This window comes from Paramormyrops kingsleyae, chromosome 17, assembly GCF_048594095.1.
Source record: "Paramormyrops kingsleyae isolate MSU_618 chromosome 17, PKINGS_0.4, whole genome shotgun sequence".
NCBI lineage: Eukaryota > Metazoa > Chordata > Actinopteri > Osteoglossiformes > Mormyridae > Paramormyrops > Paramormyrops kingsleyae.
In genome coordinates, this window is record NC_132813.1 from 5,880,873 (window position 1) to 6,003,115 (window position 122,243).

Consider the following 122,243-nt stretch of genomic DNA (forward strand, 5'->3'; position numbering starts at 1 on the left):
AATAAGGAATAGCTAAAGGTGTGCACCCAGACAAATTTAGTTTAAAAAATCCATGCAATATTCTGAAAAAAAAGTCAATGCTTTTAGTTCAGAACAAGCTGCCTGAAAGTGGCCCCCAAGTCAGGTACCTCTACAGCCGACTCCGAGGCGATTATCATACCATCAGGCAAGAGACCAAATTTAATGTCAGGCCTTCACTGGTGTTATAATGAAAAGACAGATGTCAGAATTCAGTGCGAGTGGAGTTCCCAGAAATGGTCGATAGGACTCATTGCATGCAGAGTTAATCCCATAAAAAAACGAAATGTTAACTTCGTGCAGGCCTAGCCCAGGAGCAAGTGTGTGATATCATTCTCCTAACGACATTCTCAAATCCTATGCTTGGGCAGCCTTTCTGTACCCACAATGCTCTGCTGGCACCGGGGGCGGGGTAGTACAATAACACCGGCGGATGCCATGTCAGGGTACGCTCGCTGTGAGAAATAAGGGTGAACTTTCGATGGGGTTCCGTGATCCTCTGGTTATAGCACGTGCTCAGGTGGCGCTCGAGTACGAACAGACTAGAGGGACGCGCAAGTAAAAGCAGCGGATGGAGCATCAGAGCCGGACGATTCGCTCGGTGTCATTAAAACTAGAATTTCGAAGGACGGTGATCAGGCGGGTTAAAGGAGAAGTAACCGACGGTCCGGCAGACACAAATATCTCCTGTTGATTCACGTAAGCCTCCCTTTTCCCGATCCTCTCCCAATTACACAGGACAATGTTTTGGTAACGAAAGAATATCCACCCTCTCACCACAATAAATCACCTGTAGGAAACATGACATTTGTAGTGGCCCAGTTACCCTCTGCTTGGCTACCAGGACTGGGCAGAGCCCCCACATCTAACAGTGCGGAGTTGGTCTGTATTTATAATCGTACGTTTATATTTATATACGTCTTTGAAACTTGAAAGATTTGTGCCTGCAGAGAGTCAAAATATTTGTTAGATTCCTAGACATTTGTTTCCCTGACACTTTGAACCGGCTTTAGTTTGATCTCTTCAAAAAATGTGACCGATTTATTTCAAACGATGTTAGTTAATTGGACCTTCCACGCCCGGGCGGCAAATCCTTATTAACTTGCAACCAATATGACCGAATACCAGCATTCCTTTACAACTAACGAATTCAGGCAAATGTTCTCTGTATTTAAGATTATGAGATAATTTTGTTATGTATGACGAAAAAACTGTAACGTGGTAATATCTAATATTATACTTAAAGTCGTTTATTACTGCAAAATGATGTAAAACTATATTTGCGAATGCAGATTAACTGCAAATATGATAAAACACTACAGCTCTCACGGTATTTTTTTTTCTAAGGTGATTACCCATAACCGCGGTTATCACACGTAGCTAGTATATGCGCATCCTACAAATAAGGGATAAACACTTAATTATTAGGCCGAAAAGGCAAACCAATAATTGTCCAGATGATAAAGTAAACCTTTTAATATATTCAAGATTAGTTTACCTCAATCTAACTTTTAACTAATAAAAAAGTAGCCTACGGAGAGATGAAAAGTAATTAAAAATAAGTCTGATCTGATATTCTTTTAAAATATGGATATAGGTTACTTGGTACAATAAATATATTATTCGTGTCGCACTTGTATATGAAATCCAAATGCGAATTTGCACGAATGAAGAAAAAAAAAACAATATATAAAGTTAGAAAATAACAAAGTTATCATTAATGATTCGAGAAGGCAAAGAATTAACTTCTACATTTCCGGTAAGCCGTCGAGTGTTTTGAGCGCAATTCTGTATCCTGGATCTCCGTGTCCGGCGAGGGTCTTTGAAAAAAAGATGTTCAAACTGTTATCGCTGTTATTCTCTGATAGAATAAATCACGTCACGTCACAATGCGTTTCGAATATCCAGCTAAGAAAAGAAATTACAAGAGGGAGATACGAATATTAAGGGAATCACCAGGTTAAATAAAAATATTAAAAACAGAAGCTATAGCACAATTAAGGCTGAGTTACAGGGATAGGTAGTAAATACTATGCAACAAAATGTTAATGGCTAAATATAGTGGCTAAGTGTTCGATTACATTTCACCTTTACTAAAAGTAAATACGTCAGTTGTAATTTCGTTAAAGGTAGGCTATCAGGCGACAGTTTTGCGCGGTTATTGAGTTCTTAGTTCCTATTTTTGTTGCTCTACTCGTACTAGATTAACAACACATTAATGGTAAATGTGTTAAATTATTTGTCATACATTGGTCATAAAATAACTGCCATTCCCATATGATTTAAACTTTAGCATTAACTTCACAAAAATGAAAGTTTCTTAATAACGGCAGTGCTGATTAAAAATATTTTCATTCGACAATAAGACTTTGGTGAACAAACGTAAAATAAACGCTTTAAATATATATTTTGGTAAAAATAAACTAAATGTTAATTTATTAAGAGAACGCACGTATACAACTAGAAAAGACTATTAAATTCAAAATAAATATGCGGAATGTGCATTTTATTGTTTATTACATAACATGCTTTTGTTATTTATTCTGCATTTTAGTGCATTAGAGATGTAAGCAGAAAACCTTTAATGTAGAACATTACAGAAGGTGTTTTAAGTACGAGCGATTAGCTGTTAAAATATTATTGTAATTTACAGAAGGTGTATGAGATAAACCTAACATAGTTACAGAAATTATCACAAAGTTCATTACCATGCTTTCATTTGAAACAATATTAGGACCTCAAGGATCTTGAATTAAAAAACATTTGTCAATATTAGCACATTCAGAGACGCGTCATGTTATAAGCGATTTAAGGAAGCACGTAGTGTCCGTTAAGCAGCAGCCTCCCTTCAAAAAGCGCACATTAACTTCATTCTGCTCCTGGTCCTAATTTCTAAACCACGTGACGGTGGGAGTGAGTGAAGTTTAAATTCCCTTTAAGAAACCAAGCTCTATTCAGCCCCTATAAAAAATTCAACCATTTTATAGCACCATCTTATATGCCACTGCAAGGTGCTGCCTCTTGTGTTGGAGGAACCCCAAGAAGGGCCAGGTTCTTTGGGGAACAAGGGGGTTACCGACCCAAAAGGGGCTCTATCCTGCAGTCCACTGAAGGTAAGGCCGCCTGCGTTCAATCACGTGTGCTTAGTCCGTATGTGATTCTCGTTGACGGGTTTTCATACACATTTAAACTTGGAGCCAGGTTTGTCGTACCTGCTTTATTAAAATGCGTACGTAACGAACGAGCTTAAGAGTAAATTGCGCTTTTATTTGAGTGAGAACAAGTAGGCCTTGCAAAAAAAAAACGCTTGTAAGCTTACCGGAATGTTTCAGAATGCGCATTGTTGCACAATAATATCACGTAAACTTTTGATTTAGTCACCAGATATTACCAGATAATGCAGCGAACCTTTACGAAAATTATTTTTTTATTGTACGCACTTACAGATTTAAAGATAAACGGGCGCCACGTATTTAACAAAGCATACTAATGGTGAAATGATACATCATGTAAATCAAAAATATTATTGTTTTTTTTTATTTCTTAAATTCGTCAGTCGCAGTAAGGTGATGCATAAGGGATTATAAGATTCTATTACGACGAAATTTAAAAAAAACTTTAATGAAGTAGGCCTATATAACCCGATAATATAGGCAAACTGTTGAAAGTGTACAATAAGTTAAATAATAAGCACTAGGCAACACAAATGCATTCTCTAGCTATACCAGCTTTTTTATTTATATATATATATAATTCTATATATATATTCTGCAATATAATCCTTTAAGCTTTCAGCCAGTCGTCATGGTTACATGCTTAAAGTACTCCACTGTTCGGTTTAACTGATATTGAACCGGTTATTAAATGAACAAATAGTGACAGATTTTTGATTTTGAGCTATATTACCAAAAGTGTGAAAATAAAATATGCGGTAAACGTGAAAATATATTTTTATATACATATGTAACTGACAATATATTAAGTTACTCCTACCATTTAGTCAGACAATATTAAAGCAAATGTCTCAATGGCGTTAAAATCACAGAAAAATAAACAAGGTACCGTGTATTGTTAAATGGCTTTTTAGAAGGATGTCAGAGGGGCCAGGAGGTTAGGCTTTTGTTTTTCTGTGTCAGTTGGGAAAAAATGTTGGCCAAGGTGTTTAGAGGAAGAATACGTGTCCATTTAGGGCCGCCCTTGGCACCTTTTGGCTGGTCACCCCATCTCATCGACAATGCAAAGAACCGCAACGCCACATACACCTGAGCCGTTATTCTGTCTGGGGAAAAGGTTCAGAAGATGACGAATGACCAGGAGGACCCGTTTGCTCATTACCATCCGCATCATGATACGTCACCAACCCTGCAACTTCAAGGGCTGATTTATGGGTCTTTCCAGGACAATATTTCTTTGAAATCCCAATCTTTAGCATTTTACAAAGAAAACGTGCATTAACAGAGGTGCCCAGGTGAGCAGTCAGCTGATCCTCTGGGACAGACACTAATCATTCTTTGGGGACCTCGGTTACATTCACATTCACGAAGTGACTTAGATTTGGCTCGGTTCCCAGGTCCAAGCTTCTCAGGTATTATAGTAGGCTACTTTTTGTTGGTCACAGTCCGCTATTTCATCGTATGTAAAAAAAAAAAAACGGAAATGGAATGTTTTTGGGCAAAGCGTCGAACGCGAATCGATCAGAACAACACGCCAGAAACACCAGGTCTATCTGTATAGCGTATAATCTTTCTGATGGGGGAGGAGATGGAGTTGAGTGTGTGTCATGGGGGCGATTAATACGAGCGTTCGCGAGAGATAAATATCCGCTGGTGACGAGATTATATGACTTTTTGAGGGGCTGCGCACTGAGCAGCGGAGGTGTCATGGTCCAGGGCAGCGTCATCGCTGCGGTGGGAGAAGGGGGGGAGGGTCGGCGGAGGGGCCCAAATAATTCACTGTGGTGTTTTAACAAATCAAAGGGTCGAGCTGGAACGTTTTTTTCTGATTCCAAGAAAACATCACGTCCAGACTTTCCCTTTGCTCAAATCGTGTGGCGGACTCACGGTACAGATCAGACGTGTCGCGGCGCGCCATCGCAGGATTTCATGCTGTAGGTTCGATCTAAGGAGACTTTCTTTCATAATAAAGTCGCAGATCCTACAAATAGGGCTGATCAACATTAAGATGCTGAGCAACACGCCCACGCTGTAGCGGCATGACGGGAAAGTAACGGTACACTGCCGTTACATCTCTGGGATCAACCAATTGCCGTTTGGACAGAGATGGAGGACTTCAGCACCTATATTTTATGAGGTAAAATTATGACATTACATGGTATTGAGTTTTATTATTAAATGAACGGAAATCCGGCTTTTCACCGACCGAGGCAACTTAGTGTTAATGCGCTTAAAAGATCACTTTCACTATCATGCAGGTTATTATCAATTTAACGTGTAAACAAGCTTTGCAAAAATAGGAAATCTTTTTCCTTAAGCGCATGTGGCATGCAAAGAAATATGTCAAACTATATTTATCGCAGCGGTGATTAACGTTTGCAAAGAACAAGTTTATAATTAAATAGTGTTATATGCCATTTGGTGTGATGTTATCAGATACTTATTACCAATGTCAGTGTGTGTTTTACATTGAAATGTAGACGCCGCTGCGTGTAACTAGGCCCGTGTTGGCGTCAAATTCGGCGTTTCCAGTCAGAACCCAGTCAAAAATGTGCCACGATGACAGCAATCACATGCTGTTATATCAGGAGTAGCACCAGAGTAGAAAGGTTAAGTATAATCACGATTCATATTATAATTTAATAAATACTTAACTACATAACTTTTCCTCTGACAGCCGTTTTGCATTAGGCCGCAATTTGTCCTCATTTTACGCTTAAATCAATTTAGTATTTCGCTGCAGTTGCATTTAATTTCCAAGGTGAGTTTTAAAATTATGCTATTTTAAATGAATGGATAAACCTATAACCCGCGTACAACTTGTAAGGTCCACACTTTGAATGTGATTTAATTTTTGCTTACTTTTAGGGTTAGGGTTGCTGAATGAAACGAAACTTGCAACATTACGAAAAACAGCTGTCGTAATATTATAATATTATTTTTTAAAACTGTTTTTTGCAATATTGAGTATGTTGCATAATTTTTCAGTTTTTTATTCTACAGGCATTAGGCCTCGGTGAATATTCTGTTTGACGCGGGCGTTTTCTTTATTATCTTTCAAATGATTTTAAAAGAAGAAATTTAAAGGACATATTTTTAAAATGTGTTCTGTTTTAATGAACAATGTGTAACATATTTTGGACGAGCAAAATAAATGTTAATGTGTCATCTGTGAAATTCTCCCTAACAGGCCGATTATCTTGCTCATCACCTACAACGCAATGACGCTGTTCAGATCTACGGCCTAAACGTTACCTGCGAGTTACACAGTAGCAATTAACCATGTTATAACATTATCAAAAAATCAGTAATAAAAAGTTAAACATTTTTATGTCATTAATATTCATTTGGTTGTCTTTAATCTCCCATAATTTAGGAAGATGAAACAAATTATTTAAAAAAAAAAAAACTAACCCTGATTAGTTTAAATACTAGAACTCGTGGCCATAAGTGGAAATTAGCGGGAGAACATTTTAAAACAAATTTGAGGAAGCACTTCTTTACACAGCGTGTAGTTATAGTATGGAATAGTCTTCCTGCTAGTGTAGTGGAAGCTAAAACCCCGAGTTCCTTTAAATCAGAGCTAGATAAGATTTTAACAACTCTGAGCTATTAGTTAAGTTCTCCCCAAACGAGCTTGATGGGCCGAATTTTTTATGTTCTTATGTTCTAACCCGTTGTGCCAAGAGGTTTCTATGACATCAAGAAGTTCCGCTTGTTTATTCAAAAACAATATTACAAATGAAATACTTAACATTTTGCTGCTTGAAATATTACAGAATACCTCCACATAATCTGCTGTTGGCTGATCAGTGAATTCGCCTGAAATAAATACATGCATTAATACATACGAGTTCCTTGTAGTAAAGTCCCATTTTAACTGCATTTTAGCTGCATATCAGTTTAAAGCATGATGGAATAGCTGACATCATCCTGACAGTCCTCTGCACACACACACGGGCTGGTGGTTTGGGGTAGGCCATTCGTTTCACTGCAAGACAGCACCCTGAAATGCTTGCGCTTCCTGTATCTCACACCAGATACGAACCTGGGTGCGCATGAGCTTCCACGACGTGGGGGTTGGCGGGTGCCGCATACTTCAGCATCACACCACAGGTCCGCACAAAATGGCAGCCGCGTTTGCCAATGTGAGGCAGCGGTTTTAACGGCATCTGCCAAAAATTCGTTTCTGTCACACACTGAGCAGGGATGAAATAATGGGGTGGGCGTTGATTTCCCAGTCAGTCGAATCAACGTCTGTGATCTAGTTTTTTCCAAACCAAGGAAAACAAAAAAAAAAAGTGAATAAATACTGAAAGGCATATCTGAAGGCCAGGAAAGCGAAGTGACTTTCTGGCTGCGGGAATCGGATCGGGACAGCGGCTGCTACATTTTTCTTAGCATTTTGCAGTTTTGTTGACGGTGGCGGCGGTGGTGACGGCTCCCGCACTGGTGCGAGCGTCGCACGGCGTCTGCCCCGGATAGCTTAGCGGATTATGTGTCTGGAGTGACACTGATATAAACACGGTGCAAGCTCCCCCCGCTTAGCTAAACACTGCGAGCAAAAGGTACATTTTCACTGTAAAATAGCCCACGGCTGTCAGGCCTTATCTTTATTAGCTTTCGCTAAGGTCTGCATGAGTTTACACGGGTCCTCGGCTCGGGCCTTTCATCTTAAGAGTGTGCGCTCACATCGCTTACATGCATGAGATTAGGGGGGAAAAATTAACATAAACTTCAAATGAATTGTTCACCGTTTAAACTGGGAGGAGTGAGGCCGGTAGGTTTTGTGGTGCTGGGGGCCAGGGGCGCACAAGACTCTCCTATTTTTTTGAAGCTGCGTTTGCTCTTTACTGTTTGTCTCCGTGCAATGGAGAGTGATGAAGACATGGCCGTAAGGGTGACCTTTACAAATGGGATCCCTGCCTCGTAACGCAGCTACATAAAGTCTGGGGTGCCACGATGTTACAAGTATAAATATTTAACCAAACAATCCCTCAGAATAAATGGATCTCGACCTGTTCTTAAAACCGAGGTCTTTAAGTGCCCCTAAGAAGTTTCCCACGGCAGTGTGCAAGAAAAAAAATCAGATTTAGCTGTGAAATTGCCAGAATAAGAAGGACTGAATCACCGGTGATCCTCTGTGAAGCCTGCGCAGGCTGCGTCGGGCCTATGGTGAAATGCTGTGCAAGGCGATTCTCTTTTTCACGAATATTCAGGCACATCTGATAGGTTTGCACGAGGATTTTCGATCTCTTTTTAGCCCCCGTCATCTTAGCCGGTTTGAATTCTTTCACATATACACACATTACCAGACGCATACACCTCTCTTCTTTGTGTCTTCTGTGTCCATCTACATTCTGTAGAAGCAAAGACTATACAGGAGAAACTTTTAGTTACTTTTTTAGTTTTTGATTTCGGCAGCTATATCTTTGGGAAATGATCGATATCACCTGAAACGTTGGCACACTATGTATTCATTTGCTGAATGAATACAACAAAAAAAATGTGCATTTGATTATCTGAGGGGTTTATTAAATTACAGGGCAAGAGTGACTACGCTAATGGTGTTAGCCTACTAAGATATTTTTCAAACAGAGCCATTGGTCGAACGGCCTGCCAGTCAAATGCAGGTCTTCACATCTTGCAAGTTGATTGGTCGATAAGTAACTGGGCTCCTGCCACAATCATGGAGTACTGAACATGCGTTGGCTGTCCTGTTCTCGCTCGATTAGCCGTATCAGGCATGATGAAACATCTGAGGCAGGATGCCCAAAACGGCAGCGAGCAGAGATCGCTGAAGAAAGACGCTCGGGATGAGTGATCAGCCCAGGGTTTTTGATAAGGACGGCCATTTATGTCATAAGCATATAAAATGATAAATCACAGAACATTCCACGTTAGAAGACAGGATTATAGACGAATGTACATAATACACGGCCTTCTGCAATCCTTCTCCCTCCTGCTTACATTGAGGACCATTAAGAAACTAAAAACAGCCAGCGGCTATTTGCAATATTTCACCTTTTTGTGTATAATAAATCAAGCTCTTTTATAGATGGGAAAGATAACAACTTTTAGTCAGATTAATATTTGCTATCGTTGCCATGATTCCATTACCAATTTGTGATCCTTACCGAATGCATGAAACAGTATATCTGCTTTTTTAAAAAAAAAATGTAATCAAAAAGAACCAATGATGTCAAAAAACTTAGAAGTAGAAAAAGTAACAGATATGTATGTATGCTTTACAACACAGCTAAACTTTTTTTACTACAAGTATAATATAGTTTATTTTTTTTACGGACTTCACAAGCTTTTTTTTAATTAAAAAAAGTACACACATATATATATATAATTGTTCATAAAGTTTAATCATGAGTGTCTGAAGAATTATAGCAGTCTCCCTGACATTCACTGTTGATCAGAAATGTAATATTTAGAAATGACTGCATCAGAAACTGACAATAAATGTTGCTCACAAAATTGAGTTGCTATTGATTTTTACTAACATAAAGCAATGTACTAGTTATAATTAAAATTTGAAGGTGGCGGAAGGTTACAGTTATCCTGATAAATAGTTGTAATGTGTATAGTAATAAACGTCAAAATATGTACGTATAAAAAAAATGATGTACCCCTGACCTGAAAAGTACTTATTCTTTAATGAAGTGCAAGTATTCCTCAGACTAATGCTAACAGACAATTATTGTCACGGTATTATATTAATGGCTGAATACGGGAGCATTTCAGAGGGTCGGCGGTGGAGGCTGACCCAATCTCATCCCCGTTTAGGGTGACCTTTTACAGAGATGCTCCAGGAGAAGGTGTTGCCTGTGACTGACGAGGGTGCGACTGCGGCCGCCCCCGCTGCACTTCCGGAGCTTGTTCGCGAGCCGCAGCCCCCGCCGCACATGGGACTGCCCTCAGCCGGCGTCGATCAGCACCACGGGGACGCCGACCAGGTAGGCCGAGGGCAGAGTAGTCCTCAGAACGGCTCTAATCTCCATACACACTGTACTTCTGGCCCAGAAGGGGCACCCGGTTTATTTAGGGTTCAGTACAACCTGCTTCCCTGTTCTAATCAGTGGGGATACAGATTCCTATCTGGGATGTTGTGCCGTATCGTAACATTTGTTTTAATATTATTTACTTCTATTGAAAAAGCATAAATAAAGACTTGTACAGAACGGCCAATCAAACAACACAGACTGTGATCAAAGAATGAAGCATACATTTAACGTCAAGCTACAAACTGTAATGCACTTATTCCTATGGTTATTTTTTTAGTCGATTAGAGATATTCTCCTTTTATCTGGAAAACCTTATAAAGCTTAACTGCGCTTGCCTTCCGAGCACATGTTCGTTATGAGGATAATTAGAGATCAGTTAACGTCACACATTGGTTCCATGTGCAGCTCATGTGGGCCGTTTCAGCTTTTCATCGTGTTGATTTTTTTTTGAGGGGGATGGGGCGGCACAAATACTGGGAACGAGGCAGCATCCTGCGGCTCTCTGCTAACTGTGGTACACTTCTCCAGAACATCGAGAACATCAAGGTGTTCCTTCATGAACGGGAGCTTTGGAAGAAGTTCCACGAGGCAGGAACGGAGATGATCATCACCAAGGCGGGCAGGTGAGCCGTCCATGGCAGAAGGCGCCTTGCCACCAATTACGAGCTCAGCGGATTTCAGGCTGGTGTTATGCAAAATACAGACGCTCCCCGGGTCACGATGCCCCATGTTACGATATTTTCACTTAACGATGGGTACATGTTTTTCAGTTTCAGTACATAATTCAATAAATTACATGAGATGTTCAACACTTTATTATAAAATAGGCTTTGTGTTAATGATTTTGCCCAACTGTAGGCTAATGTAAGCTAGGCTAGGCTAGGCTATGATGTTTGATAGGTTAGGTGTACAGATACAGAGGCTGTAGCAGGTTGACCGTAGAAGGTCCAAGTTTTGCCATCGTTAGTGTTTACACCTAGAAGCAGAAAAGGTGGATCTCCCATTTCTCTGTCATTACATCCCTGTTGCCTCAAAAATATTTATGAATAAGATGAGAACCAGCACAGGTGCAGCCAAACCAGAATTCCTACGCTAGGGACTTTTTTATTGAACATACTGCTCATAGCGTAAGATTTAATGCACACAGGGATTAGATACGGCACCCGAGACATTAACCAGAGGTCAAGCAGAGCTTCTTTTGCCGTCCTGAGGCCTCATCCCTTTAAATATTCCCACTGGAAACACAGAAGGCCACCGCAGTGCCCCTTTACTGCTCTGACATCATGCGAGATGGGCCGTCATCCCCCTGTAGGGGTGCGCACAAGATCCAATAACTGCTTTCAGGCCCTCAGGAACAGTCTGCACCACATCAGGCCTGAGGACGAGGGCTAAACTGACCTGAGGGCAGCAGAATGGCTGCTGGGTCTCAACGTTCTATTCAAGCTCTTCTGGGTGCTTGGTTACATTCACTTCAGCATCAGTGCATACAGCGAATGCAAGATTATATCAGGACCACATTGGCATTGACATTAGAAGCCTTTACAATAATATTATAATAAAACAATTATAATAAGGCACTTGGAACATATTAAGTAGCTATAAAGAAATAAAACGATCCTTATTAATACAAGCAAATAAACAGTGAAGAATTTCTAACCCGACCGTTTATCTCAGCATGAGACAACGTATCAATTACCTGACAGTTACTATATCAACTGCAAATAGCTACCACTGAACCATGCGGTGCACGGCGGAAAAGAGAGACATGTAAATGGATGGTATCAAAACAAATTATAGCGCGTCGCTGAAACGGAAATATGCCAGCTGTCATAACAGAGTAATGTGATCGAGCTTCACTCGCCGCATGCAGAGGCAGGGGCCTGGCAGTGGTTTGCGGTCTGTGGCCCCAAGGTGCCGACTGCGCTGCGAAGTCGAGTAAGTAATGCGTAAATATCGGAAGCCACAAGCCTCTCCAACACATGCATTTAACCAAAACGGAGACTTGGTAAGAGTCAGACATGTACAATATAATGCAAATAACATAGCAACTGTATTAGTACGTTAATATAATTTGATGGAAATTCTTTAAAATACGAAAGTGCCAAAGTCTTTGAAATATTAGTATAAATAGAATAAAACAAAATTAAATACATGTAGAAATATAGAGAAATAATGACAGTTTAATTATTAATAAAATATGAAAATATAAAACAACCTTGTTCCTCTCTTTGGTGCTGTTGAACCGTGAAAAAATTATCTGACTCATCAACAATCATAATGCTCATTATAACATTGAAAAAGCATGAATATTGACATGGAACATTCAGCAGCCACTTTATTAGGTACACCAGCTGGCCAAAGAAAAAACAGCCAATCATGTAGCTGCAACATAACACGCTTTCCCACCGAAGTTTAGGAACCTAATTACTGGTTCCAAGTCCCTGGTTCCATCTTGACCAGGAACTTTTGTAGCTTCTGGCCACTTTCATGTGTTGTTTTCTCATCGCACAACAGGAACTGTGACCTTTATGCTGAACAAGCATGTGAGACACAAAAAGCTTGTAGGATTAACTTCATACGAAATTTCTTAAAAAACTACATTGGCCAAAACAATGGAGGATGAACAAGTCGTTTTGTTAGTTATCGGGGGGATCGATTGCAATAAAAAAGGGACAGAGCCTTTTATTTTATTTGTATTTTATTTATACGACCCGAGACACGTTTATAATTCATTACTAAATCTGGCCAGCAGATCGATCTTTTGTTTGTCACGGAATAAAAACGTTGTAACGTTATTCTTCTGGCAAGTATCATTCCCAGCATCGGCGATATTAGATAATGGTATATGGGTTTTCGATTGTATTATCCAACACAGAAATATGGAGACACAAGCACAAATGTATTTATTAATGCATTAAATGTAATTGAGATACAAAAATTATTCATCTCAATTTTCGCTTCACTACTTCTATCTCTTTTCCCCGCAATTTTGGTGACTTTCAAGTTAGCGCCAGTGCTTATGGTCAACCACTCAGCAAGTTATCACTGTAAGCCAGGGCGATTCACATCACGGTCCTCAAGGGCCGAGCACTGCTGTTTTTCCGGCCTTCTTTTAGCTGTGAGCCAGGTGTGAAGCCCCTCTGGCCAATCAGAATCCGTAATCATTAAACTAACTGCGAGAACTGGAAACAGGGCGATGGATGTGGAATCGAGCTCCAGATTTGAATATGGGGGCTGTAAGCTGTCAAACAAAAAAGTACTTAGTCTGGCGTAAAAAAATAAAATAAAAAAAAAATTCCGAAACTACCACCTTGGAACTACAATCGGGCCAGATTTCTGTGGTAGGAACGTGACAAAAGTTCATGGTTCTGGAGGAAAAGTGAATGCGGTTGGAAAGTGTTTCGTGGCAATTCTGTGGCTGAAAACTCCTCGTTAATGAGAGAGGTCAGAGGAGAAGAGCCAGCCTCATTAAAGCCGACAGGAAGGCCACGAGTGCGAAAATAACAGGTCAACAGAACAGTGGTGTGCAGAACGGCTTCTCTGAAGGCACAACCCACCTACCCTTGAAGGGCTCTGTGAGCTAAATGTACCTAATAAAGTGGCCACTCAACATATAATAATTACTGAACAGTAGTTTTGTGCTGCGAAGAATTTCAAAACTGGTAATAGGAATCATATGTATTATAAGAATAACAGTGCACAGGCCGCCAGGCAATATCCTGAATTGTGTGAGCAGCACATGGGCCAAGTTCATTCTGCCTCAGTGTGGTGAAATGAGCCTTATTATTGGTCTAAGTGTGGAGACATGGAAGGTTACCAGAAAAAAACAGGTAAGAAAATGTTCAAAACTAATGCTAATGAGTGACAAAATGAAGATAAAGGTAAAAACAGTCTTATGGAAAGTTTGTTACCTTTGTTTATAGGAGAGTAACCAGGACAAAAAAAACAAAGCGTATGTTTTCATGCACTTTTTAACAAACAGGAGTATTCAAAAGGCAAACATGTCATCTTGAGGCTTTAGCCCAGGAGGGACACACATTAAAAACCTGAGTGGCGTATCTGTTTATGTCTGCAGAGTAAACCAGACGGACATTAGCCTTTTACTGTCCCGGGAAGTGGTGGGTCTCTTATTCAGCTGGAGAGAAAACAATACGTCTTACGCATTGTGATCCCGTCAGACTGCCTGAGAAGACGAGCAGATCTGCATAAATTGCATCTTTCTCACTACCTTAACTAATTACCTTTGTGCATCATTGAGATTGTTGTAAATTGCCATTAAATGTAATGGATAATTTGGGCTCATTTGTTGCATTTACCAGACGACATCATGACATCATGTTCAATAAGAAAGGGTGGATTTCAGTGGTCCAGTGATACGTACAAATAAACGGGCAGTACCAAGGGTCACTGGGGCGGGGGGGTTCTCTGCAGCTAGCTACATTCTATTCAGTTGTGGGAGAACTTCAGTTGAACTTACCCAGCTTGTTTTTGCGAGACCCTGAGACCCCTAATCCCACTCTTCAGAGTTGGCGGTGCTTTCCTCTGCGACTGGTTCTGGGGGTTGCTGGTCAGGGGGGGGGGGGGGCCTGATAAGAGGAACACGGCGCCCCGGACCAGCGGTGCCTCGTGGACCCCGGGCCGCTCCATCATCCGGCCGCTGCCTTTTGATCTTGCGTCGCTGGTGTTTCCCAGAGACAGGATGAGTCACCGGGAGTCCAGCCGTGTCGAGGAGCTAAGAGAAACAGCTGGCGAGGCATGCACCGACATGATATACTGCAGCCCCGGCCCGTCCCCGTGCCTCATTCCTGCCCTTTGTCTCACACACGTGAGCACACGTGCAAGCGCACGCAATGCACACTTAACATGTGACTGCGGCACGCTGCTCGTCAGAGACTGGACCTGGAGCAGGACGTCCCGCATCAGCCAGCATACGTCAGATTTTATGATTTTGGATTATATTAAGGATAATTTAATGGCACTTTCCTTTTGAGCTTTTAAGCACCCCGTTCTTGAGTTGCTTTCGGGGAATGGGACGGGAGCCCCTTGATCCTCCTGAGCTGCACACGAGGCATCAATAAGAGGCGCCGGGCCCATAGCCCAGAGCCCGGGAGATGTATCGGCAAGGACCCCCCATTTAACACCTCATGTGATCTATCTTAGCCACACCCCGAGGCGAGATGTGACATTCAGAGGAGCTTAAGGTGTCACCGACAAGGGGACGCCATCCTCGCTGCCCAGCCGGGCGAGATTGCTCGACAGAGATCATCGGAGTCCATCATCTCCGACTGCTCGACACTTTTAGCTGAAATGCTTCCAACAGCAGCTCCCCAGGGATTTACTTAAGTGTTACTGCGAGAGGCAGATCCTGCATCAGGCCTTGGCAAAGGACTTAATATTGACTTTGACAAGAGAATCTTTAAACATATCCCTGTAGCACTGGGACTGTGTGTTGCCCGCAAACAGGGAAACAAGCCGACCATCGTTGTATTTTTACTGCCGGAATTTCATTCGTGTTACATTGTGGTGTAACACCAGCATAGGAATGATGGCTGATGGGGGGGGGAGGGCAACCTGCATTCCACTCCTTAGCCTCGTTCGGTGAGCTGGTGAGTAGGACAGAGTGGCTGTGAGTCTGGTTGAAGATGTGGCCTCCGCAGTAACTCCCTTTGGAATGAATGTGCGGAGCCGGGAATGATGATGTGAGTGTGTTTCATACCTTTCGGGGGGGAAGGAGAGCGAGAGATACAGAGGGAGGGAGAGAGAGGGGGATTTAAGTCCCCAGCCCCCAGATCTCTCCTCTTCTCTTCTCTTAAAGGGTATTAGATGTAACGTGATCCTGGGTTTGCCTCACGTGTGCCTGGAAGGTACGGAACTTTGAAGGCGCTCGTTCAAAAGTGTGTGCAGAGAACAAGGCAGGAACCCTGACACCCAGAGAGCCTTCAGCACGTTTAGGAGAAGCTTCCACTGGTCCAACCTGCTGCCAGGGGCGGGGGAAGGGGGGAAGGGTGGGGGGGGGCAAGAGGTATGAACCGCTGCCATATTTGAGCACCCATTAAAAAGCACTTAACGTTTATTAGGGTGCATTTTGCTTAAGCAACTCTCTCTGACGTAGATGGGATTGGGGGAGGGGGCATCCCAGGAAAGGCCAGAGAATGTAACTGTTTGATGGGTTTACGGCCGCGTCAGGCATATTAAGGCGTCCTGTCCGTCATCTTGGCTTCGTCTCACGCAGAGTGTCCCGCGGCGGCCCCGGGATGGCGCGGTTTCAGTGAGATCTGACCCATCCGGAGGAATGCCGTCCAATCCCCAGAAATCCCATATAGGCATAAATTATCACCGTGAGATGCAAGCCAGGTCCGCGGCATTCGAGAGCGGGTTCGAGCGTGCCAGTGAGCGGGCCGCCTTTGGGCAAGCAGAGTGTGTTTGTGCTTAGTTTGGGTGGGGTGGGTTGGGGGGGGGGGGGCACCCTCTCTGGCCGTAAATGGGTTCGAGGAGCAGCTTACTCATGCTCCTTCGTGGGACGCCTAATCCCACGGCCAGGCGGGTTACTGCAGCCTAGCAGCTCTTAGTCGGCGCCACAGCTGTCTCAGCGTGGTGACAGGGACACCTTAAGGGCTGCTGAAAGCCTGTAAGCAGCTCTGATCCACGCCCGCCCTGGGTGCACGGTGCCCACAAAGACACTCCGGTCCAATCCGATTTCCGTTAAGCCGTTTGCTGGAGCAGCGTTTGCTCCGAGGCAGAGGTCGCGCTAATGAGCAGCGCGTTCCATCACGCACATCGCAATGCAGCGGACGGGCTCATGCAGACGTGTGGTCTCGCGTCGTTGGCACGGAGAGCATGTTTGCGGAACACTTCTTGCAACATAAATTGTTGCATAAACGCACAAAAAAATCCACCATTGGAACTCTGAAACCTGGGGAAATTAGCGAGTTTTTTTTTTTTGTTCCAGTTCAGCTATGAAATTAAATTAAGGTAATAAAGTAACGGTACACAGGGTAAATAACAGTAATTGCCTCTGGCGGCCCAGTTAAGCCACATCTATACATGTTCATCCTGTGCTCTTTCCAGGAGGATGTTCCCCAGCTACAAGGCAAAGGTGACAGGGATGAACCCCAAAACCAAGTACATCCTCCTTGTGGACATCGTCCCCGCTGACGACCACCGCTACAAGTTCTGCGACAACAAGTGGTGAGACGCCAGTCCGCTTCGCATCGCCGTGGCCACCGAGTGCCTCTCAGCTTTCATCCCGGTTTCTCTAAGGCCAATCGGTGCACCACGTGTAGCTCAACCACCTCCAGAAATGCCCAATAAGCTTCGAGGTTGAATGAACCCCCCCACTTCCCCCCCACTTCCTTATATGGATGGCAAGGCAGATGGAAACCATCTTAAACCAAATATAATTTTTTTTAAATATAAGGAGTGAGATTAAAGGAAAAAAAGTGAAAATCAGAAGTGAAAACTTTGCAATTCTTGTGGGCAATAGCAAAATTAATGTTGAATCGGCATATATAAAAGAGGGAATTCAAGACAATGAGATACGTTTGAGTTTTGCAGATATAGAAGGAGATGGCATAAATCAAGAGCATAGCAACGTTTAAGTAAAACTAAGTAATCTTGCATGGAGGGTTTGACTATTACCGGTCACTGGTAAGCCCTTAGTTACTGCTGGGTAGTATTAGGAAGAGCCCAACCACCATGACCTGGGGGGGGTTCATCTGGTGGGGGTAGTAGCACAGAGATGAGGAAATAAATGGCTGCACCCAGAAGTAATGGAAAGAAACCAGCAAGAAAACAAGTACAATAAGTACAGCTGAGCCAAAGAAATCTCCATGAAATGCACTTCTGCCAATGAGAACTGACATTTTACGGCCAGATTTTTTAAGTCTGTGGGATGGCCTGGAATTCGAGCTCTTGCCAGCGTTGGTTCTGGAGCTCTTCAGACGCACCTCGGAAGCACGCAATTAACAGTGATGTTACGGTCAAAGCAGCCACCCCGTATTCCCAAAATGTCACCGCAGGGCCCGTGCTCTCGGCTGTCATTAAACGGTTCATGTGTTCCGTGTGACGCTGCGTTCGGGACTGAAGCCTTTATGCTCCTATCCTGTGGCTGTGTGGCGAGCGGTCGGCGCCCCTGGTGGCCAGATCAGGTCAGTGCAGCATGTGACCCAGGAAATGCTTGTGTTTTGCCTGCAGGATGGTGGCTGGCAAGGCGGAGCCGGCTATGCCGGGCCGACTGTACGTGCACCCCGACTCCCCGGCCACGGGGGCCCACTGGATGCGGCAGCTGGTCTCCTTTCAGAAGCTGAAACTCACCAACAATCACCTGGACCCCTTTGGACATGTGAGTCTGCAGATGGGCACAGGACACAGGCATATACCCGCCCCCCCCATAGAGAAAAACACCATCCTGAACACATTATCCAGGGCTGCCAACTTCGGTCAGTTGGCTGGGGCGACATTTTCAATTCGAGGCTGCACACGCGTTTACATGTAGGTAACAGTTTTATTACACTGTACATAGTCTGTCGGGTTTGCAAACTGCCCCAATTCTAGGCTTTTAATGGAATAATATAGATTTGCTGTAAGATTTCTTGCGTGAGTGTAAGAATCTAAAAGCATGTCACGGCCTGATGCGTGAGAGTTGGCAACCCTGCATTATCAAACACAGACCCATACACACAGGGCCCATAAGCACACAGTGATGCAAAAATGGAACACCAACATGATTTCACCCTCAGGGGGGGACACTGGTTACTTGGATGTCAGTGTAGCCCTAGTCTTGTAGGGCTGGATCTGTAAATGAGAGGGGGGGTGTAGCATGAGCAACATGCTAACAAGCTAAGCTTAAGGTGGAGGTACTAAAACAGCCACAGTCACCGGAGCAGCCTGCAACTAAGCATCCGGAACCACTGAGAACCATAGATCTTCCATCTTATATACGTTTAATGTCGCTAAGCCCTTTAGGATAGAAATGTCACACCGTAGGAGTGAGACAATGCTCTGTTGCGGTCGCATCCCTTAATGGGATGAGATCAGCTTGACTCGTTAACAGAAACTGCTGGGGCCGGACGACTGGCCATGTTTGAAAAGCGTCTAGCATGTCGCTCGCCGCCGACTGAGGTCTCCCGTCGGTCAGCCAGACGCTGGGATTGCAGCTGTGCCTGGAAGGAGAGCACCCAAAAGGCACAACCCAGAAGAGCAACCTGGGATGATCAGAGGCTTTCCCCGCTAACACACTTAACAAAGAGGAAGGGAGAATCCGAGACAGCGCTGCTTAAAAACAGCTGTTTCCGAAAGGACAATACATGGATTTCAGAAGGCTGAGCTCACCGTAACTGCCTGATGGGGGAGTGGTTAAATAAAGACCAAAAAGACAAGCCATCCGCATCAGACAGGGCGGTAGGGAAGGGGGAGGTGGCGCAGGAGCCAAACTGAGCCCTGCCGAGCCAAGGGGGAGGGGGAGGGGGGGCACTGGGATTGCCTGTCTGAAGACATCCCATCAGAGGCCAGCTCATTAGGTTCATAACCTCTCAGATCAGCGCCGGGTCGGGCTGCCAGGATTAGTGGAGCGCCTGGGAAGTGATAAGGCCTGTAATGAGGGCAGAGGGATGCCAGCGAGCCCAGCTGACGCCAGTACCGACCCACTGGCGGGGCGCTGGGTCGACAGCGCCAGCGGTAGCTACACCACAGTAATCCAACGGGACCAGATTGCCTCCATGGGGGTACTGACCAGACAGGAGCCTGGAGGTCTTAAGCAGGGGGGCATGGTATTGGAAAGGGGGGCGTGGCTTCTCACATTCTACGCATTCCTGACAGGAGAAAGCCACACCCATCTGCATGATTAATATGCCCCCTGAAGTAGCGACAGCAGCCCCCGTGTGTCTCCTCTGCCTTGCCGCATGGAGCACGTTCCCCAGCTCCACCTCCGCTGCGGGGTCCGTTCCCCTACTGTCCTGAACAGCTACCCTGCAGGGGCTTCATTTCCCAGTTGGCAGGAAACTGTGGCGCAGATTCTAGAAATACATGGCAAACAGCCTGGACGTGTTAGGAGTCCATTCCAGAGGAATCAGAGGAGACCACCTGCCTGGGGACCTTCACCGATCTAAATGGCCCGTTGATCAATACCTGGAGCCACGATGTAAATCGGCTTCAGACATCAGGGCTGCCGTAAACGTCACAAGGCATTATCCCAGACGGCAGGCAGCCAACCAGAACCTGTTCAGGTGTCTCCAGCTGCTCCCCGCCCTCCACCTCACCCCTTCCCCCCCCAGACCCCCTGCCTCCCCTCTCCGCCTGAGTACACTGGCATCGATAGTCGACGCTGGTTTTAACCTCGCGCTGCCCTCGGTGCCCCGCTGCTCCCGCCCCCTCGCTGGCGGCAGATCCGGCAGTGCCACCCCCCCACCCACCCTGTGAGTCTCCATGGGTCTAGAGTGTGAGCAGTGGTGGGGGGTGGAGGCTTTGATGCTCATTGCCCCTGACAGAGCTGGGCTCAGAGTGACCCCACCCTAATGCCTCACTGAGCACGGACCTGCCGTCCCAGGATGTGTGGGAATCTGGCTGGACCCACACAGAGCACTGCATGGACCAGCAGGTCCAGTGCGCCACAGCAGGCCACTAGGGAACCAATAGAGGGACAACATCACGATAAATATCAGCAGAGGAAATAAATGGGGAAACACAGTCTACCCTCTGAAACACACTGTCAATGTATCGCATTAGTCACAAAGCTATCAGCTTCTTCAGGTTAACAAAATGTGTGGATGAAATTAGTGGATACCTAACGAGTCAAAATCAAGGCTAAATGATTGATGCTCAAGGGATTCCGATACCATGGCCATTCATAGAAGTTATTTTGCTATTCATTACCATTTATTTAATAATTATGTTATTATGAACTAAAGAAAGCAGGCCAAAATCATCAACCTGACTTCTGTATCTCATACCCTCAGATAATCCTCAACTCCATGCACAAGTACCAGCCCAGGCTGCATATTGTCAAGGCCGACGAAAACAACGGCTTCGGCTCTAAAAACACAGCCTACTGCACCCATGTCTTCCCAGAAACGCTCTTCATATCTGTGACATCCTACCAGAATCACAAGGTGGGTTTCCCCCGAGAAGCTGTCTCTGATTGGGCCCACAGAGGCCCCCAGGGAATAGCTACAATTCCGCTGACCCTTTCCGAAAGCGCCGTCGGCCAGGAGCGTGAACCTCGTCGCTCATGGCTTCCTTCACAGATCACGCAGCTGAAGATCGAGAACAACCCCTTTGCGAAAGGGTTCCGGGGCAGCGACGAGGGGGACCTGCGCATGTCCCGTCAGCAGGGGTGCGTATGAGATACCCCTCTCGCCCACAGAGACCTGGGGCTGCCACAGTAAGCCCTAACTGGGTCCTAACCTGCTCCCTCCCTCCAAAAACAGCAAAGACTACCACCCCGTGATCTCCAAGAACATCGTGCGGCAGAGACTGGTGACCTCACACGCCCATCTGACCGGAAAGCTCAGCGCGGGGCTACTGCCGGGACACTCGCAGGTCCTGCCTCACTACCAGTACGAAAGCGGCGTTTCCTTAGCCAACCCCGACCCCCCGGAGACCCTCGCCAGCCCCTTCCCGCCCGGCAGGGACACTGGGCTGCTCTACCACTGCTTCAAACACAGAGGTATCACCCTCTCCCCTGTTTTTCTCACGCACTGGTTTCTTCACAGGATATTTAGCAAGACCACTTTTGCTGTTTGTTCAACATTTTTTTTTTCTTAAAGCTGTAAGTCTTTAATCTTTAAATTGTACAATCAGACAGTAAACTGAGGTAAAAACAATTATATACAAAGTAATTCCATTAAACGCTCCAGGATCCTGACTCTGACCAGGGTAAGTGGTTGCATGCAAATTAACTGAATGACCATAAGTAAATCATGGACTTCTGAACTATTGTTCTTTGCAAATTCCATCTTCAATTTTAGATAACACCAGGCACCTGGAGCTAGGGTGCAAGCGTCCATACCTGGACACAGCGCCCTCAGCTGTATCGGAGGAGCACTACTTCTGTTCTCCACCTTCCTACGAGCCCCCTCTGCTGTCTCACCCCTACTGCGGGGAGGTGCTGGGATCCCGGGAGGCTTGCATGTACGGAGGAGAGGAAGGCGAGGCGGGTGTTGCTGGGGGAGGAGCCAGTGCAGACGGCCTACCTCCCCCTTCCCTAAACTGCAGCATGTGGCCCTACTCGCGGTACGGAGTGCAGGCGGTGGAGGCCGTGTCCTACCAGCCCTTTGCTACACACTTCTCGAGTAGCGGCTCTGCCACATCCACCGTCATGCCCCACCACACCGTGCAGCGCCCGCCGCCCACTCCGGCCGACCATGCCCTCTACGGGCCCCCTGCTGCACAGAGGGGCCTGCCACCAGCACCCTTATCTACCTCTTCCTCCTCCTCATCTTCACCTGCTCACGGTGCGAGGAACAGAGCGCTGCACCCTTCCGTCTACCCCAGGAAGCCGGGGTCCCCCCCGAGGCCCCATCCACACAGGGACTTCTCAGCATTCCATCCCCAAAGCCCCCAGCCGCTGAGGGACGCCCCATACCAGTACCAGATGGGGTTGAGCAATGCTGGGGCCCACTGGACTGACAGTTAGTGTTGGGTATATGATGTAATGCCACATTGTCATCTTTCCCGCTAGCAGCGAAGCTTTCACCTCATTTACCTCTCTCTAAAAAAAGGAGACACTGAACGCAGAGTAAACCCGTGCAGCTTTGCCTATCTCACGGGGCTGCACACTGTGGTAAAGCTTAAGCAGAACAAACAGAAAAGACTTTCTGGCTGAACTCGAGCGACACGTGTCCCTCAAGGCCTCATTGTTTTTGTTTGGGCACATTTGTTTTGTTGAGCGCATCTGTAGGATTTCATAAAACGCTGGTCCTGAACTTCCTCATCCGTATATAGAAATGATGGTGGTTGACAGATGTTTTAATCTTACGACCGGTGCCAGTCGCCCAGTGAGAGGACGGGGCTTTCCTTGTTGATGTGCGATAACACATAAAATATGAACGTAAGCCGTACTTGCAGTTGAACTCTTTGGGATTATTTATTTCGTCCTTGTGTGTGCGTAACCCAACTGTGTGTCCAAGGGAGAGCAATCAAGTGACCACCTAGAAGCAGTAACAGTACAGATGAGTCTCTGTATACGTACCAGTGACAGTAAAGAAACACTCAGTAAATGACACCATAAAAGGGAAACACTCTTTGTCACCAGTGTTAAAAATTAGTGTAAAAAATCCCAGAGTGAAACTAAACACTAACAGGTTAAAAATAACTTGTATCCGACACCCCCACCTTAATATTAAACATTTTACAGGAAGGCAACAGAAAGTATATGAACTATAAATGGTTATATTTCCATTAACCTTTGTGCCAAACAGTGTGTCATCAGTGACACACTCGCAGAGTGAGTGTGTCTTCCTGTTTGTGTGAGGTGTTCACCAAGGCCCCTAAAGTGGTTTATTTGGTTTCAGGGAAAATAGCACAGCACAGGGAAAATAGAGTCAACCCACTAAGTACATAGTGATGAAACAAATACCACAGACAGTGACGAGGGACGGAAACGCTACAGGAGCTTTGACTTAGATTACGCAGTATCAGAAAGCCTTTTTCGGTTTTTGGACTAATTCGCCAATTCCAGAGGTAGATAGTTCAGGCCCAGAAAGTAAAAATTGGGACAAAGATTTTGTTTGAACTAACCAGTTGAATACTCTGTAACTATGACTCTTTATTCTCAACTGGTTGGTTCAAACAAAACCTTTGTCCCTATTTTTACTTTCTGGAACTGAACTATCCACCTCTGGTCATAACATGTGCAACTATAAACAGCCGATATTTGTCCCCATAGTCCTTTATACGGGAAATAACAACTATCGAGTGCATCTGTGAACTAATTAGATAGTGACGAACGTTTTGGTGCAGACCACCGACCCACCTCAGGCGATTTGTGCCGGGAGAATAAGGTACTCATCCAAGCTCGATTACCTCAGACAGCATCTTTAACGGCAGAACAAACTTCCCCTGCATCCAGATGTGGGCTTAAGTTGCACCATAAAACCTAGGGAAGAACAGAATGGAGAACAACCCTAATCCCAAACCAAAAGGACTTGGTGGGAAGGGGGAGAAAAAAAATCCTTATTTCAAACACATGTAAAACGGTTCCAAAAGGCATAAAGCCATATGGCAAACAGGGAGTGGAATGGGGATCGTTCTCCCCAAGCTTGCGGTCTGTTGTACTTGTTAGGATAAGGGGGGGGTTCATCGGTACCCTCATTTTTTTTCCAAGTGTACAATTATTTTTCTTCTTTAAATTTTACAGTCTTTTTGCACTGCTCCTAAATAAAATGTATTTTTATGCCTATAATTGTTGTTTCTTTTAGAGACATTTTGCTCCCACAGGATAGTCAGCCATGTGCCTATTTTTCCCTCACCTCATGTTTTCACTGTGATATGATGTTAAACATTTAAAATACATACTTAAATATTGACGCACTAAACAAAGGCAGCACACACTGATGCGTATCTGAGTTTAGATGCTCTGTTGGGCAGGGCTGTTCAATGCTGATTCTTGAAGGTAAACCATAGTGGTTCAATTGAGGTCATGATTGGTAGAATCAGGTGGTTTGGTATCTAGCTAGAGTACAGAGGTTCTGGTGGAGGGCCTTCACAGGCCAGGGGCCTGTTTTACCACTTGGGATTGGGAATGATTCAGCTTCACTATCGGCTGAAGGGCATAAAGTTTCCGTGTTCCCAGTACCAGAGATCCAACTCTTGCATTGGGTTTCCTAACTCAAACTGAATCCAGTCTAACTCTCTTGTATTCTGGGTCACACAGGGGTAAGTGCAATTGATGGCATTTTTGTTGGCCAAAACAGAGAAATCACAGCCCCTGTGAAGTGAGCAGAAGGAAGAGAAAGGTTGGGGCACAAGGACCACGACCGGGAGAAGATGAATTTGACCCTTATTTAAAATTAACTAGATGATATCACTGAAAATCTCCACGTGACTGTTCTTGTCCGATTTGAAGCAAAACTTTCATGAATGGGTTCCTTTTGAGTCAAGGGCACTAGAGTTTGAGAACAGCAGTATGTGTGTTTTGCATTTATGCTGCCGCTTCTCCTCGGCATGCAGAGTCATCAGAGCTCTGAGTTATTGGGAAAGCTTTGCCCTGGATCTCGTCAGCACCCCTTCCTCCTGCCAGTGCTGCCTGACGGGACTCCTCGTCTATTGGAAGCAGGCCCGCTCCAGCAAATCAAATGGCAAGAGCTCCTTGACAGTCAATTGAAGAGGCACAGGCATAGATGGTCAAACTGTAGTATGACGTCTCCTGGTGCACCTTCAGGAAGCATCAAGGAAACGCATTTGATCAATTGAAGACTCATCCCTGCGCTGACAAGGAAGGTGTTGACAACTTGGGTGAAAATTACTTCCATTGATGGTCTGTCTGTTCTTGAAAGAGCATTTTAGAATATGGTACTAGTATGGTTGAATGCACATATTATGCTGAATGTTCAGCTTGATCAACTAATCGAAACCTTGAACTTTTAGGAATATCATGGGTTTTCACATCACATTCCCAGCTTTTCTGGATGCTTTGGGTCTTTCCTGACTATATCCCCCCCCAGTTCCCAATGAAAACTATTTTTAGAGATTACTGTTAGTCATGGGAGAAATTAAGCTTCAAAATACACAGCAGGTGGAATCAACACATGTTGTAAATTCCTTTAATTCACTTGCCGTTGGTTCCGTCACTGGTTCCCACAGGGTTAAACCAGGCAGTGACTGACACTGCATGGCAGTCCTAAGCAATGCATGTTTTGGAGCCTCATACCCATCAATAAAATGCAATTAGCCTCAGGAAATGCCGGGCAATTCACTATCTATTAAGCAAGCTCAGGACAGAACCTCTCTCGGGCCACATGTGTTTAGGAAGATAAACCTGTATAATATGACCTTCCTGAAATTTTACTCCTAAAGGGATACAGTGACACAGCCGCTGTTAAGGTCCTTCTGCAACACTTGCCTATCATTCCGAAGAGATATTTAACCATCACATATATATAATGCAGCATAAACAGAAGCACCATATCATTATCACAGCTGTATCGTGCATAAAGCGAGGTCACAAGTTAAAGCACATAAAGAACAAACGACCATAAAAACAGTCATAAAGGCTATTTTGCAACAACAGCAGAGATGTCAAGGATTACGGCTGACCAAACACAGGAAGCGAGCAGGCAGTACGCCGCAGTGCAGGATGTCCCTTATCGATCGCCGTACCAGCCTGGACTTAGCAGTGTGGACACGAGGGCAAGACTGGACTGCAGCTGGGACCCACCGAATCTGCAAAAGGGAATGAAAGTCGGGGAGTGGGCTTTAGATATTAAAAAGCTTCAGAAAGCTTTTTAAACAAATGAGAGCTACTTGGCATGAGTGACTGACTCCACTGAGAGACTGAGCTGAAAAACACGATCCGATTCCGTAACAAAACCCTCAGATGCCCACTAAAACAGCAGGTGTTTGGGAAGGGGGCCCATAAATATTAATTTATTAAACGTTTTAGGTAATTGAACTTCACGGAAACCACGCAACAGATCTGGGACACTCTAGGGGGCCTTTCCGTTTGTTTTTTTTCTTCTTGAAAAGAATAAAAGTTCATTCTCATGATCGAAATCTAATTGACCTTTTCTTCTTCAGCTGCAGCTTAAAACATAGAATAAGAGGGGGGGGGGGGGGTGGGGAGAGCAGACGTTAGAAATTTACGCTATACCAAGTTTCCACATAAAAAGCAGTCCATCTCCATTAAAGCCAAGCCAGGTTTAAGCCCAGCGCGGCACACGTTAGCTGCAGCATCTATCTGCGGGAATCCAGGCAGGGGCATCTGGAACTGATTGTCGGGGATCTCCGGTGCCTCTGCCTGCTCCACGTCGCCCTCCCAGGGCTGCCTCGCACCAGCGTCCCCAAATCCCCTCTGTGAGCAGCCTTGGCTGGACACGCTCTGACCCGGGGGGCTTAATGCAGCCGCCTTGTAAAAAAAAGGCGGACTCTGCACGGAGACCCTGGGTACTCGCAGGAGCACTCAGGAACACCACTTTAAATAGTTACAGGGCAAGGGGGGGGGGGATAGATTTAATATCAAGTCCATTATGGCCTTTCTGAGGCCTAGTAAAGAGTCAATTAGCGGATCGTTTTGATTCGAGCCACATGTGGCCTGTTCCGCTGGGGCGACCGGCCGGCTTCATGCTCCCCGGATCCCGCTGACACGGGACCGGGCCAGGCTCTGGGGCGGCCGTCATGCCCCAACACCCCTCACAACCGGCCAGCCGCCCGCTGTGGCTCCCGCCGTCACGCAAGCAAGTCCCATCTTCCTCCACCCGACCATGCCCACAGGCTGCCGACCGCGGTGCCACAATGCATGCTGGGAAGCGGCTCGCACCGGATTGCGGGACACTTTCCTGTGGCTGTGCCCTTTGATCAAAGTACATCTGGTTTGCTACAGACGAAACTAAAAACGATTGGGGGGGAAAAGTGACTGTATGAAAAGAAGTCCGACGTTTATGCGCGGCTTTGGATAAAAGCATCAGTAAAATCGTTTAATCACAGCGTAAGAGGCCAGTGGATTAGGGTCTGCTGAGAAAATGGCAGTTAGATTAGCTTTTTACCCATTAGAGTACAATGCTGATCCTCTATGCAATGAAATGGCAGCCGAACACAGACCAACAAACAAGTACAACATAAAGTTACTGCTGGATTCCTGGCCAAAACATCAAGCATATCCCAGCATGTCTGTGCAAAGACATAAAAAATTTACCATCCAAATTCATATCACAGTGAAACACGCACGTCTAGCAAAAATAGGGCGTTATTATGAAGGCAGCTGTGGGGCGTTTCGGTGATGATATTCATGGCCTGCAAATGACTTCATCATCATATCACTCTGGTAGCAGTTATTAAAGCAAGCCCGAGTGCATACGTGTGCGTGTGCTTGAGTGTAAAAGGCCACGGCGGCGCTGGGCATTTATGAACTGGCTCTGCCCTGCTCCGAGTCCAGCCGCCCACTGTTTCCTGAATCGCAGACACTCCCCAAGCCAGAGACGGCAGCCAATGAGCCAATAGGCAGCTCCGCAGGAAGACTAGTCCCCGCCTCCTCCCTACCCCCACTGCCCGCGGTGCCCGCCGCCCCTGGAGAGTGGCCGGAGAGGGACCGGTACCAGGGGTGTGCGGAATAAGGGACACGGCTACACGTGAAACTCAGCATCTCGCTGCCAAGGAGTTATGTGACCTGGTGGAGTCAGGATAAACGCCGGTAAACACCCCCTTCCCCCGCTTTTGGGCCAACAATACCGAACTTAAGCCACGCCATTAGTCTTGTGCTGTGCAGCTGGGGCAGGATTAGCCAAAGCTGAACAGAGGTGGCACCCAGGCCGTAAGTAACAATGAGGTAGAAGCCATTTCCTCACCATTTCTCTCATATGCTCCTTCTCCCCTAGTTACAATGGACACTGTTGGGGATCCTTATAACACATTGATATACATTTAGCACAATTAATCTCAAACTAATTATCTGTTATGACTATGTAGAGATTTTGGCTGTCCCGAGTGATCCACAAATCTGCTCTATTGCAGGAGCAGTTGATCACTATACCCAGGACAAACATACTGCCAGGGTGAGATCTAAACCATGAGTAATAGTCCTACATGTTTAGGCAGAGGGCTTCGCTTCAGAATTCTGAATTGGATAGTCCATACCCTCTAGTGGCCAAAATTGTAATTGCAAGCAAAGAATTTCACTCCTCTGAACAATTTTCCATAAAAGAGTTTTTGTGTTGTTATACGTAAAATTAATTTTCCTTGACCGCCAGCCATGTGGGAAGACCATCACATAATCTCTGAATCCTGGTCTCAGGCCGATGACAGCTAAAATGAATCCCAGCGCACTGAGAGTTGGTCAAACACGGCTGTCAAGCGGTGGTACTCTAAATGACCATTACAAAAAAAGTGAATGCTTCAGCTGAGAGAAAATAAACAGTGGCGAAGAAAAAAAAGGAAAAGAAACAGGGGGGGGAAAAAAAAAAAAACTCTCGCTCAACAAGCCGCGGCACGGCGGGTAATGAAACGCCGCCGCTGAACAAAGGAGGTGTAGCACACTGGCATGCAGTGGGGGCAGCTGCGTTACACGACAAAAACAAGGCAGGACGCTCACAGCAGCAGGCACGCTCCTACCGGAGATGACGGGAAGACACATTCTGAAAAAAGGAGTGAAAAACCTCCGAAAGGAAGATAGTGATAACATTTTGTTTGTTTATTCTCACAACACGATTAGATCAGCCACATACCCTCCTACACCTCAGCACTGCAGTGGTGCAACAGCCCAGTGGGACAAAGGTTTTCCCAGCAAACAGAGTGGTCATGCTAACCATGTCAGATGTACACGGGAGCGCAGAGTGGAGAGGGTTAATGCCAAGGTAAGGCAACCTGGCACTCGTGCGGTTCCAGTGAGACACAGCGGAGCTAATGCGTGTCTCTCAGATTAAGGCACCAATGTGTTTGGTATTATGGACTGAAACTAGGAGATTCTGTGTTCTTCGTGTTCCATTGCCAGTGGACACAGGCAGGCCTTGGTGTTCCCCATGCCCCTGTCCTAGGTTCCTGATTGACCTAGAGCTGCTTCATTAGGTCAACACAGAGGATGCTGCGGGTTGCATGTTTGCTGAAAAGGGCAGGGGAGGAGGATCCTGTGATTACCTCGGAGCGGTGAATCCAAGACATAAGAAGGGGGCCCTTATCAAAGGCCGATTGAAACCTTCATCGGGCCCCTCAGATACTGTCTTCCAGATGGTCGGAATCAGAACATGGAATGATCCTGATCAGCTACCTGATGCTGACGCAAGGGGGACGTACTCATTAATAATAATTATAACCATCACTTTATTCATCCCCGTGGGAAAATTGTCTTTTTGACATCTCTCTCAACTTGCTCTTTGTAAGCAAGCTGTCTGCGAAGGGTAGTCACCCTTGGCAGGGCCCAGGGAGCTGGGGGTTAAGGGCCTTGCTCAAGGACCCGCAGACATGCTGAGGCTGGGTTTGAACCGGTGACCTTGTGCTTACAAGCACACAGACTTAGCCCACTGAGCCACACGCTGCCCGTGACTAATGCTAATGTGCTTTAGCAGCACCTTAACCCGGAAAAGATCGAGATTCCAATCCAGCTGGACCTGCTGCCAGCCCAGAGCAGCTCTTCACCGCCCCTTGGCCTGATGCACCCTAAGCAGCCAACGTCACACCAGCAGGGCAAATCAAGAGAATTAGCCTCTTCCTTAGAGGCTCTTAACAGCAGGGGGATTTACCGCTGAGCCCCAAGTTCTCTATTTATCCCGACTCCCCCTGACAGGACATGGTTAAGTCAGCTAGGTGTCAGCTTCAAACTAGTTGGATGCATAAATGTTTAACTTGACTGGAGGATAGAACCAGTGACACATCAGTCTTCATATGGGGCAATAGGATCAACAGACACACTTAAACGGACAGGACTCTAGCAGATATGACACACACTGTATTCTGGAGCATTCCAGAAATTTGCCAGGTTGCCCTCACAGGGCCAGGAAGTCACAAAATTCAAGCCCTTGACTTGGCAGAGATACCACAGATACCTAAATGGAGGTACTTTCCGTGAGGCGGTCAGTAGCATTCCTGGGCAAGGTACGTGTGGGTAGATACGGCGATCGGACAGATGTGTGAAACCCGCCACCTCACCGTGGCGCGCGTGGAACCGACAGGGATACAGATAAGCAGCGGTGCGTCTCACAGCTTGAGCACGAGGCTCGAGCCCTTAAAGCTGTTTACTGCAGCTGGCTGCATCTGATACTGTGAATATTGGACCTGCCCACGGCAAAGATGTACAAGTTTGCATCCCACACCCCCCCCCATGTCTTTGATGGTGGCCAGTCGGGCAGGTATGACTGCTATGTTAAAACAGACTTTCCCCTGCGAGAGAGGCTTGGGGGCAGATTCTTTGGGCTTTTGTCTGGGGGGTTGTGGGTGCTGGTTGAGATATGGACCGGAAGGCTTTCAATCTCCAGTTACGTAGACATGAGAGCCCAGCCCAGGACCCTGGAGCTCAGGCCTCGTCACCCATTCCTGATTGCTCGTTTCGGGCTTCACGTTTTGTCCTTGGCTGCCGGCGCCGGAAGAGAGGAATGCAAACAACCTCGCAGATAGCCATCAGCGGCAGCAGGATGGGTGCGACCGGCCCTGCTCATCTTCTGCCCTCTCCTGGCACCGACAGTGAGAGCGCGACACCTCCCTTTCCTCAGCGTGGGCCCCCTCCACGTCGCCCCACTGGGCCGCGGTCTCCCTGCCCCAAATCAGCTAAATTGCGACTAATTGGCCGGATAGCATCTCTGTCCTCCCTGCGGCTTTCAAAACATCCGTAGAAACGGTGGAGTGGGGGGGGGGCGGAGAACAGTGCCGGGTCGTACTCGAGATGGACGATACATTGACAACAGGAAGATTTAAATACCTTAACGAGGACATGACCCCCGCAATTCACAAAAAAAAATCACAAGTATCGATTCAAAAATATGTAATTTCTCTTCCATCTACGCGGTTTTCCTTTTCGCCTTCTCCTATGATGTCACACGCACACAAGAAGCAAAAGGCAACAAATGTCAGCTGCCTACCAGTCCAGGAAAACAAGCCTGCTTGTGTGAGAAATGGCGAGCTAATCTGCGATCCCCCAGATAGGGCAGCCAGTGGGACAGGCTTCGCGTCGGTGGCCCTTATCACACAAACACATGGCGCTCAGAATGCCTGGGTATCTTAGATGACACAAACAAATCTCCTGATATAATTAAGGCATGAGGAAATTAACAAGATGGCGTGTCTGTAACTGTGTGCGAGTCTGTGTGTGTGTGGGTGTGTTGTCTGGCAGGGGGGGGGGTGCAGGAAGTGGGCATCAGTGCAGATGTCAGACTGTCTTTAGTGTGAGGGGTGGGGAGGATGTCTCTGTGGGGGGGGGGGGGGGCAAAGTGCCATGATCCCCCCCCCCCCTCGATGGCACTGATACCTGTCTGGCTGCAAGAGAAGATGGCAGTGGGGATAAGCGGACCTGGCAGACAAACGCGGCAGCGCTGCATTCTCTCCTCCCGACATTGCTGTTCGCCTGCCCCTAGCAGTGCCACGCGGGCACGAGTCAGGCACCACGTTCACCCAGCCAGCGCGGCCCAACAGGGACATAAAAAAAAAAACAGCGGAAAGAAATGGACTAATTAATTAACCATCCTCCAAACGGAAAGAAGGAACGCACAAGGAATTTATGACGACCGCAGGGATGATGGTGTTTGGTAGAAGCAGCTGCGAGGGTGTAAGAGTGAGTTAAATGAGTTAAATTAGGGGCTATCATCTCGTGGGTTTGGGCTCTGGGACACAACAGCAGTGCTAATCCTGGGCGTTTGGGGACACCCCATCTGGGTCGCCATCTCCCTCCCGGGATCCCACTGTCCCCGGTTTCCGCCCGCCCCCCCCCCCTCCCTCCCTCCCTCACACAGACAAATTGGAAAGGGGAGACCTAAGCCACCCTCATCCTGGGGGGGCGAGCTGATCGCTGGCCCTGGGATCAGGCTGAAGCCTAAGGTGTAACGGAGAGCGTGAGCGACCAGCTGACCCTCGTTTGCCGCTGGCTCCTTATCACGCCATCGTCCCAGCATGCCGAGACAGGGCACAGATTGGGCAGGAATGCAGATACAGATGGCCGCCAGCGCATCGAGTGGCTCCAGGGGCACAATCCCTGGACAGGAGGAAGTGCCAAATCGGGCAGCTTGATCTGCAGCACAAAGGAGCCGAGCGTGACGTGTCTTCAGGGCCGGATGCCTCCCGGACAGGTGACTCACACGGCCGACGGCGCCGATCAAGCAGAGGCGACACCCGCACCTTAACCGCGACGCCACCTGCTGTCCATTCACCCACAGGGTGTCATGTCAGAAGACCACGAAACCCCATCGCATCAATCTCGATCTCCCCATACTGTTGCTGCTGCGACCCCCCAGCTCAGCTCAAAGGTGGGAGGCCACTGAGCCCACATCCATGTGGGAAATGCCAAAGTCTCAGCCTAGGGCCTTTGGTCGGGGCCTAATTCCAAACTAATAAAAAGAGACAAAGTTTATAAGGCCACAACATCCACCGAACCCAGACTCATCCATCAGACTGACAGACAGAGAAGCGCGATTCATCACTCCGCAGAAACACATTTCCGCTGCTCTAGAGTCCAGTGCTTTACCACTCCGGCCGACACTTGGCATCACGCTTGGTGATGTGAGGCTCGCATGCAGCTGCTCAGCCATGGAAGCCCATTTCTTGAAGTGCACAGTTTTTGTGCTGGGATTAATGCCAGAGGAAGTTTGGAACTCTCCTGTTACTGAATGAACAGTACTTTGATGACTTGTATGCACTATACGCCTCAGCACTCGGTAACCCCTCTGCTGTGTTCTGCTACATTACAATAATACCACAGACAGTTGACCGTGGAATATCTAGCAGGGAAGAAAATTCACAAACTAACTTATTGCAAAGGTGGGATCCTATGACAGCACCACATTTGAATTCACTGAGCTCCTCTAAACAAGCCCCCCCACCAGTAGTAGTGCACACAGGCACACTCAGAGAAGAAAAACACAGCAAACCAAACACTTTTTATTGCGGCGGGGGGGCGGGGAGGGCATTAGCCTGAACAGCACTTAACCCCGTCAGCCAGACACGCCCATATTTGCTCGGACATGGTTGTCATGGCCTCTGTGTGTGGCAGCAGGCCTTTGGGGTGGGGACGCACCTGGGCGGGGGAATCCCAAATCACACACCCAAGCTCGGCTCGCCCCGTGCAGGATGCGGTCATGGCTGCCAGCCACAGGGTCAATATTGACCCACAGTAGCCTCAGACTGGCATTAACACCAACGGCCATGGCAGAACCAGGATGGGGCTTGCTATGTGGCTGGGTGGGGGGGGGTGGGGTCACAGGAGATCATTTTCACTCCTCAGAGTGTTGGCAGGTCCACTTAAAGCGAAGCTGGCAGGCACTGGGCTCCTGCGTCGGCGTGTTGATCTGAAAACATGCCGTTGCGGACACGGCCATTCTGGTGCCAGTGAACCTGTCCCATTGGCTGAGAGTAGATCAGCGCATTCTGACACACTGCCGTGGTCTTCAGGTCTTCGTACCCCCCCCCCCCCCATGGGGCTCCTAAATGTACTCTGATCTACAGCACACACCGCCAGTACATGCCTTTATGAACTGCTATAACGTGATTTCTTATAAGCACGACATACTTAGGACCTGCCACACACAAAAAGCCGGACAACCTGAACAGGTAACCACGGCAACAGGGTAGATCACTGGCAGCGGGCTACGACGGAGGGCATATTAAACACAAGTTCACGAATCTGCCTGGGTAAAGCAGCCAGTGACCCACGCACGCACTCAACTGTAAAGTCGACACGCAGGCATAGGCCATGTGCTGTGGTCACATGCCGCCCCCTGCTGGTCAAAGGCTGGAAGGAGGCCTTTTAAACGCATCTGACCATTACTGCTGAGAAAAAGCACTCTGCTACCAACAGTAGCAGGCTTTGAATGAAAGCTTCCCAGACTTCCACTGAGACACCAATAATTTGAAAGACCTATGGGGAAGGACAACAATTATTGGGGGTTAGGGGTGAACTTGACCCCAAAAGCACTAGAAGTAAGTGAAAGAACGATAGGAATAATAAGGGTCAGGTGCCCGCTTTATGTGTACTGGTGCACTTTGAATTCTTTGTCTTTCACGTTGCAAATGAAATGTATATGCAGGCTACAGTCACTCCCACCGCGTCTCCAACAAAGTCGGCAGCCAAATGAAATGCATTTAAGTGTTTAACTATTTTAATGCCTTTCTATTTTTATTCTTGGAAAAGAATTGGAGGGGGGAGCCGAGACGGAGCCAGGGGGGACAGGAACATCAGGAACCTGTGACACCTGACACCTTCACACCCTGCTTCTCCAGGAGAGGAGGGAAAAGAGGCAGGGACTCAATCAGCATGCAGTGTCTCTGACTCCGCCCCTGACTCCGCTTCCAATCTCTCCATACTACGCTCCGGAGAAAAGCCAGTCACGCTAACCTGAACGACAAACACACACCGGCGGACAGCACGCGCTGCAGTGAAACTTATCCCAGCAAAGGGGCGTCGGCTTCCTTGTGGTGGGCGGTGCAAGATTTTTAACAGTTCATCTTCATCTTGGCAGAAAGTCAAAGTGCCTCGAATCTCACCCACACACCTATTTTGTGGTTTCCTTGTTCATTTAAGTGTAAGAGAACTTGTTATGGAAACACTTCGCGCCAATAATTACTTTGAAACTAATTTAATAATAAAAATAAACGCATACAAGCACCATAAGTAAATATGGCACACACACATAAGTATGTCAAAAGGTGTGGTCCAATGGCGTAACAGAGGTGATAGCTACTGATGTCAGCTGTCCCCTGCGTGAGACGAAGAGGGTGGAGGAAAGGATGGGAGGGCCGTAGGCAGCCTGTTCTTTTATTAAAATTTCTTTTCACTCAGACTGCCATTCCATCTGCACACCTCCCGAAGTGGTGCGCATGTTTTGTTCACACAGCTGGGTGAAACACCTTTAAAGCAGCCATTGTCCATCTTTCTGTGGATAATCCTGTTTGCCTTCACATTAACCACCCCCAACCACAGTATCAGCCCTGCAAAACGTGGGGGGGGGGGGGGGGTCAGCTTGATCTCTGGCAGCCCCAACATGTTCTCCGTTCTTGCAACAATCCCTTGGATCACGCTAGAGCAAACATGGGACAAGGAGCGAGAGATGGCGGGGGAACCCCAGCCCCCCCCCACCTCCTCAGGACACCCCTGCAGAGATAATAGGGTGGGGGGTCATCACTGCAGATTTGTGGGTAATCAGTCGTAGGGTTGGGGAGATCAGACCCCACAACAGGGGTGCACAGTTCTGGACAGAGACGTAGTTGTTTGGGTTCTACACGGGGAAAATGACGACCTTCATTGATCGGGATTCCTCTGGCAGGCTGGGAGAGCTGGATAGGGGGGGGTGGCGTGGCAGGGGAAGAGGACGTAAGCGGCCTCTCCCCATGCATCATGTGCTGGCCATCAGCTGCACACACTGCGAGCACGTGAACACATAGCGGTCACACAGACGCACAACACACTCGGCCTCTCCCGTTCACACGATTTCACAGCTTTGGGAACAGAACACCCCCCCACACACACATACACACTTTGTTCCCAGCTAAACATAGCTCAAACAGAAAGGAGGGCCCAGACACCAGAGCGCGACAGCAAACCGCAACACCTGCCCCACTCTACAGGGGGCGCCACAGCTTTCCCTGTTTGCTTTTCCATGGTCCTCCCACTCCTATTGTTGGGCTGCCGGAGGGGTACTGTATTCCTGACACGAACCTGGGATCCTGTGTGTGTATGTGTGTGTTTTTTTTTGGGGGGGGGGGGGTTGCCATGGCACCCTGCCAGCATTGAGCCGCAGACCCACACCTGTGCCCCCCACCCCCACCCCGCCACCTCTCCCAGCCTCTCTTTTGATGGTGGTAAATCCCTCCCCTGGCAGGGAGTACAAACCACAGCCTGGGAGCTCTTTTCACAGTTTAAGCTTCACCCGTTTCTCTCCCTGAGCTAATTGAAGCGGCAGGATCAGTTGAAGGTTAAAAAAAAACAAAGATGCAGGTTTCCCCGCCCCCCACTGGTGTTTGTCACCCTCAGGGGACACGCTGCGTTATGGGCGGGGCTTCTGGGACGGCTGCTATATCTGGCCTATTGGTGCCATGATAAATGCGGCTCCCCCTGGTGGTGGGGGCATCTGCCCCTCCCTGGGCCCAAAGCCTGAGTAAAGTGAGAGTAGCCCCACCTCCCCCACCTGTGGGGACATGCCCGATCCGAAGCAGGGCTCTTTAACGCCTGGGTGATGGCAGATCCCCATTACAGAGAGTGCATGACGGACGTCAGCGGGTACGTGGCGACCCGCAGCCGTGCCACGCCTCTGCCAGTCGGCGCCCGCGCTGCTCCTCCGCGTCACTCTCCAGTCCCATCCCAGCCATTCGGGTCCAATCTGAGAAAAGCCACCGGCAGGCCACCGACACTCATAACGGTGAAATCTGCGCTGCCAGAAAGCCAGGGGGCATCGCCACACTTCCCCTCCTGCATCCGTCTCCATTAGCAGCCAGGTTGCCGCAGGTCTGCTCCAGAGACCGATACCAGCATGCATGCATGCACACACGCACACGCATATGCGCACGCGCACACACACACACACACACAGCTCCTATATTCCGATTCATTGTGGGGACCCTCCATTCTTTTCCACGGCAAAACCCTAATCCCAACTATGACAACTTTAACCCCTACCCAGCCCAAACCTTAAGCATGAGTAATCAAACAAAAAATAAAACTTTTGGCATTTTTAGTTTCATTGCAGTCACAGATTTTTTATAAAATTGAGGTTTATATTGTTGGTCCTGAAAAATGTGCCCACAAGCTAAAAAGTAAGAGGTTTTTCCCCATTGTGGGGGCATTTGGTCCCTACAATGAGGTAAGTAGAGAAGCATGCACACCCACAGACACATACGAATAAAGGCATAGCACTGGGCATGGCACTGACTTAGAACCCAAGGAAAAAAAACAGTAGTCATGTGACTGCAATCCAGCTTATTCCGACGGCTATAAGCACTTTTAAAGCTCACATAAAAAAACAATGATTAACAACCATCATTGTCATTATTGTTACTCGGGATGATCATGGCCTAACAAGGTTATTTCCGTCTCGTATGAATCCTTTTACTCACCAAGTACAAAAAGTACCGGGAATTTGTTTTGGTGCAGGTTGTGCCATGACGTAAACAACTAAACACGCAATTAAGACAAAAGCACAAAACCCATTAAAAAAATAAAAGCAAAAAATAAATAAATAGAGATGCGCAAATAACACTGGTGAGAAAAGGACACATAGGGTACAAACAGCTCTGGGGTGTGCAAATCTTATGAGGTCAATGTGTGTTAATGAGAGTATAAATGAAAGCATAAATGAGAGTATAGATGGGAGCATAGATGAGAATATAAATGAAAGCATAAATGAGAGTATAGATGGGAGCATACATGAGAATATAAATGAAAGTATAAATGGCAGTATAGATGGTAGTAGAGATGACAGCATAAATGAGAATATGAGGAGCGCCAGAACTACTCTCCCAATTTCAAGCCCCTCTTGCTTCCTTGTTCCCCCGGCTAGAATCGGACCCATGCAGGCGCACAGATCCTAGATGTCCCGGCTGTGATGGGACCTGCCCGGGTGCCGCTTAATCTCCCCTGAGTCAGCGTGGGCCCTGTAGGGTGTGAGCGGGCAGGCAGAGCTTAGTGGGCACCGACATCAAACGCCGCTCTTCAGTCAGCACCTTGGGCGCCGCCCCGCCCCGCCCCTCCCCAGCGCCCCCGCGTGGGCGGGCACAGACACCTCCAGCCCACACATGCACGCACACATGGAGTTGTCACGGCCTGTGCGTCAGGGCAGCCATCTGTCAGCGGCTCTCATTTGCTTAAACAAACCGTAGTGGCACTTAACATGCCGGCGCCATTCATTAGCGGGACACCTCCAGCGCAGCGTGTTGACACACCGCATCTCCGGCGCGCTCAGTATTTACACGGCTGAGGACCACCCAGACTGACCTCCGCCCCGCACAAACACACACTAAATATGTTTACAGTGCATCTGAATTCACACTTGAGGCTGTGTCACGGTGCCCAGGTTTAGCAAAGGAGTCCTGCAGCCCCCCTCCGCCCCCCAGCTCACCCCACCCCAACTCCTCATTCCTGGCGCAAGCCCTTAGCACAAGTCGCGCAGCGAGCTCGCCGTGTTGCCGCCACCGACGGACAGTGCGGATATTCGAGAAGTTGCAGGCCTGCCCGGACGGAATTCACAACTAGCTGCGGGGGGGTGGACAGCATGATGAAGTCCGGTCAAGTTGCGGGCAAGCTTGTTTCAGCCCTTAAGTGGGGTACTTACTGTGAATGCCGGCGTGCTGTCAAAGCATGCCTGCAGTTCAAGCGGTGGACAGCAGGGGGAGCACACACTGGTGACAGATCAATGAGTCGGCATGAATGCGGTACCTGGCCCGGAGTGTTTTTACAGGACCCCTGAGGGCTGTCAACACCTCCGACTTCGCTGCCTCTTCATGCAGCACTGCCACCGGGGAGCACTGTGGCCCCCGCACCCGGCACGGTAACTCACCCCCGCTCTCAGATTCCGCTGCCCCAGAAGCGCAGCACAAAGCCGGCCATTCATGGAATCTCCACCTCCTCCTGTAAGCTCCCCTCAGCTCCGAGGAGATAAGGGGTTCCAGTTCTCCTTATCTCTTATTTTGACTCCTTCAGTTGCCTCCCTCTAGCGACGCCAGACGTTAAGGAGCCCATGATGGGGTTGGTGTGCTAAGTGCTTAAGCGGCACGGACCTCGGCCATGACTCCGAGCTCTTAAGACATGGCCGTCTACATTCTTACGCAGCCTAAAGCGAGATATCTATCCCGGGAAAGAAACAGTCCGGGTAGGGGTCTGGAGCCACACTGATATGCGATGTCCCGGGAGTCTGGCAGGAAGCGGCTAACACAAACCGAAATCTCTACGGAATCGGCAGGCAGATAAGGAGACGGTGTGTCTTTCGGGGGCACGGGCGTTCAGTCAGAGCTGCCAGCATCGGATCCACGACGGTCTGCTGCACAGATCCGGTCGCAAGTGGGGACTGATCCGAACCACTCAGCCGGCTGGACCCAGAGAGGCTCGAGCTCGGCGGGGCACATGCACGGGACTCCCGCAGACGGGCCACCCTCCTCCCAAGCATTACTGGACCACACTTTGAAGGCGATTGCTTTCTATAGGCCCGGCTGCAAAGACACGTTAAACACAGCGCCGTTCACTGCCTGGGAGAGCCGCCAGGGAACGGAAGCCGCCAAAACCCAAACGAGAAACACATGTGGTTTCGTACGGCACAGCTTTTTCCGGCAACCGTGCGATCGCAGAGCGGGACCCACGGGACACAGGTCCGACGGCCTCCATCGGACACTCTGGACCTTTGATGGTGACACGGGGCACATGGCACACACAGCACGCGTGCCGTTCCCCCCCCCCCCACACCGTGCAAGTCATTCCTAAAACAAGCACGTGGGAATCTACAAGCCTGTTCCAACCTTTATGCTGTAAACAAGCCAGATGAAACCACAAGCCGATATCCTTCCAAAGCCAATTTGTAAAAATGTCATTAGAGAGGAAGCAACTGATAATGGGGAAAAAAAAACTGGCTAATCGTCATTTGTTGCAATAACTAAATTAATTGGAAAAAGAAAGAAAGCAAATGGGAGACACCGTGAGAAACCATTCTGATTCACCCCCTTAAGACGGCTGCAGTCTTGTTTACACAGAGAGCGATTATAATTCTACCAGTTACAAAAGGGTTTTTGTGTTTCACACTAAGCAAAGGCATTCGCAAAGAATTTTGACGAATCAGAAATGAGACCGGCTATGGCCACTGTCATTTACGTCATCTCTGTAACACAAAGCATGCACACACTTCCTCTCGAATCAGTACATAGAGAGAGGCCGCTTTCCAGAATGTCCTCCGAATGAGAAGTCCAAACCACCTGGGTTATTAGTTATGGACAATGGAAAACGTTAAACAGGATTACCCTAATTCTATATGACATCAAAGTTCTATGATGCATAAAGTTGGGCTCATAAACTTACTGGTAAAACAGAGCGACGCAGAACATCAAGCGACACGCACCAATTTAAACACCCGACAGATGAGGAATTATGGCTAATTACAGCAATACACTTAGTATGAGGATCATCCCTCTCTGGCAAATGCCCACCTTGGTCACAGCTACGTTATCAAGGGATCTCCAAAAGAAAAAAACAATTAAAGATGACAGGAAACTCTGGGCGCCTTTGCCAGAGAGCGGCCCTCTTAGGAACGACAAAGGCCGATTATGTGTCTAATTCCCAGAAAACCGCCTAAAAAATCCGGGTTTACTGTCCGACGGGCCCCAAAGTTCTGACTCGAGCCAAGATCTGGCAGCTCTGCGTGCAGACAGATTGCAGAAGACGCTCAGCAACTTAGCATGATCAAATCAGACCCGATTACGGCCAAAGCTGCTTTCTCACAGGGATGCTGGCTTGAGGACGGAGGCCCCCGACAGAGAGCTGGATACAGGCCCCCAAAGGGCAGCCAGATGTACAGCAGGCCCCCGAAGACCAGCCTACTCTTCAAGAACACAGACTTCAGGGTGAGTATTGTTAAAATGGGACATTTTCTGAAAATTTCAATGTCTGGAATCCCAACTTGATACCATTCTAAATACATTAATGCCCCTTGAACACTATATAGAAGAAAAAATAAAATATTACTAAACATATATTAACTGCAAAGTTTAACTGTCTCATTTTGCCAGGTGTCCCATTGTCACAATACTCACCCTGTATATTTTCAGTTTTTACATTTGTACTTTCGTGTCCTGTTTCACGTAACCAAGCATTTTCACATAAAATGTATTCATTTCAAATGAATAGTCATACCAACAAAATGTTTTATGTTCAGATTTTCAAGGTTTAGTGCTTGCCTGTAATTTTCAGCTCTATTACAAAGTCAACCTTTCTGTACATTGGCAAGATTTCACACATAATTATATTCTATATCGCGTCACCTGTGCCTTAAAAGCTGTATTATACAGACACCAAGGGACAGTTATGTTATGGGTGGGTGCATGAGGTTAACGGAGATCAGATAAGGGCTTCTCAAGGTAATATTTACATCTGTGTTTATTTTTAGCTTCATTAGACCATAAAGAACAATGAATGCCAGTCGTCCACATCATTAAAAATAATCCCCTCTGACCGTTCAGCTATATTTACCTACCCTTGATTGTGTACATGTCACGCTAATATGCTAATTCCACAAAGTAGCAACATTAGCTGGTGGTGTTTCAATACAGCGCTTCAAGTAGCCATATTAACCATAATAACCATGACGCATTACCTCATTTTCTAGCACTAATAATTCTTGATGACGATGCCTAAGCATAGAGGTGAGCCTCCCCCAGGTGGCAAAAGAAAGTGCCAAATTTGCAGATATTCCTTGACCCCCCACCCCCGCAGCTGCTTCCAGAACCACTAAAGAGATGGGAGCAGCGATGGCGCCCAGTCTGCACCCCCACACGACTGCTCTCCAGGTCAATGCGTCCAGTGGCTGAAATAAAGGCGATAAATGTTAATGTTATAATATAATGGTAAAGCAAAGACTGTGAAAAAGCACCCATGGTTTTGTAAGGCACAGCGTCGAGTGACAAAATAATAGCATGAAAAAAAACTATGAATCCATGTGTAGTGAAGACCAATTGTTTTGATAACTTAAAACGAAGCACTTTTCTATTGGTTCTACAATCTGATTTAACATAAATCTTTAAGAATTATGGGAGACAGGTCCAAGATGCCATTAGAAATGGAAAATAACCTAATCATATTAAAAGGTCGAGTGCAGAGAATCTGACAATGCCCCATTCAAAAGAGATAAGTGTTTACATTAGGAACAGCATTCAAGGCAGCAGTAAAGGTTTCAGCTATATTTCTGAGAACAGATGGCTGACACTGACGCATGTTTTAATGCACTATAAACACAGGCGGATACTGAATCAAGCATTTTGTTGGCTGACAGCGCTGCAAATAACTGATAAATAAATAACTAAATGTCTTAAACTGCTTATAACTTTCAAAACAAATATCATTCAAAGATAAAAAAAAAAAAATAAAAAAAAATCTTAAAATGGATTTTTTTTTTTCTGCTAGGTAATTGTGATTCTGCATAGTGTCTGCAAGATGAAGACCAAACATTGTCTTTATCACCTTAGAGATACCCAAGTCTGTTTGAACAGGGATAGAACAGGGAAAAAAAAAAAAATGAATTAAAACATAAGAGGCCTAATTCCGGGAATGATCCGACGGGATTGATCGGAGCTTTTACGCAGCTTTCGGGCTGCAGAGACAGGACTTAGCAAAGTCCCAAGTTTCCACCGACAGACGGCTTAAAGGGGCTGGAATTAAATGGGATTGCGCTACCTCAGATCCATAAACCCCACCCTGAGACATTTATTTATCCCCACAGAAAACCACCAGTCTCCAGGAAAGCCCAGCATAGCCTGGACCAACACCAAAGTGGGAGAGCTATCATCAGGAAGAGAACAAGACTGAAAGACACTTAGCTCGACACCTCTGTGATGAGTGGGGCTCGCAGCACAGAGCAGTGAACTCTGGGTAACCTTTTATCAAGCCGGCGGTGTGGCTGTGGCCACAGATGACGGGCTCTGCTCCTACCACTACGTGTCGCCGACGGCGTATCTGTATACGGATGGGGGGCCAGGCTGTCACCGCCTGTACCCGCGTTCTCCCCGCATATCAATGTCTTGATAATAATCGGCCATTCGACTTGCAAAGGCTCAGGTTTAAATGTCATGGCTTAAATGTCAACGGCGATGTGATTTCCACCTTTGACTCCCATCATGCGGCCGGGGCCCATGCGAAGCGCCGCGGCCGACGGAGTGAGACGACAGGGAAAGAGATGTCTGGCTGTAGGTGAGCCAAAAACAAAAAAGATGTTTCCTTAATCAGACGGCGGCTTTAAGAGCAGGCAGGTCTCAGTGATCAATTATTCTCTTCACAACAAAGAAATGGATTCAAAAGAAAATGATAATTCAGTTTTAACTCCTCGTGAGCCTGTTTTGCCAGAACCTTAAATCATCCTTTTCGACGGAGACAATAACCGTACAATAGGAGAGTGCCTCGATTGTGTCCAGAGTTGGGTAATTTAGGTCGAGAGAGTAAAAGTCCAGACCAAGATTTTGTTTCAACCAACTAGATGAGCATAAAGAGTCACAGTCACAGAGCATTCAACTGGTTGGTTGAAGCAAAATCCCGGTCTGGACTTGTACTCTCTGGACCGGAATTACCCAACTTGGATTGTGTCATACTAGACACTGCTGCTGCAGAAAGGAGTGGGTAATCACTGCACCTGCTGGCAGCACTGATTTCAGCTTAAACGCAGGAAGGCGGTTTGGGTGGCTGCCAGCCGACCCTTAGGGATCCTCTGGGTTTTTTTCTTTTTAATAAAATAAACTACAGGTTTTCCATCGGATTGTTTTTTTGTTTGGCTCCTGGAGAGGCAGTTAATCATCTCGATCAAACCTCAAAACACTGCAATACAAGTAATGACTGGCAACATTTCACTAGATGTATTTCATTTCCCGGTCGCTTCTACCGACCGTTTGAGGTTTACAATAATTGCGGTGTGCAAAGCCAAAATATAGTAATTATTATATTACATTATTATACATGATTATTAAATGCATTATACCTTATTATTAAAGATGAAAATTTACATGCCGAGGGCTAAACCCACACCTTTTGACATTTTTTATAATGTGTAAAAGGAAAACAAAGTATTGCGATTCTTTCCTCCGTAGCTGTCCCATCATACATCATGCCAGTTGTTTTTTTTTGTATTCCGTGACATACATGCAGTTTAAGGTCTGCGGCACAGCTACACTGTCACAGCCTGGTCAAGTCACGAGTGCACACTGCTCTCCACAAGCCATCTCACATCTTGTGTAATAATGTAATCCCATCAACTTTTTACTGAAACTGAACTTGTGTTATATTTACATTTATACCATTTACATTAAGTTCACTGGTCCGTGAGTTTGCGTGAAATCCAGACTGGCTGGTTCACACTCTGGTTCTCAATCCTAAGCTGTTTTGGCACATATGCAGGGGCAGGATACAGCCTGCGCTTATCTGGAGGTGGTGGGGGGGGGGGGGGGGGGGCGTGGCAGGGGGGGGGGGGGCATTTCACCTTGATGGCAGACAGGTCCTGAAGGTGCAGAACCTCGGCGCCCAAGACAATACAGCAGCTGAGGTCCCGGTTCAGGCCAAGAGCCACACTGCAGCATCCGGTTCTGGGTCCACGGGAAACGCTGTGGGCGTGCAGGCCTATCTGCAGGCCTGCTGGTGGTGGTCGCGGAGGGAAAATGGGGTTGGGATGAGAGAGGGAGTGGAGGAAGAAAGAAAAAAAAAAAAAAAACCACCAACGGAGAGTTTACGTAGCACGAAGAGCCGTGTTTCACACGCAACAGGCAACGCCAAACCGGGCCGGCCGCTTCAAAGAGCAGCCCGGCAGGCCGCTGACTGCACCTCTCAACAGCCGCCGGAGGCAACGCGGCGGTGGCACGACAACAAACACCGTAATCCTGTAAAAAGTGTGTTGGTTTAGCGCGCTTTTTTGTCAATGTTGCAGAGCGAAATCACTTTCCCTGGCCGCGACTTTAGGGGGAGAGCGGGAAGAGAGTGCACAGCCGCAGAAAGAAAAGAGAGAGAGAGAGAAACGGGAGCCGGCCAATAGGACGGACGACGTGAGTAGCACGTTACGCGAACAAAGTGGCCTAGCTAAAATCCTCGGCCTTCATTGTTCTCAGGGCGACTCGGCCGACGCCCACGGAGCCCGTCAAACGCTGGAATCTTCTCACAGACGTATTTTTCCTCCGTAACGCTGTAGTCAAAAGGAGCTCATAGCCTCATTTAAGGATTACAATGCCAGATTTAGCAGCGGTAACTCTACACTCACTTCCCTTTACCAAACCTCCCTGTTGCTGCCTTTGAGCCATAACCTTAATCTTGGCCGCCGCTTGCGTACACCTGCGAGGACCGGCATAGAGCGGGGAGCGCTGCTATACTTTGGCCGACCAGCACGGTGCCGCTGTCGTGACGGGGAGATCATCACTGACACGCAGGAGCACTGGCGGCTGGCTGCAGGGCCCGCAGAGGTTCCTGCTCGTCTCGGCGTGCACCTTTACGGCACAAATGGCCCTCAACAGTGCACTTGGAAGCACCAGAGACCATAGATGACATAGGTGCTGAGAATCAAAAGACCCGACAGGGACACAGAGCCATGCAGAGGACAGAGGAACTGAGATATGGCCTTTGACAGCCTCTCTGGATTCTTTATGCTCTTAACACCGGCAAAGCCAAAAGACTCAAAGATATTTGTGTTGCCGGTGACAGATTTAATGTGGCCTGACCTTCGTTGGACAGTAGGAGCTCACAGTCGCATTGGACTCAGTTCATGAAGGGCAGATGGGTGGCTCGGATCTGGGTTATCTGCATAGAGACAGGGGGATGGCATTCTGACCTGGTATTATTCAACAGTCCACTTAACCCATGCCCCTGCCCCCCGACGATCACCTGCTTTTGCTGGGAAGCCTGGGGCACCACGAGATTCCGGGCCTTTCCGGATATGCGCCTACTCCTCCGTCTGTGTGAACGCCGCACTCTGATGCCTGAGGAGCAGGGTCATGGGGTCACGGGGTCATGCACACCAAGGCCCAGTCACACCAATATGGTTAGGAAGGCTGAAGTGAGGGGCTAATTTTTGGAAGCTGCTCTGCCCCGTGGGGACTGGTCCGTCAGTATGAATCAGTACCAGTCCCTGACCCACGGGCCACCAGCTCACTGTCAGTCAACATTGGGGTTCAGGGGGAGGGTGACAAGCATATAGCCCAACATGACAGATGGAAGAGAGCCAGCTTCCAGGTGAGTCCACTTTGGCTCATTCCAATGTGGACTGAGCGGATCATGCGTCGATAGGCAACGGGGTCTGACATTCCTGACCTATGTGACATCAAGGCTTTGGCAAGAGGCAGAGCTGTCATGTCAGTACTGCCCAATGGGGCGGCACTGACAAACATCAGGCGTAAGGTGATGTTCCGACTGCTACAAGCGCCCATACCTTGCTCTACACCTTCTGCGACCCCAAGCCGCGTGCCCAAGCTGACTGCCCCGCTCTCCCCGTGCCGCCCAGCAGTCTCCTCTCTCTCTTTCACTTCCGTAGCATCGGACGCCCCCCGGTGAGCTCCCGTGGCTGCCCCGTTTGCATCTCCGGGTCGAGCGTTGCCACGCAGACGGTCCAGCAGCCTGAAGGGGGATCGCGGACATGCCTGCACCGGCCAGTCCCACAGCAGGCTTCCCTTAGCGTGCCCTGGGACATGCCTGGCATTGCCTCCCTCCCTGGACCGGGAAACCCGACCTGCCAGTTAAAGCACGTCGAGACCACTTCTCAGAACATTAAACGGGACGGAGCCAAAGAGCCCTAGACGGACCTGTCGGCTGGAAAAGATCTAAAAACCGATAAGAAGTACCTCAACACTCTTAGCCTGGGCTGAGATAGCCGTACAGACGCAGGCTAATGGAACAATAAGCATCAGGACAGGAGGAGAGCCCAGACAGTGTGACTTTATACAGTCTGTTAGCCCCATTAAGAGGGGGCTCTTTAAACCCCTCCACCTCAAGCTTGTTTTCTCACATTTATATTCACAGTGACCTCATCTTACCATCCAATTACCTTAATGTAGGAGGCACCTTCATCTGACGAAGATGAACATAGTACAAATTACAGTCCGAATTCCCTCGCAACACTAAGCTGCTAACTGGCCCCCTAACGAGGCTAAACTCGTTAAGCTAAAACGGCAGGTAATCCAACTGATCACACCGGTCATCCATCTTGGTCCTCATTTGAAATGATTTAACAAAAATCAGAACACACAAATGGCCCGGTTATGTCACGCTCCTGTGGTGCATATTTGCAATGATTAATGTGATCTTCAGCTGAAAATTGGGGTCCATTAAGAGGAACACGCATGGCCTTATTCTGGATGCCATAGGACTTATAAGTGCAAGATGGGAGAATTTGCACACTGAAATAAAAGATATACAAACGGGGGGTGGAAACCCACGTCAGAGCATGGTGAAAGTGCTCGCCTCTACTGTACAACATCGACTCACAGAGATCCTTCAGGAGGAAGATCTGCCCACAATCTGCTGGTCTCTAACCGTGAAGGATGCCTGTGAAAACCCACGGATGAATGACTCTAATCTCACCCACCCCCCTCCTACAGGCCCAGGCGTCAACATTGATCCCGCACAGTGGGGGGGGGGGGGGGGGGGCAAAGGCTTTAATTAGTAGTCCACATCATTATGTTTAAACTTTTATTTATAAAAGTGTCATTACAGTATTTAACAGATAAATGAGAATGGTCCAACAAAATGACCTGACTTGTGATGTATGATTTAAGCTGTCTGGGAGGGGCTGTTACCTGTAGCTGAAAGCCTGTCCTTCTGCCTAGTCCTGGAAAGCCTGTGTGTCCTGCCCCTGCTCTGACTGCCCTGCCACAGGCCCTTCACCATCTGCTCTGCCCTGTCTGTACACATACGGTCAGTCTGCATTACTGTTTGGGGGAGCGAGTGAGCGCCGCCCTCCTGGCATTCAGGAGTGATACTTGATATCCTGCAGTCCTCAGCCTCCTGTACTGCCCTGTCGGTACACATGTGGTCAGTCTGCACTGCTGTCTGGGGCAGCGAGTGAGCGCCGCCCTCCTGGCGGTCAGAGGGAGTGACCGTTAGTCCATTAGCCTGGTCAGTCCCAGACAGCGTCTCCAACGCGCTTCCAGGTTCTCCGTTTACAGCAGGAGGTTCATCTTCAGGGTTGAGTTCTGTGGCAAATACAGCACTTGCTGGGGATGCTGCTGCTGCTTCTTCATCACCACTGTCATCATCTGCATCAAACAGCTCGGGGGTGAAGAAGATCTTCAGGTCCTCCTCATCCTCCTGTTCAGCCTCCGCATCCAGTGGGGGGGTCACTGCACTAGGTTCTAGTGTTGCATCAGAGATGGATGTGACCACCGGGGAGTGGTGTTCTACCAGCCCCACATCCTGTCCCCCAGTGTCACCACCAGCATGGGGAGGACTCCGCAATCCCCGTGGGGGCTCCTTACTGGCGCTCATGGTCTGGGTACCCAGGTCGTCACCTAGCCAGCCCCCAGGGCCAGAGGTCGTGGCCTGAAAGATGGGTGTCCTGAGCCGGCTGGACACCGGTGTGGAGGCAAAGAAGGGGTGTATGGGCAGCGGGCGGCCTGGAAGCCTGGGCTCTCCACACGCACGTGGCCGGGGGTCTGACGACGGGTGTGGCTGGCTTCCCACTGGCCTCTGATCATCTGTACGGACACACAAACAGCATCAGGAGCCCCGCAGAATGACCAGGGAGGGGGGCCACGTGGTGATCCTCAGGCAAGCCTTGGTCACTACAGCCTGTTAGCTACCACTGCGATCCTCAACAAAAACTGAAGAGAACAACTATACGGAGCAAATAGTTTCAGAATTACAAACATGCAAAACGTGGAAAAAACTGGCGCTTCCCTGAAGACGACCTGGGAGGGAAGGGGGGGGGGGTGGGATTCTGCTGATACCGCCCCTCCCTCTCTACCCCGAGAGCAAAGCAAACACACTTTGGCTCTTTTAGCCCAAACAAAGGTCAATGGGATTTGATTTGTACAAAAAAAAACAAACATCTGCCCATCCCTCCCCAAATCAACGACATGGAACCCTGGGAGTCAGGGCACGATAATGAGGAACCCCTCCCTGCACTAACAGACCCCCCCCCCCCCCCCCCAAAAAAAAAAAAAAAAACACTGGCATGGGGCCAACAGATTCTACTGCCGCTGAATTAGAGACGAAATGTCTGTGTTGTGTGTAAGAAAATCTATAAAATATCTGTGTATCCCAGAGATGAGTAATGAAATGGTAGCTTTCTGCTACTGAGGGTTGTTCTGCTGCCCATTCTGTTCTTCACGTGACAAACGGATGATGTAATGGGTGCTGTCTCATACCTGGAGGTCCACTGGGTTCCTTGACCGTTTCTGAGACTGTAGCTGCACACGAGGCCCCCAGGTGAAGGGGCAGTGGGGAGCCGTCTGAGGCAGAGGGGGGCGGGAGTCCGATACAGAGCGGAGACGAGACACCAGAGGGGGACAGGGGGCCGGGAGGCAGCTCCGTCTGCCCCACTGGCCCGCTGGGGGCTGCGTGGCTCGCTGCCACCCCCTTTTGGCTCTGCGAGAAACTGACCAGAGACTGCATGGCCTCGTTGAAGGTGTCGTGATGCTGCACCAGCTGCCGGACCCACTTTGAGAGGCCTGAGTGGAGGAACAGACCTAGTCAGTCTGCACCACAACTCACTCGCACATATATCACAATATGGATTCTCGATGGAGAGGCAATTAGGGGGATATTACAAGATTTGGGGGAAAAAAATCTGGCAAAAGGAACATTACATTTAGCAAAAGGAACAAAGTCCTTTAGCACCATCTAGTGATTAACATGTAAAACTACATGCAGCCTTCGTATTTCAGTTCTGGAAACAGAATAGGTGACAGGCTACACAGAGTTCCTCACCAGTGATGTACTTGTTGGGGTTACATTTGAAGCGATCATCCACTAGGATGAGAGCCCCCCAGTCATTCTTGTGTCGGATGCATCTGTTGGAGGGGGAGGGGGGGGGAAAAATGCATGAAGTGGGTCAGAAAGGCCCAGCGGAGGTAGGGTGGGGGTGGAGGAGGTACCGACCTGCCCAGGGCCTGGTTGAGGGCACGGTAGGCCTGGATCTCGTACCAGCGGCGACCAGACAGGAGGCCACGGCTCTGGCAGTGCTGGTCGTTGTACTTCATCTTCAGCTCCACCTGGAAGGAGGGAGAAGACAGGCCAGGGCACTGAGAGCTCGAGGGGGAGTCCCCCCCATGCTGTGAAGGGAGGAAATATCCGGACAAGGCCCGATTCTGAGAATGCGCTCGACGCAACTGCGTGAAGGGAGGGGACGATCCTAGAGGAGTTCGTGTAACAGACCAGCAGACTGAAGGGCCCCCGACTTAAATAGAAAATGACAGCAGGCCACCTTGCTGCACACCGGCACCAAGATGAACCTGATGGTGCCCATCACACCGGCTTTGTTCTGATGCGTGAGCAGCGAAGGTTTCTGACCTTTCCACACCCATTCCCTCCCACCTCTAACATCAGCTCGCATCTACTCAGCTGCCACAACGATGCCGTCTGAATGGGTCAGTTGTAGTTACTGACGGGGTGCTAAGCAGGGGGAGGGGCCCGGGAGATTTACTCACCTGCTGTTCCGGAAAGATCTATTTGTGGACCATTAGGGGGGCAGTGGTAGTCACCTTGCGGATAGAGATGGCCCCTATACCATCCATCAGGCTTGGCCCGTCGCCTTTGCGGCCCTGACCTTTCCCGACTGACAAGTGAGAAGTTCATCTCCCAGCTGATGAACCCCGGCCCAGGCACAGGTGGGCTGTGGCCCCAAACCGCTTCTGACAGGTACCTGGATCCTAGGATGCCGGCGCACGCCAGATATGTGGGCCCCCCTGCTTCTGACAGGCCACGTATTCCCCCATAAGATCTTGGGGTTCATGAGGTCACATCGGGGTCATGTTAGGGCACATGGCACTGACGCGTTTAGCTCATGCTAAGCAGGTAAAGCCAAACCAGGCAGAATGGGCTCTACTCGACAGGGTAATGAAGTCCAGACGAAGGGAATACCGGTCCACAAGCCGCCAGTCACCTCAGCCACCAGAGACACCAGCCTGATCACCGCCCCCACCCACATAAATCCATTTCGATGACGGAGAGAGGGCTCGAGCCAGCAGCCTGGGGGGGGCGCTGACATCACCCACGTCTGGCTCGGATAGCGGATCAGCCTCTCGCTCTCCTGCTCCCACATCGGCGCCTGATCTGACATGACAGGCCGCATATGTGAAAAAGGCAGTTCTCGCTGCAAGCGAGCCTCCACAGCAGTGTGGCTCAGCAGGGATTACTCAAAATGTCAAGAGAGCCTCTTCTGCACCCCCTCACCCCCCACACTCTTACCTGCTCATTCTTCCAGCCTCTGCACGCAGGGTGCCCTCCACATCTGAACATACTCTAGTGTACACTCCGTAAAGTAGAAGTGCACTTCGCTAGTGTACGCTCCGTAAATCAGAAGTGCACTTCGCTAGTGTACGCTCCGTAAAGTAGAAGTGCACTTCGCTAGTGTACGCTCCGTAAATCAGAAGTGCACTTCGCTAGTGTACGCTCCATAAAGCAGAAGTGCACTTCTCTAATGTAGCTCCGTAAAGCAGAAGCGCACTTCTCTAGTGTACGCACCGTAAAGTAGAAGTGCACTTCGCTAGTGTAAAGCAGAAGTGCACTTCTCTAATGTAGCTCCGTAAAGCAGAAGTGCACTTCGCCAGTGTACGCTCCGTAAAGCAGAAGTGCACTTCGCCAGTGTACGCTCCGTAAAGCAGAAGTGCACTTCGCCAGTGTACGCTCCGTAAAGCAGAAGTGCACATCGCCAGTGTACGCTCCGTAAAGCAGAAGTGCACTTCGCCAGTGTACGCTCCGTATAGCAGAAGTTCACTTCGCCAGTGTACGCTCCGTAAAGCAGAAGTGCACTTCGCCAGTGTACGCTCCGTAAAGCAGAAGTGCACATCGCCAGTGTACGCTCCGTAAAGCAGAAGTGCACATCGCCAGTGTACGCTCCGTAAAGCAGAAGTGCACTTCGCCAGTGTACGCTCCGTAAAGCAGAAGTGCACTTCGCTAGTGTACGCTCTGTAAAGCAGAAGTGCTTCATCTTTACTACACCTCGAGAATACTCCCCTAAGTACCCTCTCAGCGACGCGGTACATATCATCTTGCTCAAACCCATCTGCTGTACGAGTGTCATCTAAAACCACAGACCCACAAACGTACACGAAATATACTGGCTAATGTACATACAAAGTCACAGATACACCAAAACACATATGCTCGTGTTCCTTTCTGCACTGACGGTAATGCATACCAGCCACCCACACCAGAATTTCACTTCAGAGGATTAAAGTAAGAGCATTTACAGCGTGGGCTGAGGCCAAAGGAGATGCAATATGCAGGCTAAGTGTCCTTTAACTGCCCTTTAAAAAGTTTCATTGTCTAAACGACGGAAATAGGCGCCTTCCTCTCCCTTGCCGGCGAAGGCTGCTGTAAAACCAGCTGCTGGCTCCCGCAGTGACCGTGTCCGACACCGACTCACTGCATCTCTTCCCACAAACCCGTTTAAAGCCGAACTTTGACCCCAGCCACCATTACGGGCATATAAAAGCAGGTCTGCATTTTTTGTCGGAAGTCTAAAAAGAGCCGCCGTTGCCTTTCAGGGCAGGTCAGTCGTTTCCATAAACTCCTTCTAACAGCCGGAGGGGAAAACAAGCAGAAGGGCCAAGGTGTGTGCATGTGTGTGTGTGTGTGTGTGTGTGTGTGTGTGTGTGTGCACTGACGTGTGCCTGTGAACGCCTTCAGCAAGGTGTGTGTAGGAATGTGTTTTTGCAAGTGCAGCAATGCACATGTTCGTGCGCAGGGCCCCCCTCTCTCGCAGCCTAACACCCCTCTGGGAATGGAGCCCCGCCCACTTTGGCCTGGCTGAACTGGAGCCCCGCCCCCTTTAGCCTGGCTGAACTGGAGCCCCGCCCACTTTGGCCTGGCTGAACTGGAGCCCCGCCCACTTTGGCCTGGCTGAACTCGTACCCGATCCTCCCCCTGGACCTGGAGACCAAAGGCACCCAACACACAGACTGGTGATGCTACCTTCTGGTTATCCTCTGCTCTCTTCCCCATGGAATAAACAGCTCCTCTGTTCCTCTTCCTGCCATCACCATCCAGTATCACCCCCCCCACAGCTTCTCATGTCATACTGATAAATCAGGACCAAGCCAGTCTGAAGCAGGCAAAAATCTGCCATATTTCAATTTCACAACAGCAGGACATCCAGAGATTATCTGGGGACTGCAAACAAATATTGTCAGCGTATCGCCGGGGGACACAGAGGGCCCCCACAGCTCTCGCCAGGCACCTCAGCCCCAACACCCCAACCCCCCCACAAAGCACCCACACATCTTGTTCGGAGCACTTAGACGTTTGGAAGGTAACACACACCAAGCTCTGCTCCAAAGTCCAAGTCCGCCCCCCATCCCCATCCCCCCCCCCGCCATCCCCATCCTCATCCCCATCCCCATCCCCCCCGCCATCCCCATCCCCATCCCCATCCCCATCCCCCCCGCCATCCCCATCCTCATCCCCATCCCCATCCCCCCCCCCGCCATCCCCATCCCCATCCCCCCCCCCGCCATCCCCATCCCCCCCCCCGCCATCCCCATCCCCATCCCCATCCCCCCCCCCGCCATCCCCATCCTCATCCCCAAGGTAATAGTACTGACACACCAGCAGCGTTGGTTACAGTGAAAAGCGAGAGTCAATCACACGCATCCCCACGGTGACAGACCTACTTAAGAAACCAACCCAGTCTGACAGCTTTTCTCCAACAAGGTACAGTTGGGGGGGGGAGATACGCAAAAGGTCAGCGCTATCTGCCAAGGACACTTCAAATTCACGGTGTGCGCATTCCTTAAAGAACTAGATTCTAATGAACTATCCCCTCCCTTCAAGGCTGACGGAGTCGGGCTGCATGCACACATCCCCTTACCCACTCTGTACTGCTAAAAGTTCCAACATATTTCATTCTCACAGTGTCGCCGGGACGTTTCCACTTGTTTCACCATGCACGGTTTGCTATTCGCTCTTCGGTTCTGTTTAGGTCCGGATGCCAACTGGAGAGAATAGATGACGGGGGCTGACGGCTGGAGAGACCCCAACCCTATTGCTGGTCAGGAACTAAAGTAGGGCATCCATGATGGACTGGAGCCTGTTAGCCCAAGAATGACGCAAATGAAAACATCCTGTAAGCATCTGTCAATGTGATGAGCGACTACCCCTCACCTGGAGGTCCTTAATGTTGGGGAAGGGGATCCCGATGGTGACCACGGCCCGGGCGTTGTCGTCGGTGAAGTCCAGACCCTCGCTCACCTTGCCCCGACAGACGGCGATCAGCAACGCCCCGTCTGCAAATCGGCCACCGCTCTATCAGTGCAGAATCTGGCCGTCCGGTAGCCACCACGCCATAGGGCGAAGACCCCAGCTCCCCCTGCCTCACCTTTATCCCCAGGGTGCTTGATGGCGTCGTAGTAGCTCTGCAGGAGCTCATCAAATTCTCCCTTGCTGCCGCCTCTGGGCTCCGTGACGACGGTCTTCTGGAGCTCGATCTGCTGCCAAAGGCCTGTGTTGGTCCAGCGTTCTCGTAGCTTGTCCAGCATCTGTGTGGCCGCACATGTACACACACACACACACACACACACACACACACACACACACACACAGTATGGCATCATTAAAAACAAACCTGGCACTGTTATATCAAACACAAAGCTCACTATAACAAATCACACTACACCACCAAACTATGGGTTGCTCCAGCGTTGAGGGTCAAAGGCCGCTGACACACAGGTGCCATGCAGACCGGCCAACTTTCTGCGGCACAGACTGCCGTAAGTGAGGGAAACGCTCTAGTGGTCACTGCCACTGTTGCTGAAACTCCCCCCCCTGATTAAAGTCTTCATAATAAAATGGCTTTTGCTGGGCTGTAAAGGACGTAAAGAGTCAGGCCTCCTTCTGGGAAAAGTATCAGTCTAAAAGCCCCCGGCCCTCCCAGAGCCCTGACCGTGGATTCCACCCTCCAATGAGCCACGCTCCGCAATCGATGGACACCTCTACTGGTCCGCAAACCCGGCCGCAGGGTCAGGCAGTAGTTGCTCTTGCAGTTGGAGCAGTTCTAAGTGGCGGCCATAACATCGAAAGCTCCACAATGACTTTGGACCAGAAGTCTCGCTATTGTCTAGCTGTCCAGAAGCCATCATGAAACATGTCAGTGAATCTCTCCCCGTGACGGCAGCGGGAGCCTCGCCAGGCCGGGGAGAATCACGTCTATAAAACGCACTCCACAGATGTGCACAGACCACACACGTGCTGAACACCCTCCCGCAAACGTGCAGGACTCACGGAGAAACATCCGTCCTGACATCACAATTCAACACCGGCGAGTTTAAATCATTCACAAGCTACAGAGGGAGGCGGAAAACTCACTGGCCGCAAAGCCCACTGCAGAGCCCAAGGAGGTCACGCTTCGGAAAATGCAATTTTAAGAACAAAACAAATAAATGGAACTGAACAGAAACAGAGTGCGATGAGAGACACGAAGCAGAGAGCCCTGGCTCCTCATTGCCGCGGATACAGCCCGCTGGATAAACCTCCCCTCCGTCTCCGAGCTTGCCGTCAACGCCAGTGGGGTTATTAATTTCAGCGGCGAGCCGAGCGTAACCCGATAAGAAGCGGCGCATAACCGGGTATTAAAACCGCAGGAGCTGGCAACATGCAGGCCGGAGGCGGCACAAAGGCTCCTTGTTGCCGCGGTCGCCGTTCAGCCTCCCCGTGCTGCGATTTGGTGAGCAGGATGGTGACACAGGCTGCTCTGGCTCCTGCAGTAATGACCCCCAGTGCTTTTATCTGGCAGATACGGTGAGTAAACAGCGACCTGCACCTGTCTCGCCGCGCGGCTGTTTAATTACACTCGCGTTTGCCATACCCTTCACGGTGGAGCGCGGTCCAGTTTAAAGGCACCGAAACGGACCCAGTGCCACCCGAGAGGAATCCAGAGCCCCCACGACACCTTCCCGCCCCCACGGCCAGTTCGTAAGACATTAAACGTCTGATGGGACTTTGATATCAATCCAAAGGCCTAAGCAAAAAAGGGGGGAGCAGAGGATGAACGCAGCCCGTACGGGATCCATCAAACACTCTTCCAGAGAGGCTGCCGACAGAATCCACTTTAGTGTTAAGGCAAGTTAATAAACAGCGGCATTAAAACTTAGCATTTTTTTATTTCATCAGACTGGTGTCGATCAAGGGATAGCGAGAGCACCACTCTCACTGGCTCACTGTTAACACACATCTGTTACTTGTTACTATAAGACATTTCAAGAGTCAATCCTCAGTACAAAACAGGAAAAGAAAATGTCCCATACAATCGGTTTAACTACACTCAAATCACACAATTAACTGGATAAAAAACCCCGTAGGCTGGCAAGGCGCACAGCTGTCGCATTAGATCTCCAGCAGCCAGAAGCACGCCATGACCTCACACACAAGGCTATCTTGCCATGCTGTGTTTGAACACCAAGTACATGCGTTCAGGTGGCCCGTGGGTCCTAGAGCCGGGGAGAGTTCGAGTCAGGGTGTCCGTGCACATGCCTGAAGCTGTCGGGCAGGACGTGGGACAGCCCCTTCTCACACAAGGGTCACAATGGGGGCCCGCCACCGCTTAACTCCACAGACCGACCTACGTGTGCTTACAAGCACATAGCACCGTGCGCGGCCAGCGGCGGTATACTGACGGTGGCCGGGGGGGGGGCGAACACCAGCCTGGGCTTCACTGAAATAAAGACAGAGCAGATCTCAGCATTAAGTACTGAGTCACGGGCAGATGAACCTCCATCCACATTCAGATTTTCCCAGAAGCCTCTGCATCAAACAGATGCCTGGTTAACATTTCAGTGTTTCTCCAAAAGCTCAGCTACTCCATCTAATCCAGCTGGTAATCTTTCTTCCACAGCATACAGGTATTTGATGTTAGTGTCCCTGACTGTCCCTTTCTGTCACCAGTGAGCGAATGCGAGTGCGTCCCGAGGCGGGCCGCCATTCCGCCACCCGCAGTGTCCCGCCTCACACCCTGGCTATCGCGGGTTTGGCTCCAGGCTCACTGCGACTCTATTCTGGATAAAAGAAAAAAAATGGATGGAAGTTCAGCAAGGTCACGGGGGCACAGTGAAACAAACGCGCCAGTGTTTCTGCACAGGAGTCACATGTTCCTCCGTGTCCCCCTGCCCCCCTCCACCGCTGCCTGCACTCCTCATGGCATCGGGCTGCTTACTCCCCCCCCCGTCCAAATGGGCACTGAATAATGGAAGCCTGCTGGCAACAGGAGGCATTAATGAAACATGGGGGCCACAGTGACGGCAGTGGAAGATGTTTGCAGTGCCGGTAAATTATTTAGCCGGCAAACGTCCCGGTGCCAGTGGAGAGTGGCACTCGGCTGGCCACTGAAACACACCAGTGACTGAGAAGGGGCCAGTGGGGGGGGGGGGGGTGATCGGCGGTGTTAAACGTTTTAAATACACCTGTGGGGGCAGCATAAACCACAAACCAGGGCTCCTGAACCTAGAACCCGCGGCACAGGAATGTGGGGGAACACCAGGAGAGACGGAAACTCGAATGGAGGGTACAGACCCTCCGACCATCTGGTTTGCCAGCTTATGGGAGGGGGTGCTAAATGTAGAGGAATCTGGGCACCTCTCACACCTGCACACAGGGGGACAAGGACACTGCAGCAGGCTCTGACAGAGTGAGAGGCCCATTAGATCACGACCCCCCAGACAGACAGACAGACAGACAGACAGACACACACACACACACACACACACACACACACACACACTTTCGCAGACTCTCAGTGAGACTGAAGGCACTCTTGGCCTGCATGCTGCCTTCCTAATTGTGTCAGTGTGGGCTGGGGGGGCAGGGGGTGCGTTAACTGACAGGCACTCCCCGTGACACACTCTGACTTTGATATGACACACGCCGAGCATACGCCCCCCCCCCCGGCGCCAGCCCCGCAGCCTCTTCACACAGACAGCCCGGCGACATCGCCCCTAATGGCCCTTATCTTAATCTGCTTTAAAAGCATCTTGCCTTTCCCAGATATCTCCTCACCTTCGCAAATTCACTTTTAATAAGCCCCCCACATACCCCCCCCCCCCCCCACACCCTGCGCCATACCACCCTGCCCCGCACCGACTTTTGGTCCCATCTCGTGTGAGGTGCCCAAACAGTGACTTTAAAGGAAACGGCCCCCGGGTATTCCAGACAAAAGTGCTACAAAACCACAACAGCAGGGAGGTGGGTGTGCTCTCTCCCTCTCTCTCTCACACACACACACACACACAACCCCCCCGGCTCTGTCCTTCCCTCCAGGCCCCCCGGTCCTGCGGGCAGATAAGAATCGCACAGATATGGGAGCGAGAGTCTGGGAAGTCAGGATACTTCGTCCCACTTGCCCCGAGTCGGGACTCCGAGGCTCCAGGACTCCAAAAGGCTCCAATTAAATGCCCCATCCGCTCATCTCTGAGTAGCCGGCTGCGGATTAAATATTAATACGCAACCGCAAAATTCTTACACGGCCATTAATAATGAAAAACTGTCAGAGTATGGAATGATTCCCTTGCAACACAAGGAGAAAACATCCCCCCCCCCCCCAGGTGGGTAACCTACACAACAAGGGCGCGGGGCTCGCCGGGAATGTGGGCGCCAAGTAGCGGCTAGTCCGGGAGGAGGTGTGGGGGGGGGGGCAGGGTGATATAAACCTCCATTTAACTTTGCCGAGAGTCGTCTCCACCAAAACACCAAGAGGCTGACTTTGGGGGTGGGTGGGGGGGGGATTCTCAAGGTATTTTCTTTTCTCACGGCCCCTCCAATGACTTCATAGTTCATACCTATGCAGGTGTGCGCGCACACACACTCACGATCTCTCTCCGATATCTGAGAAAGCGACCTGGTCCGTGAAGCATTCTCCCTGACAGACCGCTTGAATGGGGATTAATTATTCATGAATAAGGCACAAGAAACAAAGTGCGAGCCAAGTATTTATCAATGGCATCCTATAAGCACACTTGCGAGGCGCAAGGTGATCCGGTCGCGGGGAAAGGGTGCGCTGGCAGGCAAGTCCGGGAAAGGCCGTGACCAGCTGAGCGTTTGCGCTGCGTCCCCGAAACCATTTGGACGCTGGTAACATTTTCCACATTAAGGCGCCACAGCATCCTGTGTTATCGCCGCGTCAGGGATTCTTTCCCGATCCGTTGCTTCCAAACATTGATAGATGCCGCCGCAAGTGGCGGATGAAATGTTTGGTCTCTGAAGCCACCTGGTGGACAAGGCTTGGAAGTGCAGCCGGTACAAACAGACGGGACATAGAACGGAATGGGGCAGTGGAGAGCCTCACAAAAGACTAAAACATGCGGAGGATTTTTAACCCTTAACCTTCCGTTGCTAATCCACCTACACTTCCCCAGTAAACCAGCAGTTGAGATGATGCGATAGTCTTCAGTTAGAAGTTCTCATGGTATTTATCTCCTTTTGGCTCAACAGAAAAGATTCTAACAAGTTGAAGGAGAAAGACTTGGGAAGCACGGAAAAAAAAAATGCAAAACAAGGTCAGCGCTGAGAGAGAACAGAAACGTCAGCTGTTCTCTTAAGAGGAAGTCGAGTCAAACAGAGACTGAAATCAGAGTAACAAAACGGGCATTCAGGGCTGACCCTGCTGGGCAGTGCTATCCTGGTCGAAACACATGAGAGGGAGGGAGGCAGCTCACTTTTTCTCACGCCCCCCCCCCCGTATCACAGATCACAGTCACACAGACGGCACTCACTCATCTGGGTACCTTGTAGGACGGCAGGAAGCAGAGCACACCCCGGCTGACCGTGTGACACACCTTCAGCAGGAGGGTGCCCACCTCGTCCTGGAAGGCGAAGGTCTCGGCGTGCTGGAACGTGGCACACAGCTTGCGCCCCTGGGGGCCAGACCCCAGCGTCCCCACCCAGACCTGCAAGCCAAGCAAGACAGCTTAAATTACACTCACTCTGCCCCCCCCTCCCCCCCCAAAACAAGACTGCAGAGAGCCAGACCCTCAATAGCCAACTGCAGATTGGCAGAAATAAAGCTTTGGATGGGGCGTAATTATTATTTATCCGATCAAAAGCCAATAAGCAGCCAGAAATACCCTTGAAGCGTGATTTTTTCCCAGCAGTGAGGGAATCATTTCCAGGCAGATATCGTGAGCTCCATGGTATCGGCACACAAACACGCGTAAAGGGCGCTGTCGTCTCACATGGCCCCAGGCCTGACAAACTCCAGCGTCTTATTCAATGGCTGATTCACACCGTAAACAGCAAGCGAGCTGACACGCGATTCGGGAAAACAACAAGAAAAAGCCGCGATGACGCGACTAAGATCTAAGGGCTTCGCCAAGGGCCCCAGGGGCGGAGGGACGGCCTGGACCCGAGGGCACCGGCCCCGTGCGACGCTCCCGGCGCCGTCTCCTTCCCAGGCCTGACCTGGGACTTGCTGATGACATGGCTGGCCTCCAGCCGGATGGAAAAGCTGACTCCCAGTTCCGAGGAGAAGGAGCCCATGGGCGAGAGCGTGCCGGAGGTCAGGACGATGGTGCGCACAGAGTCGCTGAGGTCAGAGAAGGCCTGCCGGGGTGGACAGGGAGCACAGCCGTGAGAGCGGCACGCACATGCACATATGGGTACAACAATCTGAACTGCTACTGGTGTATGGCTCAGTGCGTTAGGATGTCATGCCCGTTATCAGAATGTTGCCTGTTCAAATCCCAGGGTTGGAAGAGAGATTTCACTGTAGGGCCCCTGGGCAAGGCCTTTAAACCCCCCCCCCCCCCCCCAACTGCTCGAAGGACTGGCCCTGCTTTTAGTTTTATGTACATTCGATAAAAGCATCTGGTAAATAAGTTAACTGTATGAGTAAGTCGATGGGAACGGTGAAGTAAAAACAGTGAAGTAACTGTGTACTTTGAAAGGCTAGATGAGAAACTATGTGTTTGGGAGGACAGGTGACCCCAGAAGACTCACAACGGCTGGGTTCAGGCACCAGAAATTGAGTGTGAGCACCGGGGTCTTGGTGCGACGGACCGGGGCCTGGCGGCGCCGGCGTGGCCGTGCAAAGAAGCCGTGTTCGTCAGGCTCGTCGGGAACGTGAGCTTGCGAGGCCCAAGTGTAGGTCTGCTGCAGGGCCACACGATAATCCTCCGCAAACCTGCGGGGCGGGGAAGGCAGTCAGAGCACCGGGCAGAAATGGGTCACGCGCCCAGACAGGTTACCGTCTGGGGGGTAGCCTTTGTGGCATTAAAATCTGCAGCATAAATTTTCACTCAAGCTCAAAAACGTCTGCAAAGATCTGCGAAGTACCAAACCAAAATTGGCGCAAGAGCATTTCTGAAGGATACATATATTTTTAAGAGGAAACCAAGGTCTTTCCCAGAATTCCCACACCTGCAGTTCTGTCGGAAGAGGAACTCCAGAACCATAAAGAGGCCCTTGAGCACAATCTGCGTGGCTGAGCTGATGGTAGGCACCTCCACCACATCCTCCCGGCCATTGACCAGGCCCACACGCTCCTCCTTCTCCAGCACAGCCACGAGGTTTTTCTGCAGGGGGCCCGGAGAGAGAGAGGACAGCTGTCAGCGGCGTGCTCAGGCCCCAGGGTCACGGCAGACCATGCTGCGGCGTCTCACCTGCAGCAAGGAGAAGGTGTCGGCAGTGATGCCGAGACCCCGGAACACGGCCAACATCTCCGTGCCCGTCCACACCCGGCAGGAAACCTCGAACTCCCGCTCCGACAGAGAGCCACAGCTCTCCTGTATCCAGCTGCATCGAAAACAAAAATGGTCGCGTCAATAAGCCGTCAGTAGCACAGCATTCGTTTCACGTCTTTGCCATCTGCCGCCGTCACTAGGACGGTCTGCTGTGGACGTGGACTGTTCATGTTAACAGGTCGACAGCAGATGACTCAAAAGCCTCCAGAGGCTTGCAGTTTGGGGGGCCGGCAGACTTAAATCAACCTCAGCTCCTCTTCCAATAACAATTCGTTTTAGTGCAGCTTAGAGTAAGTCACATTAATGAACTGCTAAAATAAGCAAATAAGCGATTCTGCCTAACTTTCTCCCACAGCTGAATCTGATCAAGACATTGATTAACTGACTTAATGTACAAAAGCACCTAGCAATCTTGAAGCCTCTCTAATCCCCCAGAGATGCATAATCAGCGATTTAATATAAGGTTAGTGCCATTGGGCCTTGTGAACCAAGCGCCGCCGACCACTGCGACCAGCGGTCACTCTGGCTGTGTGCTGATTGGCTGGGGAGCAAAGCAGAGGGGCGGGGCTCTTACTTGAGCAGGCTGCAGCAGAAGGCCCTGAGTGGCTCGTGCTGGCTCCGGCGGATGTTGTGGTTCACCATGCCGTCGATCTCCTCACGCGCCAGCAGCAGCGCGGCCTGGTTCAGGGTGTAGCTGGTGCTCTCCCGGGCGCAGTCCTCGATGTTATGCGCCTCATCCAGCACAACCACCTGACCCTTCAGGTTGATCTCCATCTGCGTGGAAGAAGAAGATGATGATGATGATGAACGAAGGCGACAAGACCAAGAGAACCATCATTTTACAGCAAATAGAGATTGTACTCTAACGCTGCAGACAAATTATTAATGATAAAAAATATATACCTTAATGCCACAAGAGCAAGATCAAGTTCAAGCACTTTGTCAATGTAACACAACAAAATTAATTCTGTGACAACCCCAAAAGTGTGTTTACAAAAAATAAGAATAATTAACAGTACAAGTAATAAATCCAAAATGAAAGCTTGAGATAAAATAATCATACAAAATAGGTTTCAAATATTTGCAAAGATGACATGTTAAGTGTTCAAACAACCAGAACAAATTATTGCACCAGTATACAGCAACACAGATCATTATTGCACATATTAGTAAAAAATTTATTTATTACACATTACCAACATAACTTGAGAGATCTCATCTCAGGCTGGGGGGATTCAGAGTTTATAACAATTGGGAAAAAGCTATTTAATGCCTAAATAAATTCAATTCCCTAATAAATTCAACATAAATAAAAATTTATTAGAGTTAAGCACTATGCTCAGCAACATCAGAAACCAAACTTAATGCTAAATTTACCCAAGAAACGCAGTTACAGCAGCCCAGGCGTGCTGATGTCACTCATGAATAATTAACGAGTAGCACACAGTGATGTGACCCTAAATGCCCTCCCTTCATTGTAAAAAGCTCCCCACTCACACTCTCACGGATGAGCGGGTCCAGCAAGTAGTTGTAGGGGCAGAAGACGATGTGGGCCTCCTGCGCAAGCTCCCGGGCCGCGTAGTAGGGGCAGGAGCGCAGCCGGCCGCCCAGGACCACCAGCTCCTCGATGTCCCAGGCCCGGTACAGGCCGTGTACCTGCTGCAGCGTGCTCTGGTCCCGCATCCGGTTCACACCGTGGTAGTAGCGGCACGACCGGTCCTGCACGGAAAGCAGAACAGCGACTAACCCACTAAACAAGCTGAGCGGCCATCTAGCACACGCCTGACAATAATTCCGAAAGGACCCCTGATGTTTTTAAAGGGTCTTAGAGATTTTACAGATTAAATACAGCAAAATCTGCCACCATCCTGTGGGATCCTTTTCCTGGGGGAGCACCAGGCCATATTCGGCAAGCACTTTGTCAGCCGGCACGTTTCGGGTCAGCCCCGAGGTTAATGGCGGCTTCCTCAGGACGCCGAGTGGAGAGACACGGATAGCGGCCGGGCACTGGGATTGGCGGCACTTGTAATGGGAAGCTGCTAGCACCCTGTCTTACGAAGGCGATGACAGGTCCTGGAACCCCTTCCACGCTCACTTCGGGGCTCTGAAAGGGGGACACTGCGCTGCCATTAATCTCGACTGAGGCTCTCACCCAGCCTTGGCTTCAAAAAGGATCGTGGGAAAGGGAAGCGGGCCACAAGGGCAGGGTGAGGACCCGCCGAAGAAAGGGCCTCGGGATAAGCTGACGGGGGGCCGCCGCACCCCCAGCAGGGTCATCGGGGGATGAGGGGGTGTAACGTACAACAGTGTCAGAACCAACACCTCTGATGGTGCAACTGGGCCCATGACAGCAGAATCCTGACCCGCCGGCACCAGCCCGGCAAACAGAACAGCCTCCCAACCACAACAAAGCCCGTCTGAGGGCTCGGAGAGGGGCACGTTATGACTGATTGCAGGTATTGTCACCGATAATTGCCGCCCGCAGCTACTGTGACAGCACTTTGTTCAGAAACACTTAAAAGGAGGGATTGTGTTGCGACCCCAGCCACCCTCAGCGGCACACAGGGACGTCAAAGCGGCCGTTCTTCACGTTAGAGCAATGTCACCTGCCAGGAATGGGAGGATTCTTCTTCACGGAGGGGGGGGGGGTCTTTTTTAGGTCATCAGACTCCAAAGGAATCATTAAAGCACTAAAGAGCCACATTTAGAAGTGGAAGCAGTTTTAGCGACCCGACTAGAGCCAGACCGTCGGCTGTGAGCAGAGGTCACGACCCCCGGCCCAGCCGGACTTCATTAGTGACCCCAGCGGGGGAAAGGTTTAAGAGACCAGCATGGAAAAAATGACAAGATATCCCTGGCAAACTGCAAGGGGAGGTGGGGGGGGTGATTTATAAGAGAATAAAACTCAAAACAAGGCCATGATGCTGACATCCATCTAATCATTAATGAATAAATCGTATATGGGTTCAGGGGTCAAGCTTACTCCATTTCCCAGATTGCCTTTCACATAGCATATTTCCCAGAATGCCTCTCACGTTTCTCCATAAAACTCCATCACCAACAAAACACAACAAATTAAAAAGAAACGTGTTACTTGTCACAGATAGAACACTGGAGCTGCACCCCAGTTTTTTTCAATCCTAGACTAAGAACATTATTCTGTGGTGCCCCGCCTTCATTCTAACACTAACACAGCTGGTCTGGTTAATAAGGGGATTGATGATCAGCTGATTAGTCACATTCCCTGGTAAAGAGTTATACGTCAGGAGCGACAGGGAGGGGGCCGTGAGCGGGGTGGGGCATTAGGACTCACGTTCTTGCCCTCCAGCAGCTCCTTACAGCGCTCGTTGCGGTTGGAATGAGGCACGACCTCTGGGTGCACGCAGGTGTGGTCGCGGCTGGACAGGATGGACATAGGCGTGCCCGAGTAGAAGGTGCGCTTGAGCTCACGCGCGATCTGCATGATCTGCTTGTGGGTGCGGGTGCCGAAGTAGATCTTGGGCACGGCCTTCCTCCCCCCGCCAGCAGAGGCGCTATCCTTCTCCTTAGCAGCCTTAGTACTGCCACAGTGGCACAGGGGGCAGGGGCCCGGGGCCTGTGGCGGACGCTGAGAGAAGGAGAAAGATGTCGCATAAACTGACTGCTGGGAAAGTCGCACACCAGGCCGGAAACTGGAGCTGCAAAACAGCCAAAATATCAACGATGGAGCCTTTTCAAAATGGCAGTTACCTACCTGCTAAATCTGAGACACACACATGCTTATAGGTAAGAGTGAAGCCTAATTCATTTCACTGCCACCCCCGGGATCATTTCGGGGGCCCAACAGACACGTCGCCATTCTGCCGAGAATGGGATTCAAACCAGACACCCGCTGAGCCATACACCGCTCCCTGATAAAAGCGGTGGCTAGAAAATATTTAAAGTGAAAATCGACATTGACCAAAGTGACAGGCATGTGTGCCGCCGTGGCCCTGACCAAGATTAGAGGTTTGATGAAGGATGGATGGGTGGCGTTTGGGAGCCGATCACTAAAACGTGACACTGAGGGTCTCCCAGTGTCTTTTTTTATAATGGGTCTTTTCATGGCAGCACTAACAGGTGGCATAAAGCCTAGGCTCCTGTAAGCGATCCCACGCAGGTGAGAGCCCTTCCGTTGCCCCACTTCCCAGCCGCTCACAGCCCCAACACGCACCCACGTTTCCCTGTGTCCAACCCTCCCCACCTTCCCTCTAAGGGACCGGGACACCGTGGGGAAACCACAGAACCTCAGGCTCGATTCTTACCGCGGCTTTACAAGCTGCCGGGGGTGCTACAGGGCGCCGCATAATAAACTCCTGACGGGTCGACACTTTCTCCCTTCCTGTACTTTCGCCAACAAACCGCGATCAGTAAGATTATCCCGTATAAACAATTGCTAAGTCACGGCGTGTGTTACGCCACAATACCAGGGATCAAGCTGCCTCTTATCCTCCCCTTTTCTGCGAGGTGGGGGGGGGGGGTGGTAGTGACAGTTCGGGTTTCTCGCTGGTTCCTTCTCAGCCTTGTTGCCGTCGAATATTACAATGCACGGCAGAGCGGAGCTGGCCGGGAGCTCTTCCCGGGCCGTCACTCAGCGGCACAAAGGCTCCACTGATGCGCCGGGTAAACAGGGACCTGCCGGCAAGCCGGGGTTGGGTGACGGTCCTGGTGGGATTGTTACGCCGGCCGGCTCAGGTTGCGCTTGGGGCAGGGGGTCCGGATCGCTTTACCCACTGCTGCCACGGTAAGTGGCGAAGCTCCGAATATCCTGCCTTGTGTATGGGATAATTACTTATTCATCGAGGAGGTGCTGCGGGGGTGGGAGGGTCTTGAATGTGGGCCCTTGTCAGGGGCCGCGCAGGAAACAGCTGACACAACGGTATCCGTTACACGTGCAGAGATGGCGGGCTGCAGTTTCGGCTCCCCTCACGCCGCGATCGCGGGGGGAGACAAACCCCAGACTACCCATAACTGACGACTGATGCCCCCCTGCATGGCATCAAACACATACACATAAATACAATCTGCCCCCGAGTTCAACCACTCAACCAATAATATCGCTAATAAACACAAAACAACCAAATCACAAGTTGACCCCAAACAAAGAGTTGGGCCGAAATTAGCCTTTAGCTCTAGCTTTGATGACCCGGCACTAGCACCTCTTAGCGAAGTGCCTATTGCTAGGCTGCCCTGAGAGGATCAGGGTGGAGACCGCCATCACAGCCTTGCAACGGGGTGTACGGACGGCTGCCGGACGCAGCCTGAGCCTGAAGGCCTCGGGTGCGGTTCTGCCCGCCGGGAAGCTTTTTCACAGCTGAGGTGCGGAAAGAGCAGGATCGCTGTCCCTGGCAGCGCTTGTAGCCCGATACTCTGGCTCGCCATGTCGGCAAGAGGGGAGAGGTCAGCGTCTCTGTGCTGTAACGCGGACACCTGAGAGAGTGAAATCTCACACGGCCGGGCCGGGCCGGGTCGAGACAGGCGCATCTCTGTCGCCGACCATGGGGCCATCGGGCTCAGCAGGAGGAAGGGGTCCCGTAGGCACTCTCCAGGCTGTGAGGAAGGCCCAGACAGGGGTCTCCTCGAGTACCCTCTGCCATCCCCACTCTCCTGCACCCCCATGTCCCCACTGCTCACAAAGCACCTGTTTGTCACCCCCAACCCCCACCGCGTGCGGTAACCAGCGGGTGAACCCCATTCAATATTTATCCCAGGCTTCACAGATCACTGGGAGGCGAGGCAAACCTCTTAATTAAACTGGAGCTCGCTTCAAAGGGCCCATTCAAGACGTCCGTCAGCAAGCGCAGGATGGAAAGCGGTGTCGGGTGGGGGTGCGAAACCTGAGCCCCCGACTCTCTCCCCCCCCCGGCCGTGGCTGAAAAGGAGCTGGCCCGGCCAGCCGACCCAGGCCCCCATTGTAACAGTCTGCCAGTCCCCAGGAACGTGTAACAGAAGTCACCCCCAGCCCATTGTACGCGTTGTAAGCAATATGTTTCCCTGTGTGATGGGTGAGCACATTAACACAGATTCCTTTCACTGTGGGGCCCTTCATACCTGGGGTGTTTGTTACAATGCGTTTGATTTTGGTGGGGATCGCATTTGAGAGACCCTGGGGTGGCATGGAGGGTGGTGTGTGTGGGGGGGGGGGGGGGGGGATCAGGGCATATTGAAGAATCAGCATTTTCCTAAGGCCCGAGATCCAAAAGGCTATCCAAGCGTTACCATGCTGCAGTCCAGCACTGGAACCTCCACAGGGGCAGAGTGAGAACCAGCAAGGGCAGGACAGAGCCAGAGATTACTTCGTTCCATCTGCCATAAAACAACGATTTTAGCCATCGCTCATCATCAGGTCCCTCAAGGGCCAAACACAGTACCGCCTCACTGCGAACCGGGGAAACATCCCACCCTGCTATCAATCTCCCCCGAGATCAAACATCACTAAATAAAAATGGATTGTAGCGCAAAAGTCAATCACCCACATATATAAATAACTCTGACTGCATTTCCAACCCTGCAGCTAAGAGTCACCACACTTCAACATAACTCCACCCAAGCGGTTTCATTATTACCTGATTTTTGGCACAGGCTGTAAACAATATCCATACATCAAAGCAACACCGTGATACATAACGTCATCTACAGCCTATTGGTGTCATCTTCAGGTTTAGACAACTGCCGGGCAGCATAAAAAGGTTAAAAAAAAAAAGCTCACAAATCGCATAACTACATTTTTACCATAATAATGGAAACGCAAAGACCTTTCCAGAAACTAGACATGGCAGCAAGGAGTCTCAGCACATGCTGTAGAACTAAGCAATCAGCAAGCCATTCTGTGGCCTTTAGCGCCCCCAGTGGGACAAAGATCAGTACTACAAACACCTAAAAATATCAAAAATATAAATGTATACATACAGCCTGGGGGAGTAAACGCAGGATAAGGGGGCCGCTAGAGAGGGCACCATGACACTCATATCGCCTGCTTACCTCATTACAGCCAGAGTGGGCCGCACCAAGCCGACTCTCACACTCCGAATCATCATCAATGAAGATCACGCCCTGCTCCAAACACCTCCGTTTCCTCCCCTACAGGCATATTAAGGACAAATTAAAAAAATTATTTATTCAGGCACAGAACTGAAAATAACGCGGATGACATTTTACAGTGATGGCCTACATTCTAGTCAGAACAGTGTTACTTTTAGGATTGTGTGTTCTCAGCTCTGAATACTCTGGCGTGAAAGTGAACGCCAGGGCAGGGGGTGAGTGCTACCTGGTGAGTACGGGACGTGGCTCGCTCTGCACGGGTGTTCGGGGGCGCACTGGGAATACAAGGCGGGATCTGGCCTCGCCGCTGGGGGAGACCAGTTTCAGTAAGAAAAGTCAGGGTCAGGGAGGCACCTTCTGATCTGTGGCTGGGGGGCGGATTCGCTTCCTGTCGGTCTGAAAGTCATCGTCCGTGTCCACGCTGAGGGAAGCCTGTAGCTTCTCCGACAGCCGCGAGGCCAGAGTGCTGCGTCTGGGCGTGTAGTCCTCTGGAAGAGGTGACACAATCCGCATGTCATAACAGTGAACAACTCAACTCGCGTCACCCGCAATACGGAGACACAACGGCACATCTCCTCAGCGCAGCTAGCCAAGCAATGCACATTTACCCAGTGGTACAACGGAGATTTCATCAAGAATATTTATGCAAGGATAAGTGCAGTGGGGTGGAAAATGTCCGGAAACTTTCCTGAAACTTTTCATGGGAAGTTAAGCTGGGGAATTTTGGACACATTGAACTTCGTGGAATGCCACGCAATTTGTACAAAGAAATCAAACTGCATGAATAATACAACTTAGAATATGACTTATAAGCAGTGTGTTTTGATGCAGATGCTTCCTTTGGGGTGTTTTTAAACATACATAATTACTTACAAGCACTTGGTAACACAATGATGTCATTATTAGAGTCGTCAAGACATTTTTTTTCCAACTTTATTTAAATTCCTTGTTATAGGCTAACCTGTAATTTTGTAAATTCCTAGTTTATTCCCATTAATTCCCATATATTCCCATAAAATCCCATGGAAAGTTTACAACTTCGAAAAGTTCTTGAATTTTGCAACCCGAACCACAGACAGAATTTATGTACCACAGCTTAAGATCAACAGTAGGGGGGTGAAAAAACCATTACAATGTTTAATACAACACACAATCATGACCTTGAAATAAGTACCTACAGCCAACATGAGGAGTTCGCGTTTAGGCCACATCACCCACCCATTGTTTTCGGCCTGCTCTATACAGCAGTGGCCCCAGGAGACAAGGAAAGTCACCTTTAGCGGGAGGAGGGGAGGCACACTGGGTCGTGACCTCTGCACCTTCACTGGTGAGGTCCACGACAGGCGGAGCTGACCCGCCATTTGCAGAAGGCCCGCGGAGACCACCCCTTCCGGGGGCATGGCAGATGCACTGGCAGGGTGTGGTTAGGTTTGGTTTCTTGCACTCGTCAGATGGGTTCCACTCCTGCTCTGCTTTTCCTGCCAAAGCAATGCTAGAGACGTCAAGCAACAGGCAGGATGTGTGACCACATGGAAACCTTAACAGAAGATTAGATTGGGGGGGTTATCAAAATCACTATGGGTGGGATTAATTCCACAGGACCACCCATCACTATAGAACATATTTTCACTACATGTGAGGGGGGAGAAACTGACAAGATGGATATATAACAGTGGCAAACTACATTCTTGTGCTAGGTAGTCACTTTATATACACATTTATTTTGCCCTACAACACTATTTATATACAATATTTATTGGATATACAGACTTAAAATGCCTTAATGTGACACGGATAATTACAGCATTATTGTACCTTATTTGATATTTACTTTATTTTCATCTTATTCTTGTGTATTCTATTGTCTCTATAGTTCCTTGTTTTATTGACCTGTGAAGCACTTTGGTCAACTATAGTAGTTTTAAAAGTGATAGCTATACAAATAAAGTTGACGTTGAAGACTCCACACATATGAATATTTGACCCAAACAACCTTCTGATGGTGCAGGTCCAGCAGGACACAAACTGGCAAAGAAACAGCTGAGACTGGTGCCATAATGAAATGTCATATTCACAAGCCAGTTAGACTTTCACTGGCTTTCAGATTCAGCTCAAGGAGCAAAATGCACAATATGATTTATGAGCAAGTAATGTGGAGGACAAGAGCTGCCAGTCTTCTGTAAATAACGGGCAGCTCTTTGCCCCTAAATGTGAGAGGATACTGGAGGGATTCAGCATACCGTACTGTGCCTGCTGCCAGGCCAACACCGAGCACAGCAAAGCCAGACTCTTCCCACTGCCTGTGGGGCTCTCCAGCAGACAGTGCTGTTCATGGTTCAAGCCCCGAACAATCTGTGGGAAAAAGCAGCAGTCAAAACATCACTTTTATTTATCGATTGCTTTTGTCAAAAGCGAAGTACATTTGAGAAGACAGTCCCTGGAGTAGTTAAGGGCCTTGATTTAGGAATCAACAGTTCAGTCTACCCTGGGATTTGAACCGGTGATCTTCGGAGTCCAAACCCGCTAAGCCAAACACTGCCCTTGTTAGAAACCATCTTGTCAAAGGGCATTCCTGTCCAAACTGAGCCGTCTCTAACACAGTCAACATGCTGCATACCATTCTGGCGGAAGCTAATGGTAAAATGCTCTACTTTTCCATTAAACCACGACTAAACAGGGCCAGTTCTCACTGGGAAGGGGGCAGTATTGAGGAAGTTACTCACAAAATTAATCCATTAAAGACAGAGGTGGAAAGGTCAGGTCCAGAAAGTACAAATCCAGGCCAAGGTTTTGTTCAACCAACCAGCTGAGTATAAAGAGTCACAGTCACAGAGTACTCAGCTGGTTGGTTGAACAAAACCTTGGTCTGGATGTGTTCTTTCTGGACCTGAACTTTCCACCTCTGTTTTTAATCAATTACTTTTATGAGTAACTTCCCCCAACACTGGAAGGGTGCAGGTGTTGGACAGCCATGAAACACCAGCAGCCTGAGCACTCACTGAGTTCATCATGGCCAGCTGGGAGGGATAGGCCTTGCAGGGGAACTGGATCCTCACACCTCCTACGGTGTACTCCACAGCAGCCGGATCCATGACGACAGCACGTGTGACCTGGAAGATACGGAAGGAAAGCTGCAGGCTTTCATACATGAAATAATATTAATAAACTACATATAAGTATACCATATATGCATTCTAGTTGCTTATTCCAATTATCTGATTTTTATTCTATGTGTATTATCCTCCTGCTCTTACTTCCAAACAATCAATAGAAGTAATCAATAAACTATCATGAATCAGTATGGTACCGATAATACAAATAAGAACGCATAGAGTAGTTCTGGGTCTATGGGTCTCATTGAGAATTTAGAAATGAATTTAATACATGGTTAAGATTGCAAGGCAGAAAACGTCCATCCGTCCTACAAAGGCCATCTCTGCTGCGGCTTAATAACTCTCATCTGTGTTTTTCAACGATACACGTTTATCCAACGGAATAATTTTGTAGCTCCCGCAATTGCCTTTTTTTCTGAATGAGATCATAAAGCAGTGACAATACAGCTATATTTCCTTTGTATATCATGCTGACATAACACAAAACGTCTCTATGTGTAATACAAAATACACAGAGACATATTAATCACCTAAATACCAGGCGAACCATTTTGTTTCGCGGACTCACGGATAACTAAAAGAGAAAATAAGATTCATATATATGTGCACTGAATTTCCCTAAAAAGACAACCAAACAGTACAGTCCTTACACGATATTGTGAAAGAAATCCTTATAAACATAATGCCATAAAAGCTGCGAGCCATGTTTACATTTTATTAGGCCATTATAGCCAAGTGTCTCGCTGGTAATATCTTCTGTTAGATGACAATCATTGTACCAGTAAGTAAAATAAAAAAAAACGTTTCTATTACCTTTGTGTGTGCAGTAAAAAAAAATAGTAAATGAGACAAAATACATGAACCCGACTATCGAAAATTATATTCCCGCCATCACTGTTTCTGAATAAGAGCCAATCAGAATTGAGAATGCGCCTACATCGTAGACATCACGAAGCTGTAACCAATCACATGCACGGATATAGGAAACACGGAAGACTTAGGCGGAGACGCAACTTTACGTGCGTGTTCGCCGTTTGAGTGATGGATGGATCGAGCCAATTGAAGATATTTGATTTTTTAAAGCACCCTCAACCTTTCATATCTGTCAATAGAAGTAGAGGGTACTATGCTCTCTGATATTTGTAGCAATATCTGTACTTAAAATAAAATTATTCAGATAATCTCTTTAATCAATTAACGTTTTACAATTACATAATCTTTCTGACACAGCTTAAGTGTTATAGTATACACTTACCTTGCGCCTTCTGTTTTCACTTATTTTTCGGTCATTGTTCTTATCGGTGTGCATATATCATATTTGTAAGAAAATTTAATTCTATTAATATCGAATCGCGGGTTTTGCTTATTGTGGTCAGTTTCTTTTGTAGAGTCAGGAATCTGCGTACATTTTGGACATTTTTATACTGCTTTTATCTAGGGTCTTGAATTCCATTAACTTTGATATTTGAGTATAAAAGATGTGAAGGACAAGCCACTGACTTTAGCAGTATAAATGGAACCCTAAAAATCAATTGGTTAAAATCCTTTCTAAACAGCAATGACTTTTGGTATCATATCCCTAGGGATTTTATTTTGAAATTGGGTAGAATTTCTCCTTAGATGTGAGTTTTATATTCCGAATCTACCGGTTATTTTATCAGCTTTTCACCAGCAGGTCTTGTTGTACTGGAAACTTTTGTATAATTATAATTTTACTCCTCGCAAAACACTCATGAAATAATAGATACGTACATTACTGTGAAGAAGAAATCACTGTATAAAAAGGTCTGGATGGAAAAGAGTATTCTACATTTAGCTGATATCAGTGGCCATATCATGTTGTATGAAAACTTTTGTCTCCAATATGGCTCAATCTGCAATAGTGATACTTCCACATCTATAACCAAAGCCATTTCTAACTCTATGTTTAATTGGAGGTGGCTTGACATATTCTGCCCATTACCCCATCTGCCACAACTCTTAACTGGAGGCTATGCGTTTCATGAAGTTAAGTTCCTAAATAACATAATTTGAAACTTATTTAACCAACTGTAAAAATACACACAATGCATTTTGTCCTAAATGACATGTAGTGCTGTTTCACATAGCTTATGAACAAGGGTATAAAACTTGGGAGGAACATTAATATTGACCCAGTAATATAGCTGGGGAAGGCAAGTGTATTGAAGACCAAAGAGCATGCCGGTTTTCTCTATCTGTGCTTAATCGATTTAACAGACTCATTGTTTGGGTAGAACTAAAGTTCACACAATGTAAGAGACATGAGAGAATTGCTGTGTTAAAGGGAACCTACAAACCAACAGACATAACAGCTTTTGAATGGACTTGGATTCCATTCAACAACATTCAAGTCTGTATTATTTGGCTGAGATTTGTTTACTGCTGGAGTATTTTTTGTCTCTCAAGGGTGAAATGAATTTGCACCAGTGTGAGAGCACAATAACAATTCCTTATTTCTTATTTTACATTGATTGCCTCTGATTGCTAACCTCTCCCCAGTATAGGACAACTGAGTGGGAGGGGATAGGGTTTTAAACAAAATCAAAGCTGTCTTGCGTCCGGCAAGGATGTTGTCTCAAGCAGGGCGCCCTGATCTGTCATTACTTACACCGACTGCCCTCTTAACACTGTCTGGTGGCATTAGGACTCAATTTGTCTACGCGATTGACGGCAAACAGCAGAGAAAAGGCGGAGGGGAGCTAAAAGACCTGAGACTGAGTTTATCATGAGCCATCAGATGCACAGTTAGGGAAAAGGTCTCTTCCAAAGCTTTCATTATTCGACTTTTGACATGGAGGTTAAGATGACAGCCTTTTTTCTTTTACTAGTGATCAGTAGTGGTTTATGTTCAAGGCAGATTGGACAGTGACTGGTATTTTCCAAAGCTCTTATGCCAGGACTAGTACTTTCCCCATTCTAGCAGAAGAACACATAATATAATATAATATAATATAGTATAATATAATATTGACACAGAAATGACCTCAAAGTGCAGTATTTGTGGATTTTTTATCTGATAAAGTGAATACATAATGAAAATCCATCCATCTGGGAGCCAATCCCAGGCAGGACAGGACACATGGAAGGGCTACACGCCCAATTAGATAGACCACTGAGCCACCACTTCACTCTAATAATTAAAATGGGAAATAAATTTGAGGGGTGGGCGGGTTATACATTCAAAATGTAATCGAATCAGCAACCTGTTGTACCGGTAATTTGTTGGTGTTGCAATACAAAAATCAGTGATAGAAAAGGGAAATAAATTTTATGTTTAATGAATTATTAGGGTGGAACAGTGGCACCGTGTTGAGCTTGGTCACCTCTACCGCTACAAAGCAGGGATCGAGTGTCCACCCCAGCTCTACATGGGCGGAGTTTGCATGTTCTCCCTGTGTAAGTATGGGTACTCTGATTTCCCCCCGCTGTTCAAGAGCATGCTAAGGTGAATTGGAGTTGCCAAATTATCCAGGGGTGCAAAAGGTGTGTGTGCCCTGCGATGGGTTGGCGCCCCATCCTGGGTTATTCCTTGCCTCGCACCCGTAGCTTCTGGGTTAGGCTCTGGAACCCCTGTGACCCTGCAAAGGACAAGTAGGCATAGAAAATTATATTTATAATATTCTAACAAGGTATTTCATTGAACAGAGGGACTGTCCCAGTAATACTTTATGAAAAGCTTTCATCTATAACACACTGCAGATACCTTCATAATGCATTATAATGGTCGGTGTAAGAACTAATAAGCATTACAGCATCTTCTATTGACAGTCATAAGGCATTAAAGTGTTAATCATAATACTTTATAAGCTCCAATGAAGCTTTCATCTATAATGCACTATAAATACCTTCATAATGCGTTTTAATGGTTGGTATAAGAATTAGGGATGCTTTACACTGCTTTATGAAGCTAACTGTAGTGCATTATAGATGAGAGCTTCACAGAGCATTCATAATGCATAATAAACATGGCTATAATGTGTTGTGCATTTTTATAACTATTTATAGCCGTATTTATAATGCTTTATAAGTATAATTAATAATGAATGCATTTTAATGTGTTATGAACGTGTCTGTAGATTCTTATAAACATGGCATTCTTAGAAAGTGTTATCACTGTCCCTACACTTACAGTATTTGTCATACACATCTGAGGTAACAAAGTGATCATTCGAGCTAAGGACAGTGGAGCACGTGCTTATGGACATTAGGACAGCCGCCTACATGATATTTTTTATGGTTCTCCAAAGAGTTGATGTGCACTGGCTGAGTTCATTCTGCAGTCTATAGATCTGAGTGAGGGAGACGGTGCGTTTCTATACTGCTATACTGCTCCTGTGCTGGGCCATTGCAGGTCCCCCAAGCCAACAAAAGCATCCCTTCGGCAAACCATGGGCTATTTATTCACAGTAGTGACAGCTTCTTCTTCTGTTTGGTTGTCATGGTAACCTCAAGAACCTGAAATGGGCTCAGGTGAATGCGGTGACGGTGAGGGGGGGGGGGGTGGGTTTCAATGCTGGTACAGCAGTCCCGGCTGAGTTGACACACCAACATGACGGACCGTGAGCCTGCGGAAGACAAGCGGTCCTGGTTTGAACACGGCGACCTGAGCGCTGTGGGATCAGGCTCAGGGGTTCGACCTTACTCAGGTCAGCAGTGTTCCAACCAGGACCCACCTGACCGAAAGCACAGTGCTCAGGCTGACAGCATCACGTTAAGTGACTGCACATTGTTAAGGCTGGTGGGGTCAACCCACAGGGGCACCTAGCACGAGTCTGTCTACACATATATGATAGGATTTTGTGTGTGTGTGTGAGGGGGGGGGGGGGTAAATTTTGTACCTAATACCTGCCTACATAGTACATTAAGGCCACTAGCAGTTAGAATGTCCTCATTACCAGCAAATATATCAGCTGTGTTGTCCCTTGTCTACAGCATGAAGTGGACCCAATTGGTGTGATTGCATTGTAGCATTACTGATGGTGGTTTGGACCAAGATAATTTTTCCACATGAATCTTAATAAATCAATAACAAAGTAAGATTCCTGTACAGCTAAGGAGTACTTACTGTTACTGGCACAAGACTTTTTGGAGGATCTAAAGGTCGGGCCAATGGGGGGGGGGGGTCTTCCCAGGGTAGGTAGGAATTTAAAGCAAAATTTTGTTATTATATATTTGTGTGTGAATGTGAGAGAGGACACCTTGAAAAAATGTCCTCACCATTCCCGATAAACAGACATTGTAAATATACATACCTGTTTTTATGATTAATAAAATGAAAACTCAAGAATGTGTGCGTGTGGGGAAGCCAGAAAAGAACTTAGTGAAGTGATTGATCAGCAGCCCCCCCCCTCCCCCCCATCCCGGTGAGCAATGCTGCATCCGCAATGTAGACGGGGTGTTGGAGGTAACCCTGGCAACACGGGAAGAGGTGACATTGACCTAACAGGCAGGCAGAGAGGCTTCCAAGAGCTTCGCTCACCACGGGGCCCCTGACCCGCCGTCACCTTCGTCAGCCAGCGTGACCGTAAAACTGGCTCCGGCCAGGCAGAGCCACTGCCCAGGTACTGTTATCTTGTAAGTCAGATTCTCGCTGACTGCGCAGCCCCCCGCCCCCCCCCACAGGGTGCAGAAACAGTGGGCCAACCAGTCATGATCAAGGCCTTGCCCAGAGAGCGGAAAAGCTGTCATGTGGTCATCCTGGACCAGACGATGTTTTGTCACATGACAGCAGGCTTTTAGGGGGCAGATTCTCAAACAGGGTAGGGGCATGGGTCAAAGGTGAATTTAGCACTTTGTTAACCGGGGTCTTTGATTATTGAAAAGGGGGCCACTTTCAATTGTTCCGGCAAAAGGAGCAGGGATAGTTTTTAGTTTTGAGCAGTACAGGTATGGTAATTAGATTGCCACCCCGCGGGGATATAACTCGACGCTACACCAGGGGGCGCCCTTGGTCCTGCAACAATTTCAGCTGCAGTAACAGAGCCACTGCTATCCTTTGCGCTAGCATGCGATGACGCCAGCGAAGGTGGCGGGGCTGCATTAGTGACGACAGCCCCGTCAAACTGGGCCGGCCGTTTGCAGGTGTGTCAGGGCCGCTGAGCGAAGGGGAGGTCAGGTGACAGATTACAGGATCGGTATGATTCCAGGCCCTGCTGTCAGACGGCCGGTGTGAAATTTACCAGATGTCTGTCAGTGGCCGTCTCCTGGAGAGTGGAGCTCTGGAGATGTGGAGCTCTCTCCCTCGTGACCACCCCGCTGTCACCGGCAGGTGTTTGTGCTGGTAGTCCGGTTGTTATGGCAACGAGCCTCAGGGTCGAGCAGCGGAGCGCCGCGATGCTTTTTAGCGTTTTTTTTTCCCTCCTGCTCCAAACAGAAAGAGCAGCATCCCAGCCTATGGTCATGTGATCACGCAATGTAGGTCACTTGCCAGACAGCTCCGAGACGTTCTTGAAAAAAAAGCAGACACTCTGATCTCTGGAAGGATGGAGACTGCTACCCAGTGCGCAAGGGAAGACATTTCTGTCACTGTGTCCCATGTGGAAAAGCTTTGAGGATGTACCACCCAGTCTGAAATGTAAATTCCGCTGGATTGTGTGGAGATGCTGGGGAGAATCCATTATTACGGTGATCCCCCAACATCCATGATATAATTGCACCTTGAAAATACTCCCATAATCCCAGGATTAGAAACATTAACACGCTTTTAGGTGGAGGAAACCTCATTTGTAAATCACTTAATACTGTTTCACAAATGACATATTTGTGGCTGTGATTGTACTGAACAGAAGCGGCAAGCAATTTTGCAAAAAAATTTTACTTGGTCGATTGTTAACGTGAAAGTTTACGTTCACGTCCATCTGTTTTCAGCAGCTGCTGGTTTTAAACTCAACAGTGTTGATTCAAAGCTTATATCCAACCCAAAAGCAGGGTAGATATGCAGAACATGGAATTTCAGAGCAGATTAGAAACTACAGCCCTTATCCACTCAACGTCAGAGGTGACAGTATTTAAAGTCAAACTCTGACTCCTGCCTGAACTCTCTTACAATTGATTTTTATACACTTAACCTAAAGACAATAGGGACAACCTAGGCAGATGTGTCAAAACTAGGTCAATTTATCTACAAACAAAGGCTACCTGCAGTAGGATTTCAGGACAGTCTTCAGGACTCAGGTGTTGCTAGTTCACATCCTGCATAACATTCCGACGGCGGATCTTACAAACTAGTACCTCTATCCAATTGCTGACTCCGATTCTGTATGCTGTTATATAGCCTAAAAGTAGCCTCAGTATATATCATGTTAGTATGAAACTGGTATACTGGGTGCACTCTTTCCTTGTGCTCTGTACTGCTTGGGATAGATTTTAGCAATGAGTGTTTGGAAGATGGATGGATGGATGGATATCAGGCTTTACACAGCTGACTCTACAAAGAGCACCTCCTGCAGGAAAAACCACACATGAAACTTTATGGCACATGGTATTTTCCCTCCTCGGAACACAAATCTGAGAGGAAATGACATCACTAACTGTATAGCTTGCTGGGGGTAGAGGTGCGCCACAAAGGACCCATAGAGTGTTTATTGACTGTCTACCTGGACAGGCTGCATGTCCTGTACAATATACAAGCTCCCAAGTGATCAGCAATGGTGGAGGAACAACAATCAATACAGTCAACAGTCAACACAACCCTAGTAGGGAAGAAGGCGGCCAAGGTCCACGGTTATTAATGGGTAGGGTGTTGGCCTCCAACAGTTCAATGGTGTAACTTGGAAAATACAAGGGGGTGTGGAAGGCATGGGTCGACTACTCTTGTAGCATTGAAGAATCACCCTACTACTGAGCTAAAGCTTACAGTAACTTTTAAAGCGTCATTACCCCCCAGTCAAAAGATGTAGACATAGTCCCGGCTCTGGTCACACGTGTGCTTTTCATCAGCAGCATACTGGGGAGGCAGGTGACCATGCTGACAGTAACCAGTGACCTACTGGCTTCTTCTACACGAATTCCCTATTAACATGGTTCAGCTGTTAGGGAGGAAATCCGTATAACGGCCCTGATCAGAGAACTGCGGGTCTTTCGGAAGGCTCCCCGTTTGTTTTTGCGCCTTAATCTTCGAGCTCAGCAGCAACTTTTCATCTTACCTTATGGTTGGTCATCTAAGTCATGTGACACAACATGAAGGATATGTCTGTGTCTAAGTCACACATTTCAGTATCCATGCTTATTGGCAGAGCCCCTTATTTTCTCTATCTTTCTTCTATCTTTATACATTTTCTCATAACTGTGCGCCACTTGTATTTTCGTCATCCATTTCTGTCTTTCCAGGGTTAACATCAGTCGCTGTGCCTTTATTTGGCCACTTGATGGCAGTATGACACAGTCAAGCCTGTGTTGTCTTCGCTCTTTCCTTTGTTCTCTTGCCAATGTGTGTTATGCTGTTTTCTCCATAATGTCTTGGGAAAAAAAAAAAAACGTATCCTCAGGTTAAAATAAATAGCCTTTCACAGTTAATTTAATTGAGTTTTTTTTTCGCACATAATCTACTCAGAGGTAATTCCGTCTCCGTTTCTGTTACAAACAAGAATAACATCGCTCCTGTGACTGGTAGCCATACAGACGCAGGCAAGCTTCAGTTCACTCGCACAGACAGGGTGCAGTTTAATCCACTTACAGAAACACCTGTTTTCATCAACCCTTTCTGTGACTTCAAATGTCCATAACCTTTTTTTTTTGTAAGACCATAGATTGATGGTTCATTTTTTTTTTTGTAGCAACTTAGCCAAAGACCAGCTCGATCAATCAGAGACAATATCAAGCAGCCAGGTAAATGCATAACTGCTCTAGAAGGCTGCTAAAATTTTGCAGGAGTGTAAGGGAAACCATTGACGGTCGCCGTGGACACGGCCGCTGCCTCGTGGTGACATCACGCCCAGAGCTTTGTTTTAAGCCCAGCCTGGGCTAACTTCTTAATCATCCACCACCAACCCCCCCTCCCCACTAGGCCGCACTGAGTGTGTGTGAGGATCTTTTTTCTTTTTCGCTTTCACAGCCTCCATGTCTCACCAGCTGCGCGACCTGCTCCCCCCACTGGGCCGGCCAGGTTACCCCACGCTGACGTGTTTAATTGTGTGCATCTCCAGGACACCTCGAGGAGTATCGCGTTCACATGGCGCGAGGGGAGCAGGGTGTGGGCGGCGGGGGGGGGGTGGGAGACGTGGTTAGCCTGCTCCGTCATGCCCTCCCACCGGCCCCAGGTACCCCTGGAAGGGGACACCCCGCTGGGGGCTCTGTGGGTCTTCGCCAGACCCAGAGACCCTGCCCCAGCTGGCTTCATAACCAACAAGGTGCTGCCAAACATTGTTCTGTCAGTATGACATACAGAATCTAAAACTGTAAAAATTTACAGTAAATATACTACAGCTTATGGGAAGACCCCTCCCCCCAAAAACAAATCAAAATGGCCGCAACAAAAGTCACCTCTCACCCGGCTCAGCGCCCTGATATTTTGAGAGGTCATTATTGGGAAGTGATATTTGTTGTGTACTCATTCTCTCACTCCTACTTTCCACTCCCCCCCGCTCCCCCCCCCACCCCCCCACCCCCACAATGTCTGGGATTGTAAATAAGGTTGGGTGTGTGAGAATCTCATTACTGGGCCACGGAGCGGCTTTCCCTGGGAGGATTGGGGGGGAGCGGAGCAGTGTGGGGCGGCTGTGCGGTCGGGCTGCACTCGGCAGTAATCAGAGCCGCGGTGATGGAGATGGAGCCGGCCAGCTGGGCTCCAGTTTGGACCTTCAATTTCCTGCGCGGGCCGTCCACTCAAGTGTGTAATTACTAGGGGGGTTGTCATGGAGGTGCGAGGCCTCCTCTGAGTTACATGCCGTGCAACCGCCCCCCCCCACCCCTGTCGACCACCACCCCAACCCCCCCCCAGCCAACCCCATCCCCGTTGTCCCCCCACCCAACCCCTGGGGAGGTCTTCAGAATCCCCCCCGCCCCCAGTCACCAACTCCTTCCAACACCACCACATCCGCCCCGGTAAATTTATAGCCCTCATTTTTCGTCCAGTTCATGCGAGTTTCACCACATAGCAGCATTTGTTAAAATACACTGCATGTCTCGTCTTAAATCACACGGGGCTGTGGAGGATCCCGCTGTTCCGTTTGCCTCCCCTCAACACGTACGCCATTGTTTTGCATTCCCGCGTCGTCGGCTGATTTACGGGACAATCCACGTGGGGCATCCATAGCCGGCTAGGAGGACAATTCCCTCACGGAGTGCAGAGAATAAAAAACAAAGTATTTTTAGTCTTTTCACATATCAGTTAGACCGCTGAAGCTTTCATCCAAAGGAATTTGACACTGTTTCTACACATTCATAAAGCTGGATGTTCATAAGGAGCTTCAGGAAGGTTCACGTCCTTGACATACACTCTGCCGGCAGCACCTCCATCTTCGGGAGGTGACGGTCGTGCTGTCAGGACTCACACGCTCAGTAGGAGCACCAGAATCGAGGTGCATACCTCTGCCCTGCAGGTGGATCTGCTCCTCATCTCCACAATCCTGTTGGGATCGGCCTGGCAGCTTCTGGACCTTGACCCAAGCTTACTTGGAATTTTTGGGAAAGGCTTGTGCAATCTTTTGAGTTTTGCCCCAGTGTCCTGGGCACTGGGAGACTGGGAATGCTGGCCAGTGTGTGCGTGTGAGCTGTTAGACAGGGATACAGGAACAAGCGTGTGTTTGGGTGTGCCTGTGTATGTCAGGTGGTGTGTGAGTGTCTCAGTTGGTGAGGGGGGGTTTTTCTTTGAGAACTCGAGCCCCCTGAAGCCATTCCCTGACCCCCCTGTGTCAATGCCCCCCCCCCCCGCCACATCTTCCGCTAAGACCTCGGCGGCTGCTGGAGAAACGCGCGGCGAGTTCGCAGGCGAAGCAGGAACCCGTGTCTAATGGAGGCCAGGCTCAAGCAGGAGTCTTTGTTACAGAGCAAACTGGGTCCAGAGACTCGGGGTGGTGGGGGGGCATCGGTGACCAGGAACGCCTGTGCACAAACTCCGGTTCATTTGCCCAGATGTTAACTACGTGCGGCGCGTGGATGCTGAGCGACTCGTGCTAATTGCCGTTAATTGATGTAGCGGCGCGTCGAATTGTAAGTAACAGCGGGGTGTTTAATGAGACCGGAGGTGGGAAGCCAAGCCGTGCCAGTCAGCGCCCGGGAGCGTCTGGATCCAAGCCTGGGGAGTGCCGGCATGCCGCGTGGGTGGCTGGAGAGTCCCCTTCTCCCTGGTAGGGGGCCAAATCCTCTCTGATAGCGGATTTATCCTGGTAGGGTACAGCCCTTAGGAATCAGTCTCAGCTGGGACGGGGTATTTCTGCGTTTTAAAGCCCCCCCCCCCCGCAGAGAGTCACGGCGGATAGCTTGTAAGGATGACGCCTCAACATGACTGACCAAGATGTGCAGTCTTTAGGTTTTCTAAAAGAATTTATGCCCCCACCTGGAGTGGACCCCCTCGTGATAATAACTCAACCCCCTCATATACCCTCCACCCTGATCTTACCCCCCCACCACATGCCCAGCTCAAAGCTGCAGACTGTGAGGATTTTCATCACACTGCATGATAAGCAGGGGGGGGGGGTGTCAAAATGTTGTGACTTTAAATACCCCCTCCCCCCCATAAATAGAACTTGTTTTTCGGTCAGCAGCTTCCATCTTTGATGTCGCTCCAAACAGAACGGCCAGGTGGTCGGGACAGAGGCTCCAGTGAGAGGTGGGAGTCACCGCGTCGCTCAGAGGCCTCAAAATCATGCTGCTTTTTATTCCAGTCTGCCCAGTCCAGCTCTGCCCAGTTGGCCAGCGGGTAGCGTTTCCGAACACTCCACACCCTCTGCCCTTCTGCTTTTCCCCCCTCTCTCTCCCTCTCTCCGGTCATGCGGCGGACTCGCCTACAAGCATAACCGCGAATCGCTGAGTCCCGCTTTACGCCGACCGCCTCTGTTCCCAGCAGGTACCTACCATGCGATGGATCAGCCCCCGCAACCCCAACGAATCGCGGATCAGATCGCCGTGCCCAACGTTCCCCGAGGGGACGATGACGCTCCGTCCGGCCTGAGCTCTGCAAACTCTTCCTGCGACAATGATCTTGGACTAGCATGTCTGGTTTGGCGGTGACCCAGTAAAAAAACAATACTTCCAAAAATGAAGAAATCCATACAAGCTGTGCTTGTCGAACTAATTTAACATGATGCATAAGACTAAGCCAAACTGCCTTCCAGATCACAAGGTGAAAACCACCATCTGTATACAGTTTCTCCCAGTAACACACACCTGTATTAACCTGAAATTTGAAACGAGGACTGCATGCATTTCTTTGGGGGGGGGGGGGGGGGATTTAACATCAAGTCATAAAAAAGTGCTACTATTTCCCAAACAGCAGTTACAATCCCCACCTTTTGATTGGGGAGAATCAGGAGAGACCTGTTCACCTTGTCCAGGAATATGAAAATACAGACTCGGGCCCACAATATTTAAAAAAAAAAAAATGTTTTCCACTTTTGAAAGTACAGCCCATCCCTGATGTGTATCATTCTGACTGAACACAAAGAGGGAATCAGCACGCGTCAAAAAGTCGCAGACATTATAGGTGGGTAATATAATATAAAGTATACGATAACAGCACTTACATGGGCCCTTGAAAATTGGGTAGTAATTTGTAGTTTTTTTAATCAACAAGCGTGCCATTCTGAGGTAAATGCAGAGATTTTGACAGCTAATGGCTTTCTGGCAGCCCTGATTGGTTGTTACACGTCCCTTATTTTCATTACCGGTCTATTTTTAGCTCGCTGCGCTGAGAGGGCAAATGCGATTTGTTTCTTTTCCATTTCTCATCGCCGTCTCGGGTCTCTCCTCGCCCGATATCTGCTTGTTATCTCTGCCGTGGTGTTTATTTTCATTCCGCAAATTTATCGGTTCTCCATTCACTTTTCCCTTTTTTTTTTCAGTTGCACCGTTTTGGAGGCTATATTTTTTAATCCCCCGCCCCGACCTGCCTGCACTAAATTACTCTCATTTGCTACATAGATTTGCACGCACTTGTCTTGACGTATTCAAATCTGCAGCCTGTCTGCACTTATTGAGAGAGATAAACATATATATGAATGTAAACAAAGGATGGTTTAAAGCCGTTAGCATTAGCATCAATGCAGATCATTGGGGATGCGGGGGTTATATGTTTAAAGGTGTAGTGTCCACTAGGGAGTTTGCAATCTCTGTCTCACCAATTGTCCTGTGCACACCTGGCACCCCTGCAGTGACCCCCCACACACACACACACACACATCCTCTTTTCATCCAGTCTCTGCTGTTTGTAGTATCTGGGTGTTATTCGGTTATTGTGAGTTAGGGGGCGCCACCAGAATGACGCTCCAACTGCCTTACCTCACTGTCCCCTGACACCAGGACGCCCCTTTTCTCCGTTGCCGTGTGGCCGCTGACACACTGGGGCTGTCGCCCTGGGAAATTAATGCGAAAAACTCACATGAGAAATTTTTTACGTTTAGTAAAAAAAGCCTCTGAAAGTATCATATGGTCCAAGGTGCCTCGAGGTTCGAATGCCGAGATTGTTGACCAAAGATGCTCTGAGATACGGCGTAGGGAGTGAGAGACGATGACTGACAGCGGGTTTGGGGAGATTGCACCCCGCCGTACCGCGGAGCGGTGATGAATGCAGTCTGATTGCAGGGATAATGCCCCCCATTACAAACAGGCATGCAGCTGATCCTTCATATTCTACAACAAACACAAGAAGCCTCCAGTGAAAGCAGCCAAACTACTAACCAGACGCCCGGCTCATACATGACCGAGCCACATGCCAGACGCGGATGTTTCCCCTGTAAATAGGGATCATCGGTCCATTTCTTGGGATTTAGCTGCTTTCCGGGATGTGAGTTTTACACAGGAACACAGAATAAACGGGTTTTGTGTCTCAAACAACCGGTATGCAGAAGCTTTTATCCGGAGTATGCAAATATGTGGTTAGTTTTTATTTTTTGCGTATTGACAGTGCGTAGTACTTAGGGTTGCCACTTTCAGTCTGAAGAAATAAGAGACACCGATAAGATTGGCCAAGAGAGATGGGGCTTTACTGGCCAGTCTAGATTAAATTGTATTGCATTTGCCGGTTGTACAAGACAAAGTGTGTGAAAATATGCAACGAATCCTGTGTGTAATCGTTTAGAAATGGGACACAGCATTTTATTTTTCAAGGCGGGAAGATCCTGTAAAATACGGGGTCGGTGTGAACTCTAGTGGTACCATTTATGAAACATGACAGAAGTGAGCAATGTGCTATACTAGACTCCACACTAATATTCTGCACCTTAAATAAAATACAGATAACCTGTTTTTGAATATACATAGTAACAGCTTTGTTTGTGTTAGCTGGGGGTGTAGCTGGGTGTTATTTGTTGACGCGGTGAAGGTACGTTTGGCCAGTGGGGCCCTGAGTCTGGCCTGGTTTCAGGTTAGGGACGGTGGGGGTGTTTGGGGTGATGTCTTTGAGAATGGAGCGGCCTTCTAAGATGGGGTGAGGGGCAGCGGGGTGGGTGAAGGTGCTCTTGGGCGACGACCCCCCTAGAACTGCCTCATCTGTTCTTCGGATCTTCTGTATCAACACCCCCCACCCCCAGTATACTACCACTGCCAAGAACAGCTCGCCTTTGGAAAACTGCTGGGAATCATTTACTCTGACATGGGACAGGCGCGCGTCTCTCCTCAAGGGACAGGGGGCAGAATGATGCAGTTATTTGGACCTACATTCTGGACCGAACTTCCCATGTATCTGTCCGAGCAGGAGGTCATACACTTTGGTCTGAATCAGACTCCATCCCACCGACTCGGCTGCTCTGCCCACAGTCTAGTTCTTGAGGCCATGAAGGAACAGCCACAACACTGAAGGCAGCAGAGCATTGTGGGACACGGCTTCAGACAACGAAAGTTCCACTTTTGTGCTAATTGTTTATTGACTTGTTATGAAGTGTGCTAATTGACCAGAGTTCTTGGAGGATGTGACACAAGGTGAAGAGTTTGGGTGTTAGCCTGCATTACAGAATGGGGAGCCTGTTCACAGGCAAAGTATCCCTCATCTATCCTGATTCTTGGCACACTGACGCATACAGGCCGCACAGCACTCTGATTGGACCTCAACATCTGTGTCATGTGACATGATCTGACTATACAACGTGGGGTGAGTTGTACCATGCCTTAAGCTAGGCATTTTCAAAATAAATCATTACAATTCTCTCTGATTAAAAATAAGTTGCATTAAAAGAAGAAGAATACAAATTGAAGCTCTTCTCCGTTCATTGTGCACACTAAAATAAACAACTCATTTGAATAATAAAATATGCAGTATGTTTGTTGTATGTTTCATTATGTAATATGGACACAAAGTCTAGGTGTATTTTTTGCTTTCATGCTAACATACTATAGGTGAACATCAGGGGCGGATTAACGCACAGGCTAGATATGGCTTAAGCCTAGGGGCCCCACGTGTGCCTGCCTGCAAGGGGGCCCCCATTGGCGCGGAGGGGGGCGGGGTTGGGGGGCCCACAGACTACTGTAGCCTAGGGGCCTCTGTGCACCTTAATCCGCCCCTGGTGAACATACAGTTCATTTTTTTCCTTAAGAATAAGTCCTATTCTGCACACATTTATTAAATATTATTTTGCTTCACTTATAAAAGAATGTTTTTCATTATTATTGTTTTTAGGGCCTTGTTGAAAACCCACATATGGTTTTCTGGCTATTTCTGTAATTCTTTGAACATTGTGGCTTATAATGAGTTTGATGAGGGGAAAAAAAAAACAGAACTAAACATTTTAAGGCGGCGCGGAAGGGAAATGGGAAACGTAACAATGGTCATTTTCTTCGGCTAAATTGGTTAAATTGCAGAGGACTTGAGATTCTGAAAAGGCAATTTGGAAAGGAGGCAAAGTATAAGCGGCCTCAATCAGGAGGGGCGAGATTCGGCGTTAAGCAGCACACGGTGAGTGGCCGGCATGATGTGGCGGGGGGGGGGGGCAGGCCGATTGGGTGGGAGTGCCAGCCGTTTGGAGAGTGGGAGAGCGGGGGCTGCTAGGCTGATGGAAGGAGCCGCGTGGCCACATCGGCCACGCCCGCCACAATCCCCATGCCCCGGCACCTCGGTTCAGCTCTGGCAGTAGGGTTTAACCCATTTCTGCTTGAATGCAACTCCATAACCGAAAAGAGGCCTTTAAACTTGCACTGACTGGCACTGGCAGGTGTACAGCGACATTTGGGGGGGGGGGGGACTCCAGTTTGCACCCTTATACGCAGATGTCGAGAACCCTGGCAATGTTAAGGGCTGTGCTGGCGGGGAGTGGGGGGAGTGAGGCGTGTTTGCCCAGTCCAAGGTTAGTGATTCCCCAGTCTGGCAGCCTCCCAGTGCGTGACCAGTCACTCAGTGCCCTGTCATTGCTGGGCCTGTTTAATTCCCTGCTGGAAGGTGGAGATGCCACTGAGTTAGGGCATGGGGGGAGGCTGCAGGGTGGGGTGGGGGGGTGTATAATTCCACTCCCCGAGTTTAGGCTTCTTGCCATGCACAGAAACCACACAAGGCAAAGGGTCGGCTCCTCGCTAAGAGGATTAGTGACTTGAAAAAAGGTAGCTGTCACATAACGGAAGGCTTACCACCAGCAGAGAAAGGACCAAGCAATCGAAAGTGAAGGTATCCCAGCCCAGAACATTCCGGAGAGGCCGCGTTTACCCGTTTGGGCCGTCCTCACGTTGGCACATGCCTCTCCCTCGTGCCCCGCCTCAGAGGCACTGCATCCCAGTTTATCTCCAAGCGTCAGGGTCTCCGAGGCGTCACCGCATTTCGGAACTTTAATCTCCCTTTGCCCGGCTTTGAGGAGAAGGTGCCTTCAGCTCACATTACACCGAGGCTGTGATCTTCACCGCGGACGCCGAATCCCGGCTCAGCCACCCCCGTACGTGGGGCCACATCAGATGCCCGTTAACTCGGGCTCGGAGGCGGGACGCTTGGCGTCTCGTCGCATTCTGGGCTGAGTAAGCGGCTTCCAAGCCAAACCACTCGGGAACTCTGGGTCCTGGCTCTGACGCAGAGAACCTGAGAGCAGGTCTGCCCGATACGTGGGCCGGTTTGGCTTCAGGGAGGTGTGGCGATGCCAGCAAAAAAGTGCCCAATGGGTTGTGGGAGTGGGGGGGGGGGGGGCGAGAATGAAAGGAAGGAAAATCGGATAATGGCAGTAGGCAAGAACATTTCCTGAGAAGTGCATGAGAGCACAGACCACATAGGAGTGCAGAGAAAGACAGATACCATGCTGAGAAGCCGGCGGGGGCGAACGCCCTCTTAACTGACCGCACACCCCCACAAAATTAAGATTGTATCGCTCTGAACGACTCCCCCCTATTAGATAGCGCTGCCGCTTGAGTGGACGTGCCACAGGTAAACAGCGACCTAATCGGGCACTAATGACCCGGGCTGGGCCGCTCGATCGGGCAGTCGCCGATAGCAACAGAGGGGCGGGGCCCTGTCCATCACATGAGGCCTGCAGTCTTTGTGACCAGGAGGTGCCTGTCTGGATCGCCGACCAACCAGAGACACAGCGGTCACATGGTGCGATGACGTCATCCGGGCCGAACCACAGAGTGTGACGACGACTGCAGGAGAGAACGCATGCTGTAAATGGGTCAGACGCAGCCAGTTCCCCCACCCCCCCCGCCACACACAAGATTTGACACCCTCTCTATCCTGAAAGCGAAAACCCCACTCTATTCCATTATCCAAAATAAATAATTAAACAGAAAGAACGATACATCACCCTCGTGTCATTAATGTTGTACAGCAGCATTTAGAATTACAATAATGTATTTCAAAGTAATGGATCCGTTTATTATTATTTAAACATATAAACACTCTATAACAAAGTAAATTCATCCTCTTCAATTAACTGAGTGTCCCAATCTGGCTTCCCAGTCTATTTAACCTGCTTAAATCCGTTGGATCCCCCGCCTCCCCAGTTTAACCTAATAAAACTTGCCAGACCCCCTCCCCCTTTTTAAATCTAATCAAACTCCCATAATTCCCTTAGTCCTTTTAATCCTGGTGTCACCAGCTGCACCGGGGTCATTCCTCCCAGATAACGTAAGCATGCTTACGTGCGCAAACCCAGCCGCACATGTTTTTAATTTATTTTCTTTAAATGATCAATCTGCAGTACAAATATTGTTGCTTTTTTTACATTAGCGTGCAAACAGGAATGAACGTCACACTTAATGCAGTTTCCTTATTTATCGTGACTGGTGAAGCACCCAGCACTGTTGCGTCCTGATTGGTTGATTGGTTGCAGTGGGAACCGCGCATCTGCTGCAGTAGATCTGGCCTGTCTGCGCTGCTGCTGCTTTCCAAAGTTGCAGGGAGGGTTCTGAGCATGAGCCCGGCCTGGAAGTGCAGCCCCCCAGAAGTCCCCACCCCACCCCGATATCTACCTAGCCCTCCCCCTAGCCCAGCTGACTGTGGGGCTCCATTCACCCTTCAATGCCAGGACTACTGCCTTTCGCCTTCATCTGGTTAGTCGAGCGAGCCTTGATTACCAAAAGGGAGAGCAGTTTTGCAGCACGCAGTGGTAATCGCTCGCGTCATTCTGTCCACCCAAATTGTAAGGTGCTCCAGCACTGTACAGAGAGGATCCACCCAGATTAAATCCTATTAAATTGGCCTTTGCTCACTCAATATTGTTTCCCTTTAAAAGAAAGATGTAATAAAATAAATGGGGGATAAGGTAACCAGGGTATTTTCAGAGGGGTGTATGCAGACCACAGGGAAGGGGCATGGCTCATGCCTAACCTAACTGGTGCATATAAACTGGCAGACACTGGGCACACTCATACTAGTAGGCTGAGACTTCCTACTGGCCGTCAAACGAGCCCCTACCAGTACTTAACGGTGCATGCCATGAAATGCTCCCATTTGGACCCGTGAATCCAAGGTGGGTCGCTCGTTGGTCCCCTGGAGGAGGCAATACCTGACTGCGAGTCCAAACTCACGGGTAACCTTGCAGTGCCCCTTCAGACGCCATCACAGACGGAGCTCATGCTTTAGTCGTCTGTCAGTTGATTTTTGACCGGCGGAGGCTGTCTGAAAGCAGCTGATCGTAGTCGTTAGTTTCAAAGGCTCATTCTGAAAAGCTTCAGACCCAGCAATGCATGGCAGTCCATGTCTGATGGACAGTCGTCCCTAATAAATTTGTATAAATGGACACTTCAGGAGTCAAACGGAGTGCTTCGTTTAGTGCGGTTACTGTAATATCAACAGTTGCATTAACTTTTTTGGAAGCCTGTTCTATGCCAAGCTATTAAATGTGAAATGAAGATGAATGATGGTCAAAGTTATTTAGAGCAGTCTTTCCGAACCCGGTCCTCGGAGACCCCCAGTCCACGTTTTTGCTGTCTGGGGTCCCCAAGGACTGGGTTGGGAACCGCTGATTTAGAGATTCAAATAATCAAGCAACTTGAAAGCTATTTTTCTACAATGTTTGTGATCCGATTGCATGGAGTGAAATATAATGGGGGGGGCATAGTTTCCCCAGTCGAGAGCAGCTCTTCCCCGTGGAGTGGGGCAGCTTTCCACCACCAAAGTAGCTTGTGCCCAGCTTCCCCTTACATTTACAGTTGCTAATTGACGCACAGCATGCCCGCAGCATGCCCGCACCATGCCCGCGGCAAAGGAATCCTCCATCCTCCACTGTCAGGGACCCAATTTTGTGCCATTCCTGGGTAGTTAGCAGTGTTATTAGGATAGCTCTCCGCGATCACTTTCCAATCTCCTGGTTGGCGGGGTGCCGCATCAGGCTAATTTAAGGGAATTATTGGGATTGTTTCCATAGCGCTGATCAGATTAAGTCCCAGCGGGACTCTCCTGGCCCAGTCCACGAGATCTAACCTTCTCCATATTTAATCTTCAGCTGAATTAAGATGGATGGCTAATTTGTGGGGTCAGTTTGTAGCTAAGACCTCCATTTTTACTCCAGCAGCAGATTTGTGGAAGCGTGGGACGTATGCAGTTTTGTAAGGCTTCCTTCCTTCCACCTAACCTTCCCTCACAGCACTTCCTCCTTGTGTTTTATGGGAGGGCATCACCCAGGGGCGTCTAAGCAGAATGCCTGCTCAGAACCTTTTATGTTGCATTTTGCTGTTACTTGCTGCACCTCCGCGAAGTCGTCCTCCACTGTGCGGGGAAAAGCTCCTGGCATCCTTGATGCCAGGTTTGCTCTGAGTTGCCCTGGCGCCGGTCTCCATGGACACTAATCAATGTGGCCTCTGCTGGCACCTAAGCTGGCTCTACGTCTTTGCAGAGAAGGGCTTCCTATTCATGGGCCTGCAGACAGATCAAGGGTATTTATCAATACCAAGAATGCAAATAATGTACTTACGTCCTTAGCAAGGGCGTTCCTGCTAACTTGCCACCAAGGAACGAACTTGGGGCACAAAGATTATTCTTGTTGGTGAGGATGCAACCGATGGAACTTTGATATTTGGGATTGGGCAAGAACAACATCAAGGGTGCTTTTCGTTTACCATCCTCCCTACTTCTGTTCTTGAGTAACTGTACTTTGGCAATGGAAGGTGACATAAAACGGATACACAAGAACAGTCAAGTAGGCATATTGATAAACACCCCATTAGTCAGATCACAAGCAAGAAAAGTCACCCAGCCTAGGCAGTAGGTGGTGCAGTAGTTAAAGACAAAAAAAGGTTAGTCCAAGTACCAGGAAGTGGAAATGTAGTATCCTTGACCCAAGTACCGGCATTTAACCAACAAAACATTCCACTAATGCTGAAAATGGTAACATTTGGTTAAAACCATCAAAGTGTTGCTGGGTGAGGAATGACTGTCTAATCTGAGGCTTGGGTCCATAATAAAAGGTGTCCTTTTTAATGCCTGCTGAAAACATGTGCAAAATTCGACACGCTAGGCCCGTAGCTGTGATGTCAAGACGAGTTCAAAAGGTAGTCTGGACACCCTCACTTGAACTTCATGGGGAATTAAGCGAGAGCACATTGCGGCACCCGCGAGGGTCGTTAACCCGATATGAATGAACGAGTCACTTCATTTCCTGGCGCAGAGTCGTCCCCCGTGTTGTCCTGCCCAGTGGATCTATCTGCCCCGAATGGCAGCATGGTCTGGTGTCTTGATCAATGATGGCACTCTCCTCCCCTGGGTGACGATTGTTCCTCTAAAACGGCCCGACTCATTACAGTAATGAACTTTATAATTATTTCCCCCACTGAGAGGAATGAGTCCCATTAATAGGATGTGATTGCCTTTTATTTCATTTACTTAGGCCAGCCTGTTAACTTGTGGGTATTTTCCAGTTCAATAAACTCCCTATTCTTCAAGCAGCTAATTTTCTTCTTTTTTAAAGACACCACAGCTTCAGTTGCTTAAGATACAAGTTGACCAGGGGTCTTGGAGGATAATGTCTTCCCCCTCAGAACAAAGGAAGCCCCCAATGCGGCTGTAACAAAGGGATGGACACAAACAGCATTCCGGGCTTGCTGTGTCGGCCTGTGTTATCTTGTCAGGTGGAAGTGGACCTTCTCAACTCCTGGCTGGAACCTCCCAGCGACACCTCTGTTGTACACTACTGTCCACAAGTCTCAGGCAGTCAGAGAAAACAATCTTCATGTTGGTATGAAACTATGATATTATGTCTGTCAAAGTGTGTCAGCCTAGCCATTTCAAAACCATCCGTTACACACATTTACTTTTTGACCAATGGCACGCCTAGTCTGGTTAATCAATATTTCATTGAGTTATTTCACCAATTACATTAATTAATTAAATGAGCTAGTGGTGAAATTTAACAAATACATGTTATGGCTGAAGTGCCCATCAGGAGAGATTTGGGACCATCCAACAAGGTATCAGTAACTTTTTGGAGAACAGAAGAAATTCTTGTTCATTTTTACTTTGTTACTGTTAATTTCCGCAGGCCAGGGGAGGCTCTGCAGAACATGGATCAATCTCCTGGAGGCCACTCACCAGCTGAAGGTGTCCTTCACCAGCAATATCCCAGGCCCAGCCGCATCTCCATCAGTCCCATCCCCACTGTCACTGCCGGCAACCACAATGATCTCATCGCTCGGGTACCACCAACCGGCGTGCGTGACTGAGAAGGCGAGAGTAATGTCGAGTGTAGCGAGCGAGCGCATGCACCTGCATGGCGCGCGTCCACCTGCTTGGCCGACTCGCTGGCAGACCTCTGACCAGGCGCAGCCCCCGAGACACTGATGCTTTATGGCAGCTGACAGATCGCTGACCCCCCTGAGCAATCGGTTTCTCCTTAAACCCTTAAAACAGTTGGGGGGGGGGGGCGGTGGCTAGCTGCCACATCAACCAGGTGACTCTGGGACACCACCAACTTCGCTGACACACTTAAAGACTCACATCCCCATTTTCTCACATACCTACTGAACGGTCTGTCCCTGGGCAAAAACAAAAAAACCATTAAAACGTACAGAATTAATAGTCATAAACACCGGGATTCTGTGAACACCAGTCAGGTGTTCAATAATGTTTCTTTGTCCTTGTCTTGAAATAAAAGGTATTATTACTGTTGTTATTATTAATAGTACTTTTAACATTTTTAACGTAATTCAGGACCGCGGGTAAGCGTGCACCTGTCCCACCCCTCACATGCTGTTGAGACAGCCGGCCCCGTTCTCCCTCCCGATCCGACCTGGAGCGATGCACTACGCACATCCATGAAACGCCCAGTCGTGCATCCGCGCCTTGTGTCGATATATACAAATGAATGTTTGACACATTGAAGGGAATTTAATTAAAATTAAATGCCATTCTTGTTCCCTAATGTGATTTTTTTTTTTGTTTGTAGGTATTACACAGACGGGAAGTTGTCCACAGCTATGAATATGTGAGGAGACAGGAGGATTTAATTCTCTTTCTGTTTAGAGTTGTCAGACAGCGTTGAATGAGGATCCGGTTGCAATGCATTGTATTCGGGCTTCTTAATTAATACTTACACTGTAGCTTCAAGGCAGACTCATTCTTGGTTCAGAATAATGGCAGCATTACAGCTGCAGGATTTGGGACAATAACCCATTTTCCTTTCTGAAAAATGACTTTTGTTGCACCCTTTTGTAGCTGCTACATGACGGGGGCGGGGGTTTTAAAAGTAGACCCGGTGCAGGCTTCTTTGCGGACACCTTCCCCGAACCCGACCGCCTCTTCGGTCACAGTTCTGCGGCCGCACGTCTCGCCTCAGCAGGCCGGTCAGCCGGGCCACTCAGCGGCGGCGAAGCGGGCCGGTGAGCTCCGCCGGTTCCGCGGCCGGTGTGGGAGAGAGAGAGAGTGACCCTTTGACCTCTGCCGGATGCTGTTTTCCGCACATCTTCTCGGAAAAGCAGGAAGAGGCTGAGGTGCTCAGGACCCCCGTCTGACCTCACCACTTCCCACCTGCTCTGGACGTCTATCCAAACAGCCCTACCTCCCCTCAGTTCCATTTAGCCATCGACACACCATAAGCCACCACCTCCTGGGCACTGCCTATGTCATACGACCCCCCCCCCCCCCCCCAACACCTAACAGGACCCTTCCCTGACCTTCTTGACCTTCACTCCATCTTTGGGGGGGTCTTTCTCAGGCACCACAGAGAAGATGGGTGTCAGTATCCCCCCCCCCCACACCCCCGGCTCCGACCCATTGTCCTTCACGGCACCGGTGCCGAACACCAATGAATCATTTCCGTGGGTGGATGGAGGTGAGAACCCGGCACCAGATCGGCGCCCTCCACAGGGCGTACATGGACGTGCGCAGGACCCAGGCTCACTATTTATAAACTTCGCTTCACTTTCAGCTTCTATTTCTTCATTACACATTTGAAAAGAAAATATCAAAAGCAGCACTGGCATCTGAGGATTGGAGATGAGAACTTAATCCTCGTGAACAGGAAGGGGGCGACAAAGAGGCATTATCCCGGCGATGAGAGTCACGGGGGCGGCGGTGGGGACTTTCACACTGTGGACCCGGGCCAGCCTGCTTCAAGGGCACCTTTCAGCATCTTTCAGGTTCAAGAACCTGAGAAGTGGCTGATCCAGTAGAATCCGCCCCGGCATGGCCGCTTCCTTGGACGCCTGGTGCCACAGCGGTTATCCCTGGGGTATCTGCACCCTTTCATCACTGTTGACACAGCCTCCATTCGGAATCGAGAAGCTTTTGGGGGGTGGTGGGGAGGGGGTTTAAAAGTAGAAATTAAAAATCAAGGCTGCAGTACCGCAGTTTGTCCTCTAGGTGCCTCTCTTTTTCTTCAGTAGCTAAACCCAAATCCCCCCAAAGCCCAGAAAAGGGGGGGTCCACGCGGTTACCTGAAAACCCAGCGCCGGTCCCGGCGGTCGCGCTGCATGTAGGCCCTTTAGACAGGAGGATTTGGCTGTTTGATCAGTACATAAATAAAAACATTGGCTACTCCCTTTCAGCCACATGGAGGCAATCTCTCGCGCTTCTGTTTAAATCTACCTGTTAATGTGACGGGACTTTGCTCCCGGGCCGCCCACCAGGGCACGCCGTCGGGCGTGCTAATGTCGCCCTGCGCCTTTGCCCCGGCGAAGCGGCTGCACTCGACACCTGGCTTGACCAGGCTTTGGGCTGTCTTTGTAATAATGCATTCCGTAGGGGTGGGCCTGACCCCGGGGGGAGCTAATGTAAAAGTGAGCATGGCCCTTCTTTATGGCCGTCATTAACATCAACCCCACAAAGGCAGGGGGGTAATCCATGGACTTTAATGGATTGGAGTGTTTGGAGTAAATAACCTTCCGTTTGCCACCGGCAGATGAAAACAGAGCTAGATGCGTGGTCTTTGCTATCTTTACTGTGGTTACTACAGTATATCTCTGTAGGCATTTTAGAGGGATATTATAATTTGTAGGCGACGGCTAGCGTTTTCACGCGAGGTCTCGGCCAGCGTGGCAACCTCTCGCATGGCCTTCCTCGACACCTAGCGTCACGACATCGCCGTAACTGCCCGAGATGTGACCCGCAGGACAAGTCCCTCCAGTGCAGCAGGACCATGCGGCGTTTTGGTGGACTGCATTAGTGGTGCCTCGTGTACCTGCAGCCCCGCCGACCGCAGGCGGTGCATGGAGCTGGCGGAGGTCCGTATGTGTGCCGGTGGGATACGCTCTGCCGCGGTCGCTGCGTGCGTCTGCTCCAGAGAAACTCCCTGTGCTCTTACACCTGCACTTCAGTAGACAGACATATTTGATTGATCCCCAGCAGAAAATTCAGGAAAAAGCCTCCATCCTTGCACATGCATCTATATGCCAGTCGGCATGGAAACTTGATGTGAAATCATTACTCTGGAGAGCATATTGCACTTGCACTCCAAAAGAAGGCCCAAGTCCTCAGGGTCTGCTTGCAGTGGTTCGACCTTCAGCTCCTCTTCCAGGCCGACTTTCCGCCCACAGTCACTGCAATAACACTGAGCAATAGGAAGTGGGTGCCTGACCCCCTTATTTACATGAGGGACTTACATACTTTGACTCTCAGTGCTCCGACAGGCAGCTGCCGGATGGCCTCTGGTAGGTGGAGCAGCAAATCTGGGTCCCTCAGCCTTAGGCAAGTCAACTCAAATGCCCAGAACCAAGCCTGCATCCGATTGCTTGCTGACCAATAGGTGCCATCCTACTACTAAATTCCAGCTAGGCATTGGGATCCCCATCTCTCTGATCAAAGTTTGTCTAGCATTAAAAAAAGCTAGCAAGACCAGCTTCAGCTCCCCGTCAGGCCAGAATATTCCAAGCTTTGCTGAAAATCAATAGGAGGCCCTGGTGCATTTACACGGCGCCTTTTAATTGACCATTTCGTTCACGGAGCCGACATTCTTATCTACAGCAACAAACAAAAGAAAAAAAAAATGTAATTTGGACGGTAGGTTCAGCATCATGGATGTCATCGGGAGGCAGGAACACCTGGGGGTTTAGAACTTTCCACACGCTCTGACTCTGTACGGCTCAGAGATGAGGCACCGCATAAACAGTGCGATGGCTGTGATAAGATGTCTCGGCGCGAGGGCTGTTAGGGACAAAATAGCTGAGCTCTCCCTCGGCTAACGTCAATGCCACACGACCTCAGACTGGTCTCACCAAGCATAATCCTCCTACCTCCCTGGATGCCCCCCCCCCAACACCATAGTTATAGCAGTCTTGGTTCAGACCCACAGTAGCCCTTGTAACAGCCCTTGGCTGAAGTGGCAGCACTGCAGGCATATGGCTCATATACCCGAACCGGCAGCCGTATTTATATTCTCTGGGGCAGCAAAGTGATACTGGAACCGCAGGCTTTTTTTGGAGGATGTTCACTGCAGCACTGTGGGCTAGCACCCCCTGCTGGTGAGGTCTTTGAACTGCGCTCTTCAGAGACATCGCCACATTTTTCTCTCCCCCTCCTTCTGTGTTCTGACAATAATCCTGTCGCCGCTCCCATTCCATCCAGTACTCGCCATGCACCTCGCGCATGAGCAGGTGCGTATCAAGTTTGCTGTTGCTATCCTGTCCGTCAGTGAGCGCAGTCGCAAACCCCCCCTGGCACCCCAGTCCCCCCACCACACACGGAATACCACCCCCCATTTCCATCTCTCGGCGGCGCCTCGCCATGGAAAGTGAAATAATGACAACGTGTCCCTCTGACTGCATCAAAGTATTGCCACTTCAAAAAAAAAAAGAAAAGAAAAGAAAAGCCTCGAGGCATGTAATGCGACTGGTCGCATGGAGCAGATGGATTGAGTGCCTGCGCTTTGCACCCAGATGATCATATGGGGAGGGGTAGGGGGACTGCTGGATGGTGGGGGTGATAGGGGGAGGAGACGGACAAAGGTGGGAATTTATTCACATGCATGTGGGAAGGAACAGGAAGTGACATCGATGGGCTGACCTGTGTTCCAGGTAGACATGGTCAGATTTGTCATCGACCGGGAATCTGGAAGCTGTGGGGGTGGGAGGGGGGGCTCCGTTCCTTAAAGGCGCGCGGCGGGTCGGCCACCGCCATATGGAGGCTGCCACAATTAGCAGCTAATCAGCCCCTGTGTTTTGACGGCGCCTGTTTTGCAGTTGACTCGCACCAGCGGTTGCGCTAAGAGCACTGGGTGGGAATGCGACGGTATCTTTGGCTGCGCCGGTGTGCCGCCGACGGCCGGGGAGGTCAGAGGGATCACACATCTGGTGAAAGTGTTTAAGAGGGCAGTGTGCATGTTGTGCAGCCTCTGTTGCCAAATTAAATAGTGTTCCTCTCCTCCTTCACCCCCCCCCCATAAGTCTTTAGGGCAACTGTTAGCATACAATGAACATTGACATGCTAAGCTAACAAATTCCAAACCCATTCCTTTAGATTATCGGGCACGACGCCGGCTAACGTTCACCCGGCAAACCCAGCGTCAGCCTCATTTCAGCCGCAGTAAGAAATGTCATTAATTTATGCAGTCAGATATTTCTCCAGCAGAAGTTCAAGTGCTTCTCTCCAGGGAGAGAAACCAGCGACATGCCGTAGCCACAACGCTGCCCCTCCAGCTAGATGCTGAGCTGCACCTCTTAAGTAAAACGTTTAGTTCCGAGCTTAGGTCCAGGTATGACGCGAGATCCTGTACTGGCGCTCGGCCCCCCTTCCCCGGCAAAACCAAGCCGCTACAGTGACACTTGAAATGGACCTCTAAACGGACACGGCTGTGGCCGTGAAGAAAAACAAAAAAACAGAAAAACGCCACGATATTCATAGGCTCCGCTCGATAAATGAGCTTCCCAGGATGTTCAGAGCAAACAACGGATCGACAGGGTAGTGCGCAAATGGCTGGGACTAATTAGCGTGTGGCTCTGTTATGAGTGAGGAGAAGGCTAATGTCTGCCCGTGTGTGTGTTTGCATGTGCGCGAGGTAAACAGCAGCCGTGGAGGGTATAGTTAAACAGCAGTGTTCTCTGAACCCGGACGCCAGTAGGAGGGTATAATACATTAAACGGGAGGCAGAGTGAAACAAATTATAGTGGGGTGTCTTTGTGTTGTTCTTGTCCCTCTCACACACTCTCTGCGTTATATATTTTTACACTCCAGTGATTTCCCTCATCCACCACCACAACCGCACGCACACACACACACACACACACACACACACACACCCCCCACCAGCCTTCTATCTCGTTCACTGCTACACGGCCTTTCTCTCTCTCTCTCTCTCTCTCTCTTTCTCTCTCTCGCTCCCACTCTCGCTCTCTCCCTCCATCTCAGGTCATGTTGCGGCAGCTCCAGTAGAAATAATAGGACTGAAGGCGTGAGGTTGTTATTTGCATAGAAATAGCATGACGCCCCAGGCAGCCGGGAGAAGGACACAGAGATCATTTGTCTAAAATTTTAATGAAAACTTTTGCTGAGACAGAGATTTTTTTCCCTCCCTCCTCAACCAACCAACACCCCCCCCCCCCCCGCACCCCTTTCTACCCAACCCAACCCCCCTTTTGCCCGTCAGTGAATTAACGGGGCTCGATTTAAAATTAGATGACACGTCGCAAATCGCTGCATGCCAGAGCGCAATAACATGTAAATTTCAATTTGCTGGGTTTTAATAGAAGCCGGTGTAGCGGCGCGCTTGAATTGCGAGGTTGCATTGGCGGCCGGGGGGGGGGGGACGAGGGGTACGATGCCTCCTCCATTGTGTCCATGTCAAAAGCAGCGTCAGCCTGAGACGTTATCCTGAGCTGATTTTCTTTTTTAACCCTCCCTGACCAACCCAGCATGGAGGATGTGTGTCGTTTAGGTTTTTTATGGGTTTTTTTTGGATGTACAGATAGTAAAAGGACCTGATTGGCTGCTTTCCTGAGGGACCTGGGGGTGGGGGAGTGGGAAGGGGGGTGGCACTGCTGATGTCCCACAGAAACTTTTCAGCGTCAGTCTGGCATTAATTTCCCTTTACTGCACTGTGATGCGCCTTAGGGGTGAGGCGGCGGTGAGGTTGTGGATGGCCGAAAGGGCCTAGGAACATTCCGGAATTCATTAACAGAATCTTAGTCAGGAGTTTCTTCACTTAGGGTTAGTGGCAATAAAATCAGAAGCTAAGTTGGACTTAATGTGTAGAATTATCCCAACTGCAAGGGGAGAACAAGCCTTTTCATGCGTGAGCGTGCCTTGACGTTTACCTGGAAGTCCCCTCGTCCCTGTCCTTGGTGTTACTTTCTGAGTGCCGCAGCGTGGGGGGGCAGCGCGACACCAGGACTGACCCAACACTGGTTTAGATCCTCTGGCTGACCCCAGAGGGACCCTATCCCTGCCCAGCTGCCCTGAGACACCCTGAAAAAGCTGCCCCAGACAGAGTTGAAAGGCTTACCTTTAATTCAGTGGGTAGCAGCGTCGACCAGGGGAAGCGGGTTCGAATCCAGCCTCAGCTCTGGAGGTTTTGCACCTTCTTCATAGGTAGATCTCCCCCAGTGTCACTGTGACCATGAGCAGATCTCCCACTCAGCTTGGCAGCCGCCCACCAGTGCGTGGCGTGATTCAGCGCCGGGCTGTGACCTCACACGGAGCCAACAAAACGCTTCCGTCACGACGGTGAAACGTCGCTAGCCGGTCCTTAGCTGGCATTACATTCCTTTTACATTCCCCCCAGAGCTCCCTAGGTGTTCAACAACCCCCCACCCCACCACCACCTTTATCTTCCACTGCACATTGGTGCAGGATTGGGACCCTTGTTGATGGGGGGGGGGGCTTCAGCACCTGGGGGTGCCGCCGCCACAGGGAGCCATTTCTAACAGGCCGGGGGCGTTTTTTCATTAATTAACACACCGACCAAAAAAGAGAAGATGGCAAGGGGAGGGTGGCTGGGGCGGCTGGGGAGGGATGGCTGAGGAGAAAGGTGTTTTTTTAATCCCCCAAACTCCCCCCTTTCTCTGCTCTGGAATATTAATGAAGTTCTGGCGGGGTACTGGGGGCCCCTCCGCCGCTCCCGGACGCCGTCTCCCCTCCCAAGGTGACCGGCTGCCTGCGAGGAGCTCTGGCACGGCCTGACAGCTTTAGGAGAGCGGCCGAGATTTGTAGCTGGAGACATAACCAATGGAGGTAATAAAAAAGTAAATGATGGTTAAAGAGGTTAAAACAAAGGGTGAAACTTGCCACCTGTCCTGCTTTTACCAGGGGCACGCTGCACCCCCTAGCCCCATCCGCGCCACACGGAGGTGGGGGTGAGGTTAATGAGCCCTGGAGGGTCAGGGGGCCAGCGGGAAAGCGAAAATGAGTTCAGTGGCCTTGCCGCTATCCTTCATGGTGCTCTCAGGCCGATGCCTGCACACACACACACACACACACACACATATTCACTGACTTACAGACAGACATGCAGGAAATCTAGCTAATCCACACTTTCACGTCCAGGTAAGTCACCCAACGCATTGTCCCACCATGCTGTCTTTAGCGCATGTAGAGACCCTGCGCCCCTCCACTGATCCACCTTCTGTGCACCGGGCATAAGCACTTGTGCTACATAGGAGCCCATCCGATGGCCATGTTGTGACAAAGAGATGAACGGCGCCCCCCGATGGGAGGCAGGGGTGCCTGCAGGGGCGTCAGCTTTGCCAGGGAGCAGATGGCAGTGTATTGCTGCCCGGAGCGAGGACCTCTGAGACTCCCTGTGTGTGTGTGTGTGTGTGTGTGTGTGGGGGGGGGGGGGGGAGTGCAAGGCTTCCCTCCTGCTCAGCTGCCGTGGTTAGCCAGCTCTTTGTCACCAGGCTCGTCAATAGTTTGGGGGGGGGGGGGGGGTGACGGTGTGTCAGGGAGGAGAGACCTGGGGTATTAATGTACCCCAGAGGTTACAAAGCACCCCCCTGGGGGTGTAGTGTCCTGGGCCCCCGCTGCCGGTGGGTGACAAAGTGCTCTTTAATGCCCAATCGACAGTATTGACATCCCTGGGGCCAGATATGCATGGGTGGGTGGTCTCCATGGGCCCATGTTCCCCTAGAAAGCCACCCCCCCCGTGTGGAGTTTATCGATCTGGGGCCCTGGGACGGGGCCCTGCTGACACGCTTGCCGTTGCCAAGACGTAATGGCCAGATTAACCACTGAGATTACATGTCTGCGGGGGGCGCTTGGCCCCCTCGGGGAAGACAGGCCTGCCAGCGCTCTTTGCTTTTAACCGGGGAAGAGGAAGAGAGAACAAGAAAGAGAATGTCACAGGAAGGTGGGGGTGGGATCGAACAAGCAGGCGTTCATTCAGCAAAGTAGCGCGTTTGCTGTTGAGAGAAGTTATAGGAATCAGGAAGTAATGTCGCTCTGTAATTGGAGGACACAGGTAGTGATGTCATGTGGATTCTTTGTCTGTGATTAATGTGAGATAGCGTGACCACCTAATTCATGTCAAGAGGGACACTATGAGCTACTTCAGGGTTTACAAATACTTTAAAACTGAAAGGCTCCTTGGCTAATTAGTTCTTCTAGTTCTAATTAATTCTTCTTGCGCTTTTACTGGTTTGTTTCCTTGATTCAAAGACTCATCCAGCTGTTTCACATTAACATTAGTGACACATGCATGATTGTAGGAGACTCAGTTTAACTGAAATGGTAGTTTGCAAACCCTGTCATAGCTCATAGTGTCTCTCCTGACGTGGATTAGGTGGTCACCCTAATCTGAGACCTTTGCCTCCAAGGTAAAACAGCGGGGTTATGTTCCGCAGAGCCCCAGGAGGTACGTGAACCGGGCAATGAAAAACGGAACATGTTTAAAAAAAAAAAGGTTTAGGAAGCTAGGAACATTCTAGAAAGTTCTGGTATCCCAGTCCCCTCGGTGTCACTCCAGCCGGTTCTGCTTATTATTCCGGTCATGTTTGTGCTTAACCAAAGTGGCCAGGTCTTCAAAGTCGAGAGCTTCAGCGTAAGCGGGCAGTCGTACTTCTCACGTGTCGGCGTGGGCGGGCGTCACGCTTCAGCACGCTGCGGCTCCACGCTGCGATTCTGACCCCGAAAGCTCCAGGATTGATTTATCAGCTTCAATGTGAGTGTAGAGCTTCCTGCTGCCATAAGGAGCTGTGGCAGAAGAGCGGCGGGGGGGGGGGGGGGGGGGGCGCAGAGAGGGGAGCAGGGGCTCCGGGGCAGATAGCCACACCCCCCTCGAAGCCCACCTCCCATCAGACCTTCGACCCCAGTACAGAATCCACCGTCCACCATCAATCTCGCATCCAAGATCTCATCCTAAACTGGTATCACCTGACATCTGAAGCCCACATTCCCTCACAGATCCAGGATCAGTTCCCTTGCAAACAAGGACCTCACAACAGTGCCCTCAAGTCAGGTTATTTAATATCTCTAGGCAGACAATGACGTTCAGCACCTGCATTTTAGAATGTAATATATATTTCTGTTTCGATTCAGTTAAAAGGCGTATAAAATACCAGGCAAAAAAACTACCTTAAATCTGATTCTATATAAAAAAAACTGCAGATAGTGGTTAATATCCATCTGTAGATCTGCAGTATTTACAGGCAATAAATCATTCAGGCAAGCAGTCCAGCAGGAAAACCCACTAAGACGTGGGAGAGAATAACACAGACCAGCAGTCTCAAATTCAGCCTCCCTGTGTCGTCCTCACAATCAACATTCGCTCATACACATTTCCATCTCTCCCTCTCTTTCACACACACGTTCCTGCCTCCCGCTCACCTGCTTCCGCTGTCACATATCGACTTAGCGCCCCAAACCCGGCATTTTTCAGAGGCTTTTCTTTTTCCCGCCACGTAATTTTTTTCTTTTAATCATCATTTTTTTTTTCATTTCAGGTCATTTTCATCCTTTCAGCCCATCACACAAATGCTGTAGCAGCAACTTCCAAATGGAGTGACTTCATATTTTAATTTAGTACATGCAGTTAAAAGGCAGGAACAGGGAGGAGACGAAAAAACAGAAGATTTGCGGCGATAAGTTCAAGCTGATATCTGCGAGGTTAAAAGTTAAAGTAATTCATTATGGAAGATAGCGCGGCGATATTCTTCATCTTGACGCCCTGCACGGGCCTGGAATCTAAACCATCATCCAGGAAGCCCGATGCAGAGATAATACCAGAATGGATGGTCATATTTTACAGGGGGTCAAGCTGGAACACAGTTTTGAACATTGTAATTACAAGTTTGGTATGGGGAGTTGGGGGGGTATATGGGGGTGAGGGTCTTTGTCTTGCCTTACCCAGGCTCACCAGTTTAATTGAACGATGACCTCTCGATCGGTTCTTCTTGCGCTCACACTGTGCCGAGAGGAAGTGCTGAGCTGTGAGTTTGCCCGTGCGTCATCACCAGTCACCGCGAACATCTCCAAAACCCACTCAAGAAAAAGAAAAAATTATATTCTCTCAAGGTTTCTGAAGCATACGGGGAATACATAGGGGGATAAGGAGTCCAGCGTCAGATTTTTATCATCCTCTGTGTTTTTTTTCCATTTTTTTTTTAAGGCCTAGTTGTTGGGAAAGTGCGCAAAGGGAGATGGTTTGTTCCGAAAACCTGCGGGTTGTTCTGAATGCAAACAAGGCTGTTTGAACTGCGAGCGAGGCCGTGAAGCATGTTTGATCACAGCTCTTTGTTGGGGGGCCTATAGCCTTGGGCCTAGACTGTGCTTATGGGGGAGGGGGGGTCAGGTGAATCACCTCCCTGCCTCATCATCTATCCCCAGAACCTGGGCAGTGACAGGGCTGCCTGTGTGTTTCTCCCCCCCCACCTCCCCAGGCCACACATTTATTGTCCTGCATGCACATGTCATTTTCCTGGCTCCCTTGACCTCTGACCTTTGACCTCCTGCTACAATGGGCGGCCTCAGATGGAGCGCCGACCCAGCTCTGCCAAATAGCTTTCAATAGAGCCAGCCATCCCTTTTCATCCCACTGCCCCCCCCCCCCCCCGCCCCCCCCAATCTAAACGGCGTCCTCATCTTGCCTCCACGTCTCCTCCTTTCATTTCCCTCTCCTGGCGTTCTTTCGTCTCCCTTTTTCCGGCAATCTTTCCTTAGCCGGTAGCATCCCAATGTTCTCTGGTAATGGGGAAATAGAGAGCCTGCAGCAATAGCCGGGGCAATTTGTTCCCGCGTCGTTCTGCCCGGCTCGGCTCGGCGCACCGCAATGAGCCCATTCGGTGTCCCCCTTAATGAAAAAACGCAACAATTACCGGGATGCGGATCGAAAAGCCGCGGCTGGCCGGTCAGGAAATGTTTCAGCAAGATGGAGGAAGATGCGTCGCTGTTTTTCTCCCTCCGTTCCTCCTCACCCTGCTGAGTGTTACGCACATTACAGGACAAGGGTGCACCAGCGTTACAACCCGGTATTTTAAAGACGTTAAGCAGCAAAGAACCCCCCCCTCCCAAAAGCTGCAGTGCCCATGAGGGGCATCGAGGCTGGCCTGTGTGTGTCCATTCATACCATAGCTTGTGTGTGATGTCCGTTTTAGGAACCTGATTGGTGGATCTGTGGATCGCAGCTAATCTGGACTCGGATGCCAAAAATGCCCCCCCGATGCAACGTAGTCCAAATTCTCCTCCGCCTCCACTATGTGACATAAATGACAGGCAGTCATGAGGAGGCAGGTGGTAGCAGGTGTGATTCCCCAGTGAGACCTTCGGGGCGGCGCTGTTCCGTGCCCTGCTGCTCGTTCCTCCAGCACCTGTACCACCTCCGCCTCTCTGGGCACACATGGTCTCCCCCGCCCAGCTATATCCCACGCAGCCCAGGGTGCACAGGTAACTGGAGGCATGTTCTCCGTGGCGTTTCGGGCCACAGTGGAACCACCGCCCCCCCCCGCCCAAACCCCGCCCGCAGGAGGATGCCAGCGGTCCGCCGGAGCGCGTGTCTGCTCAGAGACAACGCGTCAGCTTGCGCTTTAATAGCTTTTTAAACGCAGACAGCTAGGTGTCAGGCGTGCCGCTGTTTAATTAATTTTGTTTGTACTGCCCTGCTCTTGATAGTCATGGGCTGCTGGGCATCCCTGTTGTCGGAGGCAAACAAAGGGAGACGGGTTCGGCCCCACGAGCCAGCCGGCGCCATCCATGACCCCCGTCATGCGGGGCGTCTATCGCAAATGTTCTTTGGCACCGTCACCGCCAGTGAGGGACACTCGTGAGGAACCGGGGAACCAGAGAAGGAGCCCCACTCACTAAAAGGTTTCAGTACTGTAAAGCATGCAGCAGGGGGCGTGGAGGTTAATGACCTTCAACCTCAAGGTCAATAGCTCAGATCTTAGCAGTGTGCTGGCAATAGGGTCCAGATATAAAACAACTGTATGCAGAAGGATCGATGTAAGTATAAAGGCTGTTAAAACATGCTAGTATTGCTCCCTTACGAAAAACTGTCTGTAGCTGTAGTCATGTGGTACGACCTGTGAATGGAGAAAGTCTCCTGTTGTGTGTTCAGAATTGGCGCAAGGCCAATTCGTTAACCAATTTGTGAAATGCTTGTTGAGTTAACCCACAGGTGTAACCAGCTGGTACATCTGCGTTTTGTTTTTAATTTAAGGTGCCCATTTTTAAAGAGGGAGGGCTTCTGCGTATCTTGATGGACGACAGCATGACCGGGAGGAGCCTTTGCACATTTTGTTGCTACACTGCGCTGCCGACCATGCATTCACTGCACAGGAACCCCTTCAGCGTGCCAGGAAGATGGAGGTGACATCTACCTTCAGGGTGACGGCGGAGTGGTGTTGATGGGAGGGGGGTGACACGATGGATATAAGCAAACAAACAAATAAATAAATAAACAAACAAACAATTAGCGCACACATCGGCGTGCACACTGCAAGGAGCCAATCGGCATGTCGGCCAAACGGCTCGGAAATCATGCGTAATGAGTACGAGACAATTAGAGGCGGCTCGTGCGGGGCTGAAAATTGACATTAGTCAAAGAAAAGTCTTTACTAGACTAACAATGTGGTTTCCTTTAGGCAGTAAAACTGGATAGTGGCAAACAAACAAACAAACAAACAAACAAACAAACAAACAAACAAACGAATGAGGCTGTGCAGGTGGCATGAAGCATACACAGTCCAGACCGTGCGCACGTGAGCCCCCTTCCTAGCACGTTTTCCAATCTTACTGCAAGGTTATTCGGCATAATGCGAAATTAAATTACGGCAGTCTGGGAAAATTGGGAAGAGTCATGCGGGAGGTGGTCTATTCGGCTGAACCGGCTGTGACCCGTGCAGTCGAGACGCCGTGCGTGAAATTCGCTGGAAATTAACACCGGGGCCCCTGCCTGGCATCATGCGTCGATGCGAATCTGGGAGGGGGGAGGAAAAGAGCAGAAGGCCTGATCCACACCCCCCCCCCCCCCCCCATGGCAAATCCGACATCGTCGGTCACCATGCATGGGCCACCCTGTACTCCTGTCACTCTCGTATTTTTTTCATGTGCGTCGGTCACATGATTGCCATACTGCCCCCCCACTCCCCCACAGCCCTCCCCATGGAGAGCAGAACAGGAGATGAACAATCCGGAAAAGCTGACAGATGATTTTGTGACCGACTGTCGTCTGTTTCTGTATTTCGGTAGTTTGAATCACGCCCCCCCCCACCTCCATAGACATGTATGACCAGGTTCTGCTGGGCCTGACAGCCTGGGGGAGCATCGACAGCTGGTCCCTGTCACAAGCTCTGTTTGGGGTGGGTCGGCAAATGGGTGGTCGTAGACCCCTCTGTCAGCCACCAGAATGGAGATATACTCTGACACAGGCGATCGCTGCGGCTGACAGACACTGACCCGATAGCCAGACTCGACGCAGAGCCTTTAAGCCGCCCCCAGGCCAGATTCCCGGCCCGTTCACAATCACATCCTCCCTTTAATGCTAAACTTTTCTTATTTTTCCCCCACACTGGCTTTCAAAAAAAAATGTATAATTGGTTTTCTGCTTATCTATGATGTTTTTACTAATACTAATTGTTCCAGGTTTACTTTTAATGCCATTGTCGGATTCTGTGTTAAACGCTTTGGGGCATTTGTTCTGGAAGGAGCACACTGTAATAAAGTAAACGGATCGGGATTTGTTGTTTGTGTGAGGGTGTGTGTGTGTGGACTGTGAGGGGTTGGCATCCCATGCAGGAAGCCTCTGACAGGCCCCAGGCACTCTGTGACCCTGTACCGGAAAAGCAGTTGGAAGATGGATGGATGGAAGGATGGATGGATGATTTGAATATAAATTGAGATTTGATACTTGAAGCCAGCTGCCCTAGGAGAATTCAGTCAGCACTTAGGGCAGGATCCAGGGGTCCTGAGACAGCAACTACGGGGTGTGTCTGTGTCCAGACTGTCCAAGACCCAAATGTGATCCCAGAGAGGTCAAACTCTGGGTGACTGACCCGGGGAAACTGATGCATAGACCTGGAGAGGAAAAAGTGCTGATGTTTATGGCTGCCTTACTGGTACCCACTGCTCTCCATCATACCTCCACCCACTGCACAACTCTGCCTTCCTGCCACCCCCGCAATCACCCACCCCAGCTCAGCAGCAGGCAAGGGGTTAAACGGCCGTCTGGGCAGAGGGTGTCGAACGAGGAAATGGTGTGTAAAATGCACGAGTTCCCGGCGTGCTGTCAAGCGCGGAGCCGCGGGCACTGTCACGCCGTCATTACCGTCGCCGCCCATCGCCGCACCCCACATCCGTTTGTTTTCCGAAGCTGCCGTGCCAGAAGCAACTAGAATAATCGCTGCGTGAAGGGGGTGGGCACAAGCGACTGGGGTGAGCGTGCCAGTCTTCAGGGTGCAAGGGATCCAGACGTGGCCAGCGGGGTGTGAGAAACTGTGTGTGTGTGTGTGTGTGTGTGTGTGTGAGAGAGAGGTGTATGAAGCCGCACGATATCCATGCCAGTTACACAGCACAACAATACCCTTCCCATAATTCCCTGAACAGTGGATACCAGAATAAAAGGCAGCCTCAGTAATGACGGCGATGATGCTGATGAGCAGAAAAGAAGGAGAGGGCAACAGGCAGAGAGAGGAAAAGAGAGATGACGAGAGAGGGGATAGGTTTCGGAAAGGAGGACAACACAAAGGATTGCATAATTTAGCCCTATCCTCCTCTCTCCCTGCCCCCCCCTAACCCCCCCCCCCCCCCCCCCCCGCTATCCTCCCTCTCTTTCTGGATAATTTAAAATTTGTCAAAGCCGGGCGTCTTCTGGATCGCTGGCCTTTGATATTTTGCTCACTCCATTTGCCACAAACAAGCCACAGCCCCAGGATCCTGCTGACTGCTGCAGAAGCACTAAGGTTCCATTTATCTTTGCCCGCCGACTGAATGCTTACTCATTACGGGGGCCCTTGCCGGGTTTAACCCCCACAACGCTGATGCCCCCATTGCCGGCACCTCCCCCGTCAAACAGCCCCCACCTGCCAACTCGGTCCATGACCCAATCGATGCCCCACCCCGAACAGTAATCTGTTGTGTTCACAAGCACATAGTTATTGGGGGGGGGCAGGTGCGTGCAGACCACCATCTATCTCATCATCTCAACGATGTGTGGTTTTGTCCGGCACATGACCAAAGACCACAGCCAGGTCCACCGTGGAACCAGTCTGTCACGGAATGATCCACTAAAGGAGCTTATAAATACATAAATACAGCCAGGACCAGCACGGAGCCCTCCGTTACAGTACAGCCCAGCACAGAACCATCCAGTACTGTGTACATCAACACACCTCAGTCTACTAAAGAACCACTGATATGACCAACCATGCAGCATAGTATTTCTCAACCCAGTCCTCAGCGACCCCCAGCTGTCCCCAGTTTTGCTCCCTCCGAGCTCCCAGCTCACCTGAACCGAACAAACAAGAGCCAACGAAACAATCAAGGACATCAAACACCTGAACCAAGCAATCAAGAACAGTGAATACCTGAACAAAACAATCAAGAACACCAAACATTCAATTTGGACATGTAGAAACATTCAGTTTCTCAATCGAAATGACCTTCCCAAGCTGTAAAGACCTGCTTGCATACGTCGACTGCTCTCATTAACTTATTAACAGCATCAGAGAGCAGCGAAAGAGTGGCGTCTGTGTGAACGAGGCCTGTGTGCGTGGGGACAGAGTGTCTAGGCAGGAGGGGGCCTGAGTATGACTGTATTTCAGGCCTAGAGGGGGGAAGGCATGGGGCAACTCAGTATGACATCATAAGTTTGATTTTTCATATACCTGTATGTGATGCAAGTCCCTGCTTGTTTCTATATTTTATTTCAGTATAAATTTTCATTATGTGTGTGTTGTGAGATGCACAAACGTCTCTGCTACGCCCCTACTGGCCGGCGAGGGTAGCGCGCTGTAGGTCACACCCTGGGGAGTGTCGCATGTCAGTCTGGGTGCCCGCAGATCAATCAGCGGCTGATTATGCCTTTCATTCCCCAGCAATTGATTTTATTCGCAGCTGAAAATAGGCATGTGCTGTCAGAGGAGAGCGGAGGGGCTCTCCGCCCGCGCTGACGGATTGCTTTTGACAGAGATCAATCTCACGGCTGATGGGCAAGGCGGTCCGGGGAACAGAGAGCTAGCTCTGCATTACTGAGAGCCACGCTAACACCCCCCCCCCCCCCCGAGTACGCATCCCCCCCTCCCACCACCGCTCGTCTCAGACACCCAACCATCCCCACCATATCACCAGCACCCTCTATCTCCTATCACCACTACACACAATATACTGAACCCCGCCATGAGACACCACCGTCTAAGTACTGCAGAGAGAAACGTGTACCCCCTCCCCTTCCCCCTTCCATTCATTTCTATGGGCATAACCCTAATCCCAACATGACAACCTTAACCCCTACCCAGTCCTAACCTTAACCATAAACAACCAAACAATTTTTGGCATTTCTAATTTATTGATTACAGTCATAGATTTTTTATAAAACTGAGAAAGTTTTCGTCCCCACAATGTAATACACACATGCCTGCACCCCCCCCCACACGCACACACGCACACACACAGGTATGTTAACACAGCCAAACACAAACACTTCAACGCAGATGCAGATCATTTGCAGACCAGCTGAAATTTTTTTTGTGAACTTATCAGTAAAAATTCTCCATATAAAACTCTGCCACCTGACTGACAGAGAGACAGTTTTCTCTCCCAGGACTCCCAGGAATCCCAGTACCCGACTCGAGTGTGCTAACCACCTTTCCTTTCCACCCCCGACATTGATCAAGGAGATCTCAGGCACTCAGCTCCAACCCCCCGACCTCTCCTCATCGATGCAGGTCACTTTCTCAACTAATCTGACCTGTTAAGCCCTTTAAAGGCAGCGAAATTCAAAGGGGGCGCCCCCTGGAGGACAAGACAAGACTCCCACTTCCAAATGACTTAGCTTACCTATTTGCTCCCATCTCTCCCTCCACCCCTCTTCTCCTCTATCCTTTCATCATGTGTTTGTTTTCTGCAGGTCCTCTCCCGGGGAGAGGGCAATCTTCACAGTGATGAGCCCTTAAATTGAGCAGAAAATAGACATTGACACATTTGCTAATATCATCTTAATCGCTGGCTGGGCTGGCGGGTGAGATCACTGGCCGGACTCACCAAGCGGGCCCTCATCAAAACAGCCTCACTGCAACCCACTGCAACCCACTGCATGTGTGTGCGTTTGCGTGTGGTTTTGATTTCATGTAGCCGCATCTATTCAAGCAAAGTGAAATGCGGACATTCCGTCCACCTGTAAACATTCCGTCCACAATGGTAACCAGGCAACGGAATGGGTCCGTAGTGTGGGTGTCTGGCGGCAGGGTGTGAAGGTGTGTCAAAGCCTAGTCTATATGGGAGCGCTCGCAACTCGAGGCCATGCTGAAGACTCAGGAGGAATTCCTGGGGCCCCTCTATAGCCAGGGGGTGTCACAGATATGTCACGATCAGCGTCTGGCAGCCAAGGCAGAGCAGAAGGTCCCACTGCGGCTCGCGGCGAGTCACGGTGGGCAAGCACAACGCTTTGTACGGTAGCACGTCGTCGTCCACTGAAAAGTGGCCCAAATGGAGAAAACGCAACTATGAGACTGTCAGCATGTTGACGCCTTCAGAATACCCCATGGTGCCACCCTCCCACATGCGCATCAAACGCGCAGGACTCAAGCCTTTTAATTATCTTCTGATTACCTGTTATATCACCTCAGCTAATGGAGAGCTCACCCCAGGGGAATCATCCAATCAGGCTCCCTGCCTCACTCAATGGGCCACACTTCGAAGAAGAGAAGTATTTTAGTCATTGGAGAGATTAGTGCTGGAAATGCCCATCCATTCATTCATTCCCTAATTTTAACCACCCCCCCCCCCACCCCCGCCAGGTTCTGCACTTCAGCTGAAAAGAATAATTTACTTTGTGATCGATTTGGATGTTTGGGATATATTACCAGACACAAGCAATTAGGCTCGGTGTCTGTGGAGGTCCTATAGGTTGGTGTCCATGAACTTCTCCCTAGACAGAGTCAACAGTTTGTGGAGTTGAGGAATGCCTTGGAGCAGAAGATGAGGCGTCTCGATGTCCACCAGGGTCAGTACATACCTTCTAATGCTGCTTTTCCACTGGCACAGAGGAACCAGGCCGTTCCCTACCCGGACTGCGAAGAGACACTAGTTATAGTGCGGTTCCAGCTCGCTTTGGTTTTCCACCGCAGGGGGGGTCGGCTCAGAAAAGGCACTGACTGGTTTGGAGAGCGACGGCGAAGTAAAACCAAAGAGACGCTTATTTACTGTTCACACAGTGTATATCGTGGTTTACTATGTGCTCATTTCCACTAGCATGTCTGAGAGAATCGCCATGTTATGTTAGCATCTAACGCTAGTGGAAGTAGCATTAGCTTGTGTGAATCTGCATTACAAATCCATTCCATTTAGTATGTTTTTATGTAGAAAGTTGGAGATTATCAAGTTCCGAGTTATCGGACATTGCAGGGCCATGTCAGTACAGGTACGACTTGCATAATTTGCAATGGAAAGGCATCTCTTTGGGGTACAGCTGGGTATGGCTCGGTTCTTGGTGGCAGTGGAAAAGCACCATTAAAGATTGGGTGGACACAGCAACGTGGGGGGGTGATCATCCAAGGGGAGAGGATGAGGTCATCCGACGAAGATGGGAAGATGAAGTGATCAAGGCGGAGGGCAGTTTCTTGCCAAGTTATACTCTTAACGGGCAGATGACCTTCATAACGCCGGCCAAGTGCACATCTGAGCGATATGCACTCAGCATGACGTTAAACGGATAATGGAGGCAGGAAGAAGGGGAGACACGAGCAGGCAAAGGTCCACCGACACAGAACAGGGCCAAAGCATCTGCTGAAGCACACGGTGGTGTTGAGGGGTGTAGGACGTACAAGTCCGAATAACGCTGTACAAACGCAATACCAAAATGATCCTCTATTCACTACCAATGCCTGGCACACCCAGACACCCAAAATGCCACGCCGATGATCTCTTGGCAATGACAGCCCATATGCACAGGTTCTCAGACTTACATGACATATGCACACATAAAATTAAAAATAAAACGATAAAGGACATTCACCTTCACGTACTGTACTGGGTACCTGCACTGGTATAGCAGGCTCAGAAGCTGGACATCAGCCAGTAACCCCAGGGTCAGGCACGGACGCTGTGACCCTGAGCCTATTGCCCCCGTTTCCTTCTACACCCCCATCATCTATCCCCTGAGCATCCTGAGGGGGGATGGGGGAGGGGGGGGCGTGGGCTGAGTAGAGGTATGTCCCTCTGGGGTGTCCACTCCCTTTCCACCCCCGATTTGGCTTTCCGATGTGCCTGAAAAAAAAAACGATGAGGAATAAATAACTAAACACACAACCTTCTAAAAGCTGGGGGGGGGGGGGGGTTGGCCGGGTAACGGAAGCACAGATAAACGTGCATGCAGGGATGATGGAAGTGTCCCCAACACTCCCGACACCGTGCTTCAAACCGGGAGCCGGGGGGGAGACAGAAAGTCCTGGAGGGACCCCAGCTTCCCAAGGTAACATACAAGTATCTCAGAAGCTGGATTCGTGTTAGCTAATACATTACTCCAATCAGGAGCAGCTATCTTAAGCTACAATTAATCTGCACCCTGGCACGTGCTGATAGGACAGCAACATGCTGTTTCTTAATTAAAAGCAAACGGATTAAAAATGATTAATAACAGTATTAAATATTCTCATGGACTACAAGCATGGGAATCTGGCTTTCTTATGCAGGCTTAAAACGAAGAAGTCATTAACGCCTTCGCAATCTTCACAAGCCAGAGCCTCACTTTGTTTGGGATCAGAAGTTGCTTCCTTCATGAATATTCATGCCCCTATCGAGGTTAGTCAAAAAGGCATCGGGGGGGAAATGGCGTCTGTGAAACTTGTTGACGTTTGATTTATACATCTCCCAGTCGCCTCATCCTGAGGACCACGACCGCGGCCTGAGGCTGAATGGGATTTGGGGCCAGGGGCTGGGGGGGGTGAGCATGTGTATGTGTGTGAGATGCGTAAATCTGACCCCGTTCGTGACTTGCGTCACTCCTGGACTCAAACGAGGAGGTGCCATTTTCCACCTTCCATGGCCTGGCTCTGACGGGGCTCACAGCCACGTTACGTGAGGAGAAGCTGGACAAAGATCAAAAGCCGGTCATGATGAAGGGCGACTTGTCTAGGAGTCGTTGCGATGCACGGATCTAAATAATTCATCACTATTCTGTTCATATAATAAACCCAAATATCAGAAATAGAAAAGGGCATGTGTGTGTATGTGTGATAAAATCCATCCATCCATCCATCCAATCAATCTGAGCAGGCTTGCTACACAAGGCTGGAAACCCTGGACGAGATGCTAGTCTATCACAGGACTCATGTGCACACACACTTGCACACGCACACACACACATTTGTATGCCCATCTTTGTGGGGACCGTCCATTGATTTCTATGGACAAAACCCTAATCCCAGCAATGATAACCTTAACCCCTACCCAGCCTTAACCTTAACCAAAAGTAACCAAAATACAAACACAATTTTTGGCATTTCCAATTTTTGATTGCATTCACAGATTTTTATAACATTGAGTTTCCCCTTGTGGGGACCTGAAAATTCAGCTACAAGGTCAAAATAACAGGTTTTTAATCACATTGTGGTGAGACATACGTTCCCCACATTGTAATGTACACATGCCCCCCCCCCCCCACACACACACACACACACACACACGGATCGTAACATCACCTCTGACAGCATTACAATGATAACAGGCTGCTGATTTCCAAGACAAACACACGGGGGTTTCTCACTGCTTCCCTGCTATCGTTTACATGCATGAGAGCCGTTTTTCTCCTGATCATTTAACTTGTTCTGGCTTCCAGGAGCACATGGCCAAGGCAGCAGAGCCGTTCCGTGCGCCAGCCCCAAGTTCCAGCTCCTGTCTTCCTATTATTAATTACCGTTATTATCCAGTTGCTTAACAGACACAGAGCAGCAGTTGCTGCAAAGCAGCCATTTAAACAGCTGGATAAATTACTGGAGCGTTTTCAGGTGAAATACTTTGCGCTCTAGGGTATAACTGCATGGCTCCCCACCCAGGAATGAGCCAGCATCCCATGGGCCATATTTACAGTTCCTTAATTGCTAGGCCACCTTCTGGCCATCAGGTGAACAGCCTGTGGACACACATGGGGGGAGGGTAACCGGCTTGGTGCTGTAGTCGGGCAATTTGGGGAAAGGAGCACAGAATTAGGAACAAGGTTGTTTTATTGTCGTCGCTGAACAAGGTAGATGTCGTGGGGGGGAGGAGGGGGGGGGGGGAGTTATTTTTATGCCAGAGCCAAATGAAATCGGGTAGCAGACGGTCATGACAGAATTCTGTTTAGAAACCAATTACTGGAGAGCTTTTCAAATTGATTTCATCTGTGGCAGCGCTCCTCTCCGGCCCCTTCTCTCCCAGGACGCCCGGCTCGCCGAGCAGCCTCCCATCAGCGCGCGTTTGTGCCGGGGAAGCGCCAGGAGATGAATAATAAGGAAGTTTGTAATCATAAAAGACGGCAGCGGAGATAAAGATCGGCTTTTGCGAGTTTCGTTCGCCCGCCCGCCCGCTCGCCCGCTCGTGATGAGATCGCTCTCCCCTCTCGACGCCAGTCATCAATCACTGCCAGATTAACGATCAGCACACGTGACCGGAACCACCCAATGGTGGTGGAGGAAAACACGGCGGGGGGCACGATAAAAAAAAATTAAAAATGGAAAAAACGGCGGGATGCTATTCCCACGAGGTGCGGCCCTCTCCGCCCAGCGGAGCACCGCGGTGACGACCTTACCTGTGCGATGGCAGTCAGGTGGCAGTGGGACGACTGGGTAGGACAGGTGGCTGCGATGGAGGAGAGCGACTCTGTCACAGAGGAGAACATCATGGATCTCCGGAGGCACCGCGTCGCCGAGCATATCCGCAGCTGAGTGTGCTGCCCCCTGCTGGCTCATTGGCAGCATTGCTTCAGCACAGGGACCCCGGCAGCTGCAAAACAATCTTACTACCTTCCTCTTTCAGGATGGCACAGGTCGAACCCGAACTGTCACCATGAACAACCGCATGACCCGTCGTATTTTGTAGACTCGTTGTGGATAAAATCTGCCTGTCCCATCTGGACCGAAACACCCACACCTCTGTGCGGACACAAGCAGCAGCTCACTCTGATGCCGGGAAAAAGGGCACTGACCTGGAAACTGTGTCCTGAAGAGTCAGCATGGCGCCCCTAACCCAGCGGAGGCTGTAGATTCATTCACGGAGCGTAACATGATTGCTGAGGGCAGCGAGCGATATGACCGAGGCCATCTGCGGTGTAATGGGGACAGTGCAATACACCTCGCATTCAGGGAAATGTGCACTTCTGCTTTATTTCCACACTGAGAAATAAATCATTTCTGCTGTATTTTTAATGAAATTTCATGGTGAGACAATTACAGAATTATACCCTTAAAATAACCAAGAGAAATCCCAGTGATGCCTTTATTATTATTATTATGATCATCGCCCACATCATCTTTACTGATTTTGAAGAGTTTTGAATGCTTAGTCTGAATGCTTTCCGCAAGGTCTGTGCTACTGAAACCAAAGTACTTTTTCAAAGCAAAACAGCTCTCTAACCCTAACCTGGTTATAAAAAAAAAAAATATGAAGAGGGAAATTGAAATTGACGGGATAAAGAGGAGTACGCTTCGTTCTTAAAAAGGTGCCCGTGTTTTTGAGTGGGGGGTGATACCAATCTGCGTGGGGAGATTAAACGGCCTAAGAAAGGAGGCACTTAATTGATGATCAAACACGGCAGGTGTAAGCAGGCCATGCGAGAGCGGGGCGGCCGGACTGGGCCGGACCCACGGGGGCTGGTGTATCAAAGCCCGCGCCGGGACTCGAGAGGCCCCATTGAAACCGGGCCCTTTCATACTGACCCCAGGGCTGAGCGCAGGCCGGGACCTCTCTCTCTCTCTCCGGAGCAGCGGACATGAAAGCGCCGTTGCCGTGGCAGATATTGCGGCACGTGGTCACAGGGGGCGCCACGCTCAGACAGTGCACGGTACCGCCGCACAAACAGGATGTCACGAAACTTCAAGGATTCGCTTCGGTAAACTAAGACAAAGACGGTTTCTTGTAAAGACACAGAAGCCTGAATCAATGACCTCTTCCCAGATTTTACATATCCTTAATTTTCATAAATCCATAATTATGTATATATATATATGATATATATATTTTTAATTGTTCATACCGTCTCATTACTGAGATAAATGTTACACACATGAGCACAGACCTGTTCTTTAAGAGCTAAAATGTCACGATTAACTAAAGAAAATGTTTGTCACCCCACTAACCCCTGTTTACAGCTCACTGGTGGGTGGGGGGATTTATTAGGGAGATTGTGTTAGGTGCAGAGATGGGGGGGGGGGTCCTATTCTAGTATCTGTCTGGTGACTCCCTGGGACGTCGCACAGAGAAGCCCTGATCCCGCCGATTCTCTGCATATACTTGCCTGCAGGGTCACAGTGCCAAGGCTGGGGGCCTGTCACCCCTACCCTTACACAGGGGCGGTGACAGGTCTCTGCTCGTGTGGGGACAGCGGCCAGCTAATGCAGGTGATGCTAAATTTAACCAAAGGTCAGCAGCCACCCTTTTGTATCATGCCTTAGGTTTGGAGTGGCTGAGACTGGCACGGTGGTAGGTTAATACGTTGCAGCCACCACTCTGTAATGCACTAACCCCCCCCAAACGGGTACTCTACCCCACGTAGAGACCGACAGGCAAATCCTAGAGGAGACTAAGGCGATTTTTCCCCATGATGTGGGGGGGAAAAAAAACATCTATAAGTCAGTGACATAACACTATCTGTGGAAAAAGAAAGCATTTTGTCTTTTGCAACGTGTAAAAATATGAAAGAAAAATCAAGGACATGTGATGTATACAAACAAACGTTATTTAGTCTTATTTTTTTACCGATTCGCATATGGACAGGCACCACGAGCTCATCGGCCGAGCATTCATCAATCATTCAGATTTCCTGCCGCAATTCCAGACAGGAGTTAAGGTGCCATTATTAGTCTGGAATTAGTGCGGGCTTGAAGTTTCCCTGAAAGTGCCGCGGCGAAATCCCCGGATTTCATTTCAATTTTCATATTTTCAGGTTCATTTACATACCAATGTAGGCGCTCCCCACCTGGAGGTCAGGCTGAACTTGATCCCGACAGAGCAGGTCGGCCTGGATTACAGATAGCGACGTTCAAACAAATTGGCCCGGGCTGAGGTGAGCCGCGGACGGGTCTCACCCTTTCGCCACCGGCATGGAAATGAACTCATCGGCGGCAGCGTGTGACCGCGCACTGATCATAACGGTGATAATATTAACAACAACAATAAATAGTGACCGTTGTTCTAAAATGCAAAGCCCACCAAAATGATCATACTTAAGCTCTGGCAATTAATTCTAAACAGTAATTTAATTTCGTGAGCGTTTATCTACTCTGTTGAACAAACACTTAATTTGTTCTTTTTATACAGAAACCGGCATACATAAATATTTTATTTTACATTTTCAGCGATGTCAGAGGGGTCCACGGCGGGGAGTTTGTTGAGTAAAATCCCTGCCATAATCATTTGTGTATCTGATGAAAATGCCTCTAGGTCCCGAGACTTTAAAGCGACCGAACGGAGAGCAGGAGGCGCAGGATCCTTCGTATCTACTACATGATCTCCAGCCCGGGGGTGGCGCCGGATCGACGCCCAGGATCCCATGTCTCATCCGATCACCGGAAATCTGATCGGGTCTCTAACGACACCTGCAGCTTCGGCTTAAAATAAAGGCACCAAAGTTTTTAAATTCGCAAAATATTATAATGGAATATTTTAAGATTTAGGAAATACATGTCGCTTTTCGAGCAACGTTAATAATAGCCTCAAGCCGCAAAGTTCGTTTGTGTTTTTGTCTATATTCATGAAGAAAACATTCAGTAAAGACCCTAAGGGTGTAATGCGGTCCGACACGGGCTGCCTGCCAGTCATCCGAATGATAGGCGGCCAATCGTCCTCTGTGACATGTAGGACAACGGCGTGGGAGAGGGTTTGATATGGGGGGGCGGGGCGGTGAATGGAACCATATCAATTATTGGGGGTATATATCACCCGCCCCCGGGGCTTACGCCCAAGTGGGGGGGGGGGGGTGTATTTGGGTTAATACTGCTCAATGCACCCGACACTATAGCTATAAAAGAGCATAATACTCTATCAAATATCAGCTCAAAATTTATTTTGAATACACGCCATTAAAAGCTTGGCATTTGGCATGTTTAGTTAGCTGTAGAGGTGAGTTAAGTCTTGCTTCCTTTCACTTATAACAAAACGAGACGTTCATCACGCTCCGCTGATAGGCGCATATATACCGTGTATTACGTGAAGGACGGAGCGGAAGGATGGAGGTGCGGTCGAGCCCCAGCGGCGGGAGGAAAGGCGTGTAATCGCGTCCGGGTGTAACCGGACGCTGCCTGGGCGTGTAAGGCGCTCGAAGCGCAGTATTTCAGGGCGAAAGTGCTTATCGCGGCACCAAAGCCCTCCACGTTGGCTCGTCTAATGCCTGATGCTGTCTACTAGCAGGATGATCAAAGTGCTATTTTTCTAAATTTCAAGCTTTTCAACTTCAACAGTCTTAAGAGGGATGAAGGAGATCAAACTAAGACGATTGTGGAGGGGGGGGGGACGAAAAAAAGAACATCTTTGTAGTCTCTATCCTTTGTTTTTTTTTTTTTGTCTCCCACTTCCATAATGGGCCGCTAGATAGGTCAGCTCCATTACCGATCCACCAGCCCACAAATATTTAAAACAAATTGAATCGCACACCCAATACCCATCACAATTACAGCAGGCACAATAACTAAATTAGCAATTCAACACAATAATTGGAAATGCGGCTCGC

General features: G+C 49.2%; 2 protein-coding genes and 1 long non-coding RNA gene across 15 annotated transcripts; 1 reads left to right on the plus strand and 2 right to left on the minus strand.

Moving 5' to 3' along the window:
* The first annotated feature begins 475 nt into the window (after window positions 1–475).
* Window positions 476–24,558, plus strand: tbx4 (T-box transcription factor 4). Of its 4 annotated transcripts, XM_023823319.2 has the most exons (10): window positions 476–717; window positions 3,030–3,131; window positions 9,987–10,156; window positions 10,733–10,827; window positions 17,273–17,392; window positions 18,398–18,545; window positions 21,157–21,309; window positions 21,445–21,533; window positions 21,628–21,866; window positions 22,168–24,558. In XM_023823319.2, the coding sequence occupies exons 3-10, from the start codon at window positions 10,004–10,006 to the stop codon at window positions 22,833–22,835; spliced, it is 1,665 nt and encodes a 554-aa protein (XP_023679087.1). In that variant the 5' UTR covers window positions 476–717; window positions 3,030–3,131; window positions 9,987–10,003; the 3' UTR covers window positions 22,836–24,558. The 4 variants fall into 4 exon arrangements, with proteins under 4 accessions (XP_023679087.1, XP_023679088.1, XP_023679085.1 ...); XM_023823320.2 differs by lacking the exon at window positions 476–717 and having other exon boundaries at window positions 2,932–3,131; XM_023823317.2 differs by lacking the exons at window positions 476–717; window positions 3,030–3,131 and adding an exon at window positions 4,977–5,328.
* A 1,388-nt stretch (window positions 24,559–25,946) lies between these two features.
* On the minus strand, window positions 25,947–73,652 carry brip1 (BRCA1 interacting helicase 1). Of its 10 annotated transcripts, none has more exons than XR_002839677.2 (25): window positions 73,555–73,652; window positions 72,628–72,738; window positions 71,869–71,980; window positions 70,903–71,106; window positions 69,983–70,116; window positions 69,569–69,667; window positions 65,883–66,176; window positions 64,067–64,288; window positions 63,144–63,343; window positions 62,489–62,621; window positions 62,247–62,401; window positions 61,827–62,010; window positions 61,290–61,430; window positions 60,617–60,778; window positions 55,225–55,384; window positions 55,011–55,132; window positions 50,787–50,899; window positions 50,616–50,698; window positions 50,054–50,356; window positions 48,485–49,381; window positions 47,122–47,418; window positions 46,578–46,672; window positions 46,415–46,493; window positions 45,193–45,341; window positions 26,449–26,581 (listed from the first exon to the last, which is right to left on the minus strand). XR_002839677.2 is itself a non-coding variant. In XM_023823398.2 (24 exons), the coding sequence occupies exons 2-23, from the start codon at window positions 72,718–72,720 to the stop codon at window positions 46,452–46,454; spliced, it is 4,245 nt and encodes a 1,414-aa protein (XP_023679166.2). In that variant the 5' UTR covers window positions 72,721–72,738; window positions 73,555–73,652; the 3' UTR covers window positions 26,564–26,581; window positions 46,415–46,451. The 10 variants fall into 10 exon arrangements, 5 of the variants coding, with proteins under 5 accessions (XP_023679165.2, XP_023679164.2, XP_023679169.2 ...); XR_002839676.2 differs by having other exon boundaries at window positions 45,193–45,344; XR_002839678.2 differs by lacking the exon at window positions 26,449–26,581 and adding an exon at window positions 42,215–42,537 and having other exon boundaries at window positions 45,193–45,344.
* A 39,313-nt stretch (window positions 73,653–112,965) lies between these two features.
* LOC111850005 (uncharacterized) lies at window positions 112,966–118,246 on the minus strand. The gene is made up of 4 exons (XR_002839684.2): window positions 118,110–118,246; window positions 115,341–115,591; window positions 113,936–114,017; window positions 112,966–113,275 (listed from the first exon to the last, which is right to left on the minus strand). It is a non-coding gene; the product is annotated as an uncharacterized lncRNA (long non-coding RNA).
* Window positions 118,247–122,243: the final 3,997 nt, after the last annotated feature.

Excerpts from the sequence above, each read along its gene's own strand:
- tbx4 (XM_023823319.2), top strand. The coding sequence starts at position 10,004 with ATGCTCCAGGAGAAGGTGTTGCCTGTGACTGACGAGGGTGCGACTGCG. Across the intron at positions 10,828-17,272 it reads ATCATCACCAAGGCGGGCAG|GAGGATGTTCCCCAGCTACA; the intron begins GTGAGCCGTCCA and ends TGCTCTTTCCAG. Across the intron at positions 21,867-22,167 it reads CCACTGCTTCAAACACAGAG|ATAACACCAGGCACCTGGAG; the intron begins GTATCACCCTCT and ends CTTCAATTTTAG.
- brip1 (XM_023823396.2), bottom strand. The coding sequence starts at position 72,720 with ATGGATCCGGCTGCTGTGGAGTACACCGTAGGAGGTGTGAGGATCCAG. Across the intron at positions 66,177-69,568 it reads CCCACTCTGGCTGTAATGAG|CGTCCGCCACAGGCCCCGGG; the intron begins GTAAGCAGGCGA and ends TCCTTCTCTCAG. Across the intron at positions 61,431-61,826 it reads GGTGCCTGAACCCAGCCGTT|GCCTTCTCTGACCTCAGCGA; the intron begins GTGAGTCTTCTG and ends CCACCCCGGCAG.